Source organism: Aethalodelphis obliquidens, unplaced genomic scaffold (genome assembly GCF_003676395.1).
Source record: "Aethalodelphis obliquidens isolate GAN/ISIS:26980383/991018 unplaced genomic scaffold, ASM367639v1 scaffold18, whole genome shotgun sequence".
Lineage (NCBI taxonomy): Eukaryota > Metazoa > Chordata > Mammalia > Artiodactyla > Delphinidae > Aethalodelphis > Aethalodelphis obliquidens.
Window position 1 is genome coordinate 18,465,285 of NW_020837962.1, and position 122,083 is coordinate 18,587,367.

The window sequence follows — 122,083 nt, forward strand, 5'->3', positions numbered from 1 at the left end:
AACCCGTGAGCCACAACAAGAGAAGCGACCGCAATGAGAAGCCTGCTCACCGCAACAAAGAGTAGCCCCCGTTCGCCACAACTAAAGAAAACCCGTGCAGCAAGGAAGACCCAACACAGCCAAAAATAAATAAATAAATAAAAAGAAAGTTCCCTTTATAAAAACAAAACAAAACAGGCGGCTCACGCTAGGCCCAGAACACGAACCCGGGGGACCCTCATCTGCACCGTAGCCACGTCTCCCGGTCCTGGGACACCACGGCCACCGTTCTTCTCTGAGGCGCTCTTCCCAGCTGGGGAAGTGTGGAGAGTGGGGTGCTACCGATCAGTGCTGTCAGAGTCAGGCTGGGCCGAGGGTGCAAAGTGGGAGGAGGCCCCTCTGCGGCGGTGCCGTTGCCCGGCCTGTGAGCTGTAGCTGTCCCAGCGGGCATGTGGAGGAACTTCATTGCGATTTAACTGCATTTCCCCAATGTCTGAGGAAAGCAAGTACCACTTCACGTGCTTGTGGACCATTCCTGTAGTCTTTGGACAAAATTTTAAAGGACTCTGAAAAGGTTTGGGGCCTACGTGCTCGCACCCAGGGGTTGTCTCCCAGGCCCTCCCACCTGGCCCTCCCTTTACCCCCTCATCCCACCCTCCCAGACTCCTTTCCCTTGCTGAGAAGTCTTAGAACCAGCAGACCCCCGGGCCTTGGGGAAGGGGACTAATATCTTGCACCCAATTCCAACGTGCGGGTTTCTTCCCAACACATCCCAGCGATTCCCTGATGTCAGCTGGGTGCCCTACAATTCAACTCCATTCTGACGCCATCTACCTGGAGACGGCATCAGATCCCACAGAGTAAGTCAGTCCCTCAAGGCGCTCCCCACTCCCCACCGTCCGCCCCTGCTTCTACTTCAGGTCCTCACCTGTGCTTCTCACCAACCAGCTATAGATCAGAGGTTCCCACAACCGCCTCCTGTGTTTGATTAATTTGTTAGAGTGGCTCACAGAAGTCAGGGAAGCATTTCAGCTACCAGGTGACCAGTTTATTATAAGAGGGTGTAACTCAGGAACAGCCGGCGGACAAGATGCACAGGGCCGGGTGTTGGGAGGGGGTGCCGAGCCTCCGTGCCCCCTCCAGGCTCACCACCCTCCCCACATCTCCACGTGTTCACCAACCCGGAAACTCTCTGAGCCCGTCCTTCTGGGTTTTTTATGGAGGATTCAGTATGTAGTCATGATTGGTTAAGTCATTGGGCATCGGTGATGGATTCAACCTCCAGCCTGTCTTCCCTCCCTGAGGTCAGAGGTCAGGACCCAATCACGTGGTCGGGTCCCCATCCTTAGGTGTTTCCAAAAGTCACCTCATTAACATGGCGAGATGCCTGTATCTTTCTCATCTCTTAGGAAATTCCAGGAGTTTAGGAGCTCTGGGCCAGGAGGGGGATGAAGAGCAAACGTGTATTTCTTATGATAAATCACAGTATCACAGGGACAGAGGTGGTTTCAGCCTTGATTCAAGCATTTCCTCAACAAAGAACATTCTCCCCTACAGGAACTCTGCTGCCAACCGCGAGGACCCATTATGGCCACCATGTCACGTGTGTCACATGAGAACTGCCTATGGCCTTCAGTAGGTACCTTCACTCCTCAGAGGAACCTGGTGAAACAGGATCTGAGAGCCCAAGTCCCCTTCCCAGGGGACCCCGGAGGACAAGGCAAGGTTCCCTGTTTCCAGGACAGGTTAGGGCTGGGCCTGCTCTCAGCCAGCTTCCCTTCCTGACTGTACAACCATCCAGCCCCGAATTCCACCAGCCCCCTACTCCCTCCTGGGTGCTGCCTTCCGCCTTGGACCCTAAGCCAGCCTGGCCAGCCCTAGCAGCGAGAGCAGTAGAACAGCTTCCCCACTGGGCTCTGCACCCAGGACAACATCCCAGAAGCCACTCTACAAAACAAGAACTCTGCCACTTTCAATCCTTCTCCCAGAGCCTCCCTGCCAGCAAACTGGCAGACTTGGGGTGTTGCCTCCATCGCTGGAGCTGGACCTTTGGGCAACGATTCACCCACACAATGAAAGGAGCTGGACCAGGTGAGGAGAGGCCAGGCCTGGTCTCCATGTGCCGCTAAGGGGCCACCCTGGGCAGGAAGGGCCCCACCGGGACGGGGAGGCCCCCTCGATCAAGGCCCAACTGGAGGAGTCAGGGCAGCCACAGGGGGTTGTCAGAGCCCCAGAGGAGGAACAGCAAGGAGGGGCCTGGAGGGGTCCGGTTTCCGGCCCCTGCACATCTTTTCGGATGGGTCATGCAGCCAGGAGACGGGCCCCAACCTGGGTGCCCATCCCTGAGGCTGTCCTGGGACGCTTGGCTTGAATCCTCCAGCAGCTATGCCCCTGAGTCTGATTGCCTCCATGCGGGGTCACCAAGGTTCTACCCGCTCCCTTCCCACCACCCCTCAGAGAAACTCCCTAGCAAAGAATCAGAGGGGGCAAGCCTGGGGCAGCTGTTGTCCTGGTGGACGAGGAAGCTGGGAGTGATGGCAGCCAGAGGAAAGGCTCTTTGTTCTGGGAGAGCTGGAGCTGGGCTGCGCCTGGGTGGGTGCCCACACACAGGCCTCAGCCCAGCCCTTCCACCCTGGGCTGCAGGGCACTGGAGACAGAAGGAAGGGGGGCCCCTGAGCCGTGCAGAGAGGATCCAAGTGTTGGGGCGCCAGTGCAGAGGGAGCTCTCTTGGGGGAGAGGGACATGGTGGTGACGGGGCTCAGAGGCCAGCCAGGCTCCGAGGAAATAATGATTTCTTCCTTCAGAAGCAGGTAGCTCTTGGAAGCATATACTGGGGGAAAAAAAAAAATCTGTGATGAAACCCACTTTTTAAGTCCCTGAGAGATTAGGTGTATTTGTTTGCTTGTTTTTTGCGGTATGTGGGCCTCTCACTGCTGTGGCCTCTCCCGTTGCGGAGCACAGGCTCCGGACGCGCAGGCTCAGCGGCCATGGCTCACGGGCCCAGCTGCTCCGCGGCATGTGGGATCTTCCCAGACCAGGGCACGAACCCGTGTTCCCTGCATCGGCAGGCGGACTCTCAAGCACTGCGCCACCAGGGAAGCCCAAAGATGAGGTGTGTTTAAGTTAATGCAGACCCCAGTCAGATGTGGAGGGCATGACCTCTGGACCACTTGTGCCCCGGGAGTCATGGAGGGCTGGGGATCGGAGCTTCCCCTGGCAGGTAGCATCTGAACAGGAACTTTCCAGAGTTCCACTGTCTTCCGTGGAAAAGGACCCCAGTGTCTGTCCAATGCGCCCCTCCGAATGACGTCTGAGTCCCTGGGGACCACTGGGAGGGTGGGGAAAGGAGCCCTCCATTGTGCTTTACTCAGGGAAGCTGTGTAAACCTTATTTCTCTGAATCAAAAATACCTGTCCGATTATGATTTCAAGTGGTTTCTGTCACTTTCGCTGACACATTTCCATAGCAAGAAGCCTGTCTTGGATGCCAGCTGCCTCTCATTCTAATCATGCAAAATGTGCATAACGTACCTAAAGCATGCCTAAAACGTATTGAAATACATGCTGCCGTCTGTAGGTCCAGCAGCCCAGAGTCCAGGGAGGGGAACCAGACCCCACCTCTCAGCGGAAAGAGCAGCAGAGCGTCCAGCCGTCTCTAATCAGCCACACGAGCTTTGCATGTTCTGTGCGTCTGTGCTGTGTCGTAAGTGTTGCTGTTGGCAGAAAACGACAGAAAGACAGCGAGGTCAGAGGAGACGGGAGGAATCCACTCCCACCACGAGGACAGGCTCTCCACACTTGGGACCTAAAAGGGGCCGGCCCCCAGGGGCACAGAGGGACAGCTATTTTAAGGGAAAGGTCCAGGGACATGAACTACGCTTGAAGAAACTTGATGAGCTAAGATGTAGCCTCATGGAAACACTGTGAAACAGGAATGGGCCACGGAAGTGGTGGAAGAGCCAGAAACCCCTACAGTCTGGCCGCGTCCAGGGACTCTCACTAACAAGAGCTGCACCACCTCCAGGCGTGTCCAGGGATTCCAGTGTCTTGCTCAGTCCGTGTGTTTTGCACACTCTTCCCTTCATGAAAGACAACAGCGAGGTGGGCGCTCACCCTCCTGCTCTGCCTGAACCGGCCCACCCTCGTGGGGGCAGGGCTGCCACACTGGATCCTGCCTGTCTCAGAGCCAAGGTGCTGGTGTGACAATCAGCTGGCCAGAGCCTTCCCGGTGAGCTAAGACCACCATGACCCTGGGGCTCATCTTCCAACAGATGTTAAGGCCCTTCCTCCCAAGATTAGGGCTGGGGAGTCAGCACGCTCCAGGGAGCTGACCCACCTGGGCAGCAGAACCATGTTTGGACAAAATGCCTGGAGGACCTCTGATTCCTTACCCTACAGATGTTACCTTAAAAGAACAAAATAGCACAAATCATGTGGCGGATGATGGAGAGCTTGAAGGGAGAAGGAAGGAGGAGAGTTTTCCCCACAGGAAGTGGCAGCTAAGACCTCAGGGTCCCTGCAAAGACCATCTCCCAGGGGCCACGTCTGCAGTCCAACAGGGTGAGGAGAAGCCGTGTTTACGGCTCTGCTGAGAAGTAGGTTTGCAGAACTGCGGGGACCTCAAGGCGAGGCAGGGAAAGGAGTCCATGTCCCCAAGCCTCCCGCCTTTCATGGGTGTCAGAGCCACGTTGCACAGGCCCCCTCAGTCCCATCTCCTCTACGGACAAGTTGCTCCCCAATCTTGGCATCTGCTTCCTGAGCTGACGCACGACCCATGTTCACCTTGAGCATCTCTAACTGAGGAAGCTCACAAGGAAGCCTGCTCTGCTTTGACGTGATGAAAAGAGCTCGCTTATCATCTGATTACCGTGCTGGCAGAAAGCGGACTTCCTCATGGACGGTTCAGATGGAACCTTTAGTGGAGGGAGACGCATGTAGGGATAGGAAACAAACTAGGGCTGATGAGGCACCTGAGGCTCCCCTAACAAACCTGAAGCTCTTTACACCCTAAGCCTGAAGGGGGGGCTGTGTTCCTGCAGCCCCATGGGACTGGAGCCACAAGGGTGCAGCCACTATGCAGCGTGGTACCAGGCAGGGAGGGGGCATGGGCTGCAGTCTGCTGGGCACTGGGCAGGACGGGGATGGACAGGAGGGGCGGGCACCAAACTGCGCGTCCCTTCCTTAGTGCCCACTTGTGGGTTCCCGGGCGTCTCCCTTGCTGCTGTTCTCATTCTGTATCCGACCCATGATTCCCCCAGTAGCTCCTCTCACGTTTCAGCCTAATACTCACTTTCACACTTTCCCCACCGGCTCTGGGTTCACGCTCCAGGCCTCGTGATGACGCACAAGGGTCTCCACCTAACACACCCCACTCCTCGCCGGGGCCCCTCGTGCCATCAGCTGAAGCCAGACGGAGGGTGTGGCACCGATGGGGACCCTTAACTCATCTCCCTACACACACACTGTATCTTGAGTGGAAACCCTTGGCCACCTGAAAATGTTTACCAAACCACAGAACCCTGTGGACTCTTGTTGACAGCCGCTAATTTCAGAAGTCAGGGACCACCCGAGCCCGCCTCATTCTACCGACTGTTTGTGGTTAAAACTAGTTTTCCAGCTGACCGTGGCCCTCCCCACGCCAAGCCTGCAGATCCCTGGCGACCACTGCACATCCACTCAATGCCTTGAAACCAGAGCCAGAGTCCAAGGAACTTTCACCATCACTGAGAAATATATTAAAAATATGAAAAATATCTGAAACATACAAAAGTCCCAATTTACTCAACAAATCCCGAGGGAGTCGGCTGCCTCGCTATTGTATTTTATGCGGGGTAGCCATGTGACCCCTCAGGCCTGGGTTTTTATCGGCAGTAGCAGCTTCACTGATGCACTGATCCAAACACGGTGCCCTACCTCTGTCACATAAAAGCCAAGGAGCCGTGATACAGGATAGAAAAAGGGACCTCCTTTATCAGCACGATGTCCCAGACTGTGTGACTCTTCCACGGGAGAATCTGGACTTAAAAGTACGGCAAGCTTTTTATTCTGAAAACTGTACAACCACTGCATTACAGAAAGTGTTGAAAAAGGACAAAAGGCTTTGCTTTTTAGTGGTATCCTCCGACAGGGCTTTTCCAGGCACGCATTTGCTACAGAAGGAAAGAACACCCCAAATCAGCCACCTAACCCCACCCTGAGAGTGACATGGGTTTTCCAGGAGCCGAGGACCAGTGAGTGAAAACCCAAGTGTCCCCACCCCAGGCAACACATACCCCAACCTCCCATGGACCCTGCAGAGATGCATGCCCTCTCTCTCTCTCTCTTTCTCTCCCTTTCTCTCTCTCTCGTTCTCGCTCTCACTCTTTCTGTGTCTCTGTCTCTCTACCTCTTTCTGTCTCTCTTTCTCTCCCTCTCAATCTCTCTCCCCACCTCTCTTCTCACCCGTGGGAACGGCTGGCCATGCGGTGAGGCAGCCCAGGCCACACGGAGGCACCATGGGGCCCCCGCTGAGACCCAACAGCCCCTGGGGGCTTGTGGGTGGGAGACTTCAGGTGACTCCAGTCTCTGGCCCTCACATCTCCCAGCTGAGGTCTCGTCCTGTAGCAAATACAAGCCGTCCTGCTGTGTCGAGTCTGAATTCCTGACTCGGGGATACCGTGGCAGACGGTAAAGGGTCGTTGCTGTTTCAAAGCCCAGGTTTGGGGGGCTGTGTTATGTGGGAATGGACAACTGCCTGGGCAGAGGGCAGTCGGTCAGCAAGCGTCTCAGAGCTCCAGCCCCACCCACCGCCCCTCCAGCCTCCTCCCCATGTCCCCTCACTGCCCCGCCCTACCCTGCCCCCTCTGCCAGAAGGCCCCGCTTCCCAGGCCCAGTGCTGTCCCCCTCAGTCTGCAGGTCCGTGTGCAGCTGGTTATGTTGTTTCCAGACTCGGTGTCCCTGCAGCCGTGGTCCCACAGCCGGATGTGGTCCAGCATCCCAATTAGAGACAACATCTCGGATGGGAGGCCTGAGGGGGCCTCTGCCTCTGCACCCATCTCCCCGGGGGTAATTATGATGACAAGGAAGTGACTTCTAGAAAGAAGTCTCCCCCTGGGATGCTTTCCATGCCACAACTTCAGCTGCATCTGAGTCCCGTTCGGGGGCCCCAGCCTGGACGGCCACCCCCTCCTCGAGCTTAGTTGCTCCATCAGTTGGAGCTTCAGCCAGACGCCAGGTGCCCTTCAGCCTCCTCGCCTGGAACACTCTTTCTTACCCCTTGAAATTCCCACTATGGCCAATCTAGTCTACTTCTGTGAATGGGAATAACCCTGTTAACCATGAGAACTCAGGGCCGATTTCTCCCCCGACCTCCAATTTTCACTGTCTGACTGCCTCGGGACCACCCACGTGGGTGCCCCGTGGACCTCACGCCCCAACCGGGCTCAGATGGGGCTCCCGCTTCCTCCAAAGCAGAGACTCTGAGACCTCCTTATCCTGGCCCATCAGGAAGTCCTGTCCGTATGATCCCCAAATGCACCTCACCCGTGGCCCCTTGTCCCCGTTTTCACTGCCACGGCCTCCCCCAGACACTGTGACCTCTTTCCTCAGCTACTTCAAACGTCTCCAAGTTGGGTCACCTGCCTTGGGTCAAGCTCTGAGCTCCAGCCTGAGAAACAGGAGTGACCAAGACACCCCCCTGCTCTCCAGGAACTTGCCTGTACATGGAGTTGGCATTGCCCGCAGGGTTGGCGAGGGCAACGAGGGTGGAGGCGGAGGGGAGGGCTTCAGAAAACTCCATCTGGGGTGGAGGTTCGTGACGTCAGGGTTGGGCGGATGGGGAATAGGGTTAAGTGGACCACCCGAGTCCTCTCGGCTCCAGGACTGGCATCTGCAGGAACCCTCACCTCTGTCAGGGTCTCTCATCTTCTCTCTGCAGAGCACTCAGCAGAGACTCAGTCTTATTTGTTATGTCCCCTCTTCACAAGAACTTGGGGGGCACTTTCCTTCAGCACGGTCCCCCAAGCATCTGTGAGGAGGAACCCAGCCGGGACCCAGGGCAGGTGTGAGGGCACGAAGGTGAGGATGCCATCACCTAGCGGGTCCAAGAACCGAGCAGCCCTGGAGGCTAAGGCCTCCTTCACGCAGAGTTTAGCAGGAACGCCAGAGTGGTTGTTGGGTGAGTTTCTTTTCCACCTTTGTCCTTCCTCCTAAACTCCAGCCTATGGTACCTTCACAGGGAACACACTCCCAGGAGATGGAGAGGACATTCGGGGAGCATGGCCCCCAAATCACAATAACCTTCGCATCACCATCACGTTTAGCAGATGTTCATAACCTCTTGAAAAACGATTCTAATGATTGTGATAACTGTAGAATACGCAGTGGAGTCTTTTCTTAAAAAATTACTAAATATATAAAGCAGCGCCCAGATGTCATGATAGGTCACCCTTAAATACTTGGCATGAAGACATGTCAACAACTGATTCCGGTAAGAAATAAATTCTTCGTTGTCATCCTTGATTCAGAAAGAACATGTGAAAGGAACTGGATTTTTGGTCCAAAACTTTTAAGTTTAAAAAAACTAAAAACTATCGAGTGTTGCTATGGAGGGTGAATTTCACGAGTTGGATAATTTTGTGTAAAGGTGGACTGTGGCTTAGTCACCTGTGATCCATATACAGCAGTTGATGCCACATTCAAGGTACAAAAAATGACCACATGGAACCCTCCAGCCTCTCTCCAGAAAGACAGTCAAGTGTGTATCTTTTTCTGCTGCGTAACAGACCAAGCCAGTACTTTGTGGCTTAAAATAACAGTGCTTTGGGCTTCCCTGGTGGCGCAGTGGTAGGGAGCCCGCCTGCCGATGCAGAGGACACAGGTTCGTGCCCCGGTCCGGGAGGATCCCGCATGCCGCGGAGCAGCTGTGTCCGTGAGCCATGGCCGCTGAGCCTGCGCGTCCGGAGCCTGTGCTCTGCAACGGGAGAGGCCACAACAGTGAGAGGCCCGCATACCGCAAAAAGAAAAAAAAAGAAAATAACAGTGCTTTGCTATTTCTCCCAACGCGTGGGCTTACCTGCGAGGCTCCATCCAGCTGACACTGGACTGGTCGGCACGTGGTGTTGGCCGTCGGCCGGGGCAACTCAGCCTCCTCGACGTGATCTCTCTGGACCAGGCGTCCTCCCACCCTGGAGGCCTCAGGGCTCCAGGAGAGCAACAGCCAGAGCTGTCAGGGTCCTTGAGGCTCCAGAACTTACCCAGTGTCCCGTCCTCCACGTTCTACTGGTCCAAGCAGATCACAGCGACCCAGATTGAGGGGACAGAGAAACAGGCCCCTACCTTGGGGCAGGGGGAGCAGGGCCACATCCCAAAGGCGCGTGGACGCAAGGCGGCAACTCACCGAGATTCACTGGGCCCTCATTGTAACCACCTCTCTCGTGTCAAGCAGAGCACAGAGCACGTGTGGCGCTCTGCTGGAGGTTTATAGGAAGGCAGATGTGCCCAGAGAGGGTTCCAGTGCCCAGGGGATGGACCGCTACACCTTGGAGGAGAGCCTGGCCCAATGTCAAAGCCACCCCTTTGCCCCGCGTCTCACAGGCGTGTTAGCGGCTCCTTCAAACTCCTGAGCAAAGGGCCAGAGGGGCACCTCCTGTGGCTTCGCCCAAGACTCCATAGCTCAGAAGTGCGCTTGCAAACGCATTGGTCCAGGAGACTCAGCGCAGCCAGGGGGTGTCAGCCCCCTGCCCAGTGAACGGGTCTATGAGAAAGCGTGCTTTCCTGGCCTGGCTCTGGGGTGAAGGTCAGATCATTCCCTGCTATTTGGGGGGAGAATGGGGCCGCCCCAGGCACCTGCGGACCCAGGCTGATCCGCTCAAACACGCTGTTCTTGGCGCACCAAAAACTCCTACCTCTGCAGATCGTTCTCTGGAGTGAGCGTTTTCACGCCCTGGTTCCAGGCTCGGTCCACGGGGGAAATTACTCAAGACTCTTGAGCAAACTTGCAGAAGAGCCAGAGGTCTGACCAGCACAGACTCGCCCCTCCTGACAGCTCGTGCCACCTGGCGAGGACATGAGACGCAGCACCCATCGCCGCCTCTGAGCCCCAACCAGACAGTTCTACAGGATCGGGGACCTCGCCCCGCTTCCCAGGCAGGCTCGCCAAAGCCCACAGCACCCTGCGAGTCACAGACGGACTCCTCATTCACCACGGTTCCCCGGCCGCACCTCCGCGCCGCCAGCCCCAGGTCCCACGCCAGCCGAGCCCGTTGCTGCGTGTCCGCACATCCAACCCCGCGCACCCCCGCCCCCTCCAGGGCCCTCCCTGCCACTGGAAACAGTCAGGGGTCTGGTTTGCAAGCAACAGAATCTGAAGCCGGACAAATTAGGCAAAACGGGAAATTTTGTGGAAGGCTACCAGAGCTCAAGGAACAGATGGGAAGCGGAGAACGGTGGTCTCACGTGCTACTCTCAGGACCACCGGGTGGCTGAGAGGCTCAGGGAAGCTTCCCAGTTAACGATCCCAGAACCGAGAACTGGAGATGAACCCGAGTGGCCTGCCCACTAGCCCTGCCCACTAGCGCCCGCAAACTGGACTTTGTAACAAGAGAAAACCGGCCTGCAGGCCTAAAAGTGACTTCGGTGGCCTAGTTTGCTCTCATTGGGGGGTAGGGTGGATGGGGGTGCAGGGAAGAGCTCTCTTTGGGGTCAAGAGGTGGGGATTTTTGTCCGGATGCCCGGGAATGACACTGGGGCCCAGTTCCCTCCATGTAAGGGAGCAGCTCTTCCTGACGACTCTGAAGGTCCTGTCTTACGTCCTATTTGGCTGCAGAGAATCCAGGCTCTCCGAGCTCTGATGTCACCTTTGTAGGATCACGGCCAGGTATGCAGAGCAGTCGTCATGGCAGCTCCTTTTTCCTGAGCATTTACAAAGCCCGACTCCTGCCTAATGATCTCGACACTGAGGCTCTGAGTCCCCCAGCGATCACGAGCCAGCAGGCCCAGACTCCCTTAACCTGTCCCCAAAGTCTCTGGGCTTCAAAGCTCTCAGGGTACCAAAGTACCAATGTGCCAGCAGACAGCCCCACGTGGCCCACAGGCCGTGGGGCACAGGATCTGCCCACTATGCCCCTCGTCCCCTCTGGGGCTATTCCTGGTCTCCTTCTGCTGTTCACAAACCACGTGCCACTCGGGAAGAGCCCTGGCCAGCACCCGCAGTCCACCCCAGGCCTCCCACACTATTTGGATGCCAGAGCAGCCCTGGGCGCCCGTGCTGTCAGGGGCCCCTCTCTCCAACCATATCCCACATGTGGTCACTTGGCCCCCGAAGCAGCTGGGCCTTTACCCACGGTCCGTACAGTTTCCTCCCTTGAGGAGCATCCCTGGCCTCTGGCTTTGCTCAAGCCTGTCCACGGCGCTGAGTTCAGATGCCATGCCCATCTCTCTCAGGGCCCCAGGCCCAATCCAATCCCCTCTTCCTCCACTGGTAGAAAAACCAAAGCCCCAGGCAGAATGGTTACGTGATCTGCTGGGTCCAGTGCAGGCTGAAAACCCGGGGTCCCCTGCTCAGAAGTTGTTAAGATTCCAAGACACAACCGCAAAGCATGGAACCAAGCTCGGGGCCCTTCTGAGCACAGGGCCCTATGTGACGGCCCAGGTCACACACCAGGAAGCTGACCGTAGCCCCAGCACCTGGATGGGCGTCCACTGGCGGCGAAAAGGCCACCCAGGCAGCGTCAGGTGCCACCCAGATGGGGAACCCAAGGCCCTACCTGTCTGTGCACCTGCCTGCTTTCTTCCACTTACCCCTCAAAAGTGCTCAGGAAGTAGACTTGACAGTTGAAGGAGGGAGGAGTCAACAGACAAAGAATCAAAACTGGGGCTGGGCTTCTCCGGCTCCTTCTGCATTTCCACTCTTCCCAAGGCAAAGCCGCATTGCTGGCGTTGTTTTCCCCAAGGAAAATGTTCCATGCTTATCATATAACGAGGTTGGAGGCACGCTCCTCTCCTAGCCTTACCAGGAGCTCGGGCCCCACCCTCTCGACTGACCTTCCCCAAATACTTTGCGAGTGTCCTCGGGTCCCCAGACCTCGCTGTGCTCGCTGGATGCCGGACAGGCCTGGGGCAGGTCTGGAGCAGAGCAGGCTGTCGGGGGCCAGGCCCTGCCTGCAAATGATGACCTAGAGCAAACCTGCATGTCTGTCCCTGCACCCCACCTGAACGGTGTCTCTGGACGGCCCGTGACGTCCCTACAGTGTTTCTGCTTGTGTTCCGAGCCCAGCGTGAAAACCCGCTCACATCACCTGCCCGAGCCTCCCTGGGAAGCCGCGAAAGCCCATCGCACGGGCTCCTGGCAGGGGCCACTCACAGTGGGCTTGTTCTGCAAACTGCTTGTATCTGAACTCACTCCACTCCCATCCTCTCCTCTCCCTCGACTGCCCCATTCCTCTAAACGCACGTCTCGTAAGCTAACAAAGAGGGGGAGGATGGAACCAAAGGAGGTGCTTTATATTTTACATAAATTATAAATTTATTTAAATGTAAATAATATTCATATATTATTCAACCATAAAAAAAGAAGGATATCCTGCCGTTTTCCACAACATGGCTGAACCCTGAGAGCATTACGCTGTCGGGCAAAGACCAATACCGTATAATGCCACTTATATATGGGATTTCAAAAAGCCAAACTCACCTCTGTGGGAATAGAATCTAAAAAAGAGTGGATGTGTGTATATGGATAACTGATTCACTTTGCTGTAGAGCAGAAACTAACACAACATTGTAAAGCAACTCTACTCCAATAAACATGAATTAAAAAATAAAGAAAATAAAAGAATTCAAAGACTTTTTAAAGAAAAATAGATAAATAAATAAAAAGCCAAACTCACTGAAACAGAGAGTGAATGATGATGAACCAGAGGTTGGAGGTGGGGCAGGGATGGGGAGATGCTGGTCTAGGGCACCAGTTTCCAGTTATAAGTTGGATAAGTTCTGGGGATCTAATGTACAGCGTGGCGACTGTGGTTAATACTGTGCTGTGCCCTTGAAAGTTGCTAAGAGAGTAGCTCTTAAGTGGTGTCAGCCATCCCTCCACAAGTGGGAGAAATAGGTTTCTGTTGTTTAAGTCCATCCAGTCCATGGTACTCTGTTACAGCGGCCAAGCTGACTGGTACCTCACCCTCCCAGCCTACGTTTCCTCCTCTATGACATGGAAATAATCGTGAAACCTCCCTCACAGAATTGTTGTGGAGCTTTCTGGATAAAGCCGTACACAGATGGAAGTAGTTATTCTTTGGGACAGTAAAAACAGCTTCTCACTCAGAACCTTGAAAAACAGTTTTCGGTAAGGAGCATCGGTTTGCCTCCCCGCTCTACCCCTCCCACCTCCCCCGCACAAAATCTCTGCAATTTGGGAGCTGCTGCCAGTCATGACCCTGACAGTGAGTGATGATGTTTGCAATCCTTCTGCACAGCTCTTTAAAGTAAAGCATCATCTGATCTGACTTCCAAATTGCAAGGTTCGTTCCTAAGCAACGAGCACAGGTTTCAAGAAAAACTGACGAGAACAGAGAGAATCCCGGGCTGTGGGAAGATCTCTGGCGCAGGGCTTGTGCCGGTGACAATAAGCTGTGGCCCAGTGTGCCGGCCACTGTCTACCATCAGGCCCTCTCCCTTGGGGACACCTTTTCCTCCTTCTCCCGGAGGCAGCGGACCTCAGCCCTGGTGGACCATTTGCTTGATCTCATGTCACGGGACCGGCTCTGCAGCTCCAGGAGCGCACAGGGCATCCGCTTTCCCAAAGGCTCCCAACACTTCTTCCCCGTAAAGAAAAACCCAAAGCCCCTCGGCACACCCACTGCCAAGCCACAAGAGATAGTCTTGGGCTTTGCCACATTTTCCCGGGTTTGATCTGGGAAAAACAGAGCTGCTTTGTCCTCGCAGCCCTGGAGCAGCTGAGCTGAGCAGACGTGCGTGCAGAAGCTCTTTCCAAAGTCTGGACCACACTCTCGTGGCCATTGCTTGAATAGCAGCTCAGAATCCAAGGGCAGGAAAGTTCAGACAGCGTCAAAGGTGGGGAAACCACGCAGGTAGTCAGGTCTGAGCTAACTGCCAGAGGAATGGAAAGTAATGCCTGATTTAAGATGCTAAAATCACGAGGAGCCCAGGGCTGGGCTGCGGGGTTACTTCCATCAGCAGAATCTAGGAAGCCTCTGCTTCAAGGGGCTTTTCTCCCAGCCTTCACCCTGCAGCCCCTCGGAGCTCCATCCCTGGGCACTGTCCTCTGGTTCTCCCTGTGGTCCTGGACCAGCATTGGCGGCTCCAGCGAGCCCTGGGACTTAGTTAGAAATGCAACCCCAGGCCTCACTCTGTCCTCCTGAGGCAGAAACCGAGGCAAAGGCTCCAGCCTTTGTGAGTTAACAAGCCCTCCAGAGGGTCCTGATGCTTGTGGTCTGTTAGGTATGTTTGGGTTTATTTCTGTTTATTGCCGTTTATGCAACATACCTGGTAGCCAAGGTACTGACCCGGCAAGGTGCCCGGAGGACCCCCTGGAGACTCCCCAGGACATCTTATGTTGAGACAGTCTTGTCTTCTCTCTCACTGCTGAGGCTGGGTTCCCCCAGCAGTGACCCCAACAATCATTCCCGTGCGAGTGGGGCAATGGGGAGGTGGCCACAGGGCGTGGGAAGGCTGAGGGCAGCCCGGCTCCAAGGGCAACGGGGGACGGTGTGGGCATCCTCAGAGATGTCCTTGCCGGGGCTCAGGAGCTGGGCTATCTATCCTCCAGCCTCCATCTGTCACTGTTGAGGGCAGCTCTGGGGTGTTGACCCCCGGGGTGTCCTGCTCCGCCCTGGGTGAGGCCGGAGTCTGTGGCCAGAGGACCCTCATCCAGGAAGGAGAGCATGGAGACCCCTACTGTCGGCCCTACGCAGCTTCCCCAGGCTGCCGGGGGGAGGAAAGTTCTAAGACTCTGGTTCCTTATTCATTTCCTCGGCATTGGTCCCGTCTTCCCTGGACACCTCGGCCTCTCCAGGTGGAGCGCTGCCTCTCTAGACACACGTCTCCACGGACTCTGGGCCATGCTGTGGGTGTGGGTGTGAAGTGGGGCCCCAGGGGACAGGCAGTTTTACGAGGCCACCTCTCCCTGAGGACCTCACGCTGACGGTCAGCTCACTGAATGCAGGGACCAGGAAACGCTCTGCTCTTCCCAGGGTGGTCAGCTCGGAGCAGCCATGGCTTAAGGAGGGACACAGCGCACTCGGCTGGGTGTCTGGGGGCGGTAACACTGGCACCAGTCACCTCACAGGTCCACCCCGTGCCCGCAAGGGGTGGCCTGTGAAGGACACTGGGCATGGGGGTCCCCACCCCTTACAACACCTGCCTTAGGCCATGGTACCAGGAAATGACGCCCTCCCCTCAGCCCTTGACCCTCAGGAGTTGGGTGCAGACACCTCAGCTCTATCCCCCTCTCTGGCCTCCAGGTGGGATTGTTACCTGAAAAACTGGGTCCACCTCTTGGTGGGTATCAGGCCAAAAGACACAACCAAGCCAAAGAGCGGGAGATAGGGGGATGTATTACTTGCAGGAAGTAAAGAGAACACGGAAGATCTTTCCCAAAGGAGTGTCTCCCCAGCAGCAAGACTGGGGAAGTGTTAAGCTAAGGGTATATGCATGTTCATGAAGGGGCTTGGGCAGGAGACCTTAGCATAGAATTAGGGCAAAGGTGGAAAGACTCCAAGCTTTAGTTGATTGAGGTCACAAGGGTCAGAAAAGGTCAACATTATCATCCCTGAGGTTCACTGAAGTGGGGGTCTTCACAACTGGCGTCCAACAGTTCAACACAATTCTATCTACCTGGAGATGGTGTCGGATCCCCCAGGCTGAGGGCTCAGTCCCACAAGATCCCCCCACTTCAGATGCCAGGTCCAGGTCACAAGTCCAGGTCGTCACCTGGGCTTCTAGCCAACTGGCTGGAGATCAGATGTTCCCATGACCCCCTCCTCAGGTTAGATTCACTGGAGTGGCTCACAGAATTCAGGGAAGCACTTTACTTACTAGATCACGGGTTTGTTATAAAAGGTTGTAACTCAGGAACAGTGAGATGGAAGAGATGCACAGGGCAGGGTGTGGAGAAAGGGCGTGGAGCTTCTATGCCCCCTCCAGGCTCATCACCCTCCCAGCCTCCTCCTTCTGGGTGTTCTTCAACCCAGAAGCTCTCAGAACCCCGTCCTTTTGGGTTGTTTTTCTTTTTAAAAATTAATTTATTTTTACACAGTAGGTTCTTGTTAGTTATCTATTTTATACATATTAGTGTATATATGTCAATCCCAATCTCCCAATTCATCCCACCACCACCACCCCGCCTTTCCCCCCTTGGTGTCCATACGTTTGCTCTCTACATCTGTGTCTCTATTTCTGCCTTGCAAACCGGTTCATCTGTACCATTTATCTAGGTTCCACGTACATGCTTACCTTTTGGGTTTTTATGGAGGCTTCATTACGCAGGTACAATTGGTTAATCTTTGGTCATTGGTGATTGGACTCAAGCTCCAAGCCCCTCACCTCCTCAGAGATCCAGGCATGGGTCTGAAAGTTCTACCCTTTAATCCTCTCATCACCAGGTGGGTTCTTCTGCAAACCAGCCCCACCCTTAGGTGAGGTCCCCAAAGTCACCTCATTAACACAACAAAAGACGACTTTATTGCTCTTATCACTTAGGAAATTCCAAGGGTTTTCGGAGTTCTATGCCAGGAAGGGGATGAAGACCAAATCTGTACCTTTTATTGTAAATCACAGTATCACACCCGCCCTGTCTCAGCGGCCCGCTTCCCCAGCGGTGCTCCCACACCTCCCAAATCTACAATCCGCACTGAATCCCTGCTCTGGATCTGCCACTCGCCAGCAATTCATACGCAACATTCAGGGATGCTGCCGAGAAGCAGAGAAATCAGATGGCCCTGAGAGTTCAGTCAGCGAGGCACCGACTGGAGCAGACAGGGGCCACGTCACCCTTAAGAGAAACGAGGCTCGGGCCAGCCCGGCTATGATCTATCAGCCAAGTGGGAAACACTGAAGCAGGGTGGGAAAGCTCACAGGGCAAATGTGGGTGGTGCTGCTGGAAGGAGCTGTGCTCATGGGACTCTGTCTGGTCCCCCTGGTGACACTTTCCCTGCTGGGAACGCAGACCCTTGGGATCATATCGTCCACTGCCTCTCCTTGTTCTGGTCGCTGTTCCAGAGCCGGCGCACCCCACCCACACCGTCCGCATTGCTGTGGCTCCCACCTCCCCTGCTCACACGAGAACGTGCTAGTCTCAAAGCGGGGAGGGGTGTTCCAGCCCCCGGGACCCCGGCTCTGGCTGCAGATGAACAAACCTCCCTCTCAGGGCTTGATTTTAGAGATGAGGAGGGAGCCGTGCGAGCAGTTCCTCGAGGCCGTGTCCCAGTGGAAGACCTGGTGGGGTCTTCAGGGTCCCTTTAACAGCAAGTGGCCCACGCAGGTCATACAGGTGTAAGTTAAAAAGGGAGATCCTGGGCTGGAGGCTCTCCTGGGGCCTCAGGACAGGGCCTCAGCGGGGCTCCGAGGGTGCTGCACAACTGACCACGGGAGCCTCGGTGCATAACCAGGTGACGCCCAGTTATTTGCTCTGGAATCTGAGATCCATCGGGGCAGGGCTTGGCAGGGAGGCCCATTTCTGCCCTGAGCCACACCAGCACTGGCAGCCCGACCAGGACTGGAGGGTCTATTTCCAAGGCAGCCCCCTGCCCCGCTGCTGGCTACTGGGGAAGCTCAGCTGCTTCCTCTCTGGGGTGTGTGTACGTGCGTGTGTGTGTGTGTGTGTGTGTGAGTGTGTAGGTGTGTGCACACGTACCTCACTCTAGCTGCCCTTCTCCGTCCCTCCCTCTCTCTTGCTCACATCTCCCCTCTGGGCTCCGGCCACAGCTCAGCTTCTAAGCTAACGAGCCTCCATTCTCCCTGCCTTCCCAGAATCTCCCTAAAAGTCTCGTCCCAAGTGACCTTCCAGACATGCAGCCCCAGCTCACCCTGGTCCAGCAGCAGCTCAGATGATTCCTCTAGGGCAGGGGAAAAAACAACACATGATTGTTTTGGAGGCAACGTGTTGGAGGGACAACTGCCCAGCCATCACCGTAGACCCCCGGAGATCAGCTCCAAGTCACACAGCCTCTCGCAGGAAACAAACGTCATCAGATGCTGCACCAGAGAACTACGCTGACAACTCGGAAAGCTCGGCCCTGTGTTTACAGACCCAAAGATCCCAGCCTGTCTTCAGAGCTGCCAGCAGCTCAGCGTGTCTGACCAGCGGTGTCCTTCCTCCCTGGAGAGACTCCACGAGGCAAATGGGCCATTGGTTCCACAGCTGCTCAAACCAGGCTCATCTTCCAGAAGGCGCCCATGTGGTTTGGTGACAAATCCTACCAATTTGTCAGTACACTTGTCCCAAGTTTAAAAGCCAGGTGTTGGAAGGATTGTTGGCAAATAAGGAAGCTGCTGTCGATGCAAAATGTCAAAATACACCAACGTTTCCTGGATGCTTGCTTTGCGCTCGGCCCTGGGCTAAGCGCTGACCACAGCCTCCTCCATTAGCTCCTCACATCAACCCGAGGAAATGATGGCATTACTATTCCTCTTCTACAGGTGAGGCACTGAGCCTCAGGTAGGTTAACTCACTTGCACAATCACTCTGCTAGTACACTAATTAACTTACAAATACGTTTGTTTATGCCCAATTTTTAATAGTATTAAAAAATAAAGGGAATTTACTGGCTCTTGAAATTAGAAAGTCTAAACTTCAGAGTTGATTTGGTTCCCAACAGTCATCAAATTCTTGATTTCTCCCCATCTCTCCGGTCTGCCTCATGGTACAAGGGCGCCCCCCTCAGCGTGGCAAGATGGCTGCAGCAGCACACATCACATGTCCAGGAGAAAGACAAACATCATCTTTTCCAAAATCCCCTGGCAAACTCCTCTAGGCTCAGTGGCCCTAACCAGGCATCCCACCACTCCAGAATTGTGCCCTTGGAGCCAGCGGTGTCTCTAACCTCCCAAACTCCAGAACCATAGGGGGAGTAAAAAACAGGCTTGCTTCCAAGAGCAATGGATTAAATGTTAGAGAGGAGTCATCACAACTAGAATGTTGTGGAGCAATGAATTGAACCCAGCCCTGTCTGTTCATTCAAACAGTACTTATCGCGCCCTTGCTATGGGTCAGGCACAATTTAGATGCTGGAGACACAAATCTGAAAGCTTCCTGCCCTCCCATCCTCCCGCTGCTGGCTCTGCTGCCTCTCAGGCTTAAAGCCTTGTGTTTTCACCAGAACTTAGCGCTGGATTAACGTCCTCCTAACCAGCTTTTCTAGGACTGAAGTGGCTCTGTGACTCCAGGCTGTCATCTAATTTCTGTCTCTCGGCCTCCTCGTCTATAAAATCAGGAATAATGATACATCCCCCGAAGCTATGAGAACGAAATGACAAGGGCTGACATGGGAAACATAAGGAAACTTAAAAGCAGTGCGACATCCAACCCAGTGGACATGCAGGTCAACTCTCATTTTCATTCTACAGATTCGGAGTTTTGTACATTAAACTCCAATTTCACTGGCTCGGGCTTTGTAAAGTGTGAATACGTCTCCAAAGATGCGAGTTCAATTCACCTTTCTACTTAGCCTGCAACTTATTTGTTTATAATCCACACTTTTCATTGGGGGCGGAGGGGTCGCCTATATGGAAGAGCCCACCCAGTTTCTAAACTTGTCCTGAACACTGAGAGCAAGCTTTCCCTTAGGAAAGCAGACAAAGATACGCCCTAGCGTAGCCTAGTTGGGGTGAACGCACACACCCTGAAAACGCGTCGGCATCAATAAACTTCTCATGCCCGGCAGCTTTCGCGCAGCCGCGAGACAGCCCCGCCCCGAGAGTCGGGGACGGGACTTGCGAAGCTTCGTCCAATCAGAGGCCCCACCTAACGTCGGGCCGGAGTCTGTGATCCAGGTTGACCAATGAAGACTCGAGCGTGGATTTTCCGTGGTCTTCTGGGAAAGCGTCTCTCCCGGAAGCCGCCTCGCCTCTGCCACACATGGGCGGGGCTAGCCTGCGGTCCGCCGTCCCACTGGCTGGCACAGCTGCCCGTCACGGGGCGGGGGCGGAGGCCGGGCATTCGCGTCTGCGCGGACTGGGGGGCCGCGCGCGGGAACCTGCGGAGGCGCCGACCGGACCAGGCGGTTGCTGGGAGGAAGGGGTTCGTTGGAGGCGGCTCTTCCTGGGCCGCTTCGGGCGAGCAGCCGAGGAGCGCGGAGCCTCGGCGGGCCCGACCCAAAAGTCCGTTGTGCCGCGGTCCGCGTGACCGGAGCCGCCCACGCCGACCCGGGTCGTTTCGCCCACGCCTACTCGGCTGACTGAGGCCCACGCTGTCACTCCCGCGCAGGTAGGTGCCCCACGCAGGTCGGTGCCCCCCACTCAGGTAGGTGACCCCCACCCAGCGCAGGTAGGTGCCCTTCGGGCAGGTAGGTAACCCCGTGCAGGTGAGTGCCCCCTGCTCAAGTAGGTGACCCCCGCGCATATGGCTGACCCCCGCTTAGGTAGGTGACCCCCGCAGGTAGGTGCCCCCGACTCAGTTAAGTGATCCCCTCCCAGCGCAGGTAGGTGATCTCTGCTCAGGTAGGTGACCCCGTGCAGGTAAGTGCCCCCTGCTTAAGTAGGTGACCCCCGCGTAGGTCGGTACCCCCCAGCGCAGGTAGGTGGCCCCCGCGTGGTGGGGATGCCGGCTGGTCCCGCAGCGGGTCTTGGGCCGGTCGCAACCCCGCAGGAACGACCTCCCTCCCTGCGGACGCCCGGGCGGGCAGCCGGTTGAGCTGCGTTCGGGAGGCGGAGGCCCGAGGTGCTGGGGAATCGCGTGGACGCCGGTTGATGGGGAGTCCAGCGAGGGAGACGGGCCCACAGCGGGAAATGACAAACTGGCTATCCCGGAACCTTGAGCCCCAGACTGGACCCCAGAAGGGCAGGAGCCAGTGAGAGGACCGCGTCGTACCGGCAACAAGTTCTTGTAGTGACAAATCAGGGGTGTGACCTCCATCCACACGTAAGTTTTCTTTTCTCATTAGCGAAGTTGTTATAGTAACACCCTCATCCGTTCTCAGTGACCATTAAAGGACGTGGTGTACGAATGTAAAACACTAGGAAATAGGAGCTTGGAGTGAGTGTTTGGGAGGCTGGACTTGAGGTCCCCGAGGGGGTGACAGGACCCCGCATCAGCGCTCGGCACCCAACGCTGCTTTCTAGGTGGGAGCTCCCGCCCAGCCTGGCTAGTTCTCTCCTGGAGGCTCAGGCCTACACCTTCCTCCTCCCTTAAGAGTGCCTGACTCCTTCCCAACCCTGCCTGGGATCTTTTATCTCTTTCATAAGATGATTTTTTTTTTAAGGTTGTTGAAATTTAAAAAAATATTCAGTATTTAAGTTTGTAAATCTAAACCCATCCACTATTTTAGTAATGTTGTCCTCTGTTGGATTTTTGTTTAGTGAAATATTTTAATCGTGCAAAAAAGAATACAGCTATAATAGTTGTACCATACCCTGAAAAAAGGTAATAATAATTTTTCTTTGTGCTTTTGGACCTTTCTTTAAGGAAATGTGACATTTCGCCTACAGTTGAAATTCTAACTTGCTGCCACCACCCCGCACCCCGTAGAATTTCTTCCACCTGGCCTGTCTTTCCTCGGCTCATGGGGCTCCCCTGTGCTCCCAGGAGCTTGGCACCAGCTTAGCTTCTCATTCCAGTCAGCACCAGCTTAGCTTCTCAGAGCCCATCATGAGGACTGTGGCCACCATGTTGGTCCCGTCCTGTCCTCATGGCATTTGCTCTCTTACCCTCTTAGGAAACCTGCCTCCTCCTTCACAGACCCTGTGGGTGAGCTGAGGGCCACTGTTCCCTTCCCCAGGGTGCAGCGTCTTTACCCGCTTCTCTAATTTTTTTTTGGCTGCACCACGCGGCATGTGGGGTTTTAGTTCCCCGACCAGGGATTGAACCCGTGCCCCCTGCATTGGAAGCTTGGAACCCTTACCACTGGACCGCCAGGAAAGTCCCTTTACCCGCTTCTCTAGGGCAGTCACAGCTGTTCCATGCTTCCAGAAAAAAGCGGCCTTCCACTATCAGTTGTACTACAGCTTATAAAACGAAACCGTTAAAATTCATAGTAATAGCTACCACTGCGGACCATGTGGGTCTCAGGCTTTTTAACTAAGCACGTGGTGTACACGGTTCTTTTCATCCAACACTGCAGTTATGCACAGCTGGGGATGGTCCCGTTTAAAGTGAGTGAACTGAGGCCTAGTCAGACCAGCTGTCAGCACCAGTGTGCGCCTAGAATCATCTCTCCACCATGTGTAGCTGTTCTGCCACCACCAGAGGAGGAGGATATTCATTTGTCCGGCAGGATGGGCAATGGCATTCACACAGGGTCTCTTTCACCTTCCTGCCCCACAGCCCGGCTCCCCCAGGTACAGGAAGCACCTGGGTGGAGGCCTTCCTCAGCGGGGCCAGAGATGGCGTCCGTGGACTTCAAGACCTATGTGGACCAGGCCTGCCGTGCCGCTGAGGAGTTCGTGAACGTGTACTACACCACCATGGACAAGAGGCGGCGGCTGCTGTCCCGCCTGTACATGGGCACGGCCACCTTGGTGTGGAACGGCAACGCCGTTTCGGGACAAGAGTCCTTGAGTGAGTTTTTTGAGATGCTGCCTTCCAGTGAGTTCCAAATCAACGTGGTAGACTGCCAGCCCGTTCACGATGAAGCCACCCCGAGCCAGACCACGGTCCTCGTGGTGATCTGTGGGACAGTGAAGTTTGAGGGCAACAAACAGCGGGACTTCAACCAGAACTTCATCCTGACAGCCCAGGCCTCGCCCAGCAACACGGTGTGGAAGATTGCCAGTGACTGCTTCCGGTTCCAGGACTGGGCCTGCTAGTGGCGTGGGGAGACACCCCCAGACTGAACCCTGCGCTCCCTCGAGTCCCAGGGGCGCTTTTCTCGGCGTACACTTGTTTGTCATAGCTGCCTTTTCAAAGTAGTAAAATTCTCTATTTTTCTACTTGCCCGGTAGAGACCCGGTCTCTGGAAATTCTGACGAATAAAATGATGATATGAACGTTGCTTCTTTTCCCCTTGCCTGATGTGTTTGGTAGGTTTTGGGGGAGGGGGAGCAAGAGAAGGAGGGTTAAAGGCAACAAGCTCAGCAGAAGGCACTGCAGAGGCTGAGGTCCAGGGCCGAGCACCTGCCCCAGGCACAGGTGTGCACACAGGTGTACGGGAGCCGGGCTCCCAGCCTGCGCACACAGGAATCCGTTGGGACATTTTGAAAAATCACCAGGCTGCGCATCCCGGACCAAATACTTGTGAATATCTGAGGGTGGGGCTGGCGTTGGCATTTTACAAAAACAACCTAGCTGTCCATTAAGACACTTTAGAGCACATTAGAATCCCCTGAAGAGGTGCTGGGCCCTCCCTTAGCACCTGCGCTGGGAGTCACATGGATGAGAACAGGTGAGATACCTGGAGTTAGCTAATAATTGCTTGTAAGTGAAGCAGCTACACTGACTACTCCCTTACAAAGAGGAGGAGGAGAACTGCTTTTAAGAGGAAGAAGTACTGAGGTGGGGCTGGGGGGCATCAGAATTGGATGCTGGTTTTATTGACCCTGAGGACCAACCCTAACTGCATTTCTCCAAAGTAAAGAAAGAGAAGAAAACTAGAAGTTTCCATCATCCTTTGATTAATAGATGAGATCTTGTGGACACATGGCTTCCCTGGGTAAATCTGTGACAAAAGGTTGGGCTAGGGGTGTGGGTTAGGATTAGGAATGGGGGAATTTGATGTGTAGGCTGCACAGATAGCAGGGACCTCTACCCTGGGGCTGTGGCGTCCGCTGGGGATGGCTGGGCAAGGTGGACATTGCTGCTGTGTCGAGAAGGATCTCACTCCCCTCTGATAGAGCAAAGGGCCCTGACCCTGGGGATTGGACGGAGAGCTGGTGGGACAGGAACAGGGCAGGAGGCAGGACAGAGGCTGCTGTACGGGGGGCAGCTTGTACTTAAGGGCAAGCCCTGGTCAGTTTCCCTGGCTGAGATGCAGGCCTGAGCCCGGAGCCCTGCCTGGGGATTGTCTCAGGCGCTGGGTGATTGGGCCCCTGGGAGAGGCTAAGAGGAAGGTGGACATGGTCCTCAGGGTTCATAGAGTTGCTAGGGGAGCAAGAACCCCCCCAGAGCAGGAGGTCCATCCTCCAAGGCCAGATCTCAGCAGTGTTGGGGGCCTCAGAAAACCCACTCAAGTGCCCCAGGAGAGAAAAGATCCCAGGTTCAGTGACAGCCAACTCCTCTTACAGAATGCTCCCTTCCAAAGGCTAATGACTGAGAAACTCAGGGGTGATGGAGGTGGGCACAGGGGGCCAGAGGGGCTCCAGCCCGGCTGAGGGGGTCCAGGCGCAGAGCCTTCTAACACTTGAGGCTTCGGGGGTATTTAGGTTAATGCAGGACTGTCTTATCTACAAGTGAGCACGTGTCATCAGGGTGTCCCCACCGAAGGGCATGAACTGCCCTCTGACCCCATCCCACTGAGAGCTCGGTCAGACATCACTTACTCTGTGGGTGGACCGAGCACCCTGGTTTGCCCAGGACTGGGGCTTCCCAGATGAGGCCGTCAATGCTATGATCAAGAAAGTCCCAGGAAAACCGGAACTAGCTGGTTACCCTACCCTCAGCCCAATTTCTGCCACAGACTAGTAAACTCTAAACAGTATGGTGGCTTCTAGAAATAGGCGAGGAGCGGAGTGGGGTGGGCCCATTAGTGCTGGGAGCAGGAGGGCATCAGGCTGTCCCACTGGGCCTGGTGAGCGGACATGTCCCCCAGCCACTTGAAGTGTGGCTCGTGTGACTGGGGCACTGGGTTTATACTTTATTCTAGTTAATTTCAACTTGAATAGCCATGGTGCTTGGTCCCTACTGTACTGGTGCAGAGATAAAGAGGAATGCTGGTCCGGAGACAGGTGGCTGGGAACCGGAAATGAGTGTGGCCGGGGCCTAGGCGTAGGCCCAGGCGACAGAGGGGACACATGCCCCTTCTTAGCCGGAATAGGCCTCAGAACTGACCAGGTTGACATGAAGCACAGATCCCCGCTGCCATCTCCTAAGGAGAGAATTTTGTCCTGCCCATCAGGAGGCGAGGCCAGAAAGACCTTGTTCCTCGATTTCCCAAGCACATCAGTGTTACTGAACTCAGCTCCAGATGCTCAATGCTTGAAAATCAATACTCGAGAGGGAAGTGTTGGTAGAAATGGAAATTTTTTTTTTTTTTGCAGTACGCGGGCCTCTCACTGTTGTGGCCTCGCCTGTTGCGGAGCACAGGCTCCGGACGCACAGGCTCAGCAGCCATGGCTCACGGGCCCAGCCGCTCCGTGGCATGTGGGATCCTCCCGGACCGGGGCACGAACCCGTGTACCCTGCATCGGCAGGCGGACTCTCAACCACTGCACCACCAGGGAAGCCCCGGAAAATGTTGTTTTGATCAGAAAGATGGCAATCTGGAGAGAAGGCAGACTCGTGTCCTGGAAATCCACCTCTAAAGATGCTGCTCCGCCATGAAAGGTTGTTTTTTTTAAAAAATTCTTCTTTTTAAATTAATTTATTTTTTATTTATTTTTTTGGCTGTGTTGGGTCTTCGTTGCTGTGCGTGGGCTTTCTCTAGTTGCAGCGAGCGGGGGCTACTCTTCGATGCGGTGCACAGGCTTCTCATCACAGTGGCTTCTCTTTTTGTGGAGCACGGGCTCTAGGTGCATGGGCTTCAGTAGTTGTGGCACGTGGGCTCAGTAGTTGTATCACGCCAGCTCTAGAGCGCAGGCTCAGTAGTTGTGGCACATGGGCTTAGTTGCTCTGCGGCATGTGGGATCTTCCTGGACCAGGGATCAAACCCGTGTCCCCTGTATTGGCAGGCGGATTCTTAACCACTGCACCACCAGGGAAGTCCCTGCCATGAAAGTTTTAAAGAGAAAAGGGGACGTAATGTCAGTTAATCATGGAGCCAGGGTATCAGACTCGTAGCCATCTCCCACAGTGTGCAGGCTTGTCAACTCCTCATGATCTTTATTTTTTATTTTAAAAAATTTTTTGGCCGCACCATGCAGCTGGCAGGATCTTAGCTCCTCGACCAGGGATGTAACCCAGGCCCCGGCAGTGAAAGTGCCAAGTCCTAACCACTGGAGCACCAGGGGATTCCCAGCGTGATCTTTCTTTAGATGCTGTCTTGTTCACAGTTTATTTATGCCATTACTGAGGGGAAGTTAGGGAATAGATCTGTACACCTGTTAATTCTTCTTCATTTTTATTTCTTTGATCTACGGAAAGAACCAACAGGTTAGGCAAGGTACTGTGTGATCAGAATTCGATAGGTGTGCTAGGGCAGGAGATGAGTAGAACATGGGGGCGCCTAGTTTAAGGTTAGTGACAATATAGCTTTGCTAAAGTGACAAGACAAAAGGGTGCCCCTTCGGAGAGCTCTTTCCTGCCAAAAGCTGCTTACATCAGCATCTCACCTGCTTCCTCCTTGAAATGAGGCACAAGATGGGCTTGAAACTTCTCCGGGAAAACCACCCTAAAGTAAATATAGATGCAACTTGGATCCAGACATGAAGACACTCCCTGTCTGTCCTCTGCCACCGTCCTGCTTGCGGCCTTGCAATTACTGTTGAGTTGTGGCCTCCCGGTTCGGAGAGGTAGGTGTGACAGGGGATGGGTCAGTCGGCTTATTTACCGTGACTTGTATGAAGTGTGAACATTGCCTTCTAACTAAGGCCAGGTGGGAGGGGAAAGGACAAGGCTTTAACCTGAATCTCCTGCTTTAGCCTGAAGATGAGCTATTTCACGGTCTCTCTAAGGAATGGTGTGCACGTATGTGTGTGTGCACGCCTGCTGCAGCTCTTCTTGCGCTCCTCTCCTGCAGACCCAGCCAAGGCAACTGGGCCCTCCCCTCCCCCCAGGTGTCCCCTCCCTCAAACACTCCCCCAGCCAACCCCAAACACACAAGCCTGTTGTGGTTTTATTCAGAATTTCAGAACCAGGGCCTTCTATAGCAAAGATCGTTAAAAGCTAGCATTCAGGCCTGCACTTCAGCACAGCAGGGGCTCGCAGCCCCTCAGAAGGGGGCTTGAAAAGAAGAGGCAGACCTGTCCGTGATACGAATATGAAACAATCTGAGTTTCTCTGGTAGTCAGAAAACGAAGTTCAAACACTTTGTGGAATATTGACAACAGTTGTCACAGGCAGCGAGAACAACATCCCAAGAACTGCTCAAGGTACTTCGCACCATTTTCAACCTCATTTTACAGATGAGGAAACTGCTTTGTGTTTTTTTTGTTTTGTTTTGTTTTTTTAAAGATTCCATATAGGCTTGCTCTGTTTGCACGGACCTTCTGGAAGGATTGGCAAAAACGTAAGGACAGCTGCCCTTAGGGATTGGGTTCTAGGGTTTTAACGTGGAGACAAGGCATTTGCTGCCGCATGTCCTTGGACTTCATTTTTTATACAGTGCGCCCATCTTGTTTTTTAAATTAAAAGCTCACTTAAGAATCAGGACTCTGTTTTCGCTGCCAGAAGTAAGGGGTATTCAAGTTGTGGGCTCTTCGAGGAGTGGCCTTTTCCCCCACAGAGTGGCCAACCTGTGCCTGACCTGACCAGTGAAGTCTCCAAGTAGATGCTGCTTTGAAACATCCTGAGTTCTCGCAAAAATGGATGTTTTAAAACATTTAAAAATCACCACCTAGGCTTGTGAGAAGTTAGTGTAAAGTCCGGATATTTTGCCCAAATTGAAGGCAGGTGAAGACGTGCCCAAACTCAGACTCTTGATGGAGCCCCAGCTGCCCTAATACGCTTGGCCTGACCCACCGGAACCTGACCTCGCAGTGCACCGCACAGCCGAGACCGCGCAAGAAAACCTCGCCCGACCTGCCGCCGCGACACCGCCCAGAGGGTTGGAGGGAAGGCCGGGCTGACCCACCCAAATCGTGCGACCACCAGCCCGAGGCCTGGACGTAAGAGCCGCCTCCGTGCATCCGCCGGCCACTTAGGCGCGCTTCCGCGCGCACGCAAGGCGGCTGACATCATCATCAGGCGACGGCCCAGGACCAATCGGAAGATTGACTGTGACAATCTGAGATTATGACAGCCAGTGGGCGGTGAGTGCCTCGGAATCTGAGGCCCCAGCCCCGCCCCTCCAAAGCGTCGGGTGGGCGGGGCACAGCTTCTCCGCCCCTCCCTGGGCAGTTTAGAATTTGATGTGGCGAGTTCCTTCCGGTCTGGGTCTATAGATTTGCTTTTAAATCAGATCATTTCCTGGGTAAAATAGCGTACCTTCTTTATTCATTATAATATAGTGAGCATTGCATCAAACAATTCAACATTTTTCCAGCTTTAAGTATAATTGACAAATTGTCCATCTTTAAAGTGTACATGATGATTTGATAAACATATACATTGTGGAATGATTACAAGTTCCATTAAACATTTTTTAAAATGCGCATGGATATATTATAAATTATTCAGTTGTCTCCTTTTGGGCGAGTAGATGGTTTCCAAATTTTCACTAACATAATTACCTGAAAGTTGTTCACTCCACTTCCTCAGGATGGCTACAGGGCGTTACGTGGAGATAAACATCTATTCCAACTGCTCCTGAGACTGCATTTCCCATGCAAACTTCTGCAACATCACAGGTTATGTTTAACTTCGGGTCAATTTGTTGTATTCATTGGTTTATCATTGCTTTTTATAGTATTCTCTTGTCTCTGCCATGTGTACACGTATGTGAGTTGTCTTTGTTCTTTGTTAGTTTTGCATTGGGCTGTTGGTGTTTTTTTCCTTGTTTTCCAAAGCTTCTTTGAATAGCCTGATGTACTTCCTACTTTGGAACCTGATCAGGTAGCATTTCTAAAGGGAACTGAAGATAAAACTTAAAATAATCATATCCAGTTTCTTCACTTGGTCAATCACTAAAGCTATTATGACCCTAAATAAAGAAGTCCTTTCAGCACTGAACGCTAACTAACTTGGGCAGAACACAGAATCCTGGCTGCTCTTTTCCACATATGCTGCTTCTACGTCTACTTGGACTTCTAGCACATTCTAAATACTTCGTGTGCTCTTTTAAACACTTAGGATCCTTGTTAGTGACAAAGTAAGACTGCAGTGGTGTTACGTTTTATATGAAATTGTCCTATAAAAAGCGGCGCATCACCTATTTTGACATTCTGTGTTGAAGCAAAGTTGATTTCAAAGCATTTGTGGCCAGATTAAGTTTATCCAAATGTGATGCTCATGATAAGAGGATATATGTTTTTTTGGTTTTGTTTTTGCGGTACACGGGCCTCTCACCGTTGTGGCTTCTCCCGTTGAGGAGCACAGGCTCTGGACGCGCAGGCTCAGTGGCCATGGCTCACGGGCCCAGCCGCTCCGCGGCATGTGGGATCCTCCCGGACCGGGGCATGAACCCGTGTCCCCTGCATCGGCAGGCGGACTCTCAACCACTGCGCCACCAGGGAAGCCCATAGATCCCTGGGCTTTTGTGAGAAGTCCTCCCATGTCCCCCCAGCATCTTAGAAACCACAACTTCTCGGTGTTCACTTTTGCACTCATGCAAACCAGACATGGAATTTCTAGGATGCTATTTAATCACACCCTCTCTAGTTCCCTTTTGACGTTTACCTGATCTGACAGGAGACAGCTCTATTTTGCTGTAGCTGGGGAGGCATGTGGTCTGCGCAGAGCTGAGCTGTGGAGGTTGTACCCTGGCTCTGTCTTGCTCTCTGTGTGATCTTGGGTAAGTTGGCTAACCTCCCTGTGCCTCAGTCTCCTCATCTGTATAATGGGGGTAATAATACTACCCCCCCCCACACACAGAGTTTTGTGAGAAGTGACTAATACTAGTAACTGGGGGTGGGTAGTAGTGACCCACCTTCTGTAACCATCAAGCACATACTGTTCTTATTATCCTGAGACTTGGGACCAGTTTGGGGGAAGTTGCAGGGAGGAGATCCTTTTGCAGGAGGAAGTCGGGGCCCCAAGTGCGGGAGGGCAGGAGAGTCGTAGGCTGGAGAAAGACTAAATTCAGTGTGTGCACCTGGGGCTGAGCCCAGCCTCCAGGAACTGAGATGGCTTCTGGAAATCCTCCTGAGATGGGGATCCACTTCTGGGTGCACCTGGAGGTAGGAAGAGCCCATAGGTGTGTGAGGAGGGCAGGGCTGTTCTGGAACCAGCAGAGTCCTGCCATGTTTTTTAGCTGCAGCAGAAAGTAGAGATTGTATGCGTTTGTACAAATCAGAAGCTAGAAAGTAGGGCGGGAAAGATGGTAGAACTGCTTTGTCCTGTTTGGGCTCCACTGTGAATAGCGGCCGACCCCACTTCCCCAAGGTCTGGCTTGTGCACTGACTACACCCAGGGAGGTCAGGTGGGCACAGTGCCAGGTATCACCATAGGTGGCAGGGAGGGCGGGTGGCATGTGCCCTGCATCGAGGAGGAGCCAGGCCCAGGCAAGCTGAGCACCATCTTCTGCCACGCGGCCTCCAGGCTTCCTGGCCCCGGGCTCCTTCTACCAGTGACGCTGGGTCCATCAGGGCAAGCCCTCCCACTCTGTGGAAGCGCTTATAGCCCTAAACACAGACGCTGAAGGATGGTAAGTACAGTTATTTTCAAATGCTCCCTTTCCTTCCCCCCTGACAGCATTGAAAAGAGGCTGCTGTCCGAGACCTTCTTGCCTGGACCCTCTCACCCCGGCCCTGCTCCCCGTGTCCACACTGCATTCCAGCAGCTTCAGGCAGATGCTTTACAGGCTATGACTGAGACAGTAAGAGAGGGGTTGTTCTAGATCAGGGGTCCCTAACCCCTGAGCCGTGGACCACTACCGGTCCACGGCCTGTTAGGAACCTGGCCGCACAGCAAGAGGTGAGCGGTGGGCAAAGCTTCATATGCAGCTCCCCATCGCTCACGTTACTGCCTGAACCGTCACCCCAACCACCACCAAAAATACCTGTCTTCCACGAAACCGGTCCCTGGTGCCAAAAGGGTTGGGGACTGCTGTTCCAGATGACTGCGCAGAGGATCTGTCTCATTTCTGGACGTTGTCTACACTGCATAACCTGAACCAGAAGACACCGGATGAGAGATCGGCCCAGGGTCCGCTGGGCGTTTGGGAGAAATGAGGACAAACGGAGGCTCGGAGTAGCGACGTGAAGCCTCTGGGACGCGAGGGCCCGTACCCTGGGGTCGCCGCAAACGGCCGACGGCTTGCACACACCCGGGAGCGGCGGCCGGAGCCCGAGGCTCGGAGGCTCTCGGAGCACAGACGGCCTCCGGTTCAGTTCCTGACTGCCTGCCCGCCTGCCGCGTGCCCAGAACGAACACAGCCGCCGACTCTGCAAGGCGCCGCTGGGTATCCAACAACCGCTTCTTGCACCACGTGGAGGCGCCGAGCTCTCTCCCCGAGCCGCGCCCTCTCCTGCAACCTCCTCCCGCAACCTCCTCCCGCCGCCCCGCCCCTCCACCTCCCTGCCCTCTCTCTCCGCCCCGCTCCTCCAGGGGCTCCACCCAATCCGGCGACCCGCCCACCTGCTGTACAGCCCATGGGCTGGAGCCGGGGCGGGACCCACGTGAGACGGTGTGCGTGCCCCGCAGGTCACGTGATTTTCGGGGTGGGCCGGCCCTGCCCCCTCCGCGTAGCGAGAAGCGCAGAGCCGCCGGCACAGTGCTCTGCGCAGGCGCAGACCGTGGTTCGCGGTGGGTGACGCAATCTTGCGCAGCCGGCCAGGCGTACGGCGGCAGCGTGTGTCGGATCACGTAACTTCCCCGAATGGCCTCCGCAGTGGGACGTGCATGCGCAGGTCCTCCCCTACACGCGAGGGACGGGGCCAGGGCCACCGCGGCCAATCGGCGTCGCCTTCGCCGGCGCCGCGCCCCGCCTCCCCATCCGTCGGGCAGGCTGTCCGTTCCGGGGCCTAGTCCTCGGAAGCTCGGCGGCGGCGGCCGGGCGGTGTGTGCGCGGCCCGCGAGGAAGAGGGCGCTAGGCCTGGGTTCCGAGTCGGGCTCAGGGGCCACGCGCGGGCCGGGAGGCCGCCGGGGAGTCGGGGCTGGCCTAGCTGTCGGCGGGCGAGGGCAGAAGCAGCCACCTGCGGCCATTGCCCCGCCGACCGGCGGGCGCTGAGGATCTGGACCGGGCAGGTGAGGCCGGCCTCAGGGACCCGGCCGAGCCTGGAGGCGGGCGGCAGATGCGGGAGCTAAAGGCGGGTGCGCCGGGGGGAGCGTCCGCGCCGGGTCCGGGAGGACGGATTCCCGGGCGGTCCGGGCTTGGCGGCGGGAAGGTGGTGCGCGGGGAGGCCCGAGTCCGGCCCGGCCGCCCTGTGACCTTGTCAGGGCCTCCCCCGTGACGCCTGCTCGAGGGTCGCCGGGACGGCCGGCGCGGCTGCAGCCCTCATGACGGCCTGTCAGCCTCCAGCACGGGAGCCACTGCGGCTCGGAGGTGTTGAGGGCCCTGCTCGGCGTAGCGCAGCTGTGCCCCCGGCGCAGTGCCCCGCATCGCTTCGCTGCAGTGACGGTGACTCCAGTAGGAGGGACTTAACGAGGTTGGAGAATGACTGTGAATTGTGGGCTACTTTCCATGAAATTTTCTTCATATAAAGTAGTTTAGTTGGTTGTTTTTAAAGGTAGACAAGGTTTGCTCTCATCCGTGGCCGCCATGTATTATATTTTGTTTAATTTGGTTTCCTGATCAAAGTAGTAGACGTTATTTATTGTTGCTATAAATTCTGTTAGTTTGGGGGTCTGGGTCTGTATGTAAATCACAAAATGATCTAGAGAAGCCAATTACTGCTTTAATGTATTTCATTAATCATCACTTTATCTTTAGGGCAGTCTTAGTCTGTTTTCATGCAAATATCTCATGAAGGTGCATCAGGGCTTCAGAAAAATGCTAAGAAGTGACGCGTGACTTGAATCTGTACATGAGAAAAGTTAGGTTTAGGTCGTTAATCAGCTTATATCCTTTAAAGAACTGATATAATCCTCATAATTTTTAATCCTTCTACTTCAGAGGTTGCTCATGCATGAATAATTCTTGGTTTTCAGAGCTGTTCCTGGGAAGAAGAAACATGGAGAGTGGTGCAGTTCTGCTGGAATCCAAGTCCTCCCCGCTTAACCTTCTGCATGAAATGCACCAGCTCCGGCTGCTGGGTCACCTGTGCGACGTGACTGTCAGCGTGGAGTACCAGGGCGTCCGGGAGGAATTCATGGCCCACAAGGCGGTGCTGGCAGCCACCAGCAAGTTTTTTAAGGAAGTGTTTCTTAACGAGAAGACTGCGGACGGCTCGAGGACTAACGTCTACTTAGACGAAGTGCAGGTGGCTGACTTCGCTTCTTTTCTTGAGTTTGTCTACACTGCAAAGGTCCAGGTGGAGGAAGATCGGGTGCAGCGAATGCTGGAAATGGCAGAAAAGCTGAAATGTTTGGACTTATCTGAAACTTGTTTCCAGTTGAAGAAACAGATGTTAGAGTCGGTACTTTTGGAGTTGCAGAATTTCTCGGAGTCTCAGGAGGCAGAAGGGAGCAGCGGCTCCCAGGTCTCTGCTGCTGTCTCCCCTGATGCTCGGGCAGGTGTGGCTGCGGACAGCCCTCTGGCCAACGGCGTCGCGGGTTCCTTGGATCCCCCAGCAGCAAGAATCGGCAACAGCCTGTTGCCAGATCTGCCCTCGAGAAAGTCCAGGGAGAAGCCAGACAAGAGAAAAGAGATCGCTAAGTCCCCCTACCCCAAGCTCAGAAGGGCTAGCGGGAGGCTGGCTGGGAGGAAGGTGTTCGTGGAAATCCCTAAAAAGAAGTACACTCGACGACTCCGAGAGCAGCAGAAGAGTGCCGAGCAGGACGCCGGGGACCGCGGGGGCCCCCGTGAGCCCAGCCCAGACGCCGGGGGAACGGTGAAGGAGCTGGTCACAGTCACGAAAGACGAGGAGGACGGTGGGGCTGGGGCCGAGGCGGAAGCAGTGCTGCCGAAGGCGGGGCAGGGGCAGGAGGAGGAGGACGAGGACGAGGATGAGGACGAGGAGGGGGAGGAGGGCGCGGGGAGGCGGAGGAGCAGCTTCCGGTGCACGCGCTGCGAGAAGGCCTTTCTGTACGAGAAGAGCTTCCTGAAGCATGTGCGGCACCACCACGGCGTGGCCACCGAGGTGGTCCACCGCTGCGACACCTGCGGCCAGACCTTTGCCAACCGCTGCAACCTGAAGGGCCACCAGCGCCACGTGCACAGCAGCGAGCGCCACTTCCCGTGCGAGTTGTGCGGCAAGAAGTTCAAGAGGAAGAAGGACGTGAAGCGGCACGTGGTACAGGTGCACGAGGGCGGCGGCGAGCGGCACCAGTGCCAGCAGTGCGGCAAGGGCCTGAGCTCCAAAACGGCGCTGCGGCTGCACGAGCGCACGCACACGGGCCACAAGCCCTACGGCTGCACCGAGTGCCCGGCCACCTTCTCGCAGCCCTCAGCCCTCAAGACCCACCTGAGGTAGGCACGGGCCGCCTCGAACCCTAGAACGCACATGGAGACGTGGGGGGCGTGCAGGAGGCAGCCGGTGTGGCTGCCTCGCGGGATGGGTCACTTTTCAGTTCGCTCCCTCTCAAAGTCGGGGGCTGTGTTGAGCCTCTGGGTTCTCTCTCGAGGCAGAGATGCGGGCATGGCGCTCCCTGGGCGCGGGCCCGGCTGATGGGGACCCGCGCCTCCTGCTCAGGCGCAGGGGCCTCTCCCGCTCCTGGTGCTGAGGCCTCCTGCCACCCTTGCCGAGTGGGGCCAACGACCCCGTCTCCCTTCCTGACCCTTCATTTGGGACTCAGTCCTGTGACCCGCTGGGTGGCGAGTCCCACTGAAGACCTCAGCAGGGCGACACTTCTTTGGGCTTGGAGAGTGCCTGTCGCCAATCTAAGCTCCAGGATTAGGACGGACAGGGACTCCAGTTACTGATTTTTGAAGTGTAGGTGGGTGACATTCAGTTTTTAAATAAATTCCCTTGCAGTGCTCAGTACTTATGCTTGAAATCCAGACAAAGCAGTTTTCTACTCTCCCCTAGATCTGCCATCATCCTGGGCCAGTCCAGGGGTGGGAGCTGGGTGTTTCTTGTCCTTTTATTGTCATTTATAGCCCGGCTCAGGAAAGGCTCAGTAAACATAGTGACAGCCACTCCATCCTCGCCCTGAAGTGAGTGCTTACGCATGCACCCCAGGGACCGGCTGGCTTCGTGTGTTGATAACAGTTCTTTCTAGACTGTTACGTCAAACTAGGAAAGGATGGTAAACATTTTGATCACGTGGTACTTTTGTCAGCCATGGTTCCTAAGGTGTCTGTGGGTGACTCTTCTCAACGAGGGAGCTTTATAAATACCACACGGTGCCGTTTGGTGTTGCAAACAGCCTGCAGAGGCACAGCCTGTGCCTGCACCTGGGGGCAGCACGCGGGGGGACTCGGCGTCTGGTGGGGATGTGGTGGTCTTGACTCGGGCAGAGACTGATTTGGGGGTGAGAGTCCTGGGCCTCGCCGCCTTTCAGTCCTTCGCATTCGGGCTCCTGGAGCAAAGCGTCTCCCCAGGTGAGGGAGGAGATGGTAATGCAGAGTGAGCTTTGACACATCCTGAGTTACCCTCTGAATGTTGTGCTTTCAGAATTCACACAGGGGAAAAACCTTTTGTCTGTGATGAATGTGGTGCAAGATTCACTCAGAACCACATGCTGATTTATCATAAAAGGTGTCACACAGGTAAATACTCCATCGTGATTGACTGTCTTTCCTGGCTGTAGGAGGAAAACTGCAGTTTTCTCCATTTAGAAGTTGGCATCTGCCAAGTGGTTTAGGTTAAAGCCCTGACACGCTCTTCCGTCTCGTAAGTGAGCATAAGTAAATGAGTAAAATCCGCCCGCTGCCTCCAGGGCTGTGTGCTTGTGGCCATGACCTGAAAGAAATTGCTCAGAGTATGGGGAAAGCTGTATGCTGTTATCCCGCTTCTTGCCATCTCTAGGAACAGAGCATTAGAAGAAACCTGACTGTCCAACCCCAGGGAAGTGGTTCAGTAAATGGGTAAATCCACCCTGTCCCGTCCCAGGCCCTTCTGACTAAGGTCTCTGAATATTACGAAAAACATCTGTGTTTGGCTGTTGACTTGAAAAATGCACAATTGAGCACACAGTGAATCCCAGCTTTATTGAAAACCTGCAGAAATATGAAGTAGTTACATGATGTGTTAAGGTGGGGGAATTATGAGGTTTTCAGAATTTCTGTGGTACGATTTCATCAGGTGAGGGAGAACATTTAAGCTCTTTATTCTGATTTTGTGCAGTGCCCCTGGGGTTCAGAGCCCTGGGGCGTGTGGAGTCTAGCTGTCGGGTACTGGGCTTATCACGCTAACCCAGTTCTGCTCCCATTTAAAAATTTTTACTTCTTTGTCCTATGAGCCTCAAGTTCAAATGGTGAGATAGATGAGCCGCTTAATGACGTGAATTAATAGACTAAAAAGAGCAGAATTGGTGTCTGATGGAAGACTGGGGTCGGGGGAGGTCAGGCCACACCGAAGGATTAAGTTAGAATCGGTCATTTGATGAACATGCTAATATATTTGGATTTTATTAAAGCCAGTAGTTTTGTTTTGATGTTTGAGAAATTGGGGCACGCCTGACAGAGGAGTCTGGTTTGTGGGCCCTCAGAGCCCCAACTGCACAGCGTGAAGGGTGGACGCCCTCCTTGCCCTGACCCCACCCCGGGCGGCTGGGAGCTGCTCCGGGACAGCCCCGCGTGTCCACCGCACACTCCTCTCCCTTCAAGAGGGGCTTCTGTTCTGATAGAGACCCACAGAAGCCCTGTGAAAAAGTCCAGCTGTTCCACCAGACCAGTTGGCGAACTGTTTTTCTTGTTTGGGATGACTGAATTTCCAAAACGTGAGCTGGCTGAATGCGCTCTTTAATTCTCATCTACTGGGATCTTTCCTGGGATTTCCAGGGACATTTTACACCAGCTTTCAGCAGGTAGCAAGCACTGGACACAAAGAGATATTTTATGACAGTTTTAACTAGAAAAGAACGCGCTGCCTGCCAGGGCACTTGGGAGGGTGGACCCCATACTCCGCGTGTTCTAGCGCCCATGTCTCTTCTAACTTCGTGTCTCATGTCTTCATGTAGGTGAGAGGCCTTTCATGTGTGAAACGTGTGGCAAGAGTTTCGCTTCCAAGGAGTATTTAAAACATCACAACAGGATCCACACTGGGTCCAAACCCTTTAAATGTGAAGTTTGTTTCAGGACTTTTGCTCAGCGGAATTCGCTTTACCAGCATATCAAAGTTCACACAGGTATGGCCGGAATGTTGCCAGAGAAGGGAGGTCAGTGTGGCAAGAAAATATCCCGAAGATTTTAGATTTTCTGGAAAATTATTTGGAATTTGGCTTTAAGTCGTGCGTCCTAATAGCATTTACACATTTTTGAGTGTCTAGTTTCTGGCTCTGACAAACTGGAAAGGTGTGAATGTGTGAACATGGATGTGGACGTGTGAACCTTTGAACACCTTGAGATTAGAATTAGGGCTGATGATCTGCACGTGCTAGTGAACACTCACACCCGCGCAGGGTCACTTACGACTGGAAAGCTGTGGGTGAGGCCACGGACCCCTGGGGCTCCTGCACGGTCGGCTGCTCGTGCCCGTGTTGCCCTCCCCATGGTAGCTCGGGACGCCAGGCGGCCCAGAGCAGCCGGTAGCTCTCATGTCCTCCGTCCCTTCCCTCCCAGGGGAGCGGCCCTACTGTTGTGACCAGTGTGGCAAGCAGTTCACGCAGCTCAACGCGCTCCAGCGCCACCATCGGATCCACACGGGGGAGAAGCCATTCATGTGCAATGCGTGCGGGCGGACATTCACCGACAAGTCCACGCTCCGGCGGCACACCTCGGTGAGCGGCCAGGCTGGCCCCCACGGACGGCCGCCGGACAGCAGAGCCACCCGCCCCCCTTCCCTGAGGCCCTCAGTCTGTAAGGGGGTCCCAGGGGAAGGCGGGGCTCTCCCTCCCCTGCAGCGAGGGCGGCCAAGGCGGGGGTGAAGCAGGGCCCGGGGCATCCTGAGTTCTTTCTGGCAGGGACCACGGTGGCAGACACGTGTCTGACGGTTGGAGAAGGCTGTTGTACTTGGTAACAAGTGGCTGTGAATTGGGGGCTCTGCAGATCCTGGTTAGGGACACAGTGGGTGACCTCTCTGTTCTGCGTTTGGTCCACAGATCCATGATAAGACAACTCCATGGAAGTCTTTCCTCGTCATCGTGGACAGCTCTCCCAAGGATGGCGATGGGCACAAGACTGAGCAGCCCGATGAAGAGTACACGCCATCCAAACTCTCTGATAAATTGCTGTCTTTCGCAGAAAATGGCCATTTTCACAACCTGGCCACTGTGCAGGGCAGCATGCCTGCCGTGCACGATGACAGTCCTGCGGACCCGGCCTGTAAGTCGGACGGCCCTGTGGGGTCCCAGGACACGCTGCTGGCCACCACCATCAACGAGCTTAGTGAGCTGACGCCGCAAACGGACGCGGGCCCACACAGCTCCACTCTGTGACTCACACGGACTAGAGCATGGGGTCACCTGCCCCGCGGTCCCAGCCTTGCACCTGCACGCATAAGGGCTGGACGCGAGCGTTCATCAGGGGTCAAGAAGAACTGTGGGCAAAGAAGTGGGCAAGGATGGCTTCCGCAGTTTCTTGAATTTCTGCTAACTTGCACGTCTCTATCAATCAAACCGTTTCTCATGGTTTCCCTTAGAAATCCTGATCTGCATGGTCTCAGCCACACTTTATCAGCAAACAAGGCAGTTAACATAACCTCACCTAATTCTGGTGGAATTATCCTAATGCTTGATGACCTTGACATTCCTGAGGCTGGGGTTACTGCTCAGCTTCATGGAAGTTTATTTCTGATACTTTAAAGCTATTTTTTTACCAACCTGAAGTAAAACTGGGACCACATATTTATTTTCAGCTGTTTCTTTCCTGTTGAAGCCAGTCAGGTGCTCTGGGACACTGGAATGGGGCTAAAGAGACAGATGACTGCACTTGTCCCCCTCTGCCCCCCTGTTTGTAGGCACTAAACACTTGTAAAGTAGCTGCTCACAGCACACATGCAACTAGGAAGTCTGTCATAAAATGACCTGAGATGTGGCTACAGGTTTCATTTCTAAAAATCCAATTTTAAAAAGCTGTCCTACCAAAGACTAGCAGAAAACAGCATAGTAGTTTTTGTAAAGAGGTGTGAAAAATTAAGCCAGGGGCTTGAGAACACTTGAAACATAGTGTAGTTATTTTATCCACGAGTAGCACTGAGGTGGTGGTAGCCAATCTAAGAACACAGAATACTAGTAGTTTTGCTAGGTTCTTTTGACAATTTCTGTGATTTTCAGAAACCCAGCATTTCTCATTAACATGTCAAGACGCTGACACAGGCAAGTCACTGGCGCACATGTTCCCCCGGGAGCATGAGTGAATTTGGCAAAAGGGACCAAAAGCCTCCGTACACTCCTCTTTGATTAGCCTTAAGAGTGGACCATGGAACCGCCAACCTTGTTTTAAATGCACGTCTGTCTCATGCTGGCCTTTGGTAATTCTGCTGGCCTTACCCAGCCTGGTTCTTGATCCAGTGGTGAGGGCGGGTCACTGTGCGCACAGTGCTTTGACTCACGTGACCCAGGTAAAAAGAGAAGGGGAATTGTCACTAGTTGCTCTTTTTCTTACATTTAATTTATTACACTTGCTGTTTCCTCGTTTTCTAAGAGGAAGGGTACTTTATGCTAGTCCGGGAAGAAGACACAGCTGCACGAGATGCCAGAAAAAGACCGAGGACACTTTCTTCCCCATGAGACGGTGACGTCAACACCGAAGGTGCCGAAGGTGTGAAGGCGTCTGAGGTGCTGACACGGGCTGCAGGTGGCAGTACTGATTCCACCTCCAGCTGTGACAGCGTGACCCACTTGTGTTCACAGAACAAAACAGTGACTCTCACACACGATTTACTCGAAAGGAGAATGAACCTGCCCGGCTAGTGAACTGTTTCTTGGGGTAAAGTCATCTTAATGAGAAGAAATTTAAATAATAGATTATTTTGTTACCTATTGGAATAATTTTTGTCTTGAATTTGTTTCTTTAGAAATTCTACAGAAAACTTTAATGTGTTAATAAATGTTTTGTAAAAATAGTTTCGCAAGTCTAAGTTTATTTCCATTATTAGAATTTAGGTTCTACAGAAATAAGATTCCTGATTCATACAGGTAGCTTAATTCCCTGGTCCTTGGAGTCTCTCCACCTCCGTGCACTGCACGTGTGTTCCTGACACGGGACGGGACAGGCCTGGCCCCGCACGCGCTCGGCCTCGGTAGCTGGTGCCAGGCGGCGGGGAGGGGCCCAGCCTCACTGCAGCCACGGTGACTCTGTGCCTCAGAGGCTCCTCCATCTACGGTCACTTCCCTGCTTCCCGGGAGGGGACAAGAGGGCTGCCGCCCCAAACCCTGCCGAAGATGCATCTCACCTCGGGGATTTGTGGGGCGTCTCCGTTTCTCCCCATCCAGGTGCTCTGTTGCCACGTGACTGTCAGCCCCAGACGATCAGGTCAGGCCATACCAAGGCGGCGATTTCACGCCTTCCAACCATCGTGTGGGAGACGCTCTCAGCCCAGACTCCAAAGCTCCCCTGCCTCTGCTTTTAACCAAAATTTGTTGTACAGTTTGAAAACAAAATTGGCCAAGTGGTGGGGTAAAGCCTTTATTAAAGGTGATCTTCACAGAAATGTGGTTTTGCCAAAGGTGAGCATCTAAACTGACCAATTTGAGTGTAAGTTATCATTTAATTCTAACCTGTTGTATATCTTGCCAGAGCAGGGACATTTTTTGAGACCAAGCAAGTGCCTGTCCCCTTAACTGAACTTGATGGTGTTCCTGTCACTCTAAGTAACATTTCAGGCGAAAGTCCATTTGTCCACAGGCACCAAGACGGGCAGATGGATGCGGGCACAGGGCCGCCTGGCACATCCGTCACCCCCCAGCTGAGCCCCGGGAACTGCCCACTTCCCTCCACCAGTTTGCACGGGCCTCTGGGACCCTCACCGAGGCTGGCAAAACCCACCACGGGAGCTTCTGTTAGGAAACAGAGGAGACATTTGAATGAGAAAGTAACCCTGAATATCAACAACCTGGCAGAATTCCTAGATGGGACGGCCTGTTCGACCATTCATTTTGAATTTGCCTCAAATGATCTTTGAGGGACCTGAACAAGGCCCGCTGACAGCACCAAGTCAGCGTAGCTCCACCAAGGGAGGTGGGGCTTCGGGCCCCCGGCCTCCCGCTCTGAGGTCTCCTAGGGGCCACTCCTCCTTAAAGCCTGCCAGTGAGATCCCTGACCAGGCAGCAGGAGGGAAGGGAACGGGGAGCCTGCAGAGCCCGGACGGCTGCTGCCCACTGCCCTGAACCCCGGGGGACACCTTCCAGGACAGGAAGCCACTCCCGACCTGTGCAAACCAACCAGGAAACTCACCATACCGTTCACAACTTCGACTTTATTTACTGTACAGGTTCACATGAAACACACAGGCTCTTTGCAAAGGTGGATTTATCATCACAGGATGAGTTCTCATAATACAACCTACCCGACAGCGCGGGGGAGGAGAGGCCGCGCCAGGCTGGGGCCCCGGGAGGCAGGCTGCGTGCCACAGGCCCTGAGAAAGCCACGGGGGTTGCCTCTGGGCATCTTAAATGCACAGTATCAGAGGAAACAATAAAGGTTTACAGGGACATCATCACACATGGTCACGACTGCAAGAATACTGTTTTCAAATCATTAAATAAAAAAGGAATTCACATAAGCTATAAAAACGTTGCCACAAAAAGCAAAGCTTTCCTGTAAGAAATTTTAACTCATTCTGACAATGAACTAAACACGATCTGCTAAAACACAAGGACTGTAACATAAATAGTCATTATACTTTGTTCATAAATAACGATCTGTAAGTCCTGGAAACCTGACCCGGGCTCTGAGTCACAGCACTGCCCACTTTGACGGAACACTTCAAGGGAGAAAGTCTGGATACTGTTAATGGGACTTTTTTCTGCTCATTTTCCTGTTACATTCTGGCAGGTCTGCTCTAGCCATTACAATTATATTTTACTCTTTTTCACGTGAAATATTAAAAACAAAAACATCTTAACCCAGGCACTGATCCCAGTGTTCATTTCAACACAAGCAACTCTAACTGATGTGACAAAATGCTGCCAATACTATTTCTCAAAACCACAGGTCTTCTGTCAGGGGTGCAGGATGAAAAGCTAATAAATTGCCTTAAAAGACATCATTTGCTTTTTACTTTACATGGTCAGACCAGGTTCCTTTAACAAGTGGGAACAAAGCTTCCAGACTAACGACAGAGCGCACACGCTGGCGGCGAGGGTTACAGCCGCTCAGGTGGCACAGATCTGCAGCCGGAGGACACAGGCCCCACACTCTTCTCACCCAAGTGCTTCTGGCCGGTTGGCACTGGATTAGGTAGAGCAACAAAACCCCACTTTTCTCTCCAAGCATTTTTCATAGTTCCAACAGGAAGTGGAGAAGTACCAAGCAGCTCCATCCCAAATGTACCGTAGCTGACAGCCAGCTTTCTTTTAAGAATCCCAGACCTCTGAAGGAAGGAAGGAATCCTCATCGGATGCCAGGGCCCACGGTCCGAGCGCCTGCGTCTCCTGGTCTGTTCCTGCTGCCCTCAGCCAACACTGTGACATGACTGCCCTGCCTCTCCACCAGCCAGCCCAGCCTGCACAAGTGACCCCGCAACTACGGCCACCGAATCCTCACGGCTGCCCACAGGGCTTGCTCCATGACCGGGTCCCAGCTGGCCCTTCTTAGCCTCCTTTCCTGCCACTTTCTGCTTCATCCCAGACGGACCTGTTCCCCATCCCCAAGCCTTCCTCCCCGCTCAGCCCTCAGCCTGGGCACACCCTCTATTTCTGCCCAACAGCAGCTACCAATCCCAGTCGAGGACCGTCCAAAAATGCAAACACCATTCAAATACCAGCTAACGTTGACAGGGCACAGGAAATTCCACTTATCTGTCAACACTGTCATTACCTGGCAATTAACACACATCAAACATAAATCATTTATGCCTAAAAATATGGACACAGGAGATTCAGGAAACAAGACCACGTCTAAAGTACGATGTCAGCACATAACATAATGCACAGGGATCAAGTTCACAGGTCAACAGAGCACATATATAAGCCAAAATAATAGGACAGAATTCAAACACACAAGCTAGAACAACTCCATCAGCTAAGCGCAGGTCCCCTCAGAAGCTAGTTGGGGATCTTTTCCTGACTCAGCACAGCAAACCTCTGTACCGTACTCAACCTACCAAGCCCATCACATCCAATTAATGGATAAAATGAACATGACACACAATTAAAAATTAAAATTAATGACACACAAGCTCCGACTGAGGTAACCTCCCAGCCCTGGTGAGTACGTATGTGAGGGGGCACACGAGGTGCCCTCTCAGCGTGGGAAAGTGTGTGAACACAGAAGTAAAGGGATGTGCCCGTTCAAACACCTTCCTGTGAAGATGAAGCAAGGGTCCCGCCCCAACTAAAAGTGGACGCCATCTGCAGGAAAGGAAAACGCCCAAGTCTTCTAGATCTTATATGTGTGTGCACTTGTATGTAAGATCAGGCCCACCTCCACACGCGTCCACACACATAACCAGGCAGTGCCAGGACGCTCCCTCTTTTCCCACTGTAAGCGGCTGGCAGGCCCGGCTGATCTGAATTCTCACACGCACATTACCTACGGAACGATATAGAAAGCAAAGAAACTGGTCACTAGCACCATCAAAAGAATCACGAGACAACAAAAAGTATAAACAATTTCTCACGAGGAAAGTCATAAACGCGCTCCTAACAACGATCCTACACTAAACACACACGTTTAGAGAATCCATCCAGGTGCAAGTTCACGGAGAACATGCAAAGCGTCTATTAGAACTGGGCTGGGTACTCAAGTCCAGGAAAAAGGACATAAAAATATGTGGCAAAATTAAACAGGAGCTCTGCATGTATCAAAATAACAGGAGTAAGATTCGGAAGCAGTTCTCAGAAAACTCTGGGGACTGACAAGCGGGAAACAGCCTGTCACACTCGCAATACACACAGGAGCCGCCCACCCATCCACTGCACGGTGACACACATGGCGGCTTAAACACACACACACCATCAGGCTCATGTGCAACAAAATGAAGCCATTGAATGGGCATCCCGTAAGGATCACTGGCCCTAACACGAAACTACAGAGGACTCGGCGGCATGCCACAGAGACACAGCGCTTCACTTGAGGTCTCCATCTCCTTCCCCGTCCCCCTGGATGGACTTCTTGATGCGCAGCAGCATGGTGGTGAGCCACTGGTCCAGGCGGGATATCGAGTCAAATTCCTTCACCTGGTTTAAGGGAAGAGGAACAGGAATCATTCCATGGAAATACAATCAAACACAGAACTACACTGCCCCACACTGCTTAAACATTAACTTTCTTCATTTAAAATCATTCGTTCAAGCTTGCAACTTTCTTTATTAAAAACTTTTTTTATATTGCTCTTATGCTAACATGCAATGGCAAAACTCCATAACCGCCTACTGGACGAAGAGTACATTTAGCGTGACAAAGGACATGAGACCCTGCATAAGAACAAGGGGACATGGAAAAGTAATGTAGCTCCAGTATCCACTGAACACAAACAAACGTATTTGCAGCAAGGGAACACGTGGAAGCAGAATTCCTTTAACTCATTTCCACAAGTTATCGAAGAATGGACTTTCATAGGATGAAGAGGGTTTGGCAGCAAAAGTTAAAGGGGAAACCTCGCCTTCCCACTATTGCTTCAAAGCCAGGATGAATGACTTAATGAAGGACACTAAGAAATTCACTTCATTATGAACGTAAGATGGAAAAAGATGGGAAAACAGGAAATTGATGAATGTAAAAATAATTTTCCCATTTACTTTAGGCCAAGAATGTAACAAACTCTCATTGCTTTGTTTTTGTTTTAAATTTAAGTGATTAGATTTCCCTGATTTCACTTGACACTTATTTATGGAGATTATTTTCCCTAGAAAACATCCAAACAAGTCATAACATTATGTGATATATATTTGCCTCACAGCTAAATTCAGCACAGCTCATAGAACTGTCTGATTGTGAAGGCTGGTGGGATCTAAAAACATGCCTTTTGGAAAACACAACGTAGGTATAGTGCAATAATGTCCAAATAAATGTTCAGCATTTATATGATGAAAAGGAGTTGTTTCTGTAACGTTAACTTTCAGAGAACATGCTAAATCCCAAAAGCGAACATACTGCTTCCGTGTAAGCTTCACTGTTCTGCTCTTCATGAGCTTCTAGAAGTTTCTGGGAACATAAATACAGAAAAATTAGTTTGGTAGGCTAAAAAGTTCCATCTATGAATGGATACTTTAAATACAAAATAGCCTTCATATCACACTAACTGATGTTGCCAAATGACTTACAAAACTGAGGAAAATTCCAAATACAAGTCAAGAGTTACCCCGAGTCAGGGATCCAGCCTTGTGCTAACGTGCCTGACCCGCCAGGTTAAGAGCAGTGCGCGCCTGACCCTAACGGCACCTGAGGCCTAGTGTGCGAGAGCAGGAAGGCACCGGGCTGCTCAGTGAGCGGATTCACAGGAGGAAAACGTCACTGTATCCCAGCCCCACCTACTTACTTTCAATAACTTGCATTCTCTCGAATCAGTGAACGCCGGAAACATTTCTTCGTATTTCTCCAGAGCAAGCTGGGAAAGAAAACCACTCGTTAACATCTGAGTCACTGAACCAGGAAACGAAGCTTTGACATTCTACTAACTTCAGTACGATTTATTTACATCCTACTTAATTATCAGACTCAACATCAAAATCAACCTGTGTTGATCAAACCTGTTGATTGTGAATTTCAATTTCAGTTAAGAATAAACTTCTAAACCAGTTTTTCCGAATGAGGTTGCTGTGGGGAAGACCACGTGAGCCAGGTCCAATGTTCGGACCTCCCAGAGCAGGCGTCTATTTTCACGCGCTGGAGGAGGCTCTGCCCGGAGCCCGGGGCCCTAACCCCGACCCCGAGGACGCCAAGGCGGCCCTGTCCCTGCCTCCACCTCCAGCTCTCCCTTGGCTTTTCTCCCAACCCTCACCCCAACTCCATTTCTGAGTTTAAAAATTCTGCTTTTACTGTCTCCCCTCAGCCCCTAATTTCTTTAAACCAAAACTACTGAAGGAAGTGTGGCCCCCAGGGGGCATTCACTTAAGAGAAGAGCCTCAGCAGCTGTCACTCCAGCTGCGGTAGTACAGCCAGGACAGGGTCAGAGCGTCACCCTCCATGTTGCTTTTCATGTACGCAACACAGTCTTCCTCCGAGCTGGTATCACAGACAACGGCTGAGCACCTGTGCTTAGGGGTGAAGCGCATCAGAACCCACACCGCAGGGCCCCTCACCTTGGCATTCAGCTCATCCACTATGAAGTGACAGAGGGCAGCTTTAAAGAAGTAATCCTTTGCACTGTACTTCAACAAAGGGTTATCCATGGTGTTGGCCCCAATCTAGGCAGAGAAAGTGGAGTCAGAGTGAAAAGGTTTGCCCTCCTACACTAGGCATGCTGACCCTCATCTACTCTTTAGCAAGTACGCTGCATCTTACGTTAGTTAAGCTATGAAATCCATTCTTTTAACCCAAAGCCATGTACCAGAAATGTTACTAGACAAAAAAACAATATTTAAGACATAAAGTGCTGACCTGTTAAAAACGACTCAGCAGAACTCCACATCCAGGAGGATGGAACAGACATGCTGTCCTCTGTCCCTCCTGCTAAGTACAACTAAAAGCCCTGGATCTTTTATATGAAACTAACATAGGGAGACTGAAAGGTGGAGAGAAGAGCAGACAAGCCAGGGACACAGGGCAAACACGGCAGGGAGTTCCCTGGTTTTTCTTTTTCTTGCATAAATCCCTGACTTGGAACAGAAAAAGCCAGCAACCCATAAATGCCGGTGGGTGCAGCGAAAGAAAGAGAGAGAATAGATGAAAGCCTGCTTTCTCCAGCCAGAGGACCAGGAGAGGGGCAGCTAGCAAGACAGAAAATGTTTAGATGACACCTGCTTTGATCCACGCCACTCACAGCAGCAAAAGCCAAAGAGGAAGACAAGACGCCCATCCTCCTGGGAGAGCCCCACTCTCCTGCCAAGAAGGCCAGAGCAGGAGCCAGCCTGCGCCCCCATCACAAAGGCACTGGAGACCACGTGGGGACTGCGTCACCTCCTCCCAGTGAGAAAGAGGCCCCGTCATCTCCCAGCGGGCATGGATTCACCTTTACCTGATGGTAACCAGGCGGTCAGGTGGGGAGCTTGAACCCTACCTCCACCTGGCAGGAGCGAGGCCACACCCCTTCAGCGCCAAAGAAAACCAGCTGAGAGTGGAGGTTTAAACAAGACCCTGTCTTACAACACAATGTACAAATATCCAGTTTTTAATTAAAACTCACTTGCAATACCAAGAAAAGGGAACATCTCAAGTTGAATGAAAAAAAGACAACTAATCAGAGTGAAGTAAGTTAGAAAGAGAAAAACAAATATCGTATATTAACGCATATATGTGGAACCTAGAAAAATGGTACAGATGAACCGGTTTTCAGGGCAGAAATTGAGACACAGATGTAGAGAACAAACGTATGGACACCAAGGGGGGAATGCGGCGGGGTGGTGGTGGTGGTGTGATGAATTGGGAGATTGGGATTGACAGGTATACACTGACGTGGATAAAATGGATGACTAATAAGAACCTGCTGTATAAAAAAATAAAATTAAATTAAAAAAAAGACAACTAATAAACAACAGCTCTCACATAGCAGAGATGTGAGACTTATCTAACAGATTTTAAAGGGGCCTTTCTAAAATGCTTCCACAAGCCATTAGAAAATTGCTTGAGACCAGAGGAAAACCAAAGCATCAATGAAGAAAAATTCTCAGTAAGAAACCCCAGAAGAGGGCTTCCCTGGTGGCGCAGTGGTTGAGAGTCCGCCTGCCGATGCAGGGGACACGGGTTCGTGCCCCGGTCCGGGAAGATTCCGCATGCCGCGGAGCGGCTGGGCCAGTGAGCCATGGCCGCTGAGCCTGCACTTCCGGAGCCTGTGCTCCGCAACGGGAGAGGCCACAACAGTGAGAGGCCCGCGTACCGCAAAAAAAAAAAAAGAAACCCCAGAAGATACAAAGAAGAAATGAGTGGAAACTTCAGAACTGAAATACACAATAACTGACATAAAAAGTGGATGGGTTCAACAGCAGATCCCATGGAACACAGGAAGGACTCAGTGAACTGATGGTAGAACATTAGAAATTACTCAGTCTGAACATCAGAGAGCAGACAGACCCAGAAAAGAGGAGCAGAGCATCGGGACATATAGGATGATAAAACAAGGCATAACATCTGGGCTGTCTGAGCCACAGAAGGGGACAGAAAGAGGGAGTGGCTAAAAAAGCACTTGAAGAAATAACGGCTGAAAACTTCCTAAATTTGGCAAGAAACAAACATAAACCTACAGATTCCAGAAGTTTACTGAAATCCAAACAGCATAAAAGCAAAGATACCCATGCTAAGCCACATAAACTTCTGAAAACTGAAGACAAAGGAAAAACGTTTTGAAAGTAGCAGAAAGAAACACCACCCCACCTACAGGGAAAACAGCTTGAATGAGAGCAAACTTCTCATTAGAAACCACGCTGGTTGTAAGGGCACATTTTTCAAGCACTGAAAAGAAAAGAGCTGTCAACCCAGAATTGTATACCCAGGGAAGATATGCTTTAGGAATGAAGGGGAAATCAAAACATTCCGAGACGAAGGAACACCAAGAGAATGTTTAGCCAGCAGACCTACCCTAAAAGAATAGCAAAAGGTTGTTCTCTAAGTAGAACAAAATACAGGAAGGAATCCTGGAACATCAGGAAGAAAGAACACATTAAGCAAAATATGGGAAAATACAATGGGCTTTTCTCCTCCTCCTGAGTTTTCTAAATTAAGTTGGATGATTGAAGTAAAAATTGTAACAGTGACTGATGTGTTTCTAAAAGTGTGTAGAGGAAATATTAAAGACAGTTATATATTGAATGGGGGAGGATAAAAGAACAGAAAGTAAGGTAAGATTTCTGTATTTCACTGGAACTGAAAAAATGATGACATCATTAGCCTGTGATACTTTATGTAAATATAATACCTATAGCAATCACTACAAAAGCTATTTAAAGAGAGACACCCAAAAACACTACAGGTAATCAAAAACCCCCTGGAAGGTAGGAAAAAGGAAACAGAAAAACAAAAAACAGAGGATAAACAGAAAACAAAAAAATTAAATGGCAGACTTCAGTTCTAATACGTCAATAATTACATTAAATGTGAATGGTCTAAACATACCAATTAAAAGACAGAAACTGGCAGAGTAGATTAAAAATATGACCTAACTCTGTGCTGTTTACAACAAACACACTTCAATTATAACAATATAGGCAGGCTGAAAGAAAAAGGATGCATAAAGATATATCATGTAAACATTAATCAAAAGAAAGCAGGAGAGGCTATATTAGTATCAGATAGACTTCAGAGCAAAGAAAATTACCAGAGACAGAGGGGGACACTATATAATGATAAAAGGGTCAGCCCAGCAAGAAGACACAGCAATCCTAAATATGTATGCACCAAACAGAGCTGCAAAATATTGTGAAGCAAAGACTGACAGAAACGAGAGATAAACAAATCCACAGTGATAGTTAGAGACTGTAACACTCCACTCTCAACAACAGAAGTAGACAGAAAATCAGCAAGTATACAGAAGAACTCAACAACGCCATTAACCAAGAGGAGCTAATCAACATTTATAGAACATACCACCCAGCAACAGCAGAACCACAGAATATATGCCAAGACCATATTCTGGGCCATAAAACAAACTTCTAAGAATTGAAATCACACAGAGTGTATTTTCCAGCCACAACAGAATCAAACTAGAAATCAACAACAGAAAGATAACAGGAACACCTCCAAACACTTGGGAATTAAACAAAACACTGATAAATAATCCATGAAAATTAATAAATAAAATAAATAAAACAATGTAACAGAACTGTGAGACACAGTCAAAGCAGCACTTAGAGGGAAATTGAGAGCACTAAACATGCCCACACAATAAAGAGGAAAATCAATTAGCTAAGCTTCTACCCTCAGTACCCTAAAAAAGAAGAGCAAAATAAATCTGAAGAAAATAGGATAGAAATCAGGATAACAATAGGAATCAATGAAACTGAAAACAGAACACAGAGCAAAATCACTGAATTCTACCAAATGTCTAAAGAATTAACACCAATCCTTTACAAACTCTTCCAGAAAAGGAAGAGGAGGGAACACTTTCTAACTCATTCTGAGGCCAGTATTACCTGGCTACCAAAGCCAGACAGAGACATTACAAGAGAAAATTAAAGGTCAATATCCCTTATGAATACAGATGCAAAATCCTGAACAAAACACTAGCAAACTAATTCTAGCAACTTACAAAAAGGATTACACTCCATAACTATGTAGTAAAGGATTAATTTTGTCCAAAGTGCCTTTGCCCATGATTCCTGGTAGATAATCTCTAAGCCCCTGGAATGTCCTGCCTGAAAGAGTGTTTTTGTTTACCCAGGGGTCTTAGACCATGTAGTTTAGCTCAACCTATGGAGGGACTGCAGAATAAGGCCAACCATGTTCAGGTGAGTTTCTTCCCCGGTGGCAATACCCTACACATGCTTTCACACATCACTGTTGGGAGAAGTCAGTGCTGTCTGCACAGTTCCACAGTCCCAGTCTGGGCAGGACAACAGGAAGCTCACACTCAGGGCTCTCCTGACCTCCTCTCTGTGCCTCTTCCTCTGGCTGATCTGGGTCAGCATCCTTCTGCTATAATAAACCATCACTGTGATACAGCAGCTTTCATTGAGTTTTGTGAGTCCTTCCAGAGAATTATCAAACCTGAAGGTGCTCTTGGAGACCCTGAAACTTTTCAACAACCAAGCAGGTTCTATCCCAAGGATGGAAGGTTGGGCCAACAGATAAAAATCAACCAATGAAAGACACCATGTTAACAGAACAAAGGACAAAAACCACATGATCATCTCAAAAGATGCAGAAAAAGCACCTGACAAAAACAAATACGCTTTGATGATAAAAACAACCAACTGGGAGGAGAAGAGAACTTCCTCAAACTGATAAAAGGCATCTGCAAAAACCCACAGCTGACATACACTCAATGGTGGAAGACTGAATGTGTTCCTTCTAAGACAGAAACAAAACAAGGACGTCTGCTCTTACTACTTCTACTGATCATCGTTCTGGAGGATCAAGCCAGAGCAAATGACAGGAAAATGAAGTAAAAGGCACACAGATCAGAGAAGTAAAACTATCGCTACTTGCAGAGGACATGATTTTGTATAAAGAAAATCTTAAGGAATCCATAAAAACTCATTAGAGCTAGTAAACAAGTTCAGCAAAGTTGCAGTATATAAAATTAGCAATTAAAATCAGAAAAGAAAATTGAGAAAACAATTTCATTTACATAGCATCAAAAAGAATAAAATACTTAGAGTACATTTAACCAAAGAAATGCCAGTCTTGCACACTACAAAACTCTAAAACATTGTTGAACAAAATTAAAGATGATCTAAATAAATGCAAAAGCACCCTGAGTTCACAGACTATAAGACTTAATGTCAAAATGACAATACTTTCATCAAAATCTCAGCTGACTTTTTAGCAGAGATTGACAAGCTGATCCTAAAATTCATGTGGAAATGCAAGGGACCCCAAATAGCCAAAACAATCTTGAAAAAGAAGGACCAAGTTGAGGACTCACATTTCCTGATTTTAAAACTTACCACACAAAGCCACAGTAATCAAAACAGTGTGGTACTGGCATAAAGACAGAAAACCAGTAGAATAGAATAGAGAGCACAGAAATAAACCCTCACTTATATGGCCACATGACTTTCAACAAGGGTGCCAAGACCCTTCAATGGCAAAAGGAGAGTGTATTCAACAAACAGTCCTGGGAAAACTGGACATGCAAATGCAAAAGAATGAAGTTGGACCTTTTACCTTCACCACATACAAAAATTAACTCAAAATGGATGAAAAACATAAACCTAAGAACTAAAACTATAAAACTCTTAAAAAGAAACATGGGGAAATGCTTCAGGACATTGGGTTTGGTAATGATTTCTTGGATCTGACATGAAAAACACAGGCAACAAAAGAAAAAGACAAATTGGACTTCATCAGGACTTAAAACTTTATGCATCAAGCGTCACTAATAACAGAGTAAAAAGACAACCCACAGAATGGGAGAAAGTATTTGCAAATCACATATCTAATAAGAAATTAATATCCAGAATATATGAAGAACTTCTAAAACTCAACAGAAAAAAACAACCCAATTCAAAAAGGGACAAAGAGGGACTTCCCTGGTGGCACAGTAGTTAAGAATCCGTCTGCCAATGCAGGGGACACGGGTTCGAGCCCTGGTCCAGAAGATCCCACATGCCGCGGAGCAGCTGAGCCCGTGCGCCACAACTACTGAAGCCTGCGTGCCTAGAGCCCGTGCTCCGCTACAAGAGAAGCCACCGCAATGAGAAGCCCGCGCACCACAACGAAGAGCAGCCCCTGCTCGCTGCAACTAGAGAAAGCCTGAGTGCAGCAATGAAGACCCAATGCAGCCAAAAATAAATAAATAAAAAAAATTATATATAAAAAAAAGGACAAAGAAACTCAATAAATATTTCTACAATGAAGGTATACAAATGACCAATAAGCACATGAAAAGATTCCCAACATCACTAATCACTAGGGAAATGGATATCGAAAACACAATGGGATATCACTTCACACATTAGGGTAGCTATTGTTACAACAGAAAACAAGTGAAGCATGGAGAGCTGGACCATGTGCGCTGACAGAGGAAATGTAAGATGGGGCAATTTGGCAGTTCCCTCAGATAGTTAGAAAGGGACTTGACGCGTGACCCAACAATCGCAATTCTCGATATATAAACTAGAGAACCGCAAACATGCCCCCCAAACCTGAACACAAATATTCTTAGCTGCATTATTCATAATACCCCCAAATGCAAACAGCCCAGATGTCCATTAATTGATAAACGGTTAAACAAACTGTGGAGTATTACAGTCACCCCTCGGTATCCAGTTTGGAGTCACCCCTCCAAGCTGTGGAGTATTACAGTCACCCCGTGGTATCCAAGGGGAACTGGTTCCAGGACCACTGAGATACCAGTGTCCATGGATGCTCAACTCCCACAGTCGGCCCCCCATATCCGAGGTTCCACGTCCACGGACTCACACACCACGGGACTGGGAGGAGGGGAGGATGGGATTTCTTTGTGCGATGATGGAAATATTCTAGAACTAGGCAGTGGTGCTGATCACACAACTTTGTGCATATACGCAAACTCACCGATGCGCACTCTTTAAGAGGCTGAATTACATGATACGTGAATTAGATCTCAATAAAAATCATTACTAAATCAAAAGTTGAATTTAAAAAGAAGATTCAGAATGCCTTCTGCCGGAAGCTGCGCAGACAGCAGCCTCACCTGCTCGAAGATCTCGATGGCCTTCTGGTACTGCTCCAGCTGGGCGGCGTACGCGGCCACTTTCAGCAGACATTTGTTAGCCGAGCTGAAACCGAGAACCAGAGCAGAGAGAAAACACTCCCAAAGAGAAATGACAAGACAGCTCAGTGCACCTTCACGTGGTATGATGCAAGGGGCTCCCAGAGCAGAGTGAAGGTCTGTCTTTTATTACATGTAACAAAACCCATTGAATTATATCAAGAAAAATAATACTTGCCTGTTGGATTCTTCCCCTTTGTAATAATCAGCTGACTGTTCGTAATGGGCGATAGCCTGCAAACACACACACATTTTATTCAAACTATTTGTTTGAAGAGTTGCATTCAAAAAGGACATTTGCACAGATATTTTTCCTATAAATAAACCTTTTCCAGCAGCAAATCTTTCACAACCCGGCCTGCTTTATTTTGGGAACAGAAGAAAGCACGCGCTTCCAGCAGATGGCTTGCTGTCCATCAAAATCTCTTCTTCCCTACCTCCCACCCAACAAACGCCCTGCCACCCCGTCTCCCCAGGCCTGCTGCAGTTAGGGGCAGCCAGGTGACCTGTCCTTCCCAATGGGATGTAAGCAGACACGCTGTGGCCCACCTCCAGATGTGACCCACACATCTGACTCTGCAGCCTTCTCCAGGCCTGTCCCCTTCCCGTGAGCTGGAAGGCAAGGGCCACGTCTAGTGATGCTGGAAGCCGCAAACTGAAGATGGCAGCCCTTCTGTCGGCCTGGTTCCCAAGTGACGTCCCCACGACCGCCAAACCCCAAGCAGTGACAGTGGACTGTTATTTCAGAGACGTGTGACGCCCTATTCCATTCAGATCCATGGCCTGCTGCAGCAGCACAGACGTCCCTCACGGATACCTAAGGGTCATCCAGAGTAAAGGTGTTGCCTTCCACCTAAGATGGGGGGAGCCGTGAACAATCAAGTGGAGAGGTGCTGGAGAACACTGGGCCCTGAAGGCAGAGACTGGACTCTAGGACTGCGCTCACCAGCGGAGTCTTAAGGCAAACGCAACAGCTGAGAGTCAAGCTCAAGAGTCCACTTTGTAGGTGAAAGAGCCTTAAACAGCCTTCAGATGGGATCATCCTTTCAGAACCTACGCCCTGAGAACCTGCCATAGACACTTACCCTACACTGTAACAGACAACACGAAATCACGTTCTCCAGGGGCTGAGACGGACACGAGTCAGAGCTCCTCTGGGTCACTGAATATTACTGATTATTATTATATTAATGTTTTACTTGGAAGTCAAAGGAGTATCGTGAGTTTATGGAACTTCGCGTTTCCTTGTTCACCAGCTAAAATCTGAGTGAACCAGGGAACACATCGCGGCCACATTAACAGGGAAGAAACATAATGAATCAGACATAAGATGCCTCAGTGTAACTGATTTTTCAAAGAAACATCACGCGCCACCAACACAACCTGGAGAGTCCCGCCAGGGAGGCGAGGGTGAGGACGTTTCTAGACACAGGAGCCCAACGTGAGGCAGCAAGACGAGCTGAGCCCCACGCGTGTGCTGAGTGATGTGGTTCTTACGACGCACCGTGACACGCCCCACGTAAGCGCCAGGAGGTGCTGCCCACGGGCACCCTGCAGAATGGCAGGAACACCGCGGGCGACAGGCTGCAGAAGCTCCTGTGTGTGACAAACTGTCAACTTTGTTCAAGAAGAAGGAAAACAAGAGTTCGCCACAGGTCGTTTATCCGCCCTGCATCTTCTGGAGACGCATGTCGTAAAGAGGCTGCCCAAGACCACCCCGGAAGACAAAGGACTGACCACCGAGGACAGGAGCGGACGCAGCGGCCTCGGCGGGAGAAACGCTCTGCCCAGCGGCGCTCATCCCCGCAAGGTGGTTCAGCTCAGTACAGATGTGGAGCCACCCCAGCCACCGGACTCGGCTCCTCCTGCTCTGCCACCGACTCTGTGCCTGGGGCTCATCACCTCCTCCTGGGTCTGCAGAAAAGCTCCCCACAGAGATGGGGCGTACGGCCCTGATGTAGTCAAGGTCTAAGGGCAGCCTCAGAAAAGCATGGCACAGTATGACAAAAACGGCTCAAAGCCAAGTCCATGAAACGAACGAGCCAGAGAGTTCTGAGCTGTGTGACCACAAGGGGCGTCAGCATGAAGTCAAAGGGCGACGTTAACAAGGCCTGTCTGACTGCAGTACCGAGAGGGCCTCCCCGCCCGAGACTCTGTCTGCTCTGGCGGGTGCAGTGTGACAGTGAGGGCATCCTCTGCTCACTCATCAGAGCCTGGGCTCTCGGACACACCAGTAAACCACAGGAAGGTTCGGGCTGACGTGGGGCACCCACTCTAGTGGAGGGAGACGGCAACACAGGGACGGTGAGCAGGCCATGAGAGTGCCTGTAAGGGGGCCACTGAGGTGGGAGGGCATCTGGGTGTGTCCCCGCGAGGGCTGAGGTCCCAGTTTTAACTAGGTGGCTGTGATACTTCTCATCACAGTCACAAATGAGCAAAGCTCTGAAGGACAACTGACGTGGGAGAAAAGCTCAGGGCAAAGGGACAAGCAGCGCAAAGACCCTGAGGCAGAGAACACCTGTGCGAGGGTCAGCAGAGGTCAGGGTGGCTGCTGCAGGGGGAGCAGGAGAGCAAGGGGGGACGAGGAAGAGGGGAGCCTGAAAGGTGCTGGGTGAGGGGCCAATCCATGGGGCGCAGGAGGCCACCTGCAAGGTTGGAAGCAGTGGAGAAACAACCTGATCTCCTGTGAACGAGGATGGCGAGCTGCCAGCATACACGGGACACTTCAAGCTGCGACGCTGAGTGAGCACAGACAGGAGCACGGGAGCGAGCACAGTGAGAGCGGACGAGGGCCCAGCCCCAAGGGGAGAGAGGAGGAACCTGCCAAGGGTAGGGGGCAGAGAACCAAGCGGGGGCCGTGCTCCAGAGGCCGAGGGAAGAGGTGAAACAGGAGAGGAAGAGAGACAAGAGTGACAACGGTCCAGCGCGCGCAGCAGGCACGGGGTGAAGGGTGCCCTCTGAGAGCTCAGCGTCCGCCCCAGACAGTGCAAGCTGTCCCTCCCTGACTCGTGCCTGCTTCCCACGGCACTCGGTTTTACATCAACGCCGTCTCCAGTTGGAGGGAGGCAGCCTGGGGAGCTGGCAGGGCTCTCCCTCCCGCCCCAGCCCGAGGTCTCCACATGACCCTGTCTGCGCACGCATCCCTCTGCCCTCACGAGCCCACTGCAGGGGCACCTGGGGTCCCTGCCCGCCGCCTCCCCCGTCCACACACCTTCTCGATGTCCACCAGCTCCGTCTCGTAGATCTCCGCGATGGTGATGTGGTGCTTGGCCGCGATCGTGAACCTTCCCTGGGGAGGAAACAAAGCAGTCACATCCCGGTTAACTGTGAGCTTTCTCGAGGGTTCCACCCCACGGCCGCTCAAGCAAGGCATGTCTTACCATGTCTGTGTAAATGTCGATGGCTGCATTTAAGCAGTTGATAGCCTCTGAAGCGAAGGCATTCAAGAAAGACAATGAAAAATCCATTCAGTCAGAGGGTTCGCTGAGCCTGTCTTCCTGGCTGCTTCTACACGGCTAAGGGGCCCCGCTGGGGCGGGGACGGGGCAGGGTGGTTGGCAAAAAGCAAACACACGTCCAGCCCCTTGCGGAACCTGTCCACGGAAGTGTCATCAACACCTGTCAATCTATCCACTAAAACCTTAAGTGCAGTGCACTCCTCACTGGTATCACGTGTATGTATTAATTTTGAAAGACAGTACTTTTTGTACAGTGTTAAAAGACGCTAACTTTCGGTGTACTAACAAATACCAATAGGAAGAAAAAATCTAATAAACGAGAGTGCTAATGACACGCATTTTCTGAAACAGTGAGCCGACAGCTTCCCACCACACGGTGGCGTTTACAACGCTGGCAAGCGGTTGGCGGCTCCAAGTTTACTGCTTTTGCTCTAAAGAGACAGCAGAGCAAAAAGGCCTGACCGAAGGATCAGAAAGACAAGTCGATTAGTGAAAATAAAAGCAATTTCCCCCTAAGCTGCATAAGAAATGTGGATTGTTATGCCGTTAAAAATACAGAAAAATAGAAAAGCTACCCACAAAACCCGCTCAAACCCCCGGCTAGGAATTTGATGCACTTTTCCTCCCTGTGTTTCTGGATGCATTTCTATGAGCACTGACGTATTGTGAATTTCAGATTTCGGCTCTCCATGGTTCCTCAGCTGCCGTGAGAACATTTCCCAGGTCAGTGAGACACCCTGAAGCCAGGGGTTCAGTGCCTGCAACACACTCTGAACTACTGATGTGAGGTGATTCTACTGTGCACTTAGGCTGTGCCCAGTTTTTCCCCTTTGGAAAATAAACTGTGGCTAATCCTTATACCACAGCCCTTGAAATAGCTTGTTTCAGTGTGATATATTCACAAGAGCTGGGATTTCTGTGTTCAAACGGGCTGCTGAAACAAGGAGGGAGGTTCCACAGCCACCAGTGCATGTGTGGAGGGAGGAGATGAGGCCTTCAATCGCTAAGTGTGCACGCCTCTAACTCAAAAATAAAGAACGTCTGCAAAACTTCACCTCTTCAAATACCCAAGATCATTCTTTCCTCAAAACCTAAAGTGTTTGAAAAACACTTTTTAAAGAAGTCACATGAATGCTGTGTGAATAAGCTGTTTTCAACTATAGGATTTTACGACCTCCCATTAACTGGATCTCCACACACACTATTCGGGAGCGAGGGAACACTCGTTTCCTTTAGTGAGCGATGTACACACTCACACAATTAAGGTAAGACTTAGATAAAATTAACGCTAATTTCCAAAAAACTGTCCATAACGGAACTCCACAATGGAGTTCAAGAAAATGGTGTTGAGCACTAAGCTGGATAAATTTAATAGATTTTCGCCTCATAAAAGCTTCAGCTGATTGCAGTTAAAAATCCCCAAATCTCCACCGTCCTGAAGCACGAGCATCTCGCTCTAGCAGCACAACCTGCGTGAGGTCCGGGGGGCACGGGACAGAGCGCGGCTCACCTTGGGGGTCTGCCTTCTTGTAGGCGTTCCCAGCATCCACAAAGCTGGTGGCGGAGTCGTGTTTGCTCTGCAGCTGCATATGGAGCTTGGCTGCCTGACAAAACGCATTTCCTGCAGCTGAAGAAGACAAATGACTCAGTTAGCACAGAGGAGCAGGCACCCTGCAGAGCGGCCCTGCTCCAGGAGCCCGGCCCACGCCCACCTGGGGAAGGCGCCATCCCTGACAGCAGCACACGTGCCTGTGACCCAGTGCACCTTGGGTGGCCACGAAGACGCCCAGGACCCAGGGGGACAGCAACAAGGGCTCCTCTCAGCCCCAGGCCTCCTTCCACACTGACCGCCCGGCGGCGAGTGTTCAGCTCTGTCCCCGGCACAGGCCCCGCACCAACAGGGTGTCTCCGCGGAGGTGTGAGGCCAGGAGGGCCCGCAGGCGAGGATGAGCACCGCCCATCTCTCTGTGTCCACTGGCTCAGCTGGCATCACCGGAGAAACAGCGACAAAGGCTCCCAGAGCAGGCTCTCAAGGAATGAAGATGAGGCCCACAATTTCTAAAGTCAAAGCTCTTTCCTAAGTTTATGACAAAGTCTGACAGAGACCCATGGGGTTGTACTGTGCATGTCCCACTTGGTGTGGAACTGGCACACTTCCCTGTAGTCACACGGGTGCTGTCCGGGGGCACAGCGTGAGAGGTTCATGCACTCAGCTTTTCCAGAAAAGGTTCTGGATCAGGAAATGTGGCTTCTGGTGGGGCTGAAATGGAGGAACAAAGGAGGAAGGACCGGGCTGGGGCGGAAGAGGTCAGGCCCGCCCAGGAGGCTGTGAAGGTCAGCATGGGACCTGGACGAGGATGAACCCACTTCACCACTAGGTCCTCAAGCGCAGGGGAGAACCAGGACTGGGGGCGGCTGATGAGGGTCTGAAGTTGGAAGTCAGGACCAGCAGGGATGGAGGAAGAGCTCGCCCCATTAGGAAAGGTACGACCAAGAGTATCACAAAACCTCCTGGTACTTAAAAAAAATTTTCAGTCATAAACGTTTCAAAGACATTCAGAAAAGTATAAAAAATAGTGACAGACGCCTAAGAACCCTGATGGTATTAAACATTTACTTTAAATTTCTTTTCAGAAACAGAACAGTCAATTCCACTGAAGCTTCAGTGGCTCTCCGAGTCCCAACAACACTCCCAGAGGAAACTACATAATTCCCACTGTGGTTTCTGGACCTCCACCCAAGGGAGAAGAGGCAGCACAAACCCCTGAGCCAGCCTGCCCAGATTCAAGTCTTGCTCTGTACAAGACAAAAGAGTGCCCAGGCACTTCTGAAAATATTTACCCACCAGCGTGGCCTGGGCCCTGCCAGTCCAAGCAGACACTGGCCTGCGGCTGCAGCTGGGACTGCAGAAGCCTGCCCGCCAGGCCTTGACCCCTACCTTGGTGGACCATGAACCCAGAGGCCCAAAGGAGGGGCCAAGCCACTGCCAGGGTGGTGGGCAGGCACCCAGGTCCTACGGGCAGCTGTGAACTTCCCGGTGGCAGTTCAGGAACGTAGCGGCCGAAGAGTGGCTCTGATGGGCTCAGCCTCAGAAGCGTGTAGCCATCACTTGGACCTTCCAGGCAAAACGCTCACAACAGCCTGGCCCCAGGCACTTGCACGCATGTTGGCCATTGTCATTATCACACGTAAATGTCCTTAGAGAACACCTGTGCTTTGCTGTGTTTAAGTGTCATCGTTTCTTTTACAACCGAATCCTCCCTCTCCCACCAATAATTTAGTTTTTGACAGTTTATTTGTGCTGGCCGTCCCAGAACCAATCGTGGTCCATCCTTCCCTGGCTGAGGGTAACAGCACGGCATCCAGGCTCTGCCGTGTTGGCTCCACTTCCCCGGATGATCTTTTTTCTTTTAATAAATTGATCGATTGATTTTTTTGGCTGCGTTGGGTCTTTGTTGCTGCGCGCGGGCTTTTCTCTAGTTGCGGTGAGCAGGGGCTACTCTTCGTTGAGGTGCGTGGGCTTCTCATTGTGGTGGCTTCTCTTTGTTGTGGAGCATGGGCTCTAGGCATGTAAGCTTCAGTAGCTGTGGCACGCAGGCTCAGGAGTTGTGGCGCACGGGCTTAGTTGCTCCGTGGCTTGTGGGATCTTCCTGGACCAGGGCTCGAATCCGTGTCCCCTGCACTGGCAGGAGCATTCTTAACCACTGCGCCACCAGGGAAGTCCTCCCCAGACAATATTAAGAGCTTTGATTTTACAATTTCACACTCCCACCTTCCAAAACTAGGTGCTGGCTCACTTTTTCAGTCTGAGCACTCACTCCAAACACCGCTAAAAATGCCAGCTCCATCTCTCCAAACTTGGAAGTGGTTTAATACATGCTCCTTCAAAGACAAAGTTACACACTTTCTCAGGCCCAATTTCCTCAACTGTAAACATCTAATACCTGCCAGGATGACCTCTCAAAATTGGAGTAGCAGATGAATTACTTTATAAAAGAACTTCTAAAACTATAAACAAATGCAGTGGTGTCATGATCACCAACCACTAGGACATGGAAGTAATTCAAAGAACCTGATTTTTTTTCAGTTTCTTATTTCATTTTTTAACCATTTTTTAAATTGAAGTAGAGTTGATTTACAATGCCGTGTTAGTTTCAGGTGTACACCAAAGTGTTTCAGTTATATATATATATACATATATATATATATATATATATTCATTTTCAGATTCTTTTCCATTATAGGTTATTACAAAAGATTGAGTATAGTTTCCTGTGCTATACAATAGGTCCTTGTTGTTTATCTATTTTATGTATAGTGGTGTGTATCTGTTAATCCCAAATTCAAAGAACCTAATACTTATTAATTCACTACACAAATATGCTGAGTATCTATCGTGTTGCACATACTGGTCCAGGGCCTGTAGGTAGAGCAGAGATAAAGCCCAGAAACACCTTGGCTTTCTAAGGTTTATGTTCTAGTGAGGGACAGCACATAATAAAAGCACAGACAATACAAATGCATAAATGTACTTCATTTATTTTTGCTAGATGGTTGCAAGGGCATTGGAGAAAAGGGAACGGGGCTTCCCAGAAGAGAGGACTGCTATCTTTAAAAGCGACGGCCAGGAAAGACCTCACTAAGACGATGATGACATTTGTAGAAGGACCTGGAAAAAACAGGGACTGGCCTCGCCCTACTGTAGGGAAGAGAGTGCCAGAGGGATGGCACAGCACAGGCAGAGGCTCAGAGGAAAGAGCCGGGGAAGGAGTGGGTGGGCGGAGAAGTGTCCAGAGTCGGGAGGGGATGGGAGATTGAGTAGATCCTGAAGGGCACCGTGAAGGACTGTAGTTCTGATTTGAAATAACATGACCTGACTTAAGATTTAACGGGATTATTTTATTTTCTTCATTAAAACACACTAGGAAAGTAAAGAAGCAGGGAGGTAACAGTCCAGGCAAGAGATCACTGGGGTCAGGGTGGGGAGTGCACACACGTCCCCCTCGGTTACATAACCGGTAATGTCCTGCTGAAAGGCATTTCCAAAGTTTAGAACATCTGGTCACCAAATAAATAAAGGGTCTTTTTAGATAAAATCACTTTTTACGTATGATTACAGGACCTGAACCAAACAAAAGATGTGAATGCTAATACTCTTTTCTCCTCCATTTTAAAATACATTATAATTCAGGTATAAATGCACTTCGGAAATAGAACATACCTTTTTAACCTACAACTAAACCTATAAAAATAATTTTACAGCCAGAAAAGACCTTTTAGGGTCATCCAGTTCAACAGCATTTTCTTCACTGAAATGATTTTAAAGTGTCAGCCTTAGAAGCAAGGGGGGAAATCGTCACACCGCACACCTCACGCTTACATGATGCGATGTGTCACTGACATCTCGATCGAGCTGGGAAAGCACACGGGGAGACACACTTAGAGAGGGCAAGACCCTGCCTCAGGTCATCCGCAGGTGCGAGGGGCCTGGAGACCCACGTCCTGCCCTGTCAAAGGCTGTCTCCACCTGCACTACAGAAAAGCCCCAGCACAGAACTTCTTTCTCCAGGGGTAGAGGATAAATTTGTTTCTCAAATCAGTGTTAGAAAAAGCCATCCCCTCTCAGAGCAACGAAAAGAATTCTGATTTTATTTTGTGTAATTTCCCCCAGTAGAAAGCATTATGTTAGAAACTGACGAGTCTGTCAGGGTTTATAGAAATAACACCTCCCACTGCTGCATTCTCAGTGGATTACAACCAGTTATCAGAGTAAGGAATGGTTAGAAATTCTCCACCAAGGTTTAGGTAAACAAAAGCAGACTCTCCTGTTTATCCTACTTGTTTTCAATAAGTTTTACTACAACTTTCCTTCCTTGCGGTACTGAATTTATTTAAGCACATTAATAAGAAGCAAAGATTACTATTCTTAAATCCAAGTAACTTTAAGTCTTTTTAATCACCATATGCCCACTGTATGAAATGGTTTACAGACACTAAAACAGACACGGCCTCTATGCTTAAACTTCAGCCAGGATTTCAAGCTCTGTTCCCTTGGATCAAGGCCACCCCTCTCCCGGTCCACAGCCAGCAGTTTTTCTAAGGGGAAGGCAGACAGTCATTTCCTCCTTCAAAGTGATTTTAAAGTTATTTGCCTAAAAAGCAAACAAACAAAAACTTTATACATACCACTCCAATTCTTAGCCATCTTGAACATATTTGCAGCTCTGGTATACATTTCACAAGCTTCTTCTATTCTTGTGTTTCCTCTGAGAAAAATTAAAAAATGAGGTTAAGTTTTACTATAACAACCATCCACATCCCTAATCCTCCCCTCCTCCCTCAAACAATAAACATTTAATGAGCACTTACTATATGCCAGACCAGCTTTAGAGAACCTTAACAGCTGTTCAAAGGAGTTACTCTAATTATCCCTGCTGTCCAGATGAGGAAACTGAAGCATAAGAAAGTAGCCACACAGCAAGGATGCCACAGAACTGAGACTCAGATACAGATGTGGCAGGACTCAGGGCTTACACCCTCAACCAGAGTCTTTTCCATGCTTGAAAACTGAAGTTTTACTCATTCTGAGAAATGAGAAGTATATTTTTCAAAGGAAATTAGGATAAAGATATCTTGACACTTTTAACATCCAAGAGTTCAGCACTATGTTTATTCAGACTTAAAAGTAAAAACAAAACCCAGGGCTTCCCTGGTGGCCCAGTGGTTAAGAATCCGCCTGCCGATGCAGGGGACACAGGCTCGAGCCCTGGTCCGGGAAGATCCCACATGCCGCAGAACAACTAAGCCCGTGCACCACAACTACTGAGCCTGCGCTCTAGAGCCCATGCTCCACAACAAGAGAAGCCACCGCAATGAGAAGCCTGTGCACCACAACAAAGAGTAGCCCCCGCTCGCCGCAACTAGAGAAAGCCAGCACATGGCAACGAAGACTCAACGCAGCCAAAAATATGAATGAATGAATGAATGATACTCAACATCATTAGCCATCAGAGAAATGCAAATCAAACTACAAACGAGCTATCGCTTCACTCCCACTAGGCTGGCTAGAATCAAAAGACAGATCTAACAAATGTCAGGGAGGATGTACAGAAACTGGAACCCTCACATACTGCCGGTGCAGGCGGCAAATTGTATAAAAAGCCACTTTGGATAACAGTTTCGCAGCTGCTCAAAAGGTTAAACATAGTTACTATATGACCTAGAAATCCTACTCCTAGGTACATACCCAAGAGAAATGAAAACATCAGTCCACACAAAAACCTGTACACAAATGTTCACAGCAGCATTACTCATGACAGACAAAAATGGAAACAACCCAAACGTCCATCAAATGATAAAGGAGGTACACACACCATGGAGGAGATCAGACAATAAAAAGGAATGAAGTACTGATCATACTACAACGTAGACGAGCCTTCAAAAAACATAATGTGCAGTGAAGAGCCAGTCCCAGAGGAGCACACCATTCACATGAAAGGTCTACAACAGGCCAGTCTACAAAGACAGAAGCAGATTGGTGGTTGCCTAGAGCTGGAAGTGCTAGAGAAAAATAAGGGGGGAGGGTACAGAGTTTCTTTCTGGGGTAATGAAAATGTTCTAAAACTGCTTGTTGCGATAGTTGCAAAACTTGGTGAATATGCTTAAAACTACTCAACTGGACACTTTAAACAGGTGAATTGTATGGTATGTGAATTATATCTCAATAAAGCTGCTCCGCTCCCCTCTAAAAAAAACCCCTTTGGAAGCTATGTCACACAGCCAATGATAGGATGGCAACAAACCACACCAAAAATGAAGCGTCAGAATAGGCAAAGCCTTCTCTCACTCACACCTTCATGTTTCTTTTTCTCTACTTCAGAGCTACATTTAAAAGAAAAAAAGAAAAAGAAAAAGCTAATTATCCCAATGGAAAATTCCCAACTTGAGAAAGCTTTCAAACTTAGCCACAGCTCCTTGGAGCTAACAAAGGCTTGCCACTTTCTGTGTCTTATTTTTCTAACATGTACCAGGAATCTTGAACTGTAATTATAGTGCAATCATTCTTTTTTTTTTAAATTTATTTTTGGCTGCGTTGGGTCTTCATTGCTGCTCGCAGGCTTTCTCTAGTTGTGGCGAGCAGGGGCTACTCTTCGTTGTGGTGCGCGGGCTTCTCATTGCGGTGGCTTCTCTTGTTGCAGAGCACGGGCTCTAGGCGCGTGGGCTGCAGTAGTTGTGGCACATGGGATCAGTAGTTGTGGCTCACGGGCTCACGGGCACAGGCTCAGTAGTTGTGGCTCATGGGCTTAGTTGCTCCGCAGCACGTGGGATCTTCCCGGAACAGGGCTCGAACCCGTGTGCCCTGCACTGGCAGGCTGATTCTTAACCACTATGCCACCAGGGAAGTCCAGTGCAATTGTTCTTATTAAAGGTTTCCAAATAAAACTAGCTTAATTAAAATATACTTTATCCTATTATTTTCAGAAGCAGGTTCAGCTAGGAATAATAGACCACCTACATTATGCTAGGTTTTATGCTGCATATTTCCACATGCCTTACGTCATCTTCATTATTACAACGACCACAAAAGATCTCCATGTTACAGAAGAGAAAACTGTACCTGGAGGTCAATGGCTTGCCCAAGGTCATCCAGCCAACGTCAGTGGTGGAGCTGACACCTGATAACAGGTTCAGTGATGTTTATAAAAATAATGAATGAACCCTGCCTCACCTCTCCTAAAACAGAATCACCAGAAAATTTCTCATGTTAAAAGCACCAGAGAACTCAAGTGTCATAAACAGACATAACTTAAAGAATTCATGAAAAAAATATACTTTTAAGTCACTCCAAATGCCTACTGTGTTCTACACCCATGAACGCTGATTTTTATAAGTTTTAAGGACAAATATTCAGAATTCACATTCAAATAATTCAACTGATCATTACCCAGAGCCCCTATAAGTGAGGTAGAGCCTCAAAAACAGAAACAAGTTTCATTGAGGGAGTCTACATTATAAAGTGATATAGCACAGTACATGGCACCGACCTGCCAGAAATCACTAAGAAAACAAGTCCTTACCCAGGAGGAGGTCAGAAGGCCAAGAAGAGTATTCAACTTCAGGGCTGGAGAAGTCTGAGAGTGTCTAACATCCCCACCCCAGGTTCCAAGGAGATGGGGTGAGAGTCACACGCCTCTCCCAGCCCCCAGGAGCAGCAGGGCTGGGCCCGAGCCTGCCTGCAAGCCCCTGCCTCTCTTAACTACCTTCCCCGGCCCCCACCTGGTCTCATTTTAATGTTTAGGAGGAAAAAAAATCAGCCTGGGAAAAATCACAGCCCATTATTCCAAAGAGCTCCGATGACATCTACACGCAGACCAGCCTATTAATCCTCCACTCATCCGAAGTCTTGCATTTTCCTCATGGTGAGTGAGAGCTACCTGGGAGCAGCGGGAAACTGCAACTGAGCACGTGCGCAGGTGGGGGCCAGAGACACCAAATCAAGAGCCGTGGGGACCAACGACACACACCAAGAGACATGCCCCAGAGAAGTGGGGCAACTGCTGAGGCGGAAAGAACGCTGCTCTTAACCCTCGAGATCTGGCGCAGAAGCGTCCTACCGCGTGACAATCACAGAGCTGTGATGATGCCAAAGCAGGACTAGAGACAGAATTCAGCTTCATCATCAGAACACCCCAAAGGGCTGTCAAACCGTGTGGAAGACTGAACACAGGGATCACTCTGAGTTTCCCAGGGCTGGGAGGGGCTCCTCCTGCTCGTTCACCAGTGACACCACTCCAGCCACCAGGCCGATGCCGGGACAGGGTCCAGCACAGGGCCTGGCTCACAGGCCTCAATCACGAGGCTGAAGACCCAGCGTCTGCATGGAAGAAACAGCCCACATCACAGATTTGCAAGTTCTCCCACGTGTCCCTCAAAACAAGCAAATACAGAAAGCATCCCGAGGAGAAGTGAAAAATTCAGTCTGTTTAAAATACCTCTATCATTAAAGGAAACAGTTTCTCTATTCACAACACTTCTGACACCAAACGTGGGTTTTCTATGCTAAGCAACTCTCCAATTCCCTGCGGCCACCAGCGGGATGTCCTGAAGTGCGGGTTGAGCACCCGCACTTCAGATGCCCGTTGCAAGTGCTGGGTCCCCCGTTCTGCTGACTGACCGGCTACAAATCAGTAGTTCCCACAACCTCCTCCTCAAATTCGATAATTTGCTGGAAGGATTCACAGAACTCAGAGAAACACATTCCTATCACTGGTTTCTTATCAAGGACACAGCTGAGAAACAGCAAAACGGGAGAGAGGCACAGGGCAGGCGTGTCAGGAGGGCACCCGGGGCCCCCCTCTCTCCGGGAGCCCCCCTCTCCCGGGGAGCCCCACTCCCCCAAGGAGCATCCTCTCCCTGGGAGCAGCACCTCCATGTGTCTCCAACCCGGAAGCTCTCTGAGCCCCATCGTGTAGGGTTTTTACAAGGTTCATGGCAGAGGGACTGACTACCCTGGTGACTGACTCAATCCCCTCGGGGGTGGGACTGAAAGTTCCAGCCCTCTAATCACTGGCCGCTTCCTCTGACAACCAGCCCCTATCCTGAAGCCATCAGGACCCACCTTGAGTCACCTCATTAGCATAACCCAGGTAGGGCTGAAAGGGGCTTATTATGAATAACAAGACGCCCCTCTCACCCTCACCACTCAGGGTCTTACAAGCCTTTACCAGCTCCGTGCCAGGAACCCAGGGTGGAGAACAAGTATATATATTTCATATATCACAACATCACAGCCATATACAACTATTTATTCTACTTTTTACCCTCCAACAAGCAATTTACTTTCATCTGATACTTTATATCTGTAATCGCCACAGATTCTAAAACTTGGGAGTTTTCCTAGATAAACTTAACCCTTTCAGGGTTATTTTAGTTCTGGGTTTAATATGTCTGTAAACAGTCCAGCTTCCTCCACCTGATGACGAAGCAGAGCGCCTGCAGCAGGTGGAATGCAGAGGCCCCAGGGAGATGCTTTTCTTAGTGCTCATTTGAATTCTTACACCAAATGCCTGTAACTGCTTGACTGAAGTCCTCTGCTTTTTCACAAACCAGTAACAGGAGGAGTAGTGCAAGCACGCAGGCTTTGGAGTCGGACTGCCTACCAACAAACATAGGCATCTATCTGCTCCCCTCCCTCCCCGCTCCCCAAGAGCAGACACAGCTCCAAGCCCCAGAGCACCGCCCCCAGAGCAGCTGGCAGGAGACAAGCAGGGGCCTCATACTTGACAGGTGGCCTCAGTGCTTTGCCCTGGACCCTGGGATTCCATCTTCTGAGAACATCTCACTTTGTTTCCATTTATGTAAGAAAAAATAATCACAGATTCTCAGACACAGGAAACAATCTGAGACATTTAAAGACTGTCTGACAAAAGTATCTGCATTTAAGCATAACTTGCTGAAATAAAGTTACAAGAACAGGTGCAGCAAAGAAAGCTACTTGGACTTTATTTGTAATAGTCCCAATGCCTTGACTTGACATGGGGAGTCACCTCTCTTGAAGAGGAGAGATATGTATAGATTGGACCTTTTAGTAAAACAAACCAAGATTCTTAAATATTACAAGGAAGCCAAAAATAGGAATTACTGGATAAACTCAGAAATGACACACACAACATGACTTGCCAAGAGAAGTTTTTATATTTAATTTCAATCTTTATAAAAATTCAAGTTTTAAACTGAACTTAATCTTTCAGACTTGCGATTCCCATAGGACAACGATGGCTGCCTAAATACAAGCGCGTCCTCACATCCTCGAGAACCACACAGATCGACAAGGAGCAGATACAACCACCCGTAATACACTCACGGCAAAACTAGCGGACAGAATTCAACAAGACTTCATTTAAATAAAGACGCTGAACTAGCAGAGACAGGGACACAGCCCCTGCTAGAAATCAGGAGGGGACGCCTGGACACAAGACGGGATGCGGCAGGGTCCCAGCAACAGCAACTCACAGACAAGACCCCAGCAAGGAGGGGCCGCAGAGTGGGGTCAAGGAGGCAGGTATGAGACCTGGAGCACCTGGGGGGCTGGAAGGGTGGCCTGGCTAGAGGCGGCAGACTCCAGAAGACATGCTTCTGCGGGAGGGAGGGGGAGAGGAGGCTTGGCAGTGAAGGGAAAGAAAGCGGAGGTGGAAATAAACTCAGGGTCTTAGGAAACGGGAGGAGGCAGAACTGGAGTGGCAGCAAGTCCCCACCCACCCCCATGACCCTAGTCATCGAAGAAGCCGCACTGACTACTGCTAGAAGGCGGAGCGCTCAGGGGGAACCAGGCTTCTCACTTCGATCCTTCCCCAAGTTAGGGATACGCAGCAGACCCTCTCTTGTGATGGGTCTGGCAGGGACACCAGCTGCGCTCGCAGTCAGCCATGTGATCACCGACACACTCACAACCATTCTGGACCCAGATGCCCACTCTGCTTTTCACTTGCAGTACCTATTCAACGAACAGCAAGAGACATTCAACACTATTATAAAATAGGCTTTGTGCGAGATTGTTTTGCCCAACTGTAGGCTAATGGAAGTGTTCTGAGCATGTTTAAGGAAGGCCAGGCTAAGCTATCATGTTCGGTAGGTTAGGGGTATGAAATACATTTTCAACTTACGAGGGGTTTATCAGGACATAACCCCACTGTAAGCGGAGCAAGAATAACTGAACCTCTCCGATACACACACACCCTGGATAAAGCGGTAAGTAGAACACCCTCTCTGAGTGGCACATAGGTAGGTAATGGATTTTTCCCAGGGCAGACAAAATACTAGATGCCTAAGTAAGAAAACCGAGCGAAGGGTATTAGAAAAGATTCATGGCATAAAGGTAGCCAGTAAAATAAAATTACGAAATTTCCTAAATAGAAAGCAAAGAAAAGAGATCACATGAAGAAAAACTGAAAATAAAATACAATACAGTTGACCCTGGAACAGTGCGGGGTGTTGGTGCGCTGACCCTGGTGCAGCCAGCCCTCCAAACACGCAGTCCCCCGCCCGCACCCTCGCGTTCCACAGATCGGGCAGCACCGCAGTACCTACTACTGAAAAAAACCTGCGCGTAAGTGGACCCACGCAGTTCCAACCCATGTTGTTCAAGGGTCAGCTGTACCTAATAAATATAACAAAATGACAGAATTAAAAATCAACCATATGCTAGTCATACCAATAATGTAAATGTGCTGAAGATGTTTAGATTTGCTCACAAATCTAAACAAACAAAGCCCAACTCTGTGCTCAATATGACAGACACAACTAAAATAAAGCTATTCTGAAAGCCTCAAGGTAAAGAGCTGGTCGGGAGTTTGCCAAATATGTCAACCTGCGTTTGCTAGATTTGTTGCAACAAGAAATATCCCCAAGTCTTCCCAAAGCTTCTCTCTCTCTCTCACGCTACCTTGTGCTGGTTGTGACTCTGCTGGCTCTTTCTCCGTGGGTCTTCTCTCTGATCTAGAATGCGGCCCCCATCGGGTGTACTCCTCTCATGACGGAAGCACAGATGACCCCTGCAGCTTCTGCTCTCACTTCCTACCTCAAAGTCAGTCCCGGCCACCTTGCCTGGCACTGCGCCTGGACTCAACGGGGAGGGGAGGTGCCCTCTCCCTGGGGCGAGGCAGCACAGGCCACATGGCAACAGGCATCAGGTATAATCCTCTTACCTAACACAGCTCTAAAACAGGCAAATGCAAGTAACAAGAAAGCAGGGATTGCTGGCATCAGACAAGGTAGAATTTGGGCTCAAAAGTATCAAATGAAATAAAGAAATTCACTTCATAATGCTAAAGATACAATTCAAATGAAATTATATTAATTGTGAATATCTATGTACCGAAACCTGGCAGCCACCTTTCTACAGCAGAAATTACAGGAATCCTAAATGCCAAAATAATCTTGAGAAGGAAGAACAAAACTGGAGGGCTCATACTTCCTGATTTCAAAACTTACTACAAAGCTACAGTAATCAAAACAATGTGATACAGGCATACAAAAAGACATACAGACCAACGAACTAGAATAGAGAACGCATGAATAAATCTTTGCATATATGGGCAAATGATTTTTGACAAGGGTGCCAAAATATTCAACAGGGAAAAGACAGTCTTTACAACAAACGGTGCTGGGAAAACCGGATACTGACTTGCAAAAGAATAAAGTTGGACCCTTACCTATCACCTTATACAAAAATTAACTCAAAATGGATCAAGGACCTAAATGTGATACTTAAAAAAAAAATCTTAGAAGAAAACAGCAAAAGCTTCATGACACTGGATTTGTCAATGATATCTTGGATATGACACTAAAGGCACAGGTTAGAAAAGAAAAATAGACAAATTGCATTTCATGAAAATTAAAAAAAATTTATGCATCACAGACACTATTCACAGAGTAAAAAGGCACCATACAGAATGGGAGAAAATACCTGCAAATCACATACCTGATAAGAGATTAATATCCAGAATATAAAGAGAACTCCTAAAACTCAACAATAACAGAAAAAACAAACCAATTCAAAAATGTGCAAAGGACTTGAATAGACATTTCTCCAAAGAAGATATATGAATGGCCAATAGGCATATGAAAAGATGCTCAACATCACTAATCATTAGGGAAATGCAAATCAAAGCCACAATGAGATATCATCTCACACCTGTTAGAAGGGCCATTATTAAAAAAAAAAAACAAACAAACAGAAAATAACAAATGCTGGCAAGCATGTTCAGAAATTAGAACCTGTGTGCACTGTTGGTGGGAATGTAAAATGGTACAGCTACTGTGGAAAAACATTATAGCAGTTCCTCAAAAAATTAAAAGTAGAATTACCATATAATCCAGCAATTTCATTTGGGGGTATATACCCAAGAGAATGAAAAGCAGGGTCTTGAAGAGATATTTGTACAATCATGTTCATAGCAGCATTATTCACAATAGCTAAAATGTGGAGGCAAACCTAGTGTCCATTAATGAATGAATGGATTAGCAAAATGTGGTATATACATACGATAGATTATTCAGCCTTATAAAGGAAAGAAATTCTGAAATATGCTACAATATGGATGAATCTTGAGGACATTATGCTAGGTGAAATAAGCCAATCACAAAAACACAAATACTGTATGATTCCACTTATATGAAGTACTCAGCATAGCTGAAATCATGAAGAAAGTATACGGTGGTTTCCAGGGGCTGGGGGAGCAGAGAATGGGTAGTTATTAATGGGTATAGAGTTTCAGTTTTACAAGATGACAAGAGTTATGGGATGGTGGTGGTGGCTGCACAACAATATGAATGTACTTTAATACTACTGAACTCTACACTTAAAAATGGTTAAGATGGTGAATGTTATGTGTATTTTACAATAAAGAAAAGAATTTAAAAAATTACAATAGATCCAAGAAGACAGAAATACACTCATAAAAGGAGATATTAATATAACCTTTTAGTCCAAAACAGGTCAAGTGGACAAAAAATATAGACATGAAAGACCTAGACAACATAATCAGTAACCAGATCTCAGGGATCTCTAGCAAGTCACACACTCTGAAAAGAGAAAACCCACTTCTTCTTAAGGGCACGTGGACCACTAATGAACACCAATCACATATTAGGTGGCAAAGAAAACCTCAGTATGTTCTCTGATCATAATGAAATAAAGCTAGAAATTAATAAGATATAAAAAAGGCCCTTCTACTTGGTACAAAACCCTCAAAGAACTCCTGGGTCAAAGATGAAACAAATTAAAATAAAAACACTATATATCAGTATCTATGGGATGCAATTAAAACAGTAATACAGTTATAAAGGAAAATTCATCCATGAATATTTGGATCCATATAAATAAAATAGAAATAATGAATTAAATACCACCCCTCACCCCCCAAAAAAGCCAAGGGAAAAAAACAAAAGAAAGTAATAAAGGCGAAAGAGAAATTAATAAGGTAGAAAACAGCAAACTAGTAAAACTCATAAGTCAAAATATCAGTTGTTTAAAGAAAAAGAATCAAGACAAAACGGGGACAAGCCCTAACACATAAGTAAGAAGTAAAAAGAGGGAAATAACTGCTGCAATAACATTTTAAAAGTCATAAAAGACTACTTTGCACAACTCTGCAAATAAATTTTAAAACTTAGATGAAATGAATAATTTCCTTGTAAAATACAATTTACCAAAACTGACCTCAGCAGAGAAAGTTTAAACATTATAAATTCCAGAGGGAAAAAAGAGAAAGTTATCAAAGAAATACCCACCAAAAAGCCCAAGATGATTTCACTGTAAGAGGATTCTATTTAAAAATCCAAAGACCAGAGCATGGGAAAAAAGAAAAACTTACAAATTCTTTTTATGAGAGTACCTGTGACATGCGTGCCTGTGACATCAATACTTCAATCTGAGAAAGACTATACACAAAAGAATTGTAAATAAAAGAATTTGAAGTAAAATATTTAAAAACAGAATCCCATAGTAAAAATAATACATTGCAATCCAGAGGGGTTATTCAAGGGATGCGAGCAGAGTTCAATATGAGGCTATCCATTAGTTAATATACGAATAACTAAGAAAAAAAGTCACGCTTACCTGACAGCTATTGAAAAGGCCCTCATTCAATCCCTAATGAAAACACCCATTAGAACCGAATTGGGGGGCTTCCCTGGTGGCACAGAGGTTGAGAATCTGCCTGCTAATGCAGAGGACACGGGTTTGAGCCCTGGTCTGGGAGGATCCCACATGCCGCGGAGCAGCTGGGCCCGTGAGCCACAACTACTGAGCCTGCGCGTCTGGAGCCTGTGCCTCGCAACAAGAGAGGCCGCGATAGTGAGAGGCCCGCACACCGCGATGAAGAGTGGCCCCGCTTGCCACAACTAGAGATAGCCCTCGCACAGAAACGGAGACCCAACACAGCAAAAATAAAAATAAATAAAAAGGCCGTGCTGAACTGTATGGAGGAGTTCGGGCTTTCTGAGCGTTGGCTGTCCTGGACTCCTTGTATGGCGCCTCACAATAAACGCTGCCCTTTCGGTCCTATGCTAAAAAAAAAAAACAAAACGAATTGGAAGATACTTCCTTACGGTGGAAAACATATTTTAACCCAAGAAAGAATTGATCTATTACTTTGTTAGATTTTAATTAAATTACCATTACTTACGATAAGCTCTATTCAAATACAGACGTAATTAACACTCTGAGATTCTATTTTCAAAGTCTCCTTACTGTGCACTCACAAGCATCACTAACTGAAAATTCTTAAGGTACGGAAGTTTTACCCATTTTATCATCTAATCAAATGAATGTAAAGTGAAAGCATAAAAACAGATTATAGAGTCGCCTTTAACTAGGATGATCCTCCGTCCTGGTTGCGGGGACACTCCTAGGTTATACCCGTTTTCTTGGCAACTCAAAAATATCCCAGTTTGGACATGATACTCACGGCCACTCTATAACTCACAGTAATAGGGAAATATCTGAAAAAATTTTAAAGTAGAATTATAAATTTAAATGTTACTTACATATAAAAGATAATATTTGGAGACTGAGAATTAACTAAAATCAAGAGGTGAAGGAGAAAATGCACTGCCACATAAGCTACGTGGCAGGGTCGACAAGTATTATCTAAAATTAATCAATCTGGTAGTAGAAGTATTCTAAAATTACTTAGACTTATGGCAATAACCATCAAAAGAATCAAAAAGAAAGTTATCAAAAAGAAAGTAATCAAAAAGAAAGTACTCTGCTGAGTAAGATTTAGGAGAGTGAGGACTCAGGGAAAATTTTACTTTTCAACTGAAACCCTTCTGTACTCCTTTCATTTTCCTACCATATATGGATTTATTACAAACACATATTTAAGAAAACAGAAGAAAGTGACATGAACTCCCCTGCTCTTTGTTACCTTTGCTCTTGAAACTAGACAAAAGTGTACAAGAAAACAAATCAACATCTGTATCTGCATTCACCATAGTCCACGCGCGCCTGCCATAGCCACGTACTGCGGGAGGTACTGGGCCAAAGCCACCAACTAAGGCAGACGCCCCAGGACCTTACATCCTAGAGCCACAGGCCACCACAGTCCTCCCTACTTCTTGTAAAGGACTCTGCACCTCAAAGGGCTCACAAGAATGAGAAAATATATGGTGAACACTGCAAAAATGCAGACAGAAAAAGGCCAATCTTGTGAGAGTTTATCACTTGATATACAAACTGTAACTTGACATTGACACTCAAATTAGGAAACCAAATGATTATAAGTATCAGTAATATAGCTCTGTGCAGCTTAATAAGCATTCTGACACCTCATTCAATCCTTACAACTCTGACAAGTAAATTCTTTCCCTCTGCCCATTCATTCAAAAGCCGAAAAAACAGAAGCTGCGAATATTATTTACTTGGCCAGAGTCACCAAGCTAGTAAACTAGAATCTATATTTGGTCTTCTTACATGTAATAGTATGTATTATTATGCTTCATACATAATATACCTTATATAATATATAATTATTCAATATATAGGTTATTCTATTTTTTCTTTTTTTTGGGCTGTGTTGGGTCTTTGTTGCTGCGTGCAGGCTTTCTCTAATTGCGGCGAGCGGGGGCTACTCTTCGTTGCATGTGTGGGCTTCTCATTGTGGTGGTTTCTCTTGTTGCAGAGCATGGGCTCTAGGTGCGTGGGCTTCAGTAGCTGTGGCGTGCGGGCTCAGTAGTTGTGGCTTGAGGGCCCTAGAGCACAGCACAGGCTCAGTAGTTGTGGCACATGGGCTTAGTTGCTCAGCAGCATGTGGGATCTTCCCGGACCAGGGCTCAAACCCGTGTCCCCTGCATTGGCAGGCGGATTCTTCACCACTGTGCCACCAGGGAAGTCCTCTATTTCTTATTACATAGGAAATAAAGAGTAAATATACATATATATTTCTTATACTATACTACCTGTCTCTGAGTAAATCTGAGCTTAATGCTTTTTTAAAAGTTTAATCTGCATTTGAATATCTACTGTAACTAAGGCAGACCTAAATACTTTATAAATGCTTTCACATGCCCCCACCATATTTTGGCAAAATTTAAACACAATCTTTGACAAAATAAAGCTAAGTGAAGAATACTGATAATGGCCTATAATGCTTAAGAAATATTCCCAATTTTTACAACTAGCTAAGAAATTATAAACTTATAGTTATTTCAAGATAACCCTACAGGGCCTTTCAATAAATTTACTTCAACACTGCCAGATTTACAGCTCCTTATAAGCTTTGAGACTGGGGAACATTCAAGAGCACGAGAAGGAAGCATTAACCATCCAGAACATCTTCCCACGGTCTGTCTTAAGCCACTTTCTCCATGTGCGCTGGGCAGTGTACCCAGTGTGGTCTCCTATAACAAGAGAAATGCAAAGCTATCTTGCTGTCAGACCCAGGTCAGCTAACCATCACACCAGTAGTTAAGATGCTAAATTAAAATTTGAAATTAACTACAAAGTTCAATAGCTCATCTCTGGAAACAAATGAAACTGAAACACAACTCTTTCGGTGGTAATTTTGCTATACTAAGCTCGGTCAGCAAAAGAATAAGTTTTAATTTCATTCCACAACTACAAAAACACATCACTGTTTAACTGGCAGCCAAACAGAAAGACAGACCACCACGACAGTGGCTTCTTGTGATGGCTGCATCCCTCAGCAGCTCCCTTCCTGCACGGGGACGTGGGGAAGGAACACTGACATCTTGCAGACAAGCCTAGACTTGTGCCTTACACACAGAAGAACGCATGACTGACTTTTTCTCGGGAATACACAATGCATATTTTCATCTAATTTTACTGAAAGCAACAAAGAAGGAAGAGCTACAGAACAGTAGTGAGAATACAGTATTGCCACAAAACTAGCGTGGGTGGTAGATCAACACTGAGTGAAGGGGACCAACTTCTAACAGGTTTTAACCTGCAGCTGGGTTAATGAGTCCGTGGTGTGAAACACCTGCAGTAAAGTACACTGAGTACCTTGTGATGGCTGCCACAGCCCCAAACAGAATCACGTGCCCCCTTTAAAGCACTGTTAGCTCTTAAACAGATGGGCTCGGTGATACTGGTGATACTCATGCAGGTATGTTTTGTTAATTAAGGAGCCTGACATGAAGATAGATTACACTGTGGTTTAAATAAAGGAAAACAAGTAGATGGGAAAATTCTCAGGCTAAGGGAGTGGGGGTAGAGTGGAGTAACATATATCCCAGCTTATAAGGGTGATGACAGGGGCAAGTGATGCTAGATGTAACATCAGATTCTGAACAACTGAAACTGATACAGAATCTGTCTTCCCACTGTCACTGAGAGAGAAACTAGGCCTGGTTTTTGGCTTCAAAGAATTATGTAATGCTATTAAACCTCACAGAACTCTGAGTACCCTCTTCCCCAAGTTTTTCTGGAGCCAAGTATTACTAAAAACACAGTCTTCCATAGTATAAACAACCCTTACATGGTACAAAGCTCTTTCAAATACTTTATTTCATTAAAAGACCAATGATACAGTCCAAAAGGTCTCTGGCTCCGAAATCCTGGCAAAGTCACTTGATCTGTCTGGCTGCTTCCTTGATAAATAACTGGGCCTGAAAATTTTGATGAAGATACTAATTAATATTTCATAATCCCCATCTTCAATGACTAAATGTTTTACAAGCATATACTCACAAAACCCTCACTCACTATGAGATATACTTCTCTTACCCTCATTTCATAGCCGAGGAAACTGAGGCACAGAGGGGCTAAGGAACTTGCCCGAGGTCCCAAAGCGAGGATAATAAACTGACCTGCTGGATCCAGGTCAGACCTAGGATGCAATGACTTTCAAGCAAACTGAGTGTGAATGGTGAGGATGAAGTCTTCCTACACAGCCTGCCAATGAAACAGGTGATCAAAGGCCAAGGAGAAAAAAAGACAAAAGGCCTTTTTAAAATCCCTTAAGGATTACTGATTCAAGATCTGGCATACTTTCACGAAAACAATAACGCAACACCTCTTCACAGAAAGGAGCACGCCCCTGAGAAGCATCAAGTGCTCTCCGGCTTTTCTCCTCTGCCGATTACAGATTCTCTTCCAGGGAAGCACAACTGGACTTGAAATGCTGGGCCTTTACGATCACCTCCCAGTGTGAGGTGCTATGACATTAAATTTTACATAAATAAACTGTAATTGTTTTGTGAACAACCAGAGAAAGGAGCTATTGTTTGGTGTTAGCATCGAGTATTAGGCAGTGCTCCTTATCTCTTGCCATAACTTTCAAAGGGGAACAAATTTATAATTCACTGCTACAATGCAGACCACACATCACATGAGAAATTTAGAAACCAGCTGGGATAAATGCCCCGAGAGATTTTTGAGGACAGGAACCCTTACCTTTCTGCATCTTTGCACCCTGCACTACGTGCACTGCATGAAACCTGCATATGAGCATTTCCTGGAGATTATCAACAACGGTAAAGTATTACCAAAAGAACGAAGGTGGCAAGACTAGCAGATTCCAAACCGATTTTGTACAGAAATAAAACTGCGTCTAATAATGCAACAGTTAAATACGGACCCCCGGTCCTTCTCAGAATAAAAACATGCTCTGGGTGTTGGCCGAGGACCTTTCACTTCCAAAAGGAAAAAGAGTAAACCACCACGAACTTTCTGCCTCTCTCATCCTAAACAGCTGAATCATTCACATATTCAACCGCCCAGAATTCTTCCAAGGACTGTCAATGCAGGCTCTGCTTCTTGGGAAATCCGAATTTAAGACCTTCCCTAGGAGAGCACAGAAGAATTATAGGAAATGAACGGGATTCCCAAATGACGCAGACTTAGAGGAGTTGCGTTATCCCTAATCCAACAGGAGGCCCTGGATATCACATCAATCTCCACTGAAGAAAAGACACCAGTTTGAGAAAACATACTCATTCCTCCCACGGATATTTATTAAACCCGTACTTGGCGCAAGGCGCACGGGCACCGGGTGGTGGAATGCGGCTGCCGCGGCCCCACCGCCAGTCTGACGCCCCCAAAAGACCGCGGGCCAGGCGCTGGGGCTGGGGGTCCGGGACCCGGCGCCTCACGCCCACACGGGTCTCCCGAGCTGCGTGGGTTCACTCGTGGCGAAATAACAAACCGGTGTGGCCGCCGCGGCGAGGGTCACGCACACCCGCGCGGCCGGTGGGACACCGCACCCGCGCTGGGGGGGGGCCCTCCGGGGGTCATAGGGGATCCCTGGAGGGCGCATGGGGGCCCCTGAAGCGCCGTGGGGTTCCAGGGGGTGCGTTGGGAGGGCTACATGGGTTCCAGAGGATCCCTGGAGGGCAGGTGGGGGACTCCGGGGGTCCTAGGAGGTCCCTGGAGAGTGGGGGGGCCAGGGGCATTCTGGGGATTTCAGGGGGCGCCGAGGGGCCCTAGGGGAATCTCTGGAGGGCGTGTGAGGGTTGAGGGCCCCTGGGGCGTTCTGGGGGCCCCCAAGGAAAGTGGGGGGGGCCGCCGGCCGGGGACGGAGACCCCCGATCAGGGCACGCGCGGTCCGGCGCTCACCCAAAGAGCCCTCGGAGGAAGGAGTGGGAGGCCTTGACTCGCTTCTCGGCCTCCGCCATCAGTTGCACCGCCTCTCGCTCCTTCCCCGCGTTGTCCATGTCGCCAGCCGAGACCGCCGCCACAACCTCCTCTACGAGTCGGACGCGCCTCCCGCGCCTCCCGCGCCTCTCGCAGCAGCGGGCCGCGCAGCCTGTCGGGAGTTGCAGTCCAGGCCGCGCCCGGGCCGTCCTCTCGCAGCTGCGGGGCGCGGAGGCGCAGCGTGCAACCTGTCGGGAGTTGTAGTCCAGGCCGCACTCTGCGGCGGGAGCGAGTGAGGCGTCCACTACCATACCCAGAAGGCCGCAGAGTCCGCGGGCGTCGGGGGCCTCGAGGCGGGAGTCCTGACCCTCTGTAGGGCCCTCTGCGAAGGGGAACGTTAATCTTTTAAGGATGTGGGGAACGGAAAGGAGCCCTTGTCTTCCAGAGAAGACCGCCTCAAACTCAAGCATCACGTTGGATCAGGAGTCTGCCCAGCACGACCGTGGCCGGGGGATGGACGGGGACGCGGGGACAACGGGGTGGATGAGGACACGGCGGGTGGCAGGCTGGAAAGCTTCACTGCACGCGAATTCCGCGAGCGTGTAAGGCGGCCAGGGACGCAGCTGCAATAACCTTGCGATGCCCCGCCCACCCACCCTCCAGCTCCAGCAGGAGGAGGAACCACGTTTATCTTCAGAGCAAGGCATTTAAGAGGGAAACCGTTGCCCCAATATAAATTCAGAGTTGGGGCTTCCCTGGTGGCGCAGTGGTTAAGAATCTGCCAGCCAATGCAGGGGACACGGGTTCAAGCCCTGGTCTGGGAAGATCCCACATGCTGTGGAGCATCTAAACCTGTGGACCACAACTACTGAGCCTGTGCTCTCGAGCCCGCGAGCCACAACTACTGGAGCCCCCGCGCCTAGAGCCCATGCTCCGCAACAAGAGAAGCCACCGCAATGAGAAGCCCGTGCACCACAAGGAAGAGTAGCCCCCACTAGCCACAACTAGAGAAAGCCCGCACGCCGCAAAGAAGACCCAACGCAGCCAAAAATAAATAAATAAATTTATTTTTAAAAAAATTCAGAGTTGTTTTTCAGTCTCTGCATATTGTAACTTTCTGTCGGTCCTCCTCCTTGGTTAAAGAAGACTTGCATATATGGGATATGTGCATAGTCCTCTGTTTTTACTGACTGAATTCTTTTCAATGGATGTGAGCCATTGAGCTCTCTTATTCTTTACATAATGCTGGCCACAGTGTGGAGTGGGTCTCCTGGGACACAGTTCTGCCTGCCAGGAACTTATAATCTCCTAGGAGAAGTATCCGTAGATAGACGCTACCCTGTGCCAACGATTTCCAGGCCTGTCCTGGAAGGACAGGGGGAATTATTTTTTAATGCAAAGTCTAGGCCATTTACACTTGGTAATGCTAAAGCAGAAGTGGTGAAGCAAATATGAAAATCGCTGCGAAATGAGAACTTGTGACAGTTTCAAACTATTAATAAATACACTGTGGGCACTGGCACACAAAATACATCTAAGCAAATGAAGCCTGAACTGAGAGAGCAAGGTAAGAAGGGCGAAACTCCTAAAAGGAAAGGTCACTAAAGCGTATGTCAGAGTCCCTACAGTGCAGCCACTCTAGAGACGGAAGGAAGCCTCAGATCCTCAGGCAGAGTTTATTAACTTTTACTACATGCATTATTCTAATTTCAAAAAGCTAATCTGGAGCAGTATTGGTGAAGAAGGAAGCAGGAAACTAGAGGAAGTAAATGCAGGAGTAAAGAGAAAAACTGCGAAAAGTGGACACGAGCAGTCGAGGAGCAGAGCAGTCTGTGGGGATTTGGTGGAGGGTCCAACTCGAAAACTCCAAGTGCAGCGTGAGTGTGTTGATTAAAGCAGTTCCCAAAGGATGTTCAAGAAATACTGATCCCTGAGCTCCTCGCTCTTTGTTTTGGCATCTCGTGGAGCTGGAGTCTAGGAAGTGTGCGTTTAAGGAAGAACACCACTATTCTGAAGCATGCAATTCTAGATTCTCAAATCTGTAGTCAGCGGAGAAGGAGGCAGGATGGACTGCCTTCTCTAAACCAGAACTTGCAGTGATGGGTGGCAGGGGGACATCTGGACAGTTTTGATGTTTCTGGGTATTTCGCTCAGTCTCTTCTCTCTCACGGGCACTCCCAGCCTTCCCCGCCAGACCACACCCCTGTGGGAAAAAACGTCAAACCTTCATTGTTGTGTCAAGTGCGTGTTTTCTTCTCCCGGTGGCTGGGTGAGGGGAGGTAGCAGGGCAGAGGGACAGACCTCTCAGAATAAGCACTGACCAGAGGGATGGAGGAGGGATCCTCAAAGCAGGAGGGAGGAGCTGTAGTGGACCAGGGAGGGGGCGAGGCCCTGGAGTAGATCCGAAGGAGCCGTGGCCCACACCTGTGCCAGCCAGGATGGTGGCCACTTAAATTTAGATCAGATAATATGAAATGAAATGTGAATTTCACCCCTCAGTCACGCCGCATTTCAACCGCTGTGCAGCCACATGTAGCTAGTGGTTGCCGTTTTATCACTGTACAGAGTTCTAGTGGACAGCACTGGCCTGTGCATACCTTGCGTTTTAGCAGCTCTGGACACTTTGAAGAAAAGAGGAAGACGGCTTCAGAGCTTCTGAGAAGATGGAGCTGGGAAAGAGGAGCCTCACCCCGAACGAGACGAAACCAGGCAGAAGCTGCAGGCCTATGCCTGTGAGCAGGTCAGGTGACGGACACACAGGAGTAGATGGAATGTCGTGTCCACCCACCCACCTGAGAGGTGGTCTGCAAAAGCAGACACAGGCCCTGTGACAGCTGCAGCTCTAGGAAAGGCGGGTCAGGACGCGACCCACGTGGGAATCTAGGTGTGGTGTCTGCATGTGCTCGCAGAGGGGCTGCAGCATGGGGGTCCCGTGTGGAGCCGGTACCTGAGGGGGCAGCGGGCGCCCTTGCGGCCTGCCTCAGGGTGCCTCTGACTGCTCAGTGGCCAGGCGGCAGCTGCCAGGTACAGCTCACCTAGTGTCACCCTCTGGTTTCAAAGTCAGTAGGAAACTTCTGACAGTGACTAGCACTTAATCTTCCTGTCCCTGCTGCTCCCGACTGCCAGCACCTGCAATTCTCCTGACGGTTCTCTCTGGCCTTCCAGCTGCTCTGATTGGATGCTGCGGGAGGCAAGGGGGAGGTAATTAACCTCATGAACAGGGGAATTCACGCCCCTTTGCCTCCTGGGAGCAGCCCTCAATCAATGACTGTTAGAAGTTGGAGGATAAATACCCCTCTGGTCGGACAGCTGAGGAATGTTCTACACTCTCCCCCGAGGTGCTCAGTGGGAATGAGCCCCCGTTGCCAAAAGGAGAAGGTAGCTTGTTCGGTGCCCTGCATTGGCTTCCTTCCCCGCCCTGTCCCCACACCCCTACTGGCGCTGCCTAGTGGTGTCACCTCCCCACAAACTGCTCTCACTAGAATCCTTGTCTCGAGGTCTGCTTCTGGGAGGACACCAGTCTGGACAGGGAGAGTGTGCGCTGAGGACCAGTAGGTGCGTTCCGGCCCCCATGCTCATTGCAAGTTCATCAGCCGAGCTTCTCACCTGTGGGTCACTGCAGACGCAGGGCTCTGGTTCCCACTTCCAACGTGGTATAAAACCACAACAGCCATTTGTCACTGGCATCCCCCGTGGTCGAGGCGCTGCCTGGCGTCTCACTCAGGGTCTCTCAGTGAGGGTGTAGCTGGAGCTGGTGTTGACTCTTCCCACTCTCCTGGTGCCGGGGGTGGGAAGACTCATGTGGCCCCTCGCAGGCTCTCTCTGGACTCACGTGGAGGCCAAAGAACCAAAGGTGCTGGGGGCCGGCACCCAGGCAGCAGCCCCGTCACCTTTAACCTAGTCTCCAAAGTTTCCAGGCATCACTTACGTTTCCCGGAAGGAAATCACTCACCTGTGTTCAAGGGGAGGGTCTCAAAGGCTTTGCAGACATGTTAAAACCTCCACAGTTAGGTTCCAGGGAGCCAGTCCCCACCCTGGTCCACTCTGGTTGTGCTGACAAAGCTGGGAACCAGGAGCCCCCAAGCTGGGAGCCACCCTTTCCTCCAAGGGCCCTGGAGCCCTGAGAGGCTCTGCCCCGTCTTCAGCTGCCTCCTCCAAGGACATCTCGGCCTCGCTTCCATCTGCAGCATGAGTGGCTCAGAGGCAGCCAGTCAAAGCCAGGCCCCATCCACTGCTCCCCTTTAGAAAGAGGGAAAAGGGAAGCCATTCCAGAAGGCCCTTCATCCAAAAGCATCAAAGTAACGAATTCAGGACAAGGAATATTCTCCATTCTTGTTGATGAGGTTGGGCTTCTGTACTTTTTGCAGCATTAAGGATAGAATTTAATTACTTTATTTCCAGTGGTTCTTTTCATTTTCCTCAAGGACTTGCAAAACGCAAGAGCAATTGAATGGGGAGCTTCAGAGGAATCATTGGATCTGTGTTTTTTATTACAGTTGTTTTTACTTTTCGAAACAACATTTGGGTATGTGTATGTTTGAGACATTTCACACCGTGTCAAAATTTCTAGAAATATTCCCAAAGGCAGCTTTGTTAATATTATTTAACATTTCCTTAAGAAATTATTTTATAAAATTTAGAACAAAGCATTAGAAAAGGTAAAATTAATTTAATACACAGTATCTGTTATAGGAAACATAGAAAATCTTAAGGTAAAATAAATATTCATGAAAAAATAGTATTGTTGTTAATGTTATTCTTCTAATTAATCTATATGAAACTCTAAAACGTGTTTCGAAATTAACTTGATGCACTTAAATATGGCAAATAGGCATAAAAACAAAGATGACACAATTTTTATTCATATGATATGTTCAAAGACCTCTCTTTTCTCTTGGCTCAATATAATTCTTTTCAAAGTTATGGTTCTGAGCTACAGGGAAAAAATAGTTTATTTCCTGGACTGTTCTGATATCCTTTCACATTATTTTTTAAATGGAATTTGCTTATTTTAATATTTATTTATTTATTTACTTGGCTGCACTGAGTCTTAGTTCCCTGACCAGGGATTGAACCCGTGACCCCTACGTTGGGAGTGCAGTCTTAACCACTGGACCACCAGGGAAGTCCCTCCTTTCACATTATCATTTAATGCTAAAATAAAGGAAATTTTAGGAAAAAAATTTTCACCCATATTTCTACCTACCTGAGACTTCCTTTTTCACAAATATGTTTTCCTATCAAATCTTTATCATTTACACTGCTATATTTAAAATGGATGACCAACAAGGACCTACCGTATAGCACAGGGACCTCTGTTCGATATTATGTAACAACCTAAATGGGAAAATATATAACTAAGTCACTTTGCTGTACCCCTGAAACTATCACGACATTATTACTCAACTATAATATAAGAATTAAAATAAAATAAAATAAATATTTAAAATCTTTATCTTTTAAACCGACAAATATGCAGGAATTATTAGAGTGTATATTTGTATTTTGTTTAGGAAAGAACCATTTTCTACGTTGCTACAAGTCTTTGTAATTGATTGCTCATGGGTAATAGTTCACTGCACTGAATTTAACATATCCGTTCCCCATTGTGGCATATTTGGGTTTTGTCACATTTGACTATTACCAAAACGCTCAGGGCCATCCCAAAATGCAAGAAGGCTTTTCCCAGCAGCGGTCACATGGACTCAGCTTCTCTAGGGTGTAGTGCTGACCGCTCTTCACACTCCGCCCCTCTGTACTGGTGACATCGGGAAACACTGGTGATGTTTGTTGTCCACGGATTCTGTGCCTGCAACTGTGCCTATTCCCTAACATTTATTTGTAACCAAAATCAACACCCAGGGCACTTTTGCAGTCATTTGCAGACGTGTGCAGAGCAGGAGATACTGGCGTGCTCGATGCACACGAGGATGAGTCCACACGCTGGTCTCATGTCGTAAATGACTGTCCGTCTCGTAGTCCATTTAGTGCCATGTTTTTCACATTTTGTACTTTCTATTGGCGATTTTGCTATTTAAACCAGCCCCCAAGCATGGTGCTGAAGTGCTATCTAGCGTCCTCAGGGGAGAAGGCGGGCCATGCCCTCCAGAGGAAACACGTCTGTTGAATAAGCTTTGTTGAGGCACGAGTTACAGGGCTGTTGGCTGTGAGTCCCTGTTAAGGAGTCAACGAGATGTCAAATAAAACGATATATTTCATATACAAGATGGTGACATACTGATGGGTGACCAGACACTCACGGGAAGCAAACCTATGTTACCCTGGGATGGCGATGGTTCGGTCTTTGTTAATTTAGGGATTTGTGCTGACTTTACAGAACGGAACTACCTCGAATGATGAGAATCGACTACATTAGGAGGGTATCTGGTAAAGACAATGAAATGAAGTCAGATCAGGGAGTCTCTCTTTCCCACTCCTTAAAAGAAATGGATAAAGTAAAAATCTAGCAACTCTTCCTGAGAATTAAGACAGAGAAATCTCCCTGTGTCAGATCACATTGCCCCCAGCTCCACTCACCACCCATCTATGAGATGTCTGTCCTGTGGTGCTGACCTGTACGGACTCCATCAATGGGGCCCTGACCTCTGACTTCCTGTTGTGTCTGGCCAAAAAGGTGCCCAGCCTGTGGTAGAGGGCAGAAGGTAAGGGACATCCCCTGACCAGGTGGCCAGCTGAGGCTCCCCTCATCCCGTATGCCCTGGGCTCCCTTGCCCCTGCAGCATTGTAGATAAACCCATAAATAAGCCCTCCTATTGCTAGTGTATCCTATTTACTACTGGGACCCTGACAGACACACTCCCCAGCTCACTGTCTGAAGACGGTGAAACCTTGAAACCCAGACCGGAAAAGGTCAGTGTGAGAAAGGACAATTTTAGGCCAGTCTCACTTAGGAACATGAACACAAAAATTTTAAACAAACATTAGCAAACACACCATGCAAAAAAAATCTTGATGGTTATGGACATAAATGTGAAATGCTAAACTTTAAAACTTTAAGAAGTTTTAAGGGAAAATACAGGAAAGAAGCTTTATGACCTTGATTTCCTAGATAGACATCAAAACTGCAAACCGTAAGAGAAAAAATCGATACATTCACTCCCGTAAGATTAAAGATTTATTTTCACCAACTTTGACTCCAACGAAAAGACAAAACCACAACCCAGAAAAAGATATCTGCAGCACATTTGCCCTCAGATAATTATTATTAAGGGTAAAGAAATTCTACAAATCAATGGAAGACCAACAACCAAATAGAAAACATGGGCAAAGGACTTGAAGGACTGAAGGTTGCAGCAAAGTCTGGGTCCTCTTCAGCTTTTGCTGCTCATTGCCTGAGGAGGACAGTGGTTTGTTCATAGAAAACCAGAAAGGCAGCAGGGAAGCAGCCAGAGGCCTGCGGGGCCTGGGTGCCTTTTCTTTGCTTTCAGGACGGGGCCTGATGGCTGTTTAAGTGGAGTAGCCTGTTAAGAACTGGTAGACCAACATTGCAGGATTATGGACACCGGCTGCAGAAAAGCAATGTGACAAAGGACAACGGCGTGTGACAAACCCGCCACCCTCGGTCCCCACGTAGAAGTCCCATGGAGACAGAATGCCAGCCCCTGTGACCTTCTGAGTCCCATGGTTTCTCAGGCGTCCTAGTCTGGAAAAAGCAGATGTCCGCTGGGCCTTTGGAGGCGGTGTGAGCTCCGAGCCATCTGGAGCTCCGCCCCGTCACGGCTGGCTTTCTGCTGCTGGCCTGCTCCCCGGGACCAGCAGGGCTCTCTAGCCAGGGTCAGCCACGTCCTTCTGCTACAGCGCAGGGATCAGGGCTGCCGCTGGCGGCTGGCAGTGTCCCCTGCAGCCTCCGCCGGGAGCGTGCGAGGCAGCCACCCCTCCATCCCGGGGCTGCTCCTCGCTGGGCTCTCTTTGAAGGGTTTCTGGTGGCAGGGTGAGCCTCAAATAGATTGGCATCCTGCTTGGGTTACATCCAGGTCAGCAGCCAGGCCGGATCAGGACTATTTAGGGGAAAAGGAGGAGCTTATCAAACACAAACACAAACAAAACAAAACGGAAAGACAGTGGAGAGAAGAGCCCAGAGGAAGCCAGCCTGCTGTTTGCAAGGGCTCAGTTGTTCCTGCAGATAGAGGAGAAGAGGCTTGGGAGCAGACGCAGGTCCCTAAGAGAGCGTGACACTGTGACCCGTGTCCCAGGCCCAGGCCGGCAGTGGCAGAGGGATGGAGGGAGGGAATGGCCAGAAGCCCAGGGCCAGTCCACCTGCCTCACCTCCTCCTTCTTATTAAAACAGCTGAAGCCCTGCCCCAGGCACCATGCTGGTACTTCTGTACCTTTTATCATTTAACTTTCACAGTCAGCTTCCTATGACACCGATTTTACAGGCCCGGAAAGAGACTCAGGAGGTAAAGCAATGGCCGAGCCACAGTGGCGAGGCTGCCCCACCTCGGCCCCTGCTGGGCAGCGGCCCCCTTCACAGCAGCCCAGGACACACAGTGAGACCAGACTGACCACTGACCAGCCCGGATGTCTGGACCCAGCCTGGCTGGGCAGGGGATGCTCTACCTGGCTACCTGTCCTGGAGCATGCCGGGCACCCTAGGGCATGGGTTCCCACCTGCTACATGACCTCCAGGTCCCCCCACACTTTGGGGAGCAATGCCACCCCACTTCAGATGTCTAGTCAGAGCGTAACATGACGAGCAGAGGTTTTGACCAGGGTGATCTGTGCAGGCCCTGGGAACTTCATGGGACGAGGGCAGCAGGGGTGGGGGACACAGCAATGACCAAGGTAGGACCAGGGAGTGGGTTAAAAGCCATAGCCAGGAAACTCCTGTCTCCAGACCCCAGCCTCACAAGCAGAGCCTTTCTGCTGAGTGCTAAGGCTGTTTCATTTCCTGCTTATTTGCCCCTGGGAGCAGCTGATAAAGAAATCCCAAGCCTGGTTGGCAACAGCAAAACCAGGAAGTTGTGCAGCTCACAGAGGGGCCCCCCTTGGATCCCTGCTACCTGACCCACACACAACCAGCCAAGGGCTCACCTGAGATGAATCCCATCCTCTTGCCCCCGTGACTGGTGCAGCCATGGCTCTGCTACCAGGTTCAGCCTGTGAGTCAGGAGGTCAGGTTTGTTGGACTCTGGGGAAAGATGCTTCCTCTTTCTTAAGAACCAACTGTTGTCTTCCTCTGGGTGGCGTGGCAGCAGACGAGAAGGTAGCCTGGGTCCAGGCAGGTGGAAGGGGCCAAGGTGCAGACCTCACTCTTCTCATCCTTGCCCCCGCAAGGCTCTGCAGGGGCAGCCCTTTTCCACTCAGTGGCCCGGGTACCAGTCAGGAAAAGGGGTGGTGGCAGGAGGGGGACTCCAGTCTGGGTGTCTGTTCCACAGGGAGCTCTGTGCTTATTCCTGCACACCCTTCATCCATCTATCCATCCACCTGTCTACCCACTCACTCATCCATCCATCCATTCATCCATCCATCCATCCCTCCATCCACCCAACTGTCCGTCCATCCTTCTATCCATCCATCTGTCCATTCATCCACCTGTCCTTCCATCCACCTGTCCACTTACTCATTCATGCATTTGTCCATGCATCCGTCCATCCATCTGTTCATCCATCCATCTGTCCTTCCATCCACCTCTCCACCCACCCACTCCATCCATCCAAACTGCTCTTTTGAGGTATAATTGACATACAATGAACTCACATATTTAAACTCACACTTTGATGAGCTTTGACATACGAATTTCCCATGAAATCGTCTGTACAATCCATAAAAATGAACACATCTACCCCCCAAAGGTTCCTCATGCCCCTTTGCGTTCCCTCCTTCCCACCCCTCGTTCCATGGACATACACAGGCCCCATATTTGCTATGGTTCCATGCTATAACTAGGCCATATTTTCCCCTTCTTCTATGGACAAGAACAGGGCTCCCATTTTTCACTTTTCATGAACATAACCAACAAGTGTACCCTTATTCCATGGAAATAGTCAGGCTCCCTATTTTCCTCTTACCCCTTGGCTGTAACCAGGCAGCATATTTTCCTATTATTCCATGGAAATAAATACGTCCTGTATTTTCCCCTTGTTCTGTGGACATGATTGGGCCAGATACGGAGCCAGGGCCTCTAGCTCCCTGTTGGTTACTTCATGGACATAACCAAGTTCCCTATTGTGGGATAATAGAAAATATACATACTGGTGTCTGCCCCTGGTTCCTGGCACAGGGCTCCCTGAACCCCGTAACTTCCTGGGTGACGGGGGTGTCTTCTGTTCTAATGATGTGACTCTGGGTGGCTTCTGGATGGAAGCTGGTCACCAGAAAGATCAGGCCATGACTGGAAGCTTGGGATTTTTAGCCCTACCTCTGCTTTCTTTTGAGAAGGGAGAAGGGCTGAGGAGTTCGATCATGCCTACATGATGAAGCTGCCATGAAATCCCGAAAGTATGGGATACAGACACTATCAGGGTTGGTGCACACAAGGAGGTGCTGGGAGAGTGGCACCTGGGCGGGGCGTGGAAGCTCCGTGCCCCTCCGCACACACCTTGCCCTACGTGTCTCTTGCATCTGGATGGTGTCTGTATCCTTTAACATATCCTTTTATAATAAACTGGTAAACCTACGTAAATGGTTCCCTGAGCTCTGTAAGCCTCACTAGCAAATTAATCGAACCCGAGGAGGGGGTCGTGGTGACCTCCGATCTCCAGCTGGTCGGTCAGAAGCACAGGTGACGACCTGGACTTGAGGTTGTCCTAGAAGTGTGGGGCGGGAGGCATCTTGCAGGCCTGAACCCTTACCCTGTGGGGTCTGATGCCGTCTCCAGGTAGATGGTGTCGGAATGGAGTTGAATTGTAGGACATCCAGCCAGTGTCACAGGGAGTTGCTTATTGTGGGGAAAACACCCACCTATTTGGGAACCAGAAGTGCCAGAAGGTGTGTTTAGTGGGAGTAATAAAGGAGGTTCATGGGAGACAAAGACATAGTCGGGGAGAAATGGGTTTTTCCTACACAGGTGGAAAGCTGAGTTTTTCCTTTATACCGTTTTTCCCCTTTCCCGTAGAAACGTCCAGAGACCCTCCTTTTCCTAATCCCATGGGTATGCCCAGGTTCCCTGTTTGCCCTGTTGATGGATGTGATCAGGCCACTTCCTCTGACTTCATGGACTTGCCCAGGCTGTGGGTTCCCCCGTATTCCCCGGACATAGCCGTGTCTTCTCTTTTCTTCTCGCTGCTGGACACCAAGGGCTCCACTGTCCCATGACTCCACGAAGCAATCAGGCCTCATACTCTCCCTTTCTATGGATTTTATCAGTCTCAATATTTTTCTCTTAATTTGTGGACAGAGGCCCCTATTCCCACCGTGTTTCATGGACATGACAGGCCCACGGTTTCCCTTTATTTTATGGACATTAAGTTGCTGCCTTCCCCCCAAGCGTGTTCCAGCTATTTCCCCTTATTCCATGATCTTAACCAAGCCCCTGTTTCCCCTTCTACCGTGGACATGACCAAGGCCCCAGTCTCCCCCTCAACTATGGAAACAATCCGTCCTCTGTATTTTCCCTCTGATTCATGGACGCAGCACTGCTGCCGGATTCATCTTTGCCCCATGGATGTCATCCAGCCGCTATTCTTCCCTTTCCACGGACGGGACCAGGATGCCATTTCCCCCTTAGCCCGTGATCATGCCCTGCTGCATCCTTACTCCTGCGGAGAACCGTAGCCCTGCTTTTTCCTCATTCCACAGGCATGACCGGGACTCCTACTTTTCCCTTAGGTATAGAACTGATGGGGCGTCCTATTTCCTCCCATTCCCTCCTGTTTCCTCGGATGTGTTCATTCCCCTTCTCCCTTTCCTGGGACGTGACCAGGGCCCCTGTCCTCCCCTTGTTCCATGGATATAATCAGCCTCCGATTTTCCCCTAGTCATAGTGTGATAGGCTAAATAACGTCCCTCCACAAGATATTCACATCCTAACCCCAGGAACCTGTGAACATAATCTTAAATGGTAAAGAAGGACTTTGCAGAAGTGATGAAGTTCCAGATCTTGAGGTGGGCAGACATCCTGGATTCTCCAGTCAGGCTCTGAGTGTCTCCCCTCTATCCTCATTAAGAGGGAGGCAGACAGGATCAGGGAGGCCACGTGACCACAGGGGCAGAGATTGGCGTGATGAGGCCACGAGCCAAGGACGCTGGCAGCCCCCAGAAGCTGGAGGAGCCAGGGAACAGATTCTCCCCTGGAGCCTCTGGGAGAGGACAGGCCCCGCTGGCCTTGATTCTGGTCCAGTGAAAATGACTTCAGACTTCTGGCCTCCAGAACTGCAAGATACACTTCTATAGTTTTTTGTTGTTGTTGTTGTTTCTATTTTTTATTTTTTTTGCGGTACGCGGGCCTCTAACCGCCGCGGCCTCTCCCGTTGCGGAGCACAGGCTCCAGACGCGCAGGCCCAGCGGCCATGACTCATGGGCCCAGCCGTTCTGCGGCACGTGGGATCCTCCCGGACCGGGGCATGAACCCGCATCCCCTGCATCGGCAGGCGGACCCCCAACCACTGCACCACCAGGGAAGCCCAGTAATTTTAAGGCATCAAGTTGGTGGCGCTGTGTTATAGTAGGCACAGAAACGAATACACATGACCCTGTGCTCTCAATTTTCTTCTTATACCATGGGCGCTTCAGTGGGTAGAAGTGTGTTACCCCCCAAATATATGGCCATGTCCTGACCCCTAGTACCTGTGAACGGGAACTGACTTGGATACAGAGTCTTTCCAGATCTAACGAAGTGAAGGATGTTAAGATGAGATTATATAAGACTGATGTTCTTTTTTTTATATACATAAAATTTATTTATTTATTTATGGCTGTGTTGGGTCTTCGTTGCTGCGTGGGCTCTCTCTAGTTGTGGCGAGCGGGGGCTACTCTTCGTTGCGGTGCATGAGCTTCTCATTGCAGTGGCTTCTCTCATTGCAGAGCACAGGTTCCAGGCGCGTGGACTTCAGTAGTTGTGGCAGGCAGGCTCAGTCGTTGTGGCTCACGGGCTCTAGAGCGCGGGCTCCGTAGTTGTGGTACGCAGGCTTGGTTGCTCCGTGGCAGGTGGGATCTTCCCGGACCAGGGCTCGAACCTGTGTCCCCTGCATTGGCAGGCGGATTCTTAACCACTGTGCCACCAGGGAAGCCCCAAGACTGATGTTCTAATAGGAGAAAGATGAGACAGATTTGAGACCAAGGGAGGCAGGGGAAGCCATGTGAAGAGGGAGGCACAGATTGGAGTGACACTGCCACGAGCCCAAGAACTCCGGGAGTGACACGACAAGGCTTCTTTTAGTTTTATTCTACAGACATAGCCAGGGTCTATATTTTCCTCTCATTCCATGGAAATCACCAGAGTCCCATTTTCTCTTATTATGCTATTAATCTACAGACATTATCCACATTTCATCAATTGTCCCACTAATGTTCTTTTTCTGGAGCAGAACCCCATTCAGGATCCCACCTTAATGAGTGTCTTAAAAATAGGGAGCTCTTACAGGCTTCTGGGTGCAGGTGATGGGGTTCAGGACATGCTACCCACAAATATGGCACCTTGGCTTATGGACTGTCTTAAGCTGGAGGAGTCTGAAAAAGGGGCAGAAGCAGGAAGGTCACTCTGACCTCCCACTGGCCCCTCCTCCCTGAAGCAGGAGATAAATGTCCCAAGTGAAAGGTCCCCTCTCTGCACAGGAAGATGGAGGATGTCCTGGTAACCAGAGACGGGAAGGCAGGGCCAAGGAGGCTGCTTAACCTAGCTTGTTACCCCTTCACCACTGGGCACCCCGAGCCCAACCCCTTTGTCTCGGCAACTCCACAGATTTATTGTGTCCCTATCTACAAAGTATGAAAGCTCCCTGTTCTGGTCACTTCTCTGGGTCTTCATTCTCTTGTGAAGTCTCCCACGTACATGTCAAAGCCAGTCAAGTTTGTATACTTGTCTCCTGTTCATCTGCCTTCTGTCAGTTTAAGTCTTAGGCTCAGCCAGAGACCCAAAGAGGGGAGAGGACATTTCCCTTCCCTATATGGGCAACACCTAACCTTCAGGGATCTGCAGGATTAATCTCTGAATGAGGCCCACAGCTCATTCCTCCCTCACAGAGAGGCTGGGGTTACCTCACAAAGCTCCACTGGGGTCACACCAAGATGGTAAGAGCTAGTGCTGGGGTGCAGGCACAGTGGGATCCAGCAGGCTGAACTCTGTGGCGAGTGGGTGGCAGAGATCCAGTGTCTAGAGGAAGTACGGAATAGTGGATGGCCGGGCTGGATGGCTGGAACCCACTGTAGGTAATGTGGAATGTATCCTGTTCAGTGTCCCTGATTCCTTGCATCCCAGTTCAAACATTACCTTCTCCATGGTCTTCCCCGAGTCCCACAAATGGGCCTTCTCTGTCTGATACACCAGCTCTTCTTGCCTGTGGGGTCTGTTCTGGGGGCTTTTGTCCTCACTGGGTGTGAAGGTAACGAGAGGGTCTTGCCAGCCTTGGTGGGTGTTTAGAAATCACACTTGCCTCAATCACTGAAGAACCCAAGGGGCAAGAAAGGTGAACGAGCTGACGGCAGGTTGGGCAGCTGCGCAGGAAGACTTCTCCGGCTGGTCCTCTGGTCAAGTCATGGGCAGGACCTGAAGGAAGGGGTTGGGGCCTCAGTCTCTGTTTTATGGCAGGCGGGCATCTCCTGGGGAAGCCTGCGTGGCGATGGCTGCGGGGAGAGAGGGTGAGTGGACGAGGCTGGCACCTTTCTACCTGGAAAGCCCGGTGGAGAGGAGGCTTCTGAGGCCACAGAGATGGGAGCTGGACCCTGGGGGAACCCTCTGCTGCTGCTGGCGGCCCTGGCCCTGGTGGCCAGGCTGGGTCAATTGCAACAGTGGAGCGGCTTCCAGGAGTCCACGAGCCCAAAGAACGTGAACTCCACCGTCGCCTTCTTCATGGAGACGTACAACAACAACAGCGATGACTCCTACCTGTTCCGCGTGGACCAGCTGCTCCGAAGCCAGGTGCAGGTCAGAGCGGGTGAGCAGGGCCTCGTGGGCACAGATGTGCCTCCCAGAGAGGACCAGGGGGCGCCTTCCTGGGAGCAGGGTCGTTCAGACCCAGAGCCGCCTGAGCACCGAGGTTGCTCTCATTTGAACGGAAATGTCCCCGAGCTCCTCAGCTGCTCTTCCGAGGGAAGAATCGCTTTCATTCAGAAATTTGCCAGAAGGACAGCAAAGGAGGATGGTCTCGTCTCCTTTATTATTCCTCTCATTTGGCAAAACTTAAGTGTTCTCTGTATGTTCCCCTCAGCGATAGTTTTTCCATGTCCAGGGTTGTAAACTCTGAGTCTCGATGTTCTAGCGTGTCCTTCAGAAAGCTGGAATGACACAGAGGACCTCTAGCAGGGTCCTGTAGGAACCTGGAGGTACACGTCATCTCTCATTTTGTTTTACATATAAAGTTTCTCTGAAATACATCAATTGAAGGATAATAGAGGAAAGAAAAGTTGTTAAAAAACCACTTTTGTTGGTCCAACCTGCTCTCAAGTTTAGATAGGAAACTATATGAGTTAGGAAAGAGGCAATAATGCATCTTTGTTCAATTAACTGGATTTGGAAAAAAAACTGACTAGGAGGAAAGGGTTCTGGCCAGAGAGAGGGACGGCAGGAGCACAGAAACCAGCCAGGGTGGGGCAGGGCAGGTGGGCAGTGCTAGTGTGACACTAAGGGGCCTCACAGGGCGTGCACAGCAGCCCGTCTGCCCGAGTCACACACTCTTGCTGCAAGACGGTGGCTCGCGGCGCCAAGGACATTGAGGTGACATGGCCACAAGGTGGCGGCCATCCACCAAATTCTGCCCAAGTTGGCATTTTCTCCCCCATCAGTCTTTGGGGTGAAGCTGGAACCCAAGGAGGCCAGTCATGTGGAGTTGGTCCGTTGTCACTAACAGTTAACAGAAATCACTGTTTATAAGCAAACTTTTGATGTCATACAGCTGGATTAGTGGACAGAGCGAGTGCACCCCTGGGTAGCTGGGTGACGATCGCCTGCTGCCACGTGATTGTGTCCATCTGTACCTCACAGAGGGCAGGGAGGGGATGCGGTGGCTGTCTCTGCTGGGCTCCTGGTCCCCCTTCTGGGTTTGACACGCAGCTCCTCCTGATCGTGGCGTCTTGGTCAAGTACCATCCATACGCTCCAGGCCTCAGTTTCCTGACCTGCAAAGTGGGCAGAATACGAGTGAAGCGGCACCTGTGAGAACATTTGTATCATCATGATTATTCCTATTATTATTTAACTAATGCGTCTAACAATGAATAAGAAAACACTGTGCACTCTGAAATGTTAGTTAACTTTGCCACCAGCGTTTTAATTTCTTCACGCATGCAGGGTGTGCTGAGGGTCAGTGTGAAACCTCTTGGCACCAGCCCTGCAAGCTGGATACAGCCGTCCTTCGATGGAGAGCCAGAAGCCCTGCATCCTGAGGTCCTTCAGTGGCTGCTGGGACCAGGGCGGTGGTCCTGCCCCAGGCCCCTTCCCCTGCTGCTCTGCCCTGAGGTTTTCTGGGGGGCTGTCCTCCCGGAGGCCACCCCAGAGAGTGCCCAGCCTTCTCACTGGTTTGACCACTGACTTTGGGACAAGGCAGCGGGGAGGGAGGAAGAGGACAGAGGCAGAGCCCAGGGAACCTATGAGGCTCCATCCATGCATTCTGAGGACCCTTCTGCAGACTAGGGGGTACGATGGGGCCAAGCTGCCTCCCTGGTCCCAAGGATGCAAGGGAGACAGGTGAGAAGCCACCTGTGGCTGCAGCAGTGGAGCCGGTGCAGAGCAGGGACCGGGCTGCACACATGTTGGGTGCTGACCGGGGACCACTGGGCATTCTCCAGCCAGGAGGGGAGGAGGGAATGGGGACAGAGGCTCCTGGGACTTCACTCTCCAACCCAGCTCCTCCTGGGGAGCATCAGCAATGCTTGGAGTCAAAACTAACAGCCCTTTGGGACTTCCCTGGTGGTCGGTAGGTAAGACTCTGCGCTCCCAATTCAGGGGTCCCAGGTTCGATCCCTGGTCAGGGAACTAGATCCCGGGTGCATGCCGCAACTGAGTCCACATGACACAACTAAAGATCCCATGTGCCACAACTAAGACCTGGCGCAGCCAAAATAAATATTTCAAAAACAAACAAACAAATCTAATAGCCTTTGCTTCTTGGTAGCTGACGACAGGCGTGGAGTACCTAGTCACCGTGAAAATTAGCCGGACCAAGTGCAAGAGGATCAGCACAAACAACTCCAGGTGCCCCATTCAGAGCAAGAAGAAACTGCAGAAGCTGTGTGCTGGAAGCTGTCTGAGAAGGCGCTCCGGTCAAGGGGGGAATAAACGTTTTACAAGGAAACATGGACAGGATGTCGGAAGCTCTGGCAGCCGTGTGGCTGGGACAGAGCGAGGACGCAGCCCCAGGGCTGCCTGATGCCACTGGTGGTGCCTGGGGCCGGGAGAGGGGGAAGGGAAGCCCTCTGACTGGGTGTCTCCCCACCCTGCACTGGCACAGCCCTGGCCCCAGGCCTCCTGGCCGCTGGACACCTCACCCACCTGGCATACTCCCCAGCCCTTAGGTGGAAGCAACTTTACCTTGCTCTGTCTGGCCTGCACCGCTGGGTCCCTGTGGGTTGTCCAGTCACCTCCTTGCCTTCCAACCTATGTCCTCCTTCTGGTCCCTCCTGGCAGCACCTCCTGCAAGCTGGCAGGTGCAGGAGGACTGGGCGGGGGGGGCCCAGGGTGACATTCCTGTGCCGGCTTGGCTGACACTCTCACCCCCAGCATGTGCCAGTGAGTAGATCTGGCCTTGCCCATGTGTCAGCCCGGGTCCAGACTCCCCAGGCAGGGGCTGGTGGTGGAGGCAGGAATTTTTGTTGCCTTCAAAAAAAATATTTCCCTGAAAGCTGATTGTCCGTTTTCTTTCTCCTTCCACAGAGTTTCATTTGTGATTTTCTGGTATATACTGTGCCCTGGATGAACCATTACCAGCTGTGGAACAACTCCTTTCTGGATGCCTAGGTGCATATGTGCAAAGGTCCTTGAAGAAACGTTGGACGGTCGTGCTGTGTGCTTTGCATTGTAGAATCTGAAAGGCCCTTGAATCCCTCATCAGGATCTCGGAACATGCTCACACGTGCATGCACACTCACAGCCACCCAAACCTCACATGTGTGCACTCACACACTCATGCCCACAGTCAATGGTCTTTAGGCGGCCGATGTGGTTGGAGCAGAAGGTTGTTCATCCTTTGGGGGAAGCTCATCACTTAGTTTCTACCTCCAGCCCACATCTCTGAGGCTTTTCACGAGTCAGGTACATCTTGACTCTGGCCTAAGCTTGGAGAGCCCAGGTTCTGTCCCACGCACGTACAACTCTGTGACTGACACCTGTCTTTGTGAGTGTGTCAGGGGTCCCCACGCCCACCCTCTGGCTCAGGAATTCACTAGGAGGATTCCCAGGACCTGGCAGGTGTACAGTCGTACTCAGGGCTGTGAATTTTACAGTGAAGGATACAGGACCAAATTAGCCAAGGGAAGAGGCTCGTGGGGAGAAGTCCCCGCAACCAGGGTCCCCTCCGGGGGCAGCCACACAGGACATGCCTCATTCCTCCAGGAATTAGATAAAGTGTGTGCCGGGGAAACTCCCCAGGGACTCAGTGCCCCAGGATTTCACTGGAGCTGCTCACACAGGCAGCGTCTGCCCAGCATGTACCGAAATTTCAGATTTCTGGAAAGAACGCAGGTGCTCAGCATAAATCCCATTGTTTGTATAAACACTGTAGACCTAGGGAGGCCCTCTTATCACTTAGGGAAAGTTTTATATCGGGAATGGTTTACCTTCCTAGTTCCCAGACTCCAGCCAAGGCCGCCTTTGCAAGCAGGCCTTTCCGAGGACCCTGTGTCTTGGGCTGGCCGTGGGATGGTCTTCCTGACAGAGTTCTCGAGCCGCTCACCGGCTCACTGCTGGTGGAGTGAAGCCCACGGTGTCTTCCGTCATGTGACTCACAGTCAAGCAGAGAAGGTGTGCCCTGGACCACACCCAGGGAGTGGCTGTTGGCTGAGATGCGCCCCCAGACCAGCTGGCCTCCTCCCCAGGGAGCAGTCCCACCATCAGTCACACTGGCAACTGGAGAGAGTGTTTCCTGAGGGGGAAGAGTAAACACACAAACCAGAAACTCACATTTGCCAGAGGGGCCTGAGGCAGAGTGGAGGATGGAGGTGAAGGGTTAAAGGTGGTAAAATTCTTGTGCAAACACGAGGGAAGCTGGAAGCATCTGGTTTTGCAAATCTGACGTCACTGGGGGCTGCCTGGGGCCCTGGTGCTGCCTGCTGCCCTCACTACCTCACTTGACAGCCCTATAAAGGGGCAGCTTATCTCCACAGCACAGGCCAGGAGCCTCCAAAGGAAACTGTCCAGATCCTAACATCCCAGCCGAGGCTGGCCTATTGGCTGAACTTCTAGAAATGGAATGTAAAGGAAGGTAAACTTTCTCTCAGACTGGTAGAATACTGACACCAGTGGACCAAATTATATATACATAACGTAACATCTAGGCAACCACTAAAAAGGCTATGCAGAGATACACTCAAAAACAGTGTAGATCCGTGCAAGGGGAATTCTTAAAAAAGTGTTCAAGAAACTCACAGGAAGAATAAAGAAAACACAAATAAAAAGCAGAGGGCTTCCCTGGTGGTGCAGTGGTTGAGAGTCTACCTGCCGATGCAGGGGACACGGGTTCATGCCCCGGTCCGGGAAGAACCCACATGCCGCTGAGCGGCTGGGCCTGTGAGCCGTGGCCGCTGAGCCTGTGCGTCCGGAGCCTGTGCTCTACAGCGGGAGAGGCCGCAACAGTGAGAGGCCCGCGCACCACACACACACACAAAAAAAGCAGAGAGAACAGAGAACAAATAGTAAAATAGACGTAAGTCCTGACATGTTAATAATGTCATGCATGGTATGTACAAACCATATGTAAATTGTCTAAACAAGCCAATTAAAAGACAGATAATGATATAGTGGATTAAAAAAGTGCCCCAACTGTGTGCTGTCTACAGGAAACTTACTTTAGGTATAACGATACAGGTAGGTTGGAAGTAAAAAAGTGAAGGTTATATTATGCGAACATTAATTGAAAGCAGGAGAGCCTATATTAATATCAGATGAAGTTGACCTCAGGGCAAAGACTATCACCAGGGATAGAGGTGAACATTACGATACATCTACTCTGGAAAAGTTTGACAGTTTCTTTAAAAAAAAAATCCTAAAATATACTTTAGCGTACAAGTCAGCAATTGCATTCCTGGGCATTTAACCTAGAGAAACGAAAACTTAGGTCCACGCGTGAACCTTCCAGGCTTGTACGTAGAAGCTTCATTTGTAATAGCCCCAGACTTGAAAACAACTAACACACCTACGATGGGTAAATAGTTAACTGTGGTACTGAGGATGGCATGGAATGCCACTAAGCAATTAAAAGGCACACACTACTGATGCATGAAACAACTTGGATAGATCCCAAGGGCATTGTGACCAGTCTCCAAAGGGCACACACCATATGATTCTATTTACACAACATGTTTGAATTGCCACAGTAATAAAGATGGAGAAGTGAGTGGTTGCTGGGAGTTTGAGATGGCGAAAGAAAGGTGTGACTACAGAGGGCTTAGTGCAGAATGTCTTCGTGGTGGCGGACACACAAATCAACACATATGACAAAATGACACACATACACACTGTACGGCGTCCGTTTCCTGCTTGTGATATTTTTCTGTAATTACAAAAGATGTAACCATGGCGGGAAGCTAGATGAAGGGTACAAGAGACCGCTCTGTACGCTTTGTAACTTCCTGTGAATCTGCATTTCAAAATAAAAAAAAAGTTTCAAAAACCCACTGGGCTGAGAAATCCAAAATCAATGAGCACTAATGTCCTACCTTGCCTTTATTCTCCCCTCCCACCCTCACCTCCAGACATGGCAACCAAAGTGCCGGAAGAGAGCTGCATGGCTGGTTAATATTAAATTATACTGCTAGTGCCCATATTCTTACGAATCCCTGTTTGTTTGAATATCTGCTTTGTGTTAGGCATTGTGTTAAGCAACTTACAAGCATTATCATCATTAATCTTTGCAACTCTTCCAAGAAATAGGTACTGTCATTCTCGTTTAAAGATGAAGAAATTGTAGGTTAGCATTTTCCCAGACAGTTGGCGGAGGGAACTCTCACCTGGGTCCCACCTGAAATGGGGTCCTGAGGACTCCGGAACTTTCATAGGGAGAGTAGAAGTTGAAAAACATTGTTCTTTCAAAGCTCCAGCCTTCTCCAGCTGGTGGGGACGTGGGTGGCCACTGTCAGCTCACGATTCACCTGTCCCTTTGGTGTTCTGCCCGTGTCCTCTCACATCTCATCCTTCTGTGCACACCAGCTCCAGATTCCAGCACCTGTGCCCTGTCACCCCTGGCTGTTTGCTCTGCCCTCGAGCCACCCCAGGCCAGAGGTTCCAGGGAATTAATGCCCCACAGGAGCTGTCCTGCAGCCAGTGACTGGGGATAAATGTCCCAGCTCCCTCTCTCTGCCGGTCGATGGATGCTGTGTGTGCCGGTGTGTTTTCCACAGAGTCCCTGGGATTCCCCTGCGATATTAAACCCCAAGGCTTTTGCCCGAACTCTTGCGGATGGGCTCGTCCTTTCCCTACTTGATGTGAACGAGGGCAGATGTGACCCAGTGAACTGCTAGCACCGTCTTGAGACCACATGGAGGAAGTCGAGGGGAGAGCTGAGCCTGATGACATTACTTGAAACACTGAATCAAGCTGGTGGGTGAAGGATGCTTATTCCTCACTGCTAATGTGACATCCATGAAAAGGACACCACTTTAATGCAGCATTCCTGGTTTCACTCTGCCCTCGATCATTCCCCTCCTGCAGGAATTCATCAGATGGGTCTGTTTGGGAAGAATAAACGGGGCGTTATACCCACGTCCTCCTCCTCTCACAGGCGCCCACGTTTTCCGTGCCAATTCTGGGAGAGGAATCTCTCTGGGAAGAGACCAGCTGTGGTCCAATGTTGCTGATGCTGGAGGTGTGAGTCTAATTCTGGAGTCTGGTATCAGAAAGTGCACGTGCCTGCAAAAATAAGGCACATCTCCCAACCTAGTTCTTACCAGCAACAAAGGCCCTCCTATTTTCAATTACTTGCATTATTTCTCCTTGTTTCCTCTTGCTTCACACTTCAGGCAAGGAAGATTCACTGGGTCCCTCAGAGATGTCATCACAGGCATTCTTGCCAATATCTCTTAGCTGTTCATTTAAGTAATTAGAGCATCCTCCCTCGTTCTCCTTCTCCCTTTTCTCATCTCCTTATTTTAAAATCTAAAGAATCCTACTTGATATAAGGATGAGGCTGAAGGTCTGCTATCCTGCAGGTAGAGGCTATAAGACCAAAAATTATACATGTCACCTCATCTGGACCCCCAAACTGCCCTAGCCCAGAAGACCTTCAGATCATATTATTATGAGTTGAAGAATTTTGGGGAAAAAAGGAGTGGAAACATAAACATTGAAAGCATTAAGAGCATAGGCTGACCAACATTTATTTTCTATGTTGAGAACTCGTGTTTAATGCAGGGTTCTTTTTCACACAGTGACTCCGTGTGGGCTGCACTCTGGGACACCTAGCCATCCGTGCAGTTTCGGGCCAGAACTTTATACTTTTCAAACCAGGGAATAGCAAATACTGAGAAGAAGCAATCGATTTTCTGAAAAAGACAAGAAAACAAAATATAAAAAAGATCAACATGGAAAGAGGAAGGTGTAAGACAAGCAGATGGGGAAAATGACCCTGCCTCACCTGCCTCCAGTCCACAGGCGGGCCCATCTTTATTTTGATTTCAATGACTTGAGAGTGTTACTGCTGAAACCACCCCACAAAACGTCCTTCTGCTTGTGGTTAGAATTGGAGACTGGAAATCAAGTGTCCACCCGCCCACATCACCATGGTAACGACTGATGTTTCCTCTTCTTTTCTGCTCATGTGCTGTTCATACAGTGAACACACTTACCCTCACTTGGCTCCCTTTCTCTTTCCCTCCACCCACTCTCCCACCTCATCCCTCCTGCTTCCTTTCGCCTTCCTTCCACCCAACCCATCCCCTCTCCTTCCCTCCTGCTGTCCTTCCTTCCTTCCTTCATCCATCCATCCGCCCATCATCACATCCTCTCCTCCCCCTTCCCTGTTCTATCTCAAGATCCCCTTTCTTCTCCACCTCCCTCTTCTCCCACAAGGAAAGATCAATCAATGTATTTTGCATATTATTTTCATTTCGTAGTGCGATTTTGCTTTCCTGCTCTCTGCTGGGAAGCCAGGGTGGGGATGAGGTGATGTGGGAGGCATAAAAGTTGACATTTCTCCTAAAGTAGAATTCAGAATATTAACCCCACAACTTAATCTCTCACAGTGATGAGACTCTCTAAGTTTACCTTACTGTTATCGTCAACTAGTCTTTTCATAGATTTCATGATCTTCTCCAGGGAAGAAGAAAAACGTCTAACTTGCTAGATTTTGAAGACTTCTCCATGGAGGGGGGGGCCCGTGGATGGACATGTGTTTGTCTTGAGAAACCTAGGCCATTAGAACTAGGGTGACCATGGAATCTATGAACCAAACCGGGACATGTTGTAGACAACTGGGGATGCTGTTAACAGTGACACTAAGAAGCTGGGCACAATCAGGACTGTTGTAGGCAAGGTGGGTCATGTGATCACCGTCATGTTAGTTCCTTTGGGTAAAGAGCAGAGATTTGCAGGGCCTGTAGGACTTGGGACCTTCAAGGCCCCTGAGCACGTGGGCCCACCTGACGCGTGTGCGTGTGATGGTCCACCACTTGCAGTGATGACGGCCCAGCCAGCTTCCCCGATGTGACAACACTGGGTGGGGACAAAGCCACTGTTGGGAGGTGGGCCTGCATCGGGCCACTTGCCTGCAGGCTTGTCCCCTCTCTGACCCACCCCACAACCAGTTGAACTATTTCTGAACGCATTTTCCCACCTCTTTCTCCTCCTCTTTGCCTAAACACTGCTGGATGAAAGAAACAGAGGCTGCAGCCCAGCGACCGTGTCTTACGTCAGCCTGAGGTTCAGATATTCAGTGGGTGCACCAACAAGGTCTCCCGGCTGCTAAAATATTATCATAATCAGCTACTTCTCTCGGGCCCAGAGTGTCCCCCCACTCCCCCGCAGCTCAGCCACCTTGGCTTCTCCCTCTGGACCCCCCAACTGCTTCATCATTCTTCCAACGACAAAGGAGCAGAGCACTGAGAAATAAGCTCTTTCTGGGTGACGTGACCAGTACCTTGTAGAGCTCGCCTTCCTGGAAGGAGCAGTTGTTCTCCTCCATCTTGAGGCAGATGGTCCGCTGCATCTCCAGGTTTATGCGATACTCCATGTGGTCAGTCACCTGTCGGAGGTAAGGACAGGGGGATAAAGGACCTCCTCTCCTTTGTCTGTAGCTTCTGGGGCTGGGGACTCCTAGTGTGGTGCCCCAGGTCGAGGGCCTGCACTGGACAGACCCATGGGCTCCCCCCACCCCCTGTCTGCCTCCCGTGCCCCTTTCTGCCATTTGAGCAGAATTCCCCAGAAGCCACTCCATGGGCAAAGTCGCCCTTGGGTGACCCACGTGATGCTCACGGTTAGTAAAGGGCAGAGAGCAGCAGCCTAGACTCTGAGGGCCAGCCCGGCTCAGCTGTGGGTCCTGGCGCTGCCGCCCCACGTGGAAACAGCCCCCGACGTGCACACATGTGATGCGCCTGGCACCCTGGAGACCCCTCACGCGGGGCCACAGGCGGCTCGGGCCCTCAGGCCGGGGTGTGTAGCCCTGGTCCTGGGTATCAGTTAAGCAGCTCCACTTCATCCACTCCAGGGGATTTCTGCTTCTCTTAAAACCTCCACTTTGGACTAAACGAGGCTGAGTTCACTTGCGCGGCCACCCCGAGCCTGCGGTGGCCTGGCGCGATGGGAGGGGGACACTAACCCTCTTCAGGACCTTGAGGACACGCACAATCCGGAAGTTGTACGGGTCCTCGCTCTTCTTGTTGAAGTCCTTGGTCACGAAGTCCAGGGTGGTCACCACGACAGGATCTGACGCGGGCACCTCGCTGACACTTAGGAAGGTTTTCCTCCTTGTTTGGTAGGTGAGGGCCACCAGGGCCCCCATGATGGCCAGCAGCAGCCTGGGGCCCTGCTGGGTTCTGGCCATCGTGGCTCACCCTGCCAAGGCTGCTCTGCACAGACGGATTTAAGGCAGCCGGGGGACGCCCATGCGTGTCCTCCCTCGTTATCCGTAGCCGAGGCTGCGGGGAGATCAGGGCAGACTCGTGTTCTCCTCACAGGCCTCCGCATCTCACAGGCACACACACACCAAACTCCCCTCTCTCTATGGGGGGCTGCTGTCTCAGCAGCACAGACCCTCCTGCTGCCCCAGCATCTCTGGGTGGGAGCCAGGCCGGGGGTTTCTGTCTGCTGAGCTTGGCCCAGCCAGGCCGTGGGAGGCCTGAGCGGCAGGCAGGAAGCGATAAGCACTTGGGGGCGCTGGATCCCAGGGCGGTGGAGCGAGACGGAGCCCTGAACACCTCGTCCTCCTGTCCCTGTGATCTTCCTCAGACTTTCCTCTGGTCGTCCCCTCCCCACTCCCCGGGCTGGCTGGGATGCAAGCTCGCCCACAAGCCCAAACCTTGGCATCTTCCTCCTGCTAATATTTCTTAACCCTGGGAGGTAACTGGGCCTCCCTGGAGAAGCTGATACTCCCCAGAAAACGGAGGGTGTGTCCCGTATGGGAAGCTTGCCGGTGTGGCCACAACGCGGCTCTGTGTTCATGTCCTGCTGTCCCTGTGGATGCATCAGCCATGCTATCCGTCCCTGCGACCCTCTGTGGCACTCGTACAACACACGCACCCTTGGTCCAGTACCAAGGGGCTAGGGTCTTCAGATGTCCAGAGCTTAGAAGGCACTTGGAGCTGCCCTTCTCCATTCTGGAGGCCTGCCTGGAGAGGGAGAGACGGTTTCTGTCATTCTCCTCTGCCCTCTGTCTGCCCTGCCTCCCGTCTCACCACCCACGGGTCCTGGACCTTCCTGGTCTGGATGAGGCAAGGAAGGGGAGGGACTGGGAAGCTCCAGCTGCGGGGCTCCCGCCCCGGCGGGATTCTGGAGCTGACTGCCAAGCAGGTCCCTTCCCTGTTCTCCCCCAGCCTCCATAGCAGTGACCTCTGCTCTCCTGGCACCTGGCTAGTGTCCTGTGGCTGTGGTGACAAGTGACCACCAACAGTGGCTTAAGACGACACACACTTATTATCTCACAGTTCTAGAGATTGCAGGTCCTAAAATTACGGTGTGCACAGGGCTGCACTGCTTCCAGAGGTGTTAGGGAAGAACATTCTCTTTGCCTCTTCCAGCTTCCAGAGGCATTGCTCAGCCTGGGCCCCCTTCCTCCATCCTCCGAAACAAAAATATGAACATTCCCTATAGGATGTAAGTAAGATATAGTCTCATAACACAATTTTCAAATGTCCCGGATACAATCCAAGATTATTCAGCATATGAAGAACCAAGAAAATTTCTCTCTGTTAAAGAATTCCTGGGCTTCCCTGGTGGCGCAGTGGTTGAGAGTCCGCCTGCCGATGCAGGGGACGCGGGGTCGTGCCCCGGTCCGGGAGGATCCCATATGCCACGGAGCGGCTGGGCCCGTGAGCCATGGCTGCTGAGCCTGCGCGTCCAGAGCCTGTGCTCCGCAGCGGGAGAGGCCACAACAGTGAGAGGCCCGCGTACCGCAAAAAAAAAAAAAAAAAAGAATTCTCTTAGCCCTTCTTTTATAGCAGGTCTGCTGGCAATGAAATACTTTAACCTTTCCTCATCTGGTAACATCTTTATACCACCATTATATTTTCCCTAAATATAGAATTCAGGTTTGGCCGTTCTTGTCTTTCAGAATTCAAAATCATATTCTACTTCCTTCTAGCCTCTGTGTTCCTGGTGAGAAATCTGCAGTCCTTCAAATCTTTGTTCTTCTGTAAATTATGTCTTTTCTCTAATGGCTCTCAGGTTTTTTTCCTTTGTCTTTAGTTTTCAGTAGTTTGAGTATGATGTGCTCTGATGTGGATTTCTTGGAATTTACTTGTTTTGGGGTTCTCCGAGCTTCTTAAATCTGTGTTTTCGACAAATTTGGGAAAGTCTCAGCCATTATCTCTTCCCCTTCTTCTCCGTCTTCTCCTTCCTCCTTCTCCCCTCCCTCTCCCCCCTTCTCTTCCTCTTCCTCCTTCTTCTTCTTCCGGCACAACACTTTCTCCTCTCCCTCTGGGAGTCCAATGACATGAAAGACTTTCTGATATTGTCCCATAGGCTTCTGAAGCTCTAGTCATGCTTTTTAATGTTTTCTTCCTCCTTAGTGTTCATAGCGGATAATTTCTATTGATCCATCTTCAAGTTCACAGGCCCTTTTCTCTGACATCTTCAGTCTGCTCTTGAGTTCATCCAATGAGATTTTTATTTTGGTTTTTGTATTTTTGCAGGATATCAGTAAAATATCCATCTGGTTTGTACAGATATCTTCTATTTCTTACGAATAGTTCCTACCTTTCCAATCTTTGAAGAGTGTTTACCCTTACTAGGAACCTTTTGATAACAGCTGCTTTAAAGTCTTTGTCAGATATTTGCAACATCTGAGTTATCTCAGCATCAGCATCTGTTGATTGTCTTTTTCCGGGAGAGCTGAGATTTTCCTGATTCTTCATATGCTAAGTAATCTTGGGTTGTATCCTGGGTGTTTTGAAAACTGTGTTATGAGACTCTGTATCTTATTTATGTTCTTTGGGGAATGTTGGTATTTTTGTTTCCGCAAGTGATTCAACCAGCTGCATTCAGGGTGCAAATTCTGCTCAGCCTTCTGGGGGCTGTGATTTCACCGTCAGGTCAGCTCTGTGTCAACCCTCTGCAGGGCTCTTTGGGTCTGTGCACGTGTGTCTTCCAGAGGCTAGGCTGGCTGGGTGGTGGTCTGTCCCTTCCTTCAGTTCACATCTTTCGTGTGCCATTAGGGTTATACCCACACTTGTGCTGTTCAGGGTTCACTTTCCTGAGCTCCTATGATCCCTCTGGTCCTTTCTGGTTCCCCGGATCTTCCTCACGTCGCTCAGCTTTGCAGGCCCACATCTACACCCAATGCTGGGGCCACAGCGCAGGAGGACAGAGATGGGAAAAAGCAGTGGAGGTTTACCCCACCCTCTTAGAACCACAGCTCCTCTGATCAAAGAGGGAGGCTCCCCCCCACCAATGTTTATGTGGCTGCAGTATCTGCCGTCCCTGTTCTGCTGTCAGGGCTACTGCCATGGATCGCGCAGGGGCTGGGGCAGGAGAGGACTAAGGAGAGAAAAGACAGGACTTCTCCCACTGTCCCTGTGCTTGCGAGCTCCCCATCCTGCTCCTAGAGGGCTTCTCCCAGAGCTGTCTGTCGGCTCAGCCCCAGCTACACACACGGGGATGGGCACGCCTGCTCCGCCCCCGGTAATAATGGGGCATCAGGAGGTATGTGCCAGCCCTCCCCAGAGCACTTCCAGAAAGCCCCCATTCTCCCCATTCTCCCCTCACAGGGGCTGGAGCAAGGACCTGAGTCTGGACCAGAGCAGCCCTCCTGGCCCAGGGCATTGCCAGGAGGGGGACAGGGCCTCCCCCAGGGGACAGAGCAGCAGAGGGCCCCGACGTGCCTCCCAGCAGAACTGGGCCTCCTACCATGTTCCCTGTGCTTTGCCTGAGGCTTCTCTGGCTGCGGGCACGTGTGCCCACGGGTGGGCACAGGCCAAAGCGGCAGGCGGTGGGAGCAGCCTCTATACAAGACAGACAGGAGCTGGAGACTCGATACCCCCCTCAGGTGGGCCCCTTCGAGGCACACACTCTGTATTGTCTCCCAGGAGCCCTAGAGGAACAGAGCCAGTGTCACCTACTCGCCAGTAGCCCCGCACTGGCTTCCCTCCACCGCTCTCACTGTGCGCCCTGAGCACCACCAGCACCATGGGGCCTCCACCTGCCTGAGGAAGGCGGGCCTGAAGCTCTGCTTAGGGCCCCCTCTGATGGCCTGGGGACTTCAGCCAGAAACGCTCCCACGGAGCTCTGCTCCCCTCCTCGTGGAGGTGGCGCTGGTCTGTGTTTAAGTCACCTCCAGCTGCAACAACGTGGGATTCCGTGTCAGAAGCAGCAAGGTGTGTTCCCGTTGCTAGATCAGGGGTGGTGGTCCCAGGACTGCCCAGGCACACCCTCCGTTGCAGTTGGTGTCCCCCAGTGCGGGGACAGCCCCATCCTGCTGGGCTCGCCTCCCCTCTTCTGACCCATAACCACATACTGAGGGGATCGCTGTGTCTCAGTCCTGCTGTGTTTTCAAAAGTAGGTTTCATTTTTAAAAGAATCTCAAACCCCCCAAAATCCTTAAGAGAGTTATTTAGGGGGAGGGGAAATGAACCCTCTGGAAGAAAAGTTATGTTGAGGGAATGATGCCCAGCAGAAGGGTAGGTATGTTGCTAAGTCCAAGTGAATAGCAAATGTGTAAGGCAACAATCATATTGTTCTATGGACTTTCAAATATGACAATAACACACAAGGCAGAAGTGGGGTTAAGAGCAATAGTGTTCCCGCCATCCTTGAAATGGTAAAGGTACTAATTTACAGTAGATTCAACTAAGTCAGTGGTGCTCATTACAACTGCTTGAGTCACCACTGAGAGAAGAGAAATAAGGGCAAATAAAGCCATTGGGAGGAAGAAATGGAACAATGAAAAGACCATGAATAATGCAAGAGAACACAAGAAAGTAGAAAAGAAGGAACAGAGACAACCAATATGAAGAGAAAACACACAGTAATATGGTAGATTTGAACCTGAATATACTGATAATGATCAGTAATAGGAGTTATCGCAAATGGGATTAAATCACCCAAATAAAAGAATGTTAGACTGATTTAAAAACCTACATGCTGTTTACAAAGACACATTTTTTTTTTTTTGCGGTACATGGGCCTCTCACTGCTGTGGCCTCTCCCGTTGCGGAGCACAGGCTCCGGACGCGCAGGCTCAGCGGCCATGCCTCACGGGCCCAGTCGCTCCGCGGCATGTGGAATCTTCCCAGACCGGGGCACGAACCCGTGTCCCCTGCATCGGCAGGCGGACTCTCAACCACTGCGCCACCAGGGAAGCCCCACACAGACACATCTTAATTATTAAGGTACCATCTTCGAGTAAAAAGATGGATAAAGATACATAATGGAAACGCTAATGAGAACGTTGCTGATGTGGCTACTCTGATGTCAGACAAAGCTGATTCTAGAGCAACAGCATCACTGGGATGCAAAGGTGTGACTGATGAGGATAAAATGGCCTAACAGTTCTGTTTGTACAATCACTTAATGACAGAGTCTCAAATATATACAGCAAGAATTATGAGAAAAGAAGACCAGACAAATCTACAATCATAATCACAGTGAGAGACTTTAATGCATCTCTCAGAAACGGACAGAACAACAGACCAAAACCCAAACCCAAACCAAAGGAAACTCAATAAAACAAAGCAAAGTAAAGAAGTCAATATGTGGAAGGTTTGGTCACATGGGCGACCTGAGTTATGTCAATACCTAACTCTGCATCTGAAAAATGCAGAACACACAGTCTTTTCAAGAACCTGTGGGGACTTCCCTGGTGGTCCAGTGGCTAAGACTTCGCCTTCCAATGCGGGGAGTGTGGGTTCAATCCCTGGTCAGGGAGCTAAGATCCCATGTGCCTTGCCGCCAAAAAAACAAAACCTAAAACAGAAGCGGTATTGTAATAAATACACTGAAGACTTTAAAAATGGTCTACATCAAAAAAAAAAAGAAAAGAAAAGAAACTGTGGAATATTGGCCATAAAACAAATCTCAACAAATTTCAGAGAAGAGACATAATAGAAAGAACATTCTCTGATGTTGTAGTTTTTCTTATGACAGGGCCGAAAGCAAGCTCATCACACGAGATGAATTGTGCCGAAGCACAGCAGTAGAGGGCTGCCGCTCGCTCAGGCAATACAGCGCCGCCTGTCCTGCTGTGGTAGCTTTTATTGAAGCATTATCTATGTTTACATCTTAAGACTTGTTTTCTTAACATTCCAGAAATGCCAAAGCAGCAACATATGCTTTTATTGATTATACACGCAACAGTGGGCTTTCTTGAAAACATGCTGTGCTTCGTCCTTGAGCGCAAAAGCAGCACAAGGACATTGCCTTGTGTTTCCATTATTCTGATTATACTGAAGTAGCACAAGGACATTTCCTTGCATTCCCACTGTTCTGATTATACTGAGGACGTCTCATGGATCAGTGCCCAAAGCACTCAATGCTTATTCGCACACCCCCGGTTTGCCGCGGGGGGGCGGGGCTCAAAGCAATCAGGACTGTTTGCAGTTCTGGCTTATTCGCCAGCCCCCAGTTTGCTGGGGGGGGGGGGGTGGCTCATGGGTCACGTCTCCTTTCCATGTCCTCAGTTATTCCACTACGTTTCCCCCTTTTCGTTTTGCAGCTTATGCAGCATCAAGGAGAACACGGCAGCTTGTTGTGACGTTGCATGGCAGGTAGCTTTTACTCGTCGTTGGACTACAATTAAACATATGATTATTATTACAATGAGCATTAGCAATCCTGTAGTAGAACCAAATAAAGCATGCAATCTAGACATGGGATTTAAATTATTAAATCCTTCAGTAATTCCAGACCCTATTTCTTGCAAATTAAGTCGTTGTAATTTCTTCTGAAAAGTTTGTTGAATTTTCCCTTGTAAATTCACAATTTCTTCTGTCAAATTTTTGTGATGTAATAAATACTTTTTTATTGTTGCCCAGGGAAATGCAGACTGATTATATGGGACTGAAGTGACACAAAAGGCACTTTGATTCCAGTCACAACGTAGCTTCATTTGTCTTTGTAAATTTACAAGTTGGTCCCCCAACATAACCACAGCTTGTTGTAAGTCTGCTATTTCCGAATGTATTTCCGAATCAATTTGTCGTTGAGAGGACCAAAGCATTTCAGAATTTTTATGCCAATCAGTTATATAATCAACGGTCTGAATAGATTGTTCTAAAGCAACTCCAGCTACTGCAGCAGTAGCTGTTATGGCTATACTACCCATGACAGCTGCAATCAACATTCCTACAAATCTTTTACTTCTTTTTAATGCATCAGCTAAATATTGCAAAACAGCCATAGGAAGAGATTCTTGCCGTTCCCTTCCAAGACTGACAGGAAGCCAAAGACCTGTCCGAGCTCGTAAGATATACAAACTTTCAGTAGATATGTTAAAAGATATACTAGCGTTAACGCAGGTATACAGAGAGCAATTTTTACACATTATAATACCTTGAGTCTCATTCCATACAGCTGGTTCCTTTAACAATATATAAGGTAATTTTACACAACTACGAGTACACCGAGTAACATTTTTATGAAAAGTCAAACTATGATTTCCAGATTTGTTAACCATATGTCCTACCCAAGCATTAATCTTTTTCAAAGTTGCCATAAGCTTCCACAAGTCCTTTTGGATAGGATATCCATTTAAATGAGGACCTGGAGGAGAAAACCCTCCAGCATGTCATACTATGGTACCATTAATAGTATTGCTATAAATAGTGTTATCCTCTCTATGCCAGTGTAAATTCTTCAGACCCCTTTTTCCTCGGGCGGAGCCAAAAGGGCTCCAATCAATGACGCTTCCCCAAGTAGTATTAACAAGAACCCGAGCCACTTCTCCTCAGCGTCGGGTCCAATGGACCCAATCTGATAATCGATCCACAAGAGGCAGCTGGCATGGAGGCAAGTAAGGTGCGGAAACGTTCTCATTAAGAGTGGAATGAGAACTTTTAAAACTATAAGCACTCAAAGGATATAACCCATGATATCTGATTTCATTTTTGACAACACTTAACCATGCCTGATAATTCATTTTAAGGCAATGATCTCCCTTTCCCATACAAATAGGAGGTCCATTAACACCCACCGTGTAATTCTCTGTTATCCTTCCTTCTTCTTCTGGCTTCAAAGGGCCTCTATCATCAAAAGGACCACGCAACCATCCAGACTCATTTACATATACAAGAATTGGGGCATCCCACCAGGTAACCCCCATATTAAGAGGGGGGTTAGGAATATAAGTCCGATAAGTATGGTTAGTACAATTTATCTCATTGGCTGATATGCTTATTACCTGTGCAGACAACACTGCCATCATGGCCACAAAAAGATTGGTGCTATTGAGGGGTTTACCCTGCGAAATAACAAGATTTTCGGCAGTGCCTGCAAACTTTTTCACTTGCCCCCAGGTCAATGGAGACGCCCTCTTTGTTCGATCCAATGGCGCACGGGATGCTCTCTTGCTCAAATCCATCTCCGCAAATCCCTTCGTCATTTCCGTCACATCAAAGCTACGCTTAGTTGCCATCCCGAAGCTTTATCTTCTTAGCCGGCACCCAATAGGATTCAGCTCCTGCAGAAACAAAAGCATATCCCCGGCCCCAGCGAAGAACCTCGGCAGGTTCCCAAGTGTTAGTATTTTCATGTAATGTAAAAACAGGTTGCCTAAGTTCTCATGTACTTATTTTTGTCCAATGTCTGTCAGCTGCACTAAAATCATCTTCTCCGTGATTCAAAAAATTAAGAGTAAATAAAGCAATATGTATTCTTTTCCTAGGACTTTGTACCTCATCTCCCCCTTTTTGTTTTATAAGCATTTCTTTCAAAGTGCGGTTTTGTCGTTCAGTAACCGCTTGTCCCGTACTGTTTCCTGGGATACCTGTAACATGCCGTATATTATGTGTGGCAAAAAAAGTCTGACATTTTTGAGAGTGATATGCAGAAGCATTATCGGTTTTTATGCTGTCGGGAATTCCCGTAACAGCAAAAGCTTCTAATAAATGAGTTATTACAGCATCAGCTTTTTCAGAAGATAATGGAGTTGCCCATGAAAAATGAGAGTAGGTGTCTACAGAATGATGAATATATTTTAACTTTCCAAAACCAGGATATTGAGTTACATCCATTTGCCAGATAGCATTAGCAGATAAGCCTTTAGGGTTAACTCCAATATTCAAACAAGGTTGATTAATGGCAGCACATTGCGGGCATGTACGGAGAATAGTTTTTGCTTGCTTCCATGTAAGATTAAATTTATTTTTCAATTTTCTGGCATTAGTATGATATCTATGATGTTCTGCTGTAGCTAATTGTACGGTACCCACTAAAGTATCAATAAAATCATTTCCATCTACCAATGGGCCGGGTAAATGAGTATGAGCACGATTATGAGTAATATAAAGTGGTGCAGTACGTAGTCTAATTATATGTTGTATTTGCAAAAATAAAGAGTGCAGTTCTGATCCATTATTTGGGATAAAAGCGGTCTCAATATTTTTAACTGTAAATTCCACATACTGAGAGTCTGTAATTATATTAAGAGCAATTGGATAATCTTGTAACAATAGTATTACAGCAAATAGTTTTGCTTTTTGAACTGAAGCATATGGAGATTGTAACGCCTTTTGATCATGACTGTTAGCATATCTTGCTCTTCTCGTTTTATTGGCATCAGTAAAAAAGGTTGGTCCTATAACAGGATCTGACTGAACTATTTTTTTCAAAATCCAATTAGTCTTCTTCAAAAATTGGAAACGTTTATCAGAAGGATAATGATTACGTATTTTACCTATATAATGAGCACAGGCAATTTGCCAGTTATCCTCTAGTTGAAAAAGAGTTTGTATCTCTTTGTTTGAAAAAGGAACTATAAGTTCATGTGGGTCCTGACCACATAATTGCCTTAATCGTAACCTACCTTTAATAAGAATATCAGCTATTTTTTGTACATAAGATTGTAATTTCTTTTGAGCTTTATGAGCTAAAAATACCCACTCTATGAGATTATCTTGTTGTTGTAGTAATCCAGTAGGGGAATGAGGAGTATGAAATACAATAAGTCGTAAATGATCCAGAGACTCGATCCGATCCAACTGTGCATCATGTATATGTTTTTCTATCCATTTAAGTTCTTGTTCAGCCTGGGGAGAAAGTTCACGGTGACTATTCAATGCTGGATCGCCTTCCAAGGTGTGAAATAAATTTTGTAACTTATAAGTAGGAATTCCTAGGCTAGGACGTAACCAATTAATATCTCCTAGTAATTTTTGAAAATCATTTAATGTTACAAGAGAATCTCGTCTAATTTGTACTTTCTGAGGAATAATTTGAGTATTGGTTACAATTTGTTTAAGATATTGCCAGGAAGCACATTTTTGAAGTTTTTCAGGAGCTATTTGTAAACCCCATTTTTAAAATTTCAACTCTGCTTGTTGTAACATCTGTTGTAACATTTGCTGATGAGAATGAGCAAATAGAATGTCATCCATATAATGAAGAATACGTGTCTCAGGATATATGTGACGTAAATCCTCCAAAGGTTGATTAACAAAAAATTGGCACATAGTTGGACTATTTAACATCCCCTGAGGGAGAACTTTTTATTGAAATCTCTGAGCCGGATCTTTTTGATTTAGGGCTGGTACAGTAAATGTAAATTTTTCACAATCTTGAGATTGTAATGGTATAGTAAAAAACCAGTCTTTTAAATCTATAATTATAAGTTCCCAATTGCGAGGGAGCATTGCAGCAGATGGAATTCCAGGTTGCAATGCCCGCATAGGTTGAATAATCTCATTAATTTTTCGTAAATCTGTCAACATTTTCCATTTTTTTGATTTTTTTTTATTACAAAAACAGGTGAGTTTTAAGGGCTAGTGGATACTTTAATATGTCCTGTTATTAATTGTTTTTGTATTAATTGGTGTAATGTTTGTAATTTTTCTTGAGTTAAGGGCCACTGCTCTGTCCATATAGGGGTATCTTTTAACCATTTTAATGGTAATGCAAATTTTTGAGCAGTGGCCCCTACACTAAATTTGGATATCCAAGCCCAGTATAATCTTTTCCTGTTTTAGTTACATATTGGGGTTTAGTAGCATTTAACTGTGAATAATCACATTTTATGTTTGACATCATTTGTATTGTTTTAGGGGAAATTGTTGGTATGGAGATAGAGGTTTTCTATTGTTGTAGTATATCTCTTTCCCATAAATTAATTTTAATATTGGCCACATATGGTTGTAACATGGCTTTTTGTCCTTCCGGGCCTTTACATCTCAATTTTTTATTGTGTCAAACCATATGTAATGTTTTTATTTTTGTAAAAGTAGCTTCCATCTTTTTTAAAGGCCAATATGAAGGCCATTCAGACTGTTTTATTATAGACACATCAGCTCCCGTATCAACAAGGCCTGTAAATTTCACATTATTGTTAAAAGTAAGCGTTAATTGAGGACGTTGGTCGTTGATAAAGGATTGCCAAAAAACATTTTTTCCCGTGCTGCCGAACCCCCCAGTAGGCTTTACTGGGGCGGCTGCTTGTTTTACATACGGTAACAGTAACAATTGAGCAATTCTTTGTCCCTTATTAAATTCTATAGATTTTGTAACAGAAATCATAATAGAAATTTCTCCATTATAATCCTCATCAATAACTCCAGTATGAACTGTTACATCCTGCAGAGTCAAACTACTTCGTTCTAATAATAGTCTCACGGTTTCTGTAGGTATAGGGCCATAAACTCCTGTAGCTAATTTGTGTATTTCTCCTGCTGGCGTAAGGATACCATCTCGAGAAGCACTCAAGTCAACGGCAGCACTGCCACTGGTATTATGTATGAGATCAGTAACTAAGAGCCGAGGTTGAGACTGTCCTGTAATGTCTGATAAAAGCTGCCATTGCTTACTGGATACTGTTGAGAGTTTACTGTCACTTTTCCCGTATTGTTGTTGCGGCCCCAGGTTGGGCCTAGCTTCCCGTTTCCCGAGACATCATCTCGTGGAGGCAAAAGATTTCCTAACTTACCCCTTTTGGAACGGCATTTATTAGCCCAGTGTCGTCCTTTACCACACCAGCGACACATACCAGGTAGCTGCTCATTCTTAACCTGTTTTGATATCTGGCCTTGCCCTTTTCGACAATCTCGCGTCACATGTCCATACCTTCCACAACTGTAACATTTAGTACGATTATCTGATTATCTTTCAACCCTTCATTTATGGCAGCTGCAAGTAAATTGGCCTGATAAGTAGGAGATCCAATATCATGGCAAGCTTTTATATACTCCTCAAGGGGAGCATTTACAGCCCGTAAAGGCCGTAATGCCTTCTGGCATTCAGAATTTGCATTCTTAAAGGCCAAAGATTGTAATAATAAATCTTGCATGTCTATTTGTGCTACAGCTCTTTGAATGGCTGCATGCAGCCTAGACAAGAAATCAGCGTAAGGCTCACCAGGCCCTTGCATTTACTTAGTAAAAGATTGTGTTGTTTTTTCGGGGGGTTCCACTCGTAACCATGCTCGTAAACAACACATACGTATTTGAATGATTTGTAAATCATCAAATTGAGCTTGAGCTTGTAGATTACTAAATGCGCCTGCTCCTATTAATTCATCTAAAAGTGGCCCTGGAGGATTATGGGCCGCATTAGTCCTTGCCATGTTTTCAGCTTCCTCTCTCCACCAAGTCTTAAACTGCATATATTGTCCAGGTTCAAGAACAGTTTTGGCAATCGCTTCCCAATCATGAGGAATTAATATGTTTTCAGTAGCATACCCAGACAAAAGTCCTTGAACATAATTAGAATGCATCCCATACGCATTAATGGCTTCTTTTAGCATTTTAAAAATTTGTATATCATGATGGTTATACTCAACACTTACATATCCATTCGGAAATGGATCATTAGCAGGCATAGCTTGTCTAACAATAGGGAAAGCAAAAAAGGATTCAGAATATTGCTTTTCTTCCTTATTCATCTCTTCTTCCAACAATAGTCTATTAGATTCAGGTTTTAGAGGAATGCGAAACTGACGAGAGGCTCCAACAGGATAAGCTGCTAATTCTAAAGGAGGAGCCAAAGGAATAGTAGGACAGGGCTCATGATGTAAAGGAGCCGTAGCATTGTTTTTATTTTCTTCCAATTTAACCATCAAATTTTTTAACTTTGAAAATATATCAGTAATCTCATTCTGTTGAGAAAGTGGCATCTCATTTTGTTTGCTCCCGATCTTTATCATCATCAGAAAAAGCCCCTTCATCACTGGAACCTGAAAAATCCTCTCCTGTCTCAGACACAAGGGGAGGAGCAGGAAGGTCCTCTATAGGAGACTCACGGGACAGAGTACGAAAAGCAGCAGAATGATCCGGAGCAGAATTTGGACGCTGAGGGCGCGCCCCATTTTCACTTTCAGTTTCAGATTGTAATGGTTCCAGGGCAAGGGAAATTAATTTACAAAGAGACCAAACACGGACAGATATAGCGTCCCCATGCTGATGAGCTCTTCTTAAGGCTCGCATAACCTGTTTCCAAACTTTTAAATTCAACTGGTTATGACCAGTAGGTTGAAACCAGTAACAATGTTTACGAACCAGCGCAAACAATTCATCAAAAGATTCTGGTTTCACTTTCACTCCTGAACTCCGTAATAACTGTTTCAGGAGTCTAATGTATTGAAATTCTACTGAATGGGAATTCCCCATTACAGTTACTCTACTGCTCCCGAAGGTTTCGCTTACTCTTGAGCGTACCAAATTCCCCTTCGGTCCCGCGATCACGCGATAACTTACCTTCAGGTCCCTGTTCCGGCGCCAAATGTTGTAGTTTATCTTATGACAGGGCCGAAAGTAAGCGCATCACAGGAGATGAACTGTGCCGAAGCACAGCAGTAGAGGGCTGCCGCTCGCTCAGGCAATACAGCGCTGCCTGTCCTGCTGTGGTAGCTTTTATTGAAGCACTATCTATGTTTACGTTTTAAGACTTGTTTTCTTAACATTCCAGAAATGCCAAAGCAGCAACATATGCTTTTATTGATTATGCACGCAACATGGGCTTTCTTGAAGACATGCCGTGCTTCGTCCTTGAGCGCCAAAGCAGCACAAGGACATTGCCTTGTGTTTCCATTATTCTGATTATACTGAAGTAGCACAAGGACATTTCCTTGTGTTCCCACCATTCTGATTATACTGAGGACGTCTCATGGATCAGTGCCCAAAGCACTCAATGCTTATTCGCACACCCCCGGTTTGCCGGGGGGGCTCAAAGCAATCAGGACTGTTTGCAGTTCTGGCTTATTCGCCAGCCCCTAGTTTGCTGGGGGGGGGCGCGGCTCATGGGTCACGTCTCCTTTCCATGTCCTCAGTTATTCCACTACACTCTGACTGTAGTGGACTTGAGCTGGAAGTCGATAAGAGAAAAGACAATTAGGAAATCAACTATGGTTAGTAATTCCTATCAGAGCAGTGATGAGGACAACTCCTCCTAGACACCTCCACAGCTGGCTGCACACCCCGTACTCCCCTGTGCCCAGCTGGTGGTGTTGGCTCCAGCCAAGGTCATAGGCAGGCTTGGCTTCCTGGAGCTCCCAGGAAATCACAGGACTCCGGCAGTCCCTGCCTGCACAGTCCCCAGGGCAAGCAGCGGGGATGCAGGGCCCTGTGGAGTGGGACCCTGTCAGGATGAAGCTCTGAAAACAAGGGGGACAGAGCCTGCTCCGTGCGTGTCCCTGCATCCAGGCTTTCTGTGATGAGACAGGGATGTAACCCCCTGCTCTGCCTCTTTAGTGCCGGCAGGAGGGACAGGCAGGGGATGCAGAGGAGGAGGTGGGCACAGGCATATTCAAAGCGGGAGGCCAGAGCGCAGGGCTGCATGGGCTGTGGGCTGCGGAGGGCCGCCCGCCCACCCTGCCCCCGATCACCTGTCTTTCGTGCTGACTCTGGACAGCATGTTCCCAAAGGCAGCTCTGCTTCTGGGGCTCACTGTTGTGGGCATTCACGTCTGGATCATTCAAAAGGAACTTGTAGACATTAGTAAGGACAACAATTATTTTGCGGTGTCTGTGGAGTTCGCCGTGGCTTGGTTCAACAGTGACCATGAGGAAGAGCATGCCGACAGGCTGCTGGAGGTCAGGCAGCCCAGCAAAATGTGGGTGGCAGTCGTGGGCCCAGGCTGCCGGATGGCCAGCCCCGAGCCGGCCCAGGTCAGCGGGGCTTTGATGTGAGGGTCCCCCACTGCACACACTCCTGAAGGGACTGGAGGCTGGCCCCCTCCCTGCACAGACGGCCCTGGCTTCCCTCAAGGGCTCTCATTTCCTGACCGGCTGGCCCTCTTCTGGGCTGCGTTGCAGCCCTGGACCTGGGGAGGCTGAGGGCCCCTCGAGCATCACTGCAGACTCAGCTGCCCCCAACCCTCGCCAGGCCCTAAGCCCGTCTTCGCCCAGGGTCCAGCGGCAGTGCAAGGGGCTGGGCGTGTGTGTGTGTGTGTGTGTGTGTGTGTGTGTGTGTGCGTGCGCGCGTGTGGCTGGTGGCATCAGCTGCAGGCATTCCTGAGCCCCTAAGGAAGCCAGCTTTCTAGACAATTCCAGGTCAGGGCCGTGTTCCTCCCTATGGAAGTTTCTGGCTACATTCCTCTCCGTGTTGGAGTTCTTCCGAGTTTTCACGACCTCTCTGTAGGGGATGAAACCCTGTCTTGTGTTAACCTCTTAGAGAAGCTGATGAACACACAGAGCAGCACCCGGTTCACAAACATCCACCTGGATGAAGGTTTACAAGGTGAGCCCTTTGGTGCCGCAGCTGCCCCAGGAGAGACAGAGCATCCAGCCCCCAGCCCCCTGTCCTGGTCTGGATGCTGCCCCCGAGGGACAGGGCAGCTCTGAGGGCGCCTTGGTGGACAAGCACCCCCATCCGCCTCCCTAGAAGGAGCCGTGCGATGCCCTCCGTGTGTCTGGCGGATGCGACCGAGAGCTGGGTCTCGCGTCAGGTGTGCTGTGCGTGTGCTCTCAGCGCCGGGACCCTACCTCCCGTGACCACCCCCCTCCCCCACCGCCATGTACTGGTGATGTGGCTCCCGGGTAGCAGCCATCAGGAGGGCGGCAGGGAAGGGTCCAGGGCTGCCGGAGCTGCACTCAGGGACATCTTTTCTACTGGATTCTTTGCCTTTCTGTTTTCTAATTTCTCCTTGACAGAACTGGACAATGATATATTTAATGGACCTGGAGCTGGGCCGCACAATTTGTAAAAAACACGACGAAGACATTGACCACTGACCCTTGCAAGAAGGCCCAGAAGAGAAAAAGGTTTGAGAGTAAAGTCAACCCAAAGCATCACCAATCTGAGAAGGAAAAATCATATCACAGGGGGTATTAAGAAAACACATAGTTCCCGCACATCTCCTTTATTCCCTACGCTGAACACCTCACTACTGACCCTTCTGGTCACCAAATGTGTGGGGTTTTCCCCCTCCAAACAATTCTCGGGGACACCAGTTGCCTACCTGGAGGTGGCATCACGTCTCACAGGTTAAGGGCTCAGGCCCACGAGACACCCCGACCCATTCAAATGCCAGTCGCAGGGAGTAGGTCCCCAGGCTGCCCACAACTTCTGTCCAATTGACCACAGATCGGAGGTTCCCATCTCCCCCTCTTCAGGTTTGATGAATTTGCTAGAGTGGCTCACAGAACTCAGGGCAATACTTACGTTTCCCATCTTATTAAAAGATATGGTAAAGGATACAGATGAACAGGCAGATGCGGAGATACACAAGGTGAGGTGGAGGAGGGTTCTGAGCACAGGCGCTTCTGAGGATCGAGGTGTATCACCCCTCCCCCCAATATGTGGATGTGCTCACCCACACGGATGCTCTGAACACCACACCGTCAGGATTCTAGGGAGGCTTCCGCACGTAGGCAAGACTATCCCGAGCCCCATCATTGGTCATCATTGGACTTTCTGCTGACCAGCCCCCAGCCAGGGGCCCACCCAGAGTCACCGCAATGGAACAAAACATGCTCCTGCTGTTCTTATCACTTAGAAATTTACAAGGGATCCAGGTGCTCTGTGCCAGGAATACAGGCAGAGACCAATATACATATTTTCTTTATCTCACAGCATGCCAAGGGGAAGGTGCTTAGGGAAGGCCTCAGGGATGACCCTGGGGCAGAATGACAGGCCCTGGCCC

At 49.8% G+C, this 122,083-nt stretch overlaps 5 protein-coding genes and 1 long non-coding RNA gene across 13 annotated transcripts; 3 read left to right on the plus strand and 3 right to left on the minus strand.

The window, feature by feature from the left end:
- Nucleotides 1–20,160: 20,160 nt before the first annotated feature.
- NXT1 (nuclear transport factor 2 like export factor 1) lies at nt 20,161–23,116 on the plus strand. Of its 2 annotated transcripts, none has more exons than XM_027118104.1 (2): nt 20,161–21,048; nt 22,450–23,116. In XM_027118104.1, the coding sequence occupies exon 2, from the start codon at nt 22,509–22,511 to the stop codon at nt 22,929–22,931; it is 423 nt and encodes a 140-aa protein (XP_026973905.1). In that variant the 5' UTR covers nt 20,161–21,048; nt 22,450–22,508; the 3' UTR covers nt 22,932–23,116. The 2 variants fall into 2 exon arrangements, with proteins under 2 accessions (XP_026973905.1, XP_026973906.1); XM_027118105.1 differs by having other exon boundaries at nt 20,161–20,394.
- Nucleotides 23,117–30,377: 7,261 nt separating this feature from the next.
- Nucleotides 30,378–40,238, plus strand: GZF1 (GDNF inducible zinc finger protein 1). 3 transcript variants are annotated; one of them, XM_027118107.1, is made up of 6 exons: nt 30,378–30,676; nt 33,121–34,540; nt 35,688–35,782; nt 37,195–37,362; nt 37,796–37,953; nt 38,275–40,238. In XM_027118107.1, exons 2-6 carry the CDS (start codon nt 33,144–33,146, stop codon nt 38,608–38,610), a joined length of 2,154 nt encoding a protein of 717 aa, XP_026973908.1. In that variant the 5' UTR covers nt 30,378–30,676; nt 33,121–33,143; the 3' UTR covers nt 38,611–40,238. The 3 variants fall into 3 exon arrangements, with proteins under 3 accessions (XP_026973908.1, XP_026973907.1, XP_026973909.1); XM_027118106.1 differs by lacking the exon at nt 30,378–30,676 and adding an exon at nt 31,779–32,217; XM_027118108.1 differs by lacking the exon at nt 30,378–30,676 and adding an exon at nt 32,234–32,618.
- Nucleotides 40,239–41,571: 1,333 nt separating this feature from the next.
- On the minus strand, nt 41,572–80,046 carry NAPB (NSF attachment protein beta). Of its 4 annotated transcripts, XM_027118112.1 has the most exons (11): nt 79,880–80,046; nt 63,487–63,566; nt 58,811–58,927; nt 57,224–57,270; nt 57,055–57,132; nt 54,022–54,077; nt 53,766–53,850; nt 46,579–46,683; nt 45,816–45,884; nt 45,431–45,481; nt 41,572–44,514 (listed from the first exon to the last, which is right to left on the minus strand). In XM_027118112.1, the coding sequence occupies exons 1-11, from the start codon at nt 79,975–79,977 to the stop codon at nt 44,404–44,406; spliced, it is 897 nt and encodes a 298-aa protein (XP_026973913.1). In that variant the 5' UTR covers nt 79,978–80,046; the 3' UTR covers nt 41,572–44,403. The 4 variants fall into 4 exon arrangements, with proteins under 4 accessions (XP_026973913.1, XP_026973912.1, XP_026973910.1 ...); XM_027118111.1 differs by lacking the exon at nt 57,224–57,270 and having other exon boundaries at nt 79,880–80,009; XM_027118109.1 differs by lacking the exons at nt 57,224–57,270; nt 79,880–80,046 and adding an exon at nt 70,742–70,887.
- Nucleotides 80,047–94,724: 14,678 nt separating this feature from the next.
- On the plus strand, nt 94,725–97,966 carry CSTL1 (cystatin like 1). The gene is made up of 3 exons (XM_027118329.1): nt 94,725–94,940; nt 97,125–97,240; nt 97,885–97,966. The coding sequence occupies exons 1-3, from the start codon at nt 94,725–94,727 to the stop codon at nt 97,964–97,966; spliced, it is 414 nt and encodes a 137-aa protein (XP_026974130.1).
- A 4,596-nt stretch (nt 97,967–102,562) lies between these two features.
- Nucleotides 102,563–105,197, minus strand: CST11 (cystatin 11). The gene is made up of 3 exons (XM_027118330.1): nt 104,973–105,197; nt 104,295–104,399; nt 102,563–102,702 (listed from the first exon to the last, which is right to left on the minus strand). The coding sequence occupies exons 1-3, from the start codon at nt 105,195–105,197 to the stop codon at nt 102,619–102,621; spliced, it is 414 nt and encodes a 137-aa protein (XP_026974131.1). The 3' UTR covers nt 102,563–102,618.
- A 6,242-nt stretch (nt 105,198–111,439) lies between these two features.
- Nucleotides 111,440–119,127, minus strand: LOC113626459 (uncharacterized). 2 transcript variants are annotated; one of them, XR_003435162.1, is made up of 3 exons: nt 118,699–119,127; nt 113,202–113,480; nt 111,440–111,592 (listed from the first exon to the last, which is right to left on the minus strand). It is a non-coding gene; the product is annotated as an uncharacterized LOC113626459 (long non-coding RNA). The 2 variants fall into 2 exon arrangements; XR_003435161.1 differs by lacking the exon at nt 118,699–119,127 and adding an exon at nt 114,902–117,093.
- Between the last annotated feature and the right edge of the window lie 2,956 nt (nt 119,128–122,083).

Excerpts from the sequence above, each read along its gene's own strand:
- GZF1 (XM_027118107.1), top strand. The coding sequence starts at position 33,144 with ATGGAGAGTGGTGCAGTTCTGCTGGAATCCAAGTCCTCCCCGCTTAAC. Across the intron at positions 35,783-37,194 it reads TCATAAAAGGTGTCACACAG|GTGAGAGGCCTTTCATGTGT; the intron begins GTAAATACTCCA and ends GTCTTCATGTAG. Across the intron at positions 37,954-38,274 it reads CGCTCCGGCGGCACACCTCG|ATCCATGATAAGACAACTCC; the intron begins GTGAGCGGCCAG and ends TTTGGTCCACAG.
- CST11 (XM_027118330.1), bottom strand. The coding sequence starts at position 105,197 with ATGGCCAGAACCCAGCAGGGCCCCAGGCTGCTGCTGGCCATCATGGGG. Across the intron at positions 104,400-104,972 it reads TCCTCAAGGTCCTGAAGAGG|GTGACTGACCACATGGAGTA; the intron begins GTTAGTGTCCCC and ends TACCTCCGACAG. Across the intron at positions 102,703-104,294 it reads AGGAAGGCGAGCTCTACAAG|AAAATCGATTGCTTCTTCTC; the intron begins GTACTGGTCACG and ends TGTCTTTTTCAG.
- NAPB (XM_027118112.1), bottom strand. The coding sequence starts at position 79,977 with ATGGACAACGCGGGGAAGGAGCGAGAGGCGGTGCAACTGATGGCGGAG. Across the intron at positions 57,133-57,223 it reads TCGACATTTACACAGACATG|GGAAGGTTCACGATCGCGGC; the intron begins GTAAGACATGCC and ends TTTCCTCCCCAG. Across the intron at positions 54,078-57,054 it reads AGCTGGTGGACATCGAGAAG|GCTATCGCCCATTACGAACA; the intron begins GTGTGTGGACGG and ends GTGTGTTTGCAG.
- NXT1 (XM_027118104.1), top strand. The coding sequence starts at position 22,509 with ATGGCGTCCGTGGACTTCAAGACCTATGTGGACCAGGCCTGCCGTGCC.
- CSTL1 (XM_027118329.1), top strand. The coding sequence starts at position 94,725 with ATGGGAGCTGGACCCTGGGGGAACCCTCTGCTGCTGCTGGCGGCCCTG. Across the intron at positions 94,941-97,124 it reads TGCTCCGAAGCCAGGTGCAG|CTGACGACAGGCGTGGAGTA; the intron begins GTCAGAGCGGGT and ends GCTTCTTGGTAG. Across the intron at positions 97,241-97,884 it reads AAGAAGAAACTGCAGAAGCT|TTTCATTTGTGATTTTCTGG; the intron begins GTGTGCTGGAAG and ends CCTTCCACAGAG.